General features: G+C 37.1%; 6 protein-coding genes across 17 annotated transcripts in view; 4 read left to right on the top strand and 2 right to left on the bottom strand.

Annotated features, from left to right (window-relative positions):
* The window catches only part of tbx2b (T-box transcription factor 2b), a 7,403-nt gene extending 3,927 nt beyond the window's left edge, over positions 1-3,476 (top strand). The window contains exons 5-7 of the mRNA XM_027147717.2: positions 99-271; positions 910-1,508; positions 1,916-3,476. Coding sequence (XP_027003518.2) covers positions 99-271; positions 910-1,508; positions 1,916-2,353 — 1,210 coding nt within the window. The 3' untranslated portion in view covers positions 2,354-3,476. The remainder of the gene's footprint in view (positions 1-98; positions 272-909; positions 1,509-1,915) is intronic.
* A 12,998-nt stretch (positions 3,477-16,474) lies between these two features.
* Positions 16,475-32,118, top strand: tbx4 (T-box transcription factor 4). Its single transcript, XM_047820297.1, has 9 exons — positions 16,475-16,751; positions 19,798-19,937; positions 20,202-20,296; positions 23,595-23,714; positions 24,901-25,048; positions 28,997-29,149; positions 29,252-29,340; positions 29,452-29,687; positions 29,825-32,118. Exons 2-9 carry the CDS (start codon positions 19,800-19,802, stop codon positions 30,484-30,486), a joined length of 1,641 nt encoding a protein of 546 aa, XP_047676253.1. The 5' UTR covers positions 16,475-16,751; positions 19,798-19,799; the 3' UTR covers positions 30,487-32,118.
* A 716-nt stretch (positions 32,119-32,834) lies between these two features.
* Positions 32,835-100,957, bottom strand: brip1 (BRCA1 interacting helicase 1). Of its 5 annotated transcripts, none has more exons than XM_027148188.2 (28): positions 100,651-100,957; positions 98,211-98,274; positions 91,325-91,476; positions 81,274-81,390; positions 80,703-80,814; positions 80,057-80,251; positions 79,812-79,960; positions 79,312-79,437; positions 73,333-73,629; positions 71,454-71,675; positions 71,070-71,269; positions 70,575-70,707; positions 70,323-70,477; positions 68,059-68,227; positions 67,771-67,911; positions 67,055-67,216; positions 60,773-60,932; positions 60,521-60,642; positions 56,056-56,168; positions 55,731-55,813; positions 55,090-55,332; positions 53,225-54,028; positions 50,614-51,114; positions 50,423-50,520; positions 50,268-50,346; positions 48,640-48,846; positions 48,076-48,224; positions 32,835-33,197 (listed from the first exon to the last, which is right to left on the bottom strand). In XM_027148188.2, exons 1-28 carry the CDS (start codon positions 100,696-100,698, stop codon positions 33,120-33,122), a joined length of 5,079 nt encoding a protein of 1,692 aa, XP_027003989.2. In that variant the 5' UTR covers positions 100,699-100,957; the 3' UTR covers positions 32,835-33,119. The 5 variants fall into 5 exon arrangements, with proteins under 5 accessions (XP_027003989.2, XP_047676196.1, XP_047676197.1 ...); XM_047820240.1 differs by having other exon boundaries at positions 79,312-79,434; positions 100,651-100,955; XM_047820241.1 differs by lacking the exons at positions 91,325-91,476; positions 98,211-98,274; positions 100,651-100,957 and adding an exon at positions 82,463-82,606 and having other exon boundaries at positions 32,837-33,197.
* Positions 96,179-121,696, top strand: exoc3l2b (exocyst complex component 3-like 2b). Of its 2 annotated transcripts, none has more exons than XM_027148193.2 (13): positions 96,179-97,590; positions 106,346-106,822; positions 106,997-107,220; positions 111,994-112,648; positions 112,925-113,039; positions 113,577-113,687; positions 114,135-114,235; positions 114,517-114,630; positions 114,722-114,857; positions 115,479-115,601; positions 116,806-116,961; positions 118,563-118,684; positions 120,417-121,696. In XM_027148193.2, exons 2-13 carry the CDS (start codon positions 106,368-106,370, stop codon positions 120,697-120,699), a joined length of 2,595 nt encoding a protein of 864 aa, XP_027003994.2. In that variant the 5' UTR covers positions 96,179-97,590; positions 106,346-106,367; the 3' UTR covers positions 120,700-121,696. The 2 variants fall into 2 exon arrangements, with proteins under 2 accessions (XP_027003994.2, XP_027003993.2); XM_027148192.2 differs by lacking the exon at positions 96,179-97,590 and adding an exon at positions 102,773-102,930.
* Positions 121,697-124,857: 3,161 nt separating this feature from the next.
* On the top strand, positions 124,858-130,952 carry LOC113643406 (gastrula zinc finger protein XlCGF57.1-like). Of its 3 annotated transcripts, XM_047820828.1 has the most exons (6): positions 124,858-125,133; positions 126,607-126,808; positions 127,424-127,503; positions 127,590-127,689; positions 128,010-128,049; positions 128,974-129,756. In XM_047820828.1, exons 1-6 carry the CDS (start codon positions 125,008-125,010, stop codon positions 128,999-129,001), a joined length of 576 nt encoding a protein of 191 aa, XP_047676784.1. In that variant the 5' UTR covers positions 124,858-125,007; the 3' UTR covers positions 129,002-129,756. The 3 variants fall into 3 exon arrangements, with proteins under 3 accessions (XP_047676784.1, XP_027003446.2, XP_047676783.1); XM_027147645.2 differs by lacking the exon at positions 128,010-128,049 and having other exon boundaries at positions 124,863-125,133; positions 128,974-130,952; XM_047820827.1 differs by lacking the exons at positions 127,424-127,503; positions 128,010-128,049 and having other exon boundaries at positions 124,884-125,133; positions 128,974-130,952.
* Positions 130,953-131,140: 188 nt separating this feature from the next.
* The window catches only part of si:dkey-182i3.11 (toll-like receptor 3), a 10,857-nt gene continuing 6,491 nt past the window's right edge, over positions 131,141-135,506 (bottom strand). For 2 of the 5 annotated variants that reach the window (XM_027147641.2, XM_047820847.1), the window contains exons 3-4: positions 135,119-135,277; positions 131,141-134,917 (exon numbers count right to left, since the gene is read on the bottom strand). In XM_027147641.2, the coding sequence (XP_027003442.2) occupies positions 131,377-134,901 (3,525 nt within the window). In that variant the 5' untranslated portion in view covers positions 134,902-134,917; positions 135,119-135,277 and the 3' untranslated portion in view covers positions 131,141-131,376. Of the gene's footprint in view, positions 134,918-135,118 lie in introns of all 5 variants that reach the window. The other 3 variants (XM_027147644.2, XM_047820848.1, XM_027147642.2) reach the window with 2 other exon arrangements.

Raw genomic sequence — 135,506 nt, 5'->3', positions numbered from 1 at the left:
GTCTTAATCTCTCGTAAACCTATATTTAATAACATATTGTCTTGTATTTTGGCTGTCTTTTTAATGTCTGGATTTCTCCTTCTTTTTTTTTGCCCCAGGAAGCAGTTAACTCTGCCCTCTTTGCACATGTATGAGGTTGGTCAGTGTAAAGTGGATCGGGATGGAGCCGACTCAGACGAGTCCTCAGGCGAACAGGCCGCAGCCAGGGACTCGGTTCATTCCCCTCTCGGACCTGCAACGAGTCCTCTCAATTTCACCAGAGCCAGTAGAGGTGAAGTCTCAGTTTGACTTACTAAAGTTTGTGTATTTATTCTAAGGAAAACGTTTCTACTGGAATTAGGCTGTGAACACATGGAGTGAAGAATAATTGTCTCTGCAAAGCGGATTTAGGCTCCAAAGGCGTGAGGATACGACTAAGTGAATTCAATTAGAATGCTCTTATCAAGTCGATTTAGTTGTATGATTTAAAACCAACGTTACAATAATAATCAAAGATGTCTTCTAACACAGCTGTCAAAGTTTTGCTGTGTACACAGAAAATGGGTGAAGTACATACCAAGTTATTAGCTCACATGTGAGCTGATGCAAAAGTACAATCGTTTTTACTGAAGATTATTTCGTATATTTTCGTCTTTTACAATTGTCTGTGTTTGGTTAGAGACAATATAGATTTATATAGTGTTTCTGTCGTTCGACCTGTTCATTAGATTGAACTGCGAGGTTATACTAAAATGTACTAGGTTACTATCACGTTAAATCTAGAGGTTATTCGGCATTACTAGTGTTTTACACTACTAAACCTGACCTGCACAATTTCCTGCCCAAATCACCTGTTATTGATTACAACTGAAATGATAAATGATAAATTATAGCAACTGCTCTTCTATAATGACACTGTTTTCCTCGTAGAAGATAAAGCTTGCACTGACAGTGAGCATGAAGCTGATCAACAAGAGGAGATCTGTGGATCATCGAGCAGTCCTAAACCACCATCTCCATTCAGCCCCAGTTGTGAGGAGCAGTCGAGAGAAAAACAGAACATGGAGAAGAAGGAGGACTATTCTGATTCAAGAAAGCAAAACGAGTCCATATTTAGTCTAGGCAATCTCGACAAACTGGAGAACAAACACAGGAAAGATAGTACAGAGTCGTCTAAGAAGGATACGGACAATGGGGGTCTTAGCGGAAGTAAAGACAGTTTCTCTCCCCTTATGGTCCAGACAGAGAGTCCATCACATTTCGGAGCAGGACATCTGCAGAGTCTGGCTCTCTCTGGCCTGCACAGTCAACAGTTCTTTAACCCTCTGAACACTGGACAGCCTCTGCTCTTTCATCCAGGACAGTTCGCGATGGGCCCTGGAGCATTTTCTGCTATGGGTATGGGACATCTACTGGCTTCAGTATCAGGAACAAGCGGCTTGGAGAATGGTAGTCTTTCGGCACAAGGAGCCGGAAGTAGTCCTAATCCATTTCCCTTTCATCTGTCACAGCACATGCTAGCCTCTCAGGTAAGATTTTCTTATTCAGTGTAACATCATCGGTGGAATAATGTGCACCAACAATCATGTCAGTTCATGCCCATGAGTAGTTTGTATACAGACAGCTAACACAGTGCATGCTCTAGAGTTCTCCTTCAGTCTTTACCTGGTTATTCCTCTAGCCAGGCCATGCTGTTTATCCACCTAAAGATGCATTACATAATACAAAACCTTGTCTAAAATCAACAGACGTGCGTTTCATTTTAAGTGATTCATTTAAGTTTTATTGAGATTTTATACGTTATAAATATACATCTTAATATAGGCCTAAAGGCAGAAAACTCAACCCTGATTCTGACTCTGTCTAGACATGTCTCTTATTTGCAGAGTTGTTGCTATCGAATTTTAAACTGTATTATTATTATTATTTAATCCAGGGTATCCCCATGCCTCCATTCGGTGGTCTGTTCCCCTATCCTTACACGTATATGGCTGCAGCAGCTGCCGCGGCCTCTGCGCTCCCGGCCAGCAGCACTTCCTCTTCTCTCGCGCGAAACCCGTTCCTAACCAGCTCACGGCCGCGGATACGCTTCAGTCCCTATCAACTTCCAGTGGCTATTCCTCAAAGCACAAACCTGCTCACCACTGGATTGCCAGGTGGCCTGAATCCCTCATCAGAGTCCTCGAAATCAGGCAGCAGGGAGGCGAGTCCTGTGCCCGATCAACACAATCATAAAGCCGCGTCCTCTCAGAGGAACGTCTCTCCCAAAGCCACACTGAAGGAGTCCATAAATGAACTGCAGAACATCCAGAGGCTAGTCAGCGGCCTGGAAAGTCAAAGGGAGCCATCCTCACCCAGGAACTCTCCCAAATGAGCCAGGATCAACAAACCTATCCAGGGCATGACTTGAACTGGCAGAGGATGTTATTATAAAGTGGCTATCTGAAGGATGTTCATATACTTTTTTTTTAACCCATGGATGATCGCAGTGGCAATAGCAAAAAAAAAAAAAAAAAAAAAAAAAAAAAAAAAAAAAAAAAAAAAAAAAAGGAAAAAATAATTAAAATAATTTGTTGAATAACAAGTAACTGGTGCTGTTGTGGTGGAAACTTGAACAGATCTTTGAAAATGCTGCGAAGACAATCTACTATCCCCTATAGCCTAATTTTGCTCTTCATGGAAAACGTGCTGAAAAAGTTACATCTATCCATAAATGAAAATAAAACCAACAGGCCAGTTTTGCAGAATGTTGTTAGAAAATTGTCACAGCTGGCCACAGAAGAGTGGATGTGGATCAAACGACACTTACAAACTGTAAAGTCAAACTGTAATTCAATCAAAGCTACATCCAAATAATAAGTGTATATTAAAAGGGATTGCAGTGGGAGTCAGTGGACTGTGTGTAATAATCCCGACAGTTTGTGCGTGACCTATTTAATGTAATTAAGAAGAAATTCTGTAAATAAGCTATAAGGATCCAAGAATATGCAAATCGGTATTAATTTATTCACAGCTGTACATTTGCGTGTATATACTATTTAGAGTTTAACTCTGTGCTTTTTTTTTTTTTTTTTTGCTTTTTTTTCCCATTTTACATGACTGTAATATTGTAAATGAAAGCTACTGCATAGCGCTTGTTCGGTTGAAACAGATCATTTCTATCTGTGATGCAACGCTGTTTAATCTGCCTGTTACACGTTAAACACAAGCGTGTCTTCGTTGAATAGTTAGTTGAAGGACAATTGGGACTGGCGTCCAAAAACACACACTACTATACTAAATAGTATGTCAAGAGTAGCTCACCATAGGTGTGTGTACATAAAGTATAGTGCTACAGATGACATACTATTTAATACGCTAGTATGCTCAGGAGATTCACTCCAACACACGAGGCTTACATATGCTTTAGCAAAATGAACGTGTCGAATATGCCGGTTGTTCGGATATTTTCTTGTTGGATCCTCTCTCAGTTTCAATAAAAAAACGCGTTGAATTTATTTTAAGTCTTTTTAAACCTTTTTTACACATGTGTAAGCAAACGTATTTTTATATATGGGCCTATTGACCAATTAATCTATCAGATTATCCACAACGGACACGTGTGGATTCTGGAGCGATTGTGTAATGCTATAAAATGTAGAGCGATTTATTTAGAATTGGGTAAGGCGTTATAGCTAACTAATGACACAAAACTCACATTCTTTGCAATGATCAAACATAAGGTGAGTTTAATATTCTATTGTTAATTTGGAGTGAAGTCAGGGCAAGTGCTAATCTAATGCAAAGTTTATTAACAGTTTATGACATATTGGATAGAGTATTTTACATATTCATTGCAAATCGATCGTAGAATCTGTTATAGAGGTACACAAATCTTTCGTTGACCAATTAACTGAGCCTACATGTGCAATTGCGCCCTCTGGCGGCCGCATGCTATATATAATCACGCTTTTCAAATTTATGGAGCTAATAATAATAATAATAATAATAATAATAATAATAATAATAATAATAATAATAATAATAATAATAATAATAATAAATGCATTGTGTAATTTGGTCCGCCAGTACAGGATTAAATTAATAAGGATAGAGGGATGAAGGAAGAAGGCCTTTGTTTTGTGTTTGCCCCGGCGCCTGTCGCCTGGCTACTGGCCGACGTACTTCACACACTCGCTCCTAAAGAACCGCGACTTCCACTTACAGCTCCTAATTAGGGATTATTCTCGTGCATTTTTCTTTCTTTTTGCCAGAACCCCAAACCCACGTTTGTATTAATGGGGCATTGTCAAACATTTTTCTCTGCAACTAACAAAGCAAGAAACTCGACTTTACTATTTGCCCAAACTAATCAACAAATGACTGCTCAATAAGCCAGAGCTTATGTAAAACCTGGTAATTCACAAAATGTAGACTTATACAACAAGATATATTTCCTTCCCTCCCTTCCTCATAGAAGACAAAATAAGCATTCATAATGTGTAGATTCTCACATTATCAGTTCTTTATCTGCAGACTGAAACAGAACACTAAGTAGTCTGAAAACCTATATAACCAGTGAGGGGTAAAGATGACTTCTTTCTGATAACACTCCGTTTGTAAAATCCCACTGAAACTAAGTCTTCTTTCAGCTTTGCCCTCGCCAGTTTATCAATGTTTTGCACGATAAACATCATTAAAAGTAACCTTGACGTGTCCATTCACATTGTTGTTCAGGGACAGAACTGCGTCTATACATATTTAACTACATTACATTAAATACATGCTTTTATGAAATCATTATTTGGGCTATATAAAGTGTTTAAAAAGAAATGTGATTTCATTAATGTCTTAAAAAGACTACATTTTTAAAAGTCTTAAGTTTTAATATTTTATTCCACAGGACGGAACAACAATTAATGAAACCAGTAATAACAGACATTTCCACTAAACACTAATCTGTTAATACACATTATAGTTTGCAGTACAAGGCAGAAATCCTCAGGTTTAAATTAACACTTTCATTTTTGTTTCGCGGGACTTAAATAAACATTTTGTGTTAAGATTTTGCTGTAGACATGCAACCGCACGCAAGCCTAAAAGGTCCACTTAGAGACTTACACTGAATGAATAGATAAAATAGTTCAGGCCTGGTGTAGACATGTGTACTGCCTGCAGACACAGCTCTATCATGGCGTAATTCAGGAAACCTGTTTCATTACCTATTATTAATTATTATTTATTTGGCTTAGAAACTCACCAATGTTGTACCAAAACTGTTGAGCCTACACACACACACACACACACACACACACACACACACACACACACACACACACACACACACACACACACACACACACACACATTTTTATATAATATATAACGAGAGAGAGAGAGAGAGAGAGAGAGAGAGAGAGGGAGAGAGAGAGAGAGACTTTGAGGATACATCATTGTACCTCAATGATGAACATAAACAGCTTGATCATCTCTTATAGAGCTCCACTCAGCAATAAGTGTTGTTTTTTTAAATGTTAAATGTTTTTAAATGTTTATTACCACTTTTGTCTGTTTAAATACAGACAAAAATCCAACACTTCTGACGTAAACAAATCAAACACCGAAAATCTAATTAACTTAACTTTCCCAACACACTCATGACTAGAATAAATGTGCATTATATAGTGAATATCTACAGTTTAAATTTCGATTCACTCTAAATCTATTGGTCCTAAGTATTTCACTGAAGAACCATTTTCAGTATGTAGGCAAAAAGCGGGGGATCCAAAAACAAGGACCCACCGCCACCTCCTGGACACAATGTACATAAAATATAGACTACTATCTTTTAAATGTTAACATTCATCACATTGTCTGACAAAATTCTATCGAGTTTTTGGGTACAATTATCATGAAGTGTTCTTGTAAATTAAATAAAAAATGAGAGGGGAGTTTGAAAGATTCTAAGGGCCCACGCACTTTTGGGGCCCCAGAGGCTTGTATGTTTGGTGCGAAATGGGTGTGGTAGAGGACCCAGTCTCATTTTCTTTCATAGGGCCCAAAATTGCTAGTGGCGCCCCTGTATACACATATAAACATGTGGATCTACTTCTCCACTACTTCATAAAAAAATGCACAGTAACAATTGCAATACATAACACAACGATGTTACATAAAACAGAATTGCCACATGAACTATTGCAGATTCATGTAAACAAAAAACAAACAAACAAACAAACAAAAAAAACGGGTATTGTCGGATGCAGGTAAGTTAATATACTCATTTACCACTAGATGTCGCAGTGTCTTCCTTTAAAATATATACGTTTTCGGACAGTTCACGTTCTTTCAGACAGCATTTTGTTTCTCGATAGTGTAATTAAAACTAATAATAATAATAATAATAATAATAATAATAATAATAATAATAATAATGAATACAAAATAAAAGATAAAAATAATCAGTTTTAGCTCAAATTATGACAAAATGTCTGTCACTGGGCATTTTGAATTACTCAGAGAGCAATAAAAATACTTGCTGACATCATTTTCATACCATGTATGCTTGATTGATGTTCTGTGTCTGGAAGGACATTGGCAATACTGTGGTGCTGCTGACAAAGAGAGGTATCCTGGACAAATTATTTGCACCCCTCACCAGGGATTCTGACTGTGCTCAGGTCCTACCATACATTTGAACACAAGAGATTATCAAAGACTAACATTCACGTCCATGATGAACGAAGCGATAGGTCACTGAGGGTGTGAGACTAAACTAGCCAGCTGTCTTAAAACATACAATCCTGTCACACTTTAAGGTTATGGTGTATGCACTCCTTATTACATCAGTGGTGTCTTTAAGGTTTAATAGATTAGTTCACTCTTTGCTTGTGACCTTTTCTCTTACTTAACATCTTATGGTAAGCAAGTCATGTTCATCCAAAACTTTCATTGTGGAGAAATTAATTTTCATAAACAATAAAGATTGCATGATCAAATTACATTAGAAATAAATTTGACATTTTCAGGGGCAAAATATACCTTAGGAATTTTTTGGATAATTAAAGGAGATTAAACGTTCTAAAATTGAGTTACTTGAAACCATCTTCTACCTAGAATCTCTAACAATTCAAAATTAACCCAGCATGTTAAAATAATGTTTTAATGTGTTAATTCTATTGTCATTTCAAGCACATATAGCTGATGTAGTGCATAGCAAAATAAAACAACGATCCTCCTGAATCCTGGTGCTACACAAATATATATATATACATAAAGCTAATACAGCACCAAGGAACTAAAGACTATTACAGTCACACAGTTCCACATACAGTGCATGTATGCAAACTAGGGCAAAGGCAAGAGATATGTGCAAAATAAACAGTACAATATAGACAGGACACCAAAACACTTCACTACAATACAGTAGTGCACAAAGAACAGGGCAAACCAATATAGCATCCTACAGAGTGTAAGTGAGGATGCTTTTGTTGTAAACATAAGACAGCAGTAGTTTGTAGCAGCATTTATAAGAAGTTGTGTGAGTGTGCAATGTGAGTGCAGAGATGTGTGCAAAAAAATCCATTGTTCAGAGAAGTGGTTGTTGAAGTTGAAGTGTTGAGTGATTTGTGTGTGTACAGTGAGAGAGAGAGAGAGAGAGAGAGAGAGAGAGAGAGAGAGAGAGAGAGAGAGAGAGAGAGAGAGAGAGAGAGAGAGAGAGAGAGAGAGAGTGTATGTCAGACCAGTGGGAATTTAGGAATATTAATAACAGTAAAGATCTTTAATCATTTACTTAAATTTACTCAAACATGATCTACCAACCAAGCAGATGTTACATATATTATATTACAGAGATGTCTTTCATCAGCTGTGCAAGAGAAGTACTACTGAAACGATTATTAGTTTATAAGTAATCTAGTAATCTCTCTGTCTCTCTGTCTCTCTGTCTCTGTCTCTCTGTCTGTCCCTCTCTCATAAAATAAAACTAATTTGCATATGCATGTATTTATTGTAAATTATTAGCCTCAGTACCAGAAAGTCTGTGGAGCCTATGAGAGTGAGAGAGAAAGCAATATGTGTCTAACTGCAGTGCATTACTAATAGTAAATGTAGTTAGTGTTTTAGGGCTTCCCTCAGCTATGAAAAAAGTACTTCTGAAGGTGTAAATGGTGAACAACAGATATTCAAAAAGGTGATGACGTAACAGTTACAATGCTCCCAAAAGAAGGATTATTCAAAAAAAAAAAAAAAAAAAAAAAGACCCTGTTTTTTTAAAACTCTTGTCAGCATGATGGTACAATGGCTAGTGTGATCTCTCTCAGCTCCGGGGTGGTCACTATGTGCAGTTCTGCTAGGTTCTCTGCCTTTTTCCTAAAACATGTTCCTATAGGTGAACTAACCATGCTAAATTTACCCTAGAAGTGAGTTTGTGAATGTGTGTACATTACCTTATGATGGATTGTTGTCCCATTTAGTGTGTTTTTGTGTTTAGCTTCCCAGATTCACTACATTCAAATATGAATATTAATGCAGGAGATGTGGAAAAAATTGAAATAGGCATGTGCATGTATGACATACATGAGAGAATGGTGCCTTAATGCTTGAGTGAGCAAGTCTGGTGGCTCTGTTATGCTTTAGGGATCATTTTGCTCATTTAGGTCACTTGTCCCCTTAAATACAATGTTCTGTACAAATAAGGACCAAGTTACTCTGGCTGATCTTCTTCGTCTTTATTTCTGTCCTGATGGAAAGGTAACTTCAAGGATGACAAGAGCTTAAAGACAGGTTTGATGAGTAGAATTGTAAATTACTGTAAATTAGAATTGTCATGGCCTTCATAGTCATCAGAACTCCACCAAACTGAGCACTGGTAGGTGATTTTGGCATAATGTCTTAAAACAATTATATTCTGTTCAGTAAAATAATACCTTAATGGAATTTTAGAATGCCCCAAAACTTTTTTCGTGCATTTTACTTTTAAAACCTTCCTGGACCAGCCACTGGATACTTCTGACCTGTGGGAAAATCTATTGTTATAATTATTATTTACATATTATGAAAACTTTGAAATCTCTGGTACTGAAAGCATAGAAAAGCTAAATGTAGTACAAACATATAGAGGTCCTCTGGGAGCAAGGGCTGTCCACTGTGTCAAATTAGCTGTGAATATAAATTAGATGATGGGAAAACCACCTAATGGGGTTTAGACATTATTTCAATCACAGTATGCCTGTTTCCAAAACACTGTCTGATCTTCCTCTTCTATGCACCATTCCACTATTGTTGTTGCTAACTCTAGATAAACTTTCTGCTCACAAGTTGTTTGAACTTGATCTTTCAACTTTCTCCATCTGGCCTGTATAACCATGGCACTCAGAATAATCCATACAAACACATTCACAGCATTTTTATGAATTTGACTATACCTGCATGGAAGGCAGTCTGGTCTGTAAGAGTTAATCATGTGGGTGACACACAAGCAACTGGCTCCATATGTCATTTTAATACCATTTAAACATAACAGTTCTAACCATGCTTCTTGAAATGATCACAACCCCAAATATAGAATTCCAGTTCTACCATAAAGCATTTGTTTTGCCTAATTAGCTGCCTATAGCCAATATGAAGCTAATCCACAGTGTTGCATAGCCAGACACTATTGTTTCATGTTTCAATAATCTGTTTTTTTTTTATGTTTATGCATTTATTGCTGTAGGAATGTTGCCACTCAGTCATATAGTTTTCTGCAAACTGTTAATTACTAGAAAATCCTAAATTATAAAATAAACACACAAAAAACATACCACAATCTGAAACTAATCTAATTTCTTGCAAATCACATTCAAGAACAACTATTCACTCAAATGGCGAAGCCATATTACTAATAAAAATTTAAAAACAGGTCTTATAGGAATAATCTACTGTACACTAAAACTGATATATGTAATGTATTTTAAGCAGTTTATATTTTTAGTCTTTCAAGTAAACTATGATATAATGTATACTAACAGTCCTAACCAAAAGTATTGGACCAACAAGAAGTATTCATTTGTTTATTTTTTTATTCTTATAAATGAGAGAAAAAATAAATCCATGCCATTGAAAAAGCATCATAACCAATTAAATTTGCAGTGTCCTGAAAAGAAAATTTTATCTTTACTAACCTTACTAACAACCAGACACTGAACAGGTCAGCCAAGGAAAACAACGGCAGCTGATGACAGAAACATTGTGATAGCTGTGGAAAAAACAAGAAGTCAGTGACCTTTTTTGCTAAAGTGATGGAAATGCCAATGTTTTGAGAAAGAAAGGATCTGCTAATGATCCAAAACATAATATGTCAATCATGGTGCAGGTAATGTCATGGCTTGGGCATCATCTTTACTGATGATCATCATGTATTATCATTATTAATTCATTCTGATTTCTGAATCTAATTTGATAGAAAAATGCATCCGACGCAATGCCAACAGAACAACAAACTTCATAAGTAAGAAAGGTGCAAGTTTTAGGATCGTCTGGCAATCACCAGACTTTAGAACAATTAAGCATGCATCTTGCCTCCTGAAGAGGAAGCTGAGGGAAGAATCTGAAAATCTGATCTATTGTCTTATATTCATCTCTTGATATAAAACGTAACTGTTCCATATTTTGTTAAGTAGTAATAACAATTGGCTTTACCATTCCAATATTAACCTTGAACTAACTTTGTAACTTTGTAAAGTTTTAGCTAGGAACATTTTTATATATCCTTTATTTTTACCTGTTTGTAAGACTTGATAAGAGATACAATGATGTGCCTTCACTCATACTGGAAAAATCTGCCATTAAGGTCACACAGGGAAAATGGGTCTGCCAAGACTTTCCAATCTGCTTGTAACTTTGTACATATATGTACAGAATGTGTTATCATATATCACAATCACATATCATACATGTCAAAATGTGTTATCATATATCACAATCACAAAATAATGATAAAATTCCTTAATAATATTATCATCTGTCATATATTACATTACAAATAGTATAAATACATTTTATAAATATTACCACTAAGTGTGGTGTGGGGGTAATGCTAACTTAATCCACTGCAGTAAAGTTACTTGCTTGATTGTAACATGTGCTTTCATTTTTAAGATAAACCCAGTGCCTATCTTTAGAATGGCCTTTCCCCCACTGTTATCCATTCCATTGATAATGTTATTCTTGCTTGATAGTCAACCTCTACCACTACAAAAAGTTTGCTAGACTCATCTGGCATGTGTATGTTAATTTATTTTTCATTTAATTTATATTTCATGTGACACTAAATAGCTAATAAACATATTTGGTTAACCGCGAGATGATGTGACTTGATGACAAAATGCTCATGAGCAAATGTCTTACTTTGGAAAGCCCAATGAAGTGGTTTAGCCTTTCTATTTTTAAAGCAATTTGTATACAACATACATCCCTACTCCCTAAATAGTGCACTATGTGTGAAATGTATTATATGTCTTTTTAGTAGACATTTACATTTACAGTGTTTGCAGACGACAGCCCTTTAGGGTTAAGCATATTATTTGTAGTGCTGAAATTGAACAGCCAATGGTGGAAAAAGTACAGAAAATGAATACTTATAGAGAAAGACATATCCAGCCAAAGATTTACTCAAGTAATAAGAAAAGTCAGAAAGTATGTTTGAATGGACTCAAGTATTAAAAGACAACAAAGTAAAAAATATATATATTTAACTGATGGGATTATTTAAGGATTATACTTGATAGATTTTTCAGCAATTCCCTCAACTCATTCTACTGATCTTTATACAGCGTGCTGATGAGCAAAGGAGAGGCCTTCAGGATTCTTAACCAACTGACTTCTCTGAACATCTGGATTAATCTTTATAGCTAACACTTTACAATACAAGTTCATGAATAATCATGCACTAATGCTTATAGGTAATTATTAACTTGTATTAATATGAATTAATAATATATATTAGTAGAATACAAGAATTGATCATGTATTAAATAACACACAAGACTTAACTAAACCAAGCATAATAATATCAATAATAATAAGAATGATTTCAAATTGTTTAAATAATTTGCCATCTGCAGCTGCGTACACAAACATCATTAAATAGTGCTGGGTGATTTTCATAATTTACATGGATCCTGCTTGTAGCAATAATTGAATTTTAACATGCTTTGCATTATTCTCTATATTCTCTTCATTATTCTCTATTTTCTCTTCAAATCCCTGCTGCTTTTCCCTCAAGGGTAAAATAAGCACAGTAACATTTATTCATTTAGTCATTTAGTAGAATTTATCACCTATTAACATTTAAATCCGGTGTTATGAGATTATTTCCAGGCATTTTAGTATTAGAGAGAGCTGGTTTAAATTAGTTTAGCCAACATTATGATTAGTCCAGGATTATTCATGTACTGTTACTGTATTGTAAGGGTTATCGGTTTGTATGCTAATGTTCTAAAATTTAATTTCGACAGCTTTCAAGTGTAAATAGTGTCAAGTAAAAACGAAAAATTACTTCAAGTATAATTACTCCGATAATTACTGTGTACGTCATCAGTTACTAGGTAATTTCCTTCTGTAATTTCAGGAAATTTTAGATAGTTAGATAATCCTGGTTTAGGATATTCAGAAATTCCCTATTTTTTTTTTTTTTTTAGCACTTTCTAGGTTTAACTGGTTAACCTCCAACATCATTAAAAGTTCATCATTCAAATGCAGATATAATTCAGTATTGCAGCGAAATTGCATTTTAGGCTTCTCAATATACAGAAACTATCAAAAGAGATATTAAACATGATGAAATCACGTGTCCAATATTTCTAATGCGCATGAATATATGCTGCTCTTCATAATGTAATGTGCAGAGTTTGGGAGTAATAAGCTTACTTTATAGCAACACCATTAAAAAAGTAGGGACTAAAACTGAGATTTCACCATAAATGCTGTGCACTGCGTGTGTATTTCATTTAATAACATTACATTCCAATAGTATTGTGTTCTACTGTCAATAGCAAAGCCTTGTAGCTTATTGTAACTTTAGATAATAATTAGGCCTACGTTTTAAAATGTATAAGAAACGTCTTTATGTATAAACATGACAAATTAAAGTAAAGCGCACTGCGGCGGCTGAAAACGCGCCCAAACAAGCACGCAAGCGCACTCACGCCCCTGAGGTCACGTCTAAAGTGTTGTGATGTTATGCTCGTTCCAGGGCTGCTGGTCTATGAGCTTCCCGGAGCTATGGTTACGCTGGAAGCTGAATTACCGTACGGAGCCTCTGCGAGTAAAGATGTGTGAAATGTGTGCGACATGTGCTGACAGTCGGATGGAACATACTTAGACAACATCAAAAGACAGAAAAGTGAATACAAAGGTTGTGAAAGATTGTATTGAGCAAGAAGTGTTACAAAAGCAGATGAGAAACGAGAGAGAGGGAGAGAGAGAGAGAGAGAGAGAGAGAGAGAGAGAGAGAGAGAGAGAGAGAGAGAGAGAGAGAGAGAGAGAGAGAGAGAGAGAGAGAGAGAGAGAGAGAGAGAGAGAGAGAGAGACCCGTATGCTGTATTAGTTGCAGTTATTAGCAATACACCTAATACGTATTTAATAGTACAGCATGTAATGTTCTTTTGGCATGATATATGTGTGTGAATAACTTGAAATTAGAACAGCACAAATAAAACAATGTAAAATAATAATAAGAATAATAATAATAATAATAATAATAATAATAATAATAATAATAATAATAATAATAATAATAATAATAATACAGTCCGGGGTATAATAGTTTTAAATAGGTTATTTTATTCTCTTATTTATCCTTTTTTATTATTGTATTAGAAATAAGTTATATAAATATTTTGTATATTCTCATTTTATTCCGTTGCCCTTCTCTTCCTATTGTAAAACTGATTTTTTTCATTAATTATTCTATTTGTGAATTAAATTATATAATTAAATGGTAAAGTGCACCGTTGATTTCTCTAAATAACAAAATGTTTGGTTACAGAATTAGCTTGGTTTTCATATAGTGAAACCAGCAAATATTTCCCCTCTGTATTTAACTGTATTTAATCACACTTTATATGATATGGCGATATAGAATATATGTGGACATTAACGAATCACAATGTTTTTTTAAATGCAAGTGTTCTAAATAAACACAAAAAATGTGCATGGAAGTGCATGGAAAAAAGCACCATTGTGGCATCAGTACTTGATGGATGTTGCGTTAGACTTTAGAGTTTTGGAAAATATCCGTGTCTGTTCATACGCACACACACACGCACACACGCACGCACACACACACACACACACACACACACACACACACACACACACACACACACACACACACACACACACACACACACACACACACACACACACACACACACACACACACACACACACACACACACACACACACACACACACACACGAAGAAGAAGAAGAAAGCTAACGTTGCTCCTGCTTCTAATTTTTAGACCACGTGATGGTGGGAGTGAGTGAAGGTTAAATTCTCTTTCAGAAAGCCAGCTCAATTCAACCTCTATAATAAAATTCATCCTCTTTATAGCGACATCTTCTATAGCACGGTGCGGTATAATACTTCTGTTTTTCAGAAATCCCCAAAAGGCACCCAGTGGTTTTGTACCTGAATCAACACAAAGGTAAGAGCGTTTTAATAACGTGCAGTAAAGACATTGCACAGGAACACATCAAAAGCTAACGGTTTAAGTCATTAAATGTACAATAGGTGATGGCAGCCTGATAGAGGTTGGAAGTGTTAGCCCAGCTCAGGCCTTGTGTACACATCAGCTAATCATCTTATAAGAGCGGCCTTTACAGCGGATTTGACACAGATTAAACCTTAATGATTTTTCTAATTAGATTATTTACATATAACTCTGCTCTACTCTGAGCTAAATTCATTTTGTTGTCTGATGATTAGCTGAGAATTTGAGCGATCGCAAAGAAAATAATGTTTGCAAGACCAGTTAATCAAAGAGTAGACAGAAACAACTCATTTGTATTGTCAGGACTTAATACAAAATAAAGTGATGTACAAGAGATGGACTGAAGTTGATGGCCTAGACATGGATGAAAAATTGACAGTATTTTTGGAGCCAATTTTGGTCTTGGACGTACAATCTACTGAATGGTCTGATTCGTGTAAACCATTTGAGACATCTAATATTTCTATGTTTATACTTAAAAGTGCATATATTAGATCTGTTTTCGTAATATAAAAATGTAATGAACTATATCGTATTGTTAGATTTGTATTATATTTTATGCATTTCATTTATGGCCTACAAACAAACATACAAGCATAGATACTACTACTACTACTACTACTACTACTACTACTACTACTACTAATAATAATAATAATAATAATAATAATAATAGTAATAATAATAATAATACATGTAGTACCATCCCTTAGATAAAATTACAGTAACTTAAAAATAAATGGACAAATTTTGGATACGCCTAATTTATCTGTAGTAGCTTATTTAAATAGTCGACTTGTCTTGACTTGACTTGAAAGGGCGCACGTGATATAGTTTAAGAAGCATCTTTTACTATTTCGTTTTATACACTTTACTTTTTTATGTCCCGTTTTCACACTTGAAATATATTTTGTCCAATTTGTGCATCGTTTTTTGTATAGTATCATTATATAGTAAAAAATGAAATACTGTTTTGTGAGAGGCAGATCCAAGCTGATACCCTTTATTTGCTCGTGTCAGCAGCAGAAATAAAGCCAAAGCTGCACTGGCCTGCCAGGTGATTTATCGATCTTTCATCGTTATGCCTCGAGCAATTTACCCCAAAACCGCAATCATATTTCACTGGAAATGTACAGGCGTTTAAAGCAAAATCCTCAATCAGTTCCAAATGAAATCCTGCGCGTTCATATACAAATAAGCAATGGCACAAAACAAAATCCACACCGCTCCAGTCAAAGCACAATATAATTAACAAATATATAGCTAGTATGTGTTTAAAAGATGATAGTCTCAGCTTAATCACATGCACCTAGGCCGGATGCGCCCTTGACCTTGAACTAGACCGCACAATCTTAAATAGAATTTAACTATCTGCATAATTCGATAACAGGTTTAATATCTCGTGAGTTTAAACTAAACATTTTTACTTTACACTTCATTCTCCAACACTTTGGTCTCTAATCGCCTTCTAATTTGAAGCTGCGATGTTGACTTAATAACCATCAACATTTGAGATTGGTGAAGAAGTAAGAATCCATGTCTTGCGCTAACTTTATTTCTGCAGAAGAGGTGTTTTGGTTGCACTAGACAGAGGAACAGTTTGAGGTCCACTTCTAGGTGTTATTATCGAGTGCGACGTCAGCGATGAGACATGAGAGGGAGGGGGAGAGCGCGTGAGAGAGCTCTGTAATTCACCCCTACTGTCTTAACAAATCAAGCTCTTCACTATAACCCCCTTTGTGTAATCTAAAGAAAACATTGTGTAGTGAGCACTCCTAAAAGCCACCAGTGCATCTGCTGTTGGGCCAAGAGGTTTTTTTTGGCTTTGTTTTTGTTTTAATCTCGGGGACATACCTCGTTTTTGGTGAACTGCACGTTTGCGCGAACCGTTACATCGCTTTGACGCAGGAGATGCTGAGCAGAAAGCTCGAGCATTAAGCGGGACGTAACTTCCTGCCGAATCGCACATAGGACTCGTTATTTCTGGACGGATATGGAGGAGGAATTCAGCACATAAGTAGCCGATTTAATGAGGTAATATTTATATCACAGTATTAAAGGGCACAAATTAATGTCGGCTGCTTTGGAGCACGTTAAATTAAACAAAATAGGAAAACTACAACCCAGATTTTGGAGTTCTTTGAGCTAATGGATTCGATGTAGCTGTTTCTATCCTGTTTCTTTTGTTATTTTAATCAAAAAAGATTTAAGGAAAAGTTCAATGGTTTTGATTCAGGAGTCAGAAAGCCCCTGGTACCAGAGCTGTAAGGCCTGTTCAGTGTTCATCCTCCAACTCAGCTGATGTGATCCAATGTGATGTCTAAAATACAAATCTAGACTAAATATAATATGAACATGACTTGGGTACCTCGTTATTTCTAACTGTTACAATTGTTTACATTTTTTAGAGTCCGAAAAAAAAAATGATGTGTAATTAATCCATAATCAATGTGTTTCTAATAAGAAAAATGTGATGCTCACTAAAAAGCCTAAAGCTTTAGAACAGTTTATAATTGCCCTGTTTTGTTCAAGATATCTATGAAATAGAATTGTTTAGTAGCTTTAGACATAGGCGAAATTTGGTTAAATGATTTTATTCATGATTTTATCTACGATTACAGGTGAACTCAACACTTTACATGAAGTGACTATAAGCAGCTGTGATTAATTAATTAGGTTTAAAATAAATAGCGTTACTTTATTTGAAACATTTGTTGTATGTTACATAATATTCCATGTAAAATGCGGACGGAGAGAAACTGGCCCTATATGCGGATTCTTTTGTTGTTGCTTATGTATCTAAACGCATGAATCGATTTACCCTGTTATAAAAATAATATATCTTTTCTAAAAGTTAGAAAGAAATACGATTTATGAAATTTCAGTCAACATTATGTTAACTATTTAAATCAGTTCAATTTTATGCGTTATTGATGGTGAAAAAAAGAAGCAGATATAACACTGCATGTTTATTACCGTTCCACAATGGAAAAATGTGATTCATGAATGAATTGTAAACATTTTTCATCAGCTTAACTTTTTTAGGTCTACAATGATTAACATTTAAATTAGTTTCCAGCTACCCACAGTAAAAAAAAAAAAAGTCCTGATTTTAATAGACCTAATTTGAGATTTTATTTTGAAATATATTTTCCCAAAATCATGACAAAGTTACTGAAAGTGGACTTGTAAAAACAATAATATACATTCACAAACCAAGCAGTCATATACTAATGACCAGCAAAATATGCAATCCATTTATCACATTGGATGGAACTTTGTTGCTTGGTTCTATTACAAATCTGTGTCCTGTTGAGCCTAAAACACAACACAAGGGATGAGATCTACAGAACTACAGTAGATGACAGGCCAGAGGGAAATTTATGAGAGCTGTCATAATAACATGCATCATACCTGTATTATTTATCCAAAGCAAGACCTGAAACAAAAGCCTCAAATGTACCAAAAATCATCTCCTGTTCTTGTCCATCACAAACATGGATCATTTCAGTTTTGCCAACCTACTATTCCAACAAAAATCAAGAACAAAATGGTATTGATAGCATTTTAGCACCTCAGAGAAAGCAGTGCATGCAAGTTTGGCCGACGCTCAGGACTTTGGACTATAGTTTTCCAAATCCAGTCCACAGAAAGCAGTATCTTCCAAGAATAGTTTAGCAGATTATATGTCCAGAGTGACAGAGATATAAACACAGCTCTCGCTCACTGAGCTTAGTTAAACAGTGTAAGTGAAAGGCACGTTTTGGTCTGGAAAAGTCAATGGCTGACTTGCTGCAGCTTCACTGTGGCTGTCAGGCCTTATCTTTATTAGCCGCTGCAAATGTCTTCCCAAGTTTACATGGAATCCTGCTCCTCTCCTTTTATCTGAAGGGCGTGCACTCACACTGTTTATAGGTGTGAGATTAGAAGGAAAATGGGCATAGGGCTTCAGCACATAAGCAGTTGGCTATTTGGAAGAGGCAACGCAGAAACAACAGGCTATAGCGATAACGTCACTATTAACTGTACCTTTCATGTGATGTTTGTGTGTGAGCAGTGAAGGGTCGTGAGAGAGGGGGTTCAGATGGTGACCTCTGTTAATGGAATCAGCAGTGTTTAGGCCTCCTTACATAAAACTGTGCTGTAATGTTGGAAATATAAATATTTAGGCAGGCAATACTTTAAGAACGAATGGATCTAAACTTTTCCATGAAATTAAGAGTCCAGGTCATATTATGACATTTTCTTTTAAGAATGTAAATGTTAATCTGGTTTTTTTTAGCTTTTATGATGTGTACTGTATAATATCATCACACGCTCAAAGACAAAAATAGGAGCTGTACATCATCATGTTTACAACATCACAGGTACCCTTGTTTTAATTATTTGAAAAATCCTATTTTAAATAATAGTTACAAAAAATGTATTTAATAGTTAATATTTAAACATTGGCTAAATCCCATGTAAATATTTCATTCTATTATTATCATTTTATTTATATTATTCACTTTTATTAAAATGTTGAAATAAAATATAAATTTGATATAAACTATATATTTGATTTAAATATAAATTTTAAATTTACTCACAGCATTTAAATTGAGAGTAAATATAAAATTTATATTTATATAAAGAAATTAGTAAAAATAATCCACTAATGAAAAATATATTTTTTTAAATACAAAGTTTTATAATACTAAAAAAAAAAACCATTTTATTACATTTTAAAATTCTGTATGGGGTTTACATTTTGAAGTACTATAAATTATTTACTCAGTTTACCTTGACTTGTAAGTGACAATAATGGCTATGAAAAGATTTGGCCCTGTCATGCCATGATGAATCAGTTAAATATAGGGTACACAATGTTAAATCAGTTAAACAAACAATTTAAAACATTAGCTCATAGTGATGTTAATAGGTAGACCATTTAAAATGATTATTTATGCATTAAAAGCTATATAGTAGACTGTTGATGAACCATATATTACCTTCAGCTTTTTTTAAAATTTTATAATGCTTAATCAAATATATAAATTATAATCTTACTCACTTGGCACATTTCTTTTTACTTTTTCAGAGATGCTCCAAGAAAAGGCTTCAGCTGTGGTTGATGAATGTGTGACTGTGGCAGAGTCTGGTGAACTTGCTAATGACTCACATTCACATCTGGGCTTACCTGTGGCCCCAAGCATCCACCACAACAATGAAGTCGACCAGGTAACACAAGGCCTGACATTTTGGCACTCTTTAGACTGCCTTCTTAAACAGTGGAAAAATTGACATTATTTTGCTAAGAATGAGCAATAGTTTAAAAAACATGAGCATACTATTATTTGATATAAATTTGGTAATAAAGTAAGGGAACAAGTTTAAATTCCGGTTACATTTCATTTCCGATAAAAGTAAAGTAAAACCTATTTATTTTTAACACAATAATTTAAAAACCGAGTGCTCTCCTACTCTTTTTTTGTGTTCATAAAGAACATTGAGAACATCAAAGTAGTTCTTCATGAGAGGGAACTTTGGAAAAGGTTCCATGAGGCAGGAACAGAGATGATCATCACTAAAGCAGGCAGGTGAGTGAGATTCCCTTTACTAGAGTTACGAAAAAAGGAATTTGAAAGAAATATTATAATTAACTTGCTGTCTATTGGTAATAATAATAATAATAATAATAATAATAATAATAATCATCCTTATTTATTTATTTTGAATATAAATATTAAAACCATTCATTTCATCAATAAAGTATGAATTCATTTTGATTCTACAAACATAACGCAAGGGAAAATTCCTATATCCATGAATGTTTAATTGAAAACACCAATGGCTGCCTTGTGTTAGATTTAATGCACAGCATGGATTAGGTGCAGGAGCTTGAGCATTAAGCTGAGAATGAGTCAATGGTTTCTGACAGTTACAGCCTGCCATTACTCAATGTTTCTATATGGAAAATGTATAAGGTCACCACAAATTTTCTTTTATGCTATAACCTTGTGAAAAATAGGCCCTTCCTTATCCAGCTGATAGCATGCACAACAATTCTTCTTTGATGAACTGTTCAGTGCACAGCACAAGACTGCAAGGAAGAGGATTCTCAGGATTCTATTATTTTATTCACAAATGGATAAAATAACAACAGTTGGTTTGATGAATTAAGACAAATGTTTGTGTTTTTTTTCTGATGAAGAACTAGTTTGTTTAAACAAAAAAAAACACACCAAAAACCCACCAAAAACCTTCTATGATCTAATACATAAACTGGGACTGATTTTATGCAGTAGTTCTCATCATAGTGTTAAGTTACCAAGAGTGTCTGCGCTGTGTCTGCGCTGTGTAAACTTTTGCTTTATTGGCTCATGCTGGCACTTTCTGTACATTAACAATAAGTATTGCACGGAAGGCCACAGCGGACGGATGATACAGTTACAGTATGAGTTATGTACACCAGCATGCAGTGCAATCTTCAATAAATAGAAAATGTTACATCTACATTAAATGATACATATTAAATGTACACTTTTGTTAGATACAAATAAAGAAGGAAGATAAAAAAGATCTAACAGGGGACGGTGATGCAATGTGAACTGCATGACACTAGTTTTAATGACAATGAACTCTTCACAATATATTGTTGACTAAACTAATTGATTGTTGACTGCAGGTCAAGCTAAGTTAAATATTTCCAAAACAAGCTGTATAAATTCGAGGCGTGATAGATTGTTGATCATTTTTGTTCAGTCTTGTTCAATACTGCATCTTTATGGCAACATTAACATTTTAACCAGAATGAGATAATGTGTTTTTGTTAGGGGGAGAAAAGCCGTTGATAAATGCTAAAACATCTGTTAAGCAAATCAGTTAGCTTAAACAGCAATTTCAATAGTGCAAACAGATCACTATTTGTACTTATTAATTCTATTATACTATTGAACATTTTATATGATATTTATCAGCAATACATTATTTAATATTTTAGATAATGGCTTGTTAAACAGGGTGATGCTTATTTCTGAATAAAGGCATGTGCCTCATGTATGAATACAAAAATTTCAGTAAATTGAAATAAGATATTTTTCTATGGTGTAAAATTGAAAAATACAGAATAATAATGAATCAGTAACTGAGAAAGCAGTACACACCCTTAGAGTGTCTATCCTACACAGCTGAACTCTGGAAGAACTCATCAGAGTGATTGTGAGTGGCTTGTTATTGGATGAGCATGTCCAAGACTCCACCGTGTTCATGGCTGTTGAGAGTGAGAGCAGCCGGTCGGTGTGAGCAATCTCATTGTACACACGCCGTCATTGAGCATGCTTGGGGCACTGATCAGTGTCTCCCAGGCTCCAATGGGCCCCAGTGCTCCATCATCCCCATCTTTTTGATCTTTGCTTTCTTGCCGCTTCCCACAGACAGGATGGATCGCTGGCAGAGCAGACGTGTAAGAGAAAGAGAGAGAGGGAACATGGTAAAAGAAACAGCTGGCAGTATGCGTATGCTGACACAGTCCTTATCCTTTCCAATTCCACACATACAGTACACATTCTCATGTTGAGTTCAGAAGACACATCCATGAAGAAACATTACGCTAATGAGAAAATTATAAATATTAATAAATACTTTTTGAATATGTTTTGCTACATTTGGAAATTGTAATATATGAACGCTTGCCCTTGGTTGTTTAAAGCAAGCAGCATGACCAAATAAAAAATATTTAATTCTAGGATAAACTAGACCCAATTAGCATTCCGTATAAAGTGACACAAAACATTCTTAGAAAGGAACACAAAAAATATATAAAGAAATTACATAAAATAAAATAAAATTATGTTTATGGAGTCATCAAGACAGGGAAAAGACACTGGTATCAACTAGCACAAACTTACATGGAGCTCTGTTTCCGATCACCCTACAGCTTAAAGTGCCTCTCTGGGATTACCCCATCCAGCTTGATATCCATGATTGGATTTCAGCTCTGGAATAGACAGTGATCTTACCTCACTGTGTTCACAACTCTCGCTCTGGGTATTAGAGCTAATGTTATCTTGGCTGCCCTTCACATGCCACTCTTTAGCCATGGGCCTTTGATGCTTTAGTCCTGCACACTAAGTTGAGAGCTTGCACTTTTGCGGCCATTTATTTAGAATATGGAGACAGTTATAAATGTATGACTGCTGCTTGAACCTGTTGTCAGAAGAAGCCCCAGATAAACTGATGCTGGATGTTTTGGAGGCCAGTGACATGTGTGCTATATAAACTGCTGTCCATTCTGAACCGCCATTAAAAAGCACTTAAGGTTTATATGGGCACTAGTTTCTTTTGCATCTTACTTTGTCACACATGGGTTGAAATAAGGGTTTTTATTTCAAGATGGGTCATGGAAGGTAGCTTTACTGATGTATTTTATGACTGGTATGTCTGGTATATTAACATGTCCTGTCTATCCTGGCTTTCCTTGTGTTGCTCCCATAATTCACAGCACCAGTATACCAACAGATTATATGTGTAACTGTGAGATTTAATAACATTATGTGTCCTAGAAGTTGAGCTGCTATTTGATCGTTCTGCTTATTCCCCTATAAAACTCTTACTCTGAGGTTCTTACACACAAGGGTCATTTGGCTAAACCAAAGATTCATTACGTACTGCTCAAGAGACACCTCTGAGAATCAGTGATTTATATATGATTATTCAAAGATAAAAATCTGTTCCTGAGAGTATTCATAGGATAGTATTTTATCTAGGCAAACAGAATAGCTAAGTAAATCTGCATGATTGTGTAAAAAAACACAAGCATGAGTTTGCATTGTTTATGCTATAATTTTCTCAAAATTATAAACAAAACAAAAAATCCCATGTTTTTGCTTTGTCAAGGCGGATGTTCCCTAGCTACAAAGTAAAAGTCACAGGGATGAATCCAAAAACAAAGTACATCCTCCTAATCGATATTGTTCCAGCTGATGATCATCGTTACAAGTTCTGCGATAACAAGTGGTAAGTCAAGGGCCTTGCTGCATCCTTATTTTTACTCCCTATCACCACACATACTGGCTTGAAATTAAGAAAAGTGTAATTCAATGCTAATTCCAGTTCAGATTTTTAGTACTGTAAACTGTTCTAGAAATGTAAACTTTAAAACAGACTGGACTGTAGCTTGCACCTCAAGGCAACTGATTTCATTAACTAGTTTGCAAGGCTGCAGATTAGCACATATAATCCTGTGTTAAGATGTCTAAATTATTTATGTGTTTATCCTCTTGCCTTTGAAGAAAGAACCCGGCATAAATCTCCTCTGTGCGCACATCTGCAATTTTTGCATGAGTAGATCCATCAGTCTATATCAGATCTGTCTTCAGCAGGGGGCTTGATCGTGGCACATCTGGTTTTTGTCACCTCTACAGTAGTGTCACCATTACTTAATTATAAAGTAAAATCAGTGCATTACAACTGAGCTGATCCTATAAAACATTTCTGTATTAGAATCTGGAGTGAAACACTCATTATGGGTACACTGATGACCAAAAAACTATTGATACACTGCTTAATGCTAGCTGTTACTGGGAATTGTCATTAGCACACAGTTAATTATTCCAAGTTGCTGGAAAGCTGCCTGCCAAAATCAACAGGCTAAGAACAACAGGGTAATACATGTTGTCCTCTGTGTGACCCTGAGCCTCTGGCAGTGCCACCAAAGCAAACCATGAAATGTATTAACAACTGGCCCCATTGAATGTATAAAATACAGAACACTCAAAAACAAAAGCATTCTTTTCCATAAACTGTGCATTCCTTTAAGAGAACCCACATTTTATGACCAATTTTTAGTGATGTGCAGGATAGACTGGGATTTCAGTCGCTGCCAATGTAGGTTCTGGACTTCTTCAGCGACACCTTAAGGGTGCATAATTAACAATGATGTTACATTCAAAGCAGCCACCCCTGGTCTTGATGAATTATTCCTCTAATACTGTGGATACAAGCGTGACTATGGCATATCTATAATGCTGTTCTGAATATTAAACTTCCTCTGGCAGCCTCTAAGCTGTGTGACATTGAAAAATCGCTTTTTGCTCTGAAGACAGTGTGGTTGTGGTATATTTCATGTGAAGCAGTGGGTCATTTGAAAGCCACAGCTCTGTGATTTTGTAAAAAGTGCAGATAGAATCTCTCATTTCTATAGGATGGTGGCTGGAAAAGCAGAACCAGCCATGCCTGGGCGGCTCTACGTCCACCCTGACTCTCCTGCAACAGGAGCTCATTGGATGAGGCAGCTGGTCTCGTTTCAGAAGCTAAAATTAACAAATAACCACCTGGATCCTTTTGGACATGTAAGTGTTTTCTAAAATGTGCATTATTATTGCACATTAGTACACTATTATAATGAAACATACTTTATATAAAACACATCCATCAAGCAAGATCCCTTGATCATACAAAGATTTGTTGCAATATTTAAGCTTACAGATGTGAAAATTAGAGTATCTGTATGTATCTTGAAGTTAAATGTAATATTTCTCCAAGTATTTCTATACTATGATATAAACAACTGAACTGCCATAAACAATAAATGATTTCATCTTTCACAGAATTAACACCCATTTAAAGTATTTTCTAATAATTTTCAATTCCTGAGCTAATTTCTTACATTATTTCTTAAAGGCTTGGTTTGTCTCCTCAAGAGTAATGGCAATTAGCATTAACATTCACATCTTATATTGAGTAGCTAAAAATTTCACCCACTGTTTTATTAACAAAAGAACATTTGTCTAAAAGATGAGAGTTTAGAAATAAGCCATGAGAGGGCATGTTTTGTGCTGTATCACAGGTAAGGGTGTTTAGGCACAATATGAAGAGAAGCACCAGTATTTTTCCTGTGGTTACGGGAGAAGACACTGTTGGGTATAGTAGACCCAAGTAGTGAAAAAAGAAGAAGACACAAGTAGTGATAAGTGGTCTTAAAATTTGTGTCTAATCAACACAACTGACAGAACATTACCAGTTTAGACAAAAAAAAAATAATGAATTTAGCCTACAACCTCAAAACTACTGTAGCTCTATGATTGCAGAAAAAAAAGACTGAACAAGGGTATTTCATACAAATCTGATATAATAGTTAAATCCAGAGCAGAACAGAGGTGTTTTGAGTGTGACCATGGCAGTGCTGCCCAGAGGGCCCTTGGGATAGCTTGTCTGAAGTCATCACATCAGAAGCAAGCTCATTAGATTCATAACCTGTCGAATTCATGCAGGCTTGGTCTGTCAGGATTAGTTGAATGACTTGGAAGTGATAAGGGAGAGTAATTATGCCCATAAGAGGCTTATAAGCTCTAGTGATGCCCACACCAGCAGAGATATTATGGGTAACAGGGAGATTGTCATACTGGGAGGCACTGCAATCAAACTACAGAGTACACAATCAAACAAGACCACACCAGATTCACTGCAGGACTCTGACAAATCAAGAAATAGAATATAAACAGGAAATAAACTTTCAACAATTATTAACACCTTTGGAAACATGTAATATATTGTAAGTACACTTGTAGTTTAGCAGCATATTCAGTCCCCTCCAATATGCACTTACTCTACAATGAAGACATTTGGGTTTGAGATCAAAAGATGAATATGATACGACCGACATGAATTTCAGCTTTAATTTCCTGATATTTACATCAATATGTGACCACCCAATTTTTATGTGATCAAAATGATTATCTTTTATATTCTTCTTTTCTGGTTCTTTTCCAGGCTGATGCCGTAGTTTCTCAGTTATTGTTCATTTTTATCCTTTCTCCCTTCAGTTTTCCCTTCATAATTATAATGCATGTTCAATTAGGTTAGAGTCTGGTGATTGACTTGACCAGTCTAAAACCTTCCAGTTCTTTACAATGATGAGGTCCTTTGTTCTGCTGGCACAGTCTTTTGGGCCATTGTCTTGCTGCATGATGTAGTTCGTTTCAATTAGAGTGCAATAATTTCTCTGTAAATTGCACCCTATATATTACATTAATAACAATTTTGAGTACTTTTTCTGTACTAGCAAATTTAAACCTGGCATTCTAAACTACTGATGAGAAATGACTTACATCTTGTGATATGACCTCTATTATATATCTCCCAAACTCATCTTTGAATTGTGTACTGTGATAACTTTAATCCTGCCCTGTTATTGCTTAAGCAATTGAGCTGATCAAGTTACCTTCTTTTCTCAGCTTCAGAATTGCTTGATTTTCTCCAACAGACAGCTCTCTCTTCTTCATGTTGGTTTATCCTACACTGTTTATGCAGTCCTCACATTGTTTAAACAAACAATCTAACAGGTCACACCTAAGCAACATGCAAAACCTGAGAGATAACTTTATCTTTATCATCACAAAATAACACCAAGTCAGTTAAACATCAGGGTTATCAATCTGTCCAAAGTGTTTGTAAATCAGTTTCAACTGCTTTGGTACTGCTTTTGCAACAACTCGTGCACTTGAGAGGCAAAAAAACCTCCCCGCAAAGGGAATGATTTTAAAGTAGGTGGCCTTTCTGATTTGTTTGTAGCTTTGTGTTTTGTTGGGGCCCTTGTCACTACTTGTAGCATGAGCAATAGCAGAACCCAGTCAGGTTGCACAGGTAGTCCAGCTCATCCAGCATGGTACATCCCTGTATGTCGTTGCAAAGGGGATTTCTGTGTCTCCCAGAACAGTTCTAGGAGCATGGAGGAGATAACAGGAAATGGTTATTACTCAATTTGTACAGTGCCATAGAAGCACAAAAACCCACCTGCAGGACTGCTATCTACTACTTTGTGCGAGGAAGGAGGAGGAACAGGTGGAGCCCTGCCAGAGCCCAACAAAATAACCTTCAAGCAAGCTACTTGCATGTGTGTTTCTGACCAAACTGAAGTCAGAAACAGACTTCATGAGGGTGGCTTAGTGGGATCTGTGCTCAATACCTAGCACTGTGCAGCTCAGAGATCACCAGAATTGGCAGGTCGGTCACTGACGCTCTGTTCTCTTCATGGATCAGAGCAGGGTCACACTGAGCACATGTGACAGATGTGAAAGATGCTGGAGATGCTGTGGGGAACATTATACTGCCTGCAACATCTGGTTTAGCAGTGGGTCAGTGATGGTCTGGGGAGGAATATTCTTGCACAGACCTCCACATGCTAGCCAATGGTATCCTTCGTTGGTGCAGTGAGCCCTGTCTTCCTCCTGGTGCATAACAATGCCTGGTCTCAAGTGGCCAGAGAATGCATATAGTTTTTGGATAATGAAGGCATTGATGGTATGCCTGATTATTGTCTTGTATTCATCTTTTGAAGTCAAACCCAAACATATTCACTGGGTAGCAAAAACAAAATAATTGGTCTTGCCATTTAAATACATTCAAAAGTAATTCTGTAATTCAAGCACTTGTACAAGTACAAATACAAAATGAAAACTTGCAGTCATAAGAAAACAGAAGGCATAATCAAAGAGTTTGGTCAATCCAAGTCTGTCTCTGCATCACATATTGCAACTTATATCACTTCAAATCAGCCAGCCAGCCTGTCTGCATTCATCCACAGACACGCATGAACCATTAAACTGGTGGCTATTGTCTGCATTTGCAAGAGTGCATTTGTGGGCAGTGGGACATTCAGGTTGACCTAAGACGGCTTTCTACCCAGTTTGTGACTCATCTGCAGGGAGAAGCTCAGGGTGTCAGTGTAATAAAAGGGACGACTTTGATGCTCATTGGCCCTGACACAGCTGTGCTGTGGTTGACCCTGAACTAACGCTCCAATGAGCATCCAACAAACAGCCCCTCTAAGCAGACTGGTGCCAGAACAGCCTTCCATCTTCCACACACACTCATTAATTGGATTACATACAATGCAACCTACTGCAAACAGCCAGGACATTCATTAATAAAGTTCTTATCTAATCTGATCTTATAGAATTAATATATTAAAATATAAGAAAAGAAATTACATTGCTTGCAAATACTCCCACCTATATACAGTATGTAGATTTGAATGCTTTTTTCTCTTTATTGAACATAAGGAGGTCAATTTTGTGTGTTAGTATATTTTCTACATTCTTTGCCACTGTACCTGACATGGATTGTAGAATTTGACACGGATGAATCCTGGATAAAAAATGATTAAATGGTTGTGCCACAGATAACTGATGATTATTTTAACGACTATTCCAAATCACTGTGGCTTCTATTTACAACAAAATACTATTAATGGAAATGGTATTTGGAATAGACATGACATAATGTATTTCTACTCTCAGATCATACTGAACTCTATGCACAAATACCAGCCAAGGTTGCACATCGTCAAAGCTGATGAGAACAACGCCTTTGGTTCTAAGAACACGGCCTACTGCACCCATGTGTTTCATGAAACCTCATTTATCTCTGTGACATCCTATCAAAACCATAAGGTAAATACTAGGTCACAACAATTTATGCACTTGAAGATTACTCGATTTGATGTATAATTACCTGAAAAAAGACACATAAGCCTAAAGTGTCCTTGTTTTTAGATTACCCAGCTGAAGATCGAAAATAATCCCTTTGCCAAAGGTTTTCGTGGTAGTGATGAAGGAGACCTCCGAGTGTCCAGACTACAAGGGTGTGTACAGTAAAAAATAATTTAAAAAGACATATTTTTACATACCAGTAGATAAAATGTAGCAAATAAAACTTTATGAATATGTTTCTGAAACTGAGAACATATTTCCAGGAAAGACTACCCAGTGATTTCCAAAAACATGGCACGGCAACGGCTCATCACATCACATACCCATCTGGCTGGAAAGTTAGGTGCAGGGGTATTGAGTGGTCATTCGCAGGTCCACTCTCATTATCAGTATGATGGTGGCGTTGCCTTGTCCAGTTCTGACCCTCAGGATCCTCTATCCAACCCATTTCCTTCTGGCAGAGAGTCCAGTCTGCTTTACCATTGCTTCAAGCATAGAGGTATTACAGTAAAGTTTTTGGTTAAAATCTGTCTTTATCAGTATGGACATACAGTATATTTGACTAACAGTTTATAGCCAAGTTCTTCCAAACACTAATTGACTTCTTTTTATGTTTCTTAACTGCCCCATTCCTAGATAACAACAGGCATTTAGAGCATGGCTGCAAGCGGCCCTACCTTGACACAGCACCCTCAGCAGTTTCAGAGGACCACTACTTCTGCTCCCCTTCTTCCTATGAGCCTTCTTTTCTGTCTCACCCCTACTCTGGTGAAGCTTTGGGCTCTAGAGAGGCCTGCATGTATGGAAGTATGGATGGTGAGGCAGGAGCTGTAAGTGTAGCTAATTCTGAGGACATGCCTCCACCCTCTCTGAACTGCAACATGTGGGCATCAGTGCAGCCCTATCCTCGTTATGGTATACAGACCGTTGAGGCTGTGCCCTACCAGCCCTTCAGTGCCCACTTAGCGGGCACAGCCACGACTGCCTCCATCGTCTCTCATCACTCAGCGTCTATGCAACGGCCACAGCCTGCACCTCAGGTTCCAGACCTGGTGTCTTTTGGAACACAGCAGACTTTGCCACCTGTACCATCTTCTTCTTCCTCCTCTTCCTCATCTGGTGCTTCCTCATGTGAAAGATCAGCCCATCTGCCACTGTACCACAGGAAGCCAGGGTCCCCTCTGAGAGTCCACAGGGATTTCTCAGCCTACCCGACCCAAAGCCCTGCATCATCGAGAGAGTCTGTGTACCAGTATCAGGGCCTCAGCAGCATAGGGTCCCACTGGACTGACAGCTAAGATGAGATGCACCAGTGTATTGTTTTGTCTGATGTTTGCCTGTCACCTTAGAGTCTCACACACTGTCTCTAAGGACCCCAAAGAGATTATTTTTCTATAAAGCCATATTCACGAATTGCAAAGTTAATATGCAAGTGACATACTGAAATAATAAGTGCAGGATTTGTAAATATACACCACTGTAAAAAAAAAAAAAAAGACACCAGTCATACTGTATTTAATTGTGTTATGAAAATAAAGTATAAACACATACACTTTAGACAATATACACCAGACAATATGATTGGTTTTACTTTTAAAGTATTTGGGGAATAAAATCTGAATTAATAAACAACAAGTAATACTCCATAAAGCAATTTCTCCATAAACCTCCCTTGGTATTTGATCTCCATTTTTCAAATGCATGGCATTCTGTATTTTATATTTTGTTATATATTAATGCCAGAAGTTGCAGATCATGCAGACATATAAGTAAATGATCATATCTTGCTTTACAGCCTCTGGCAAATGATTGGAAACCTATGAAGGTGTATACTGCTAGCTTTACTTTAAAATAACATTATCTACAGTATATGGACCTACAACAAAATGGCTTTTATATTATTTAAAATACTGATTTCAAACGATTCAGTGGAAATTCTACACTTTTGAAGAGTAATGTGTAGAGCGCATAAAGCATTTATTTGCTCTATATCAGTGTCATATTTATTTGTGTAGTATGTATGTGTACAATTACATTGGAGGTAACCATGCATAAGCACTGAACTGAATGCACGAAGAGACCATTAATTAGCTTAAGGATTTTCAAAATATCAGTGCCAATGGTGAGTTAAAGCACAGAATTTCTATTCTATAAGATGTCAGGAGACATAAGGGGTTAATGAATTTAACAATGTGAGATATTACAATATGTTTTTGGACAGCTGAGATATTACAATAAGTTTTTAGCACAAAGTCAGTTCCACTCTGAGTGGGGTATCATCATTTGGCTTAGATAACTATGAAGATGCTTAGGTAACTAATAAGAATTTCCCTTAGAGTCCTAATTACAGCAAATAAGAAAATAAACAAATAAATTAATTTAACCACAGATTCCAAACCTACTAGATAGGATATGTTCTTTATCTCACTGAGACTAAATTCTGTGTACTACAAATTACTATGCAAAAATATGTTGTGGACTATATTTCATATTTCAGAAGCACTAGTGAGTCTGTAGCACAATTCACAAAACTAACAATTTTCTTGGTTCTTCATATGTACTTTGAGCTAAATATGTTTATGTTAATGTGGCTCTAAATGAGCTTTATTCTGAATCATGCTCTGATATGGGTCCATACAGAATTTAAGATCTGTGTGCTGAGAGCACTGAATTTTAGTTCTGATTATGGCATTAAACTCAATCCTACATCGTACACTTAAAGTAACTGGACATCAGAGAGGGTCAGAACAACCAGATGGAGCCTTTAAGAGTGATCTTTAAGCCAAGAAAAGAGAAGAACAGAGAACTGTTAAGAAGTCCAAGACCAAAGACCCAAAGGACTGAGCCCTTACAAGACTGAAAATGTAAAACAGCAGGCAAAAGGCCATAACACAAACTCAAAAAGGATGAACCAGATCTTGGTAAGCCTGCTTACCGCTCATTAAGAAAAAAGGATGTATCTGAAAACCATATGTTGGTCTGGGGATCTACATTATCCAGTTTGCTTTGGATTTGACATGTAACAAAATCCATAGCTATTTTACTTTTTCTGCACACCTGTTGAATAAATGGTACTTCTTTTGTCTCCTAGTAAGCTTCTAAAATTGGATTGTATTAGAAACATGTTTAAACCAAAGGTTATCCCATCACTGCACTCACTGTATTGTAAAGCATTTATAAATGTCAAATTCTAAACTGTTGACAGGAAACTGTACTTTCTGTAGTTTTCAGTACCTTTTAGTTCATTTTGTCCAGGTTGAGCGCTTACTGAAATTGCATGGTAATATTGTCAGAGGGTTATCATAGAGCTATGTATCATTTATCATGTCCTCACTGTGTCTAGCGATGATTTACTATGATTAACCACAGTGTTTATAGATAAATACAGCATTCAGGGTCACTGTGTTAGGCAGATTTTAAACCGATAAATAGTTTTGAAAATAACAAGACTAGTAGAGAATGATTTTTCCTGACTGATGCTCTTCTATACAACCCACTGTTATTAGGCTTACTGTGTAGTTAAAAGAAATGTAATCCTAACCAATATAAATGACAGAACCATTCTTGAGAAATGTAACTAGTGATTCAAAGTGAATTTTAATGTGTTTATCTACAGTACACAAGCAAACTGTTTTACAAAGTCTCTCATCCATATGAAACAGCTATTTCGATAATACAACAGAAACAATGTGTCTATATACTCACATTTTCTCCAAATGGATTAGAAAATATTTTCCATTCTAACTATTTTAACATCCACATTGCTTCTAATGTGAATTGAATTTTCACAAAAAAAAATCTAATGTAATTGTGCACAATCATCAATAATGATTATGGCTGTCATTTGAGGAAAGCATACAGATGACTCAAGCTTTATTACAAAAGATAAATTGCATGAATGTAAAAACCATAAAGAGTGTAAAAATGCAGATCACTGCTGACTCCCTTGAACAGGCCAAAGAGTCTTGATCCTAGAGCAGAACCTGAGTGCTGACGGAACCAACCAGATCTGAAGGAAGAGAAGAACAGAGCCTCTATTTCTTTTGAAAAGTGCCAAAAACCATAATGAAATACACTGTAGCTACGCATTCCATGAAGGAATTCCAATGTTATGATAAATGAGCTTGCTATGATTATCTCTGCTTTAAGATAGATGGCTCCATTGCCCTGAGGTTGAGATTCAGAGCAATGTACAGTGAAGAGAATTCTACTGCAGGAAGCATCATGTGGCTTTTTAATCTGCTTTTAAAAACTGACGCACTCTCTCATGCTTAAGCCTACCTCTGATAAATCTCAGATCACTGAAAAAGAACCTCTGCTCATTGTCATCTGATCAAAACTTAACTGGATGCTTTTTCTTTCTACTGAAGCTTCTTTTGTAGGATATAAGAAGACAACATAGACCCTAAAGATTTATAAGATTTAACTTCCCACGCAAAAAGTACTTTATCACCATTAAAGAGAAGTCAGGTTTAAGCCCCACATAGAACACTATAGCTTGCAGTATCTATTTGTGCAAAAATGGGGCTTGGGGGCATCTGGAACTCATTGGGGTGTATCTGGCTGTGTCTCACCCCTCCTCTACCTTGCCCGTCTTCCAATGCTTCCCACTGCTGCCCCTAAATCCTGTCTGAGAGCTGCCTTGGCTGGGCACACTCTGACCTGGGAGCTTAAGTCTCTTTCTCTTGTAAAAGTAGGACCTTCTTTCCGAAAAAGCACTCAGAAACACGCTTTAAATACTTTAGAGGGGATTTAATATCAAGTCCATTATGGTCTTTTTGGAGCCCAGTAAATAGTCAATTAACGGATCATTTTGATTGAATCCACATGCAGCCGGATCTGCTGGTGCGACCAGATGGCTTTGCATGCTAAACGCCCCACCAGTGCTGTTTGGGTGCAACACAGAGGTGACTGAATGAGAAGGGACACTTTCCAGAGAGCAGTTTTTCCACTCTCTCTCTCACCTGGCTATGGATATCAAAAAATAACATCATGTTTGACCATAAACACAACAACTTAATCAAATGAATGTTATCCGAGGCAGCTACTTACATAATTCTGTACAATCCACAACATGAATGCAGTTTAGTCGGGTGAATTAAGGCTAGTGGAAAACTAAAAGGTGGACTTAAATGGGAGGGACATCCTGGTAGAAGTTCAACTTTAGTGGTGGGACACTGTGGCAGTGCTCCGTGATCAAAAGATACATCTGGTTGGCTCCAATAAAACATAAACCTAACTAAAAGGCTTTAGATAAAAGCAGCAATAAAAATTATTAATTACATTGTGTGAGGACCATGGATTAGAGTTTTTATCCACTAGGTTATATAAAGGCCTCAGAAGGCGATGTTCAATGTGTTGTGATGGCAAAAGAACACAGTCCAACAAACAAGAACAGGCACAAAGTATAAAACTCTGGCTTAACTTTATTCCTCTAATTGGCTATTTAGCCAATCAGAATAAAAATCAGAAATCCAAATAACACCGTTTCCTATCCAAATCCATACATGAATAAAGTATGCACTTTTATAAAACCATGGTAACATCACAGAGACCACTTTGATGGATTCACTGAATGCAGAATCTAGGTCTGCAAATGACTTCAATGGAACTGGATGGCTAGTATATAAAAGCAAGTCATTAGTTCAGCATGTGCATATGTGTGTTTGCCACTGGGAAAGTGGGATATTAGTACAACATAAAGATGCTGAGTCCTTTGTAAGAGGCAAGTCTTTGAGCTGAAGTCCTTAGTATATACTCTGCTACAAAATCTCAGCTGGTATTTACGTGGGAACAAATGGCGGAAAACACTGTCCTCTTGAGTTCAGTATCCAGTGCTTACCCAGGTTTCGAAATACTTTGAAATAAATACATATTGAAATTTTCCAAGTAAGTTTTAACTTTTAACAACCCCAATTATGCTTGCCTGTAATCCTACCTTAACAGTTGTTTAGTGGCAATGGCTACAGGCAAGGCTTAAGAGCTAAGTCCTGCCAGCTCCTTGGTTCGTTAAATAAGAGGAAGGAGGCCGTCTGTAAAGATTTGGCCTGTCCTGTGACATGTCTTTAAGCCACTACTCTGGGTGGACTTGGAAAAAGATTGCTCATTGCCTATTAATCTGTTTCTTGAGTATCAATTAAAGTGTAATTTGATTCACTTGCTACTTTGTTGGGATTAGTTTCACTTGACACATAATGAAACAAAGGAAAAAACAAGGAAAACTAACCAACCAACCAATCAACACAATCAATCAATCAAGCAATCAGTCAGCCAATCAATCAATCTCTGAGTGGCATATAGTAATGTAATGTATAGAACTCTTTTCATTCCCCCAAAATATAACCGTTAAAAAAGAGCAAGCAAACCTCTGCTCAAGTCAAGTCAAGTCAAGTCAAGAAGCTTTTATTGTCATTTCAACCATATATAGCTGTTGCAGTACACAGTGAAATGAGACACCAGGACCATGGTGTTACATAAAACAGACAGAACTAAGGACTTAGTAAGTAATTCTTAGCCACATAAAGTGCAACTGTGCAACCTGGTGCAAACAGTGCAGGACAAGACAAACAAGACAGACAAGACAGTGCAGGACAAAAGACAGTGCAGACAAAAAAATTACAAGACAATACAAAAAAGACAATACACAAAAGACAAACATAAATGGCGCCGACCAGTGTAAATACTGTATGTTCAAACAATATTGCGTGTGCAGAAATACTAGAATGAACACAGTGTTACAGCAGCAGGTCCCTGAGATAATGTAAAGGATTGTGCAAAACAGCAAAGGACATGATACTCAATAAGTTATAAATAATTAAATATAAACATCTATTTTGTGCATTACAGCTACCATTTATTTTCTCTTTCTGTTCATCTTCCATCTATCTTGGGTAGTTTGCATATCTGAGACTCTACAGTGGTGTTTTTTTTTTTAAGCACAGTTTAACAACTCACAACTAAAAATGTCTTCAGCTGCCCAGTATGATGTTTTGTCAACTTCCCGTAGTTGGTTGAATTTACAGCAGATGAACTACACTAGAGTTCAACTACTGTAGATAGATCCAGACCAAGATCAACTTAGCTCAGGTGGTCTTGGAACAGTTAATTCGGTCCACACTCAAATGCAAATGCTGTATTCCTGAAAGCCTAAACAAATCACAGCAAGGATGAAAACATACCAGAGTTTGATTCATATGGACTAAATACTCTATAGGTGAAAGCACCCAAGGGAATAGCTGGATGAATTAACTGTTCATATGAAGAAAGTATGTGAAGTAGTTCTAGCTGCAAGAAGAGGTTAATTAGTCAGATGTACTTACAAGCAACAAGTGGTTTTCTTAAGATATCTTTTTGGTCTGTATAATGTTTATTATTGTAAACCAACAAAGAAATGGCTCAGGGATTTAATTAAAAGCTTAGTGTCCCCAAAGTTTTGATTAGGAGTGTACATTGGCTCTTCCATAAAATAAAGACATCAATGCAATATATACAACATTCCACAACATTTTATTCTCTGAGAATTCAGTCACTTTTGTGAAAGAATCAGCATCTAGAATCCAAGCAAGTTCCTCATGCCCTTTATGTAAAAGATTAAAAGTGTTCTTTTGACCATTTTTTCATAGCTGTGGAGGAGCCTTCCCTCCCTGTTCCCTCTTTGCATTTGTATGAAAATGAATAGAGAGATTGTGTTTACAGTAGTGGATTCCTCAAGCTGCCCGTGCAGTCTTTTTACTCTCCCACACCCCAACACTCCTTTAAAGGCATTACTCATTTACGGAAGTGGAAAACCAATTTGTTTAAGCCCGAGGCTTGGCTTACGATTTGCTCGCATGAACCATCTCCAGAACAGAGATATTTGGTTGTAGACCAAAATACTAAACCTTCTAGACAAAAAATATGTAAAATAGGGATGGACTACTGGGACGGTCTAGTGAGAATGTTTTGATAAAACTGAGCTAGTGTGCTTGTACAGCCTAAATGTTCCGTGAAAGCTGACGTCCTCCCCTTTGTTGGCTTTCACCATCCGGAGCATCAATCCCCTCTACTGGTTAAAGTGTGTGAGTGCAGAAAACAGGACACTATGTTCTATGTGCAATACACATACTTTCCATCATAATTAAATATACAGACATATTTTTTTCATATACTTTCAGTGCATATGCTTATTATTTCGAAAAACATACCATCCAGTTTCCTGATACAAAACACATACACGCATGCACACAGCCTGAAATTGCACCTAAATCTGTAAAAATTGCAATCATCTCAGCAGGGACAAAATCTCAAGGAAATGTTTCCAAAGTACAAAAGGTACGTACATAAAATAACAAAAACAATCATATGATATCCAATATTTTCAATTTACAGTAAGAAAATATAAATCTGAACACAGTTCAGGTGACTCCGCAGATTCAATGAGTAAAGTCAATAAGTCTGATATGTAGTGTAACTAGTGAAATTCTGGTTGAAAATACACCTCCTGGGAACAGAATGGAACCAAAGACTGCTCTCAAGAAACCTCAGCCACTCACACTGTTCACTCAGAGAATCTGCATTCTGCCTGTTAAGTGAAAAGCTCTTAAGATAGGTCCTTAAAAGCAACCATGACAATCTTTAATATGTTCATTCTAAATCCCAGGATCTCATCTGGTTCCTACTGCTTCACCTGATACTGATCACCCCTGACTACGTCAGGTATTTATTCTGATAAAAATTGTAGATTTAGATGCCTGCCCAACTGTACAGGCAGAAGGGATAAGTCCCAAGAGCGATTATCTCACTAGAGACCTATATAGCATTGCCTTAAATGTATTAAATTATAATAAATTGACAACAATCCAGGGTGACTAAGCAAATAAAAAACAACAACAATGTATAAACATTCACCCCATCCTCTTCGAGTTTTCCTCACAGCCCAGTATATAGTTTATACAGCCATCCCTATGAAGTCCCTTGGTTTCAAAAAAAATAATTTTTGTCTATTGGGTGTGCTTATACAATTCTAGCTAGAAATTATGCCAAAACAAAAGCATAGGAGTCTATGGACAACTATTATCGTCATGCCGCTGAACACTAAGCCTGCAAAGAATTACAAACTTAGTGATTCACTCACTCCCTTAATTCAGGCTCCAATAAGTCTTTCCAAGTCATCATCCCTAGAGCTTAGATAAAGCTGTCACAAACTGACAAATCCTCTTGGTTTGAACAAGTGTCTGCTTTCTCACATCCCTTTTTAACACCTGCCAGGTTTTTCCTGTTCTATGACAAGAAACTAAATTATGCTCATTTTATTTTTACTTAAAAACTCCTACATTAAAGCATGTCCTACCTACAAATAAAATAAATATTAAATATCTCCATGATAGTATGAACAAAGGGTAGTGAACGCCTTACCCTTTATAAGAATGCAGGGATTTATATTCAAGCTGAATAATAGCAAGGTTGAGAGTCTTTTTTTTTTTTTTAAATCTCTGACACACTTGCACACCAATGCCAGCATGGAAGTATAGCAACAGTTGATGGAAAACAAGATTAGGAACTGATTGTGTCTTCAGTGTCTTAATCATGTCATCTTTCATTATTGCTGCACTCATGGTGTAAAAAGAGACACGTTTGTGGAGGCGTTATGCAAACAATACTAGGGCGGTAAACAGGTGAGATCGAATGATTCAATGAGTTTAAAGGATGGTAAATTGTGCTTCCTGTATTACAACTGAGTATTTGTCTGAGTCTGTCATCTGCTTTTTGTTGTTAGCATCACTGTCTGAAAAACAGTGACACACAAGATGGGAATAGTGTTCTCACATAGATTATGCTTGCCTTTTGGGTAATGTGCGAGACAGCAACAGACTCCTGCTGAGCATAATTACAATTATAGATCAGTCCTTGGCATCTCTGTGGATTATAGATTATATATCTGCATACAGGTTTCTTTAGAGATACTAAATTACATAAATTTACATAATAAGTAAGGTTATGGTCACTTTAGATTATAAAATGCCAGCTTTGTTTAACAGTGAGTATGTGCACACCAGTACTCAGGCAAAAACACATAGCAAACAGAAAATCTTCAATTGATACAAACAAGCTCTTGATGTAATTATCAAATCAAGAAATTGTGTAGACTTTTGGAGTGTGGATAGCTATTTTAGGGAAAGAAAGTGTGCATGAAGCGTGGAAAGAATTAGTGAGGGAATTCACAGGGATAGTAGGTGCCAGGTTTCAGACCCGATGGCACCGATAGCTGTCTACTTTATTAAGATGATGACACAGGAGATAACTTTACACAGAATGTGACATGTGTAGACCTACAAAAACACACAGCCAAAGTATTGTATCAGGTGTGTAAAAACAGTAACCAGGAAAAAATTAGGAACTACTATCCTGCCAGCAAGAGCACCATAATGTCAGCTGTTACTAAAAACCAAATTGAGTATTGTTTTTAATTAGATATATAATCAACATATTGATCTGTAACATGTATCTGTAATTATATGGATGGGTGTTTTATTGTTCTGTTGTCATTGGTTGCTTTTTTGTCTTAGTTGCTGGTAGTGACAGAACTACAGTGGAGTTTGAGTGCTGGAATTCCTCAGGCCTTTATCTTCCATGCAGAGTATGCCTGCTGGACCTGGATTAACTACAGCACCTGATTGCTTTCAGGGTGTCTGGTGATATTTTTTGAAGAGAGAGGTGTGTGCTGTGAACTGTGCTTTTTTCTGGATTTTGGCTGATTAATACACTTGCTCTGGGTGGTCTCGGGGCTACTTCTCCCTCAGTGCCACAAAAATGTTTTTTCCCTCTTTGTGTAGCACCTATGGCGTTCTAGAAATCCATGTTTTTGTGGTAGTGGCCAGCGCTAATGCTGATAATGCTGATCAGGGTGACTGTGACCAGTTAGACCACTTTTGTCTGATCTCAATGACAGCTTTAATTTTTCTTAATAAGCATTTTTATATGCATTTTTGTGATTTATTTTAATTGTAAAGTGACTCTGGATATAAGAAAAATGCCATATAAAAAGAGCAAACAAACAAGTAATAAAATAAATAGCTTTTTACTGCAAGTAGTCATGTTTTCATGAATGTCCATTTTACAGATAAGGTCACTTATTGATCCTTCCTTGTCCCAGATATATGTACCAATGCTGGTGAGAACTGACTCCCAACTGGTGTATACACTGCTTTGACAAAGTGGTGCCTTTTGTTGTGAGGTTCTCCAGCCACACCCCCCACACACACACATACCCCACCCCCTCTACAGGGGAACCGAAGAGAAGGACCGCCAATCACCAAGCTCTACTATCGTAAGTAATTTGAGTAAATTTTCATGAAAAGCTTAGCGACAGTCCTGTATCTCACCATCTCCCCCAGGCTGAAGGCCTGCAATGCATTGGCTTGCCATCTGATGCAGCTGGAATGCAGAGACACAGTGAAGTTTCATAGTGCCAACAATGTCTTTTACAACAGGATCATCAGAAATATGGGTAAGGAATTAAAATTTAAGGTGTTCTTTGAGTCACATTTCACAGTGCACAGAAACAACAGTTTATTTATGGTTTAAAAATGGGGAATTAATATAAATTATGGGGTCAAAAGGTTTCAAAGCAGATGTGTAGTACAAATAATGAGACAAACGGAAAGAGACAATGATCATTACATAATAATTACTTCATAATATTCTAGGTAATTTTCTTTCAACCATAAAGCTTTAACTCTTCTATAATTAAGCATTAAATGAATTAAGATGAGCCTTCTATATCATAATGGCTGAAATAATCTAAATTCACTGAATTAGCAAGCACTCCTGTACCACACAGGCGGGAGTACAGCTTGATTGATACTGGATTAGCTGACATCCTGGGTAAGTATCCAAACAATTGTTGATTGAATAATGCATGTTGAATAATGCAAGCTAAAATGAATTAAGACCCAAAGTGTGAGAACGGAACAGTAGCTGTTTAATTATTGTTATATATAACAAGAGGCTGCTTAAATCAGCTTTATGAATCCACTGTATAGGTACAGGTACTGAAAGTACCAAACAACAAACAACAAACACACACTCACACTCTCTCTCGGCTTAAGACCACCACATTAGCCTCAACCTCAAATCAATACATCACTGTAGTCCCTGTGTACTCCTCCCTTGTTTACACTTCAGATTAGTCTCATAGCCTGTGCCTGTGTTTGTCTGTGTGTACTGTGTGTTTGTGTGTGCGCTCACTGTGTGCATAAGGACAAGAGAGAGCAGAGCTCATTTGTCAAGTGACAGCATGTGTGAGAGGGGAATCCCTAAGCTTTATTTCTGCCTTAAAGGTAACACCCATGCAGCTATTGGCAGATAGTATTAAAGGCACCAAATTCTCAACATAAAGCAATGCCTATTACTCTTAATGTTAGCCAGATAAATATTGATAATATAAATCATCCATTAGGGTGCACATTGGAGCATTGCTAACAACTAAAGTCTTACGACAGACAGAGCTATTGAGGACGACATAACCTTGCATGACTTACAAATCATTTGTATTCTTTTGTCACAAGGGAAACATTTTGAGTCTACAGATGGAAATCAAAGACAAGTAATCATGAATACCTAGAGAAAAATGTATATTAATATCACCACTGCTTTACAAAGAAATGTTGCAGGAAAGAGTGGTAATTGTGCAGTTCTACGTTAACTTTCTAAAAACCGTGCCCCATTTCTTTGAGCAAAAAAAAAAAAAGGAGAAAAATTAGGCTCCACCAGATTGCACAGGCCTAGTCAAGTACTCTCACACATCATTGTGTGTTGACAGGTTGTTGTTGGTTCCCACTTGCTTGTGTTACTACTACTTATTCACCTAGGAAACCATGTTGTTCTAGACACAATTAGTTTTTGCGTGTCTGAAGTGTGTGCTTTTCTGCACTTTCTGAACACACAAAAACATCATAATCTTCCAGACACTTTAAAATGCAAGAACCCTTCAAAGCTGAACACAATGCCTCTCTTCTCGAATAAATCTTTTTTTTTCTTCAGTGGAGCCTGAGGTAAACTCAAAGAAAACATCAGAAATAAATCAAAACACAAAAGAAAGATTTTTGCCTGTATTTGTATTGCTGATTGCCACCACCTAGATGAAAGTTTGAACAGCTATGCAAAGCTGGTGCTAGAAGACACTGGACTCATTTGCAAAAATGGCATTCACTCACCATCAAGCAAATGTTTGAAAGGGCCTTGTAGGTTGTAAACAGGCAGTCATTTCCATCTGCTGATGAAGCCCTGGTGGAGGATGCACGCAGGCAGATGTGTTAGTAAACAGCACCCACTACCTCCTCAAAGACAAACTGCATTAATGAAGTAAAAGTGGTAAGAGTGCTCAGGCCAGTGAAGCTCAACAAACAGAACAGGAAAGAGAGCAATAAGAGAAAACTGGTGCTCCAACATATGAGGATAATTAGATATTCTGTTGTAGTATAATCAACACATGCAACCATATTATCTTTTTGTGGCATAACTGAATAAATAACTGGTCAATGATAATCATCACAAATAAAACAAAATAACAGACAATGATAATATTATGCTAAAATGAGTTTGATATTAATGTTCAAGTACAGTGATCTGGTTCATCTTGCCATTTTCGACAGGACACTATTTCCTGCAACTCATCTCACTATTTGTGGATGAACCATATAGTTGCGACTGTACTGCATAGGGTTAAACGATTCACCTGGTCTGTGTTGCCATGTACCTCCCACAGTGTTCTGAGTAGGTGCTTCATTCACATTTGGTTAAGACACCCTTAAAGAACCTTTTGTATCTCTGTAAATAATCCTGTTTGCCTTGTCATTATTGCCAGCATTAATGCGTCCAGCAAACAAAGCTTTACAGAGATGCTCAGCTCCCTGGCGCTGCAGGATCTACAGGATGGCAATTATCGACATGTTCGCTCATCTTGTGGCAATCCATCATCTTCTCAAAACCCTGTTAAACAGCAACTGTTTAACTGCAAACACTATGATAGAGGGAATCAAGAGTCTGTAAGGGCTAAAAAGACTTTGTGATCATTAGTGTCACTGAAGGCCTGCTCAAGAAAGTCCTGACTTTCAGGAAGAAAATTCTGAGCAAGAGAGATGACTTATCTTGCCATGACTTTATCAAGCTCTAACAGAGGCTGAACGTTCTGGTTTGTACCAAAGAGCAGATATTTATAATATGACATATACATCGTACAATAATTTTCTCAAAAAGAGAATGTAGCTAAGGGTGAGAGGTTCTTTTACATGTAGCATACCAAAAATATACCGGTCTTTCTGGTAAAGAGGTGACACAGGCATTAGCCAAGGAAAGACTTTTACACTGGAGAATACTGACATCTCCTGGCTGCTGGGTTCAAAATCTCATGAATCCAAACATTATTTATATAAAAAAATTTAAATTAAAAATGTAGAATGATTTACGTTCCAAACCAATAATTAGAATTTATGAACCAATAAATCATAATCATATCATTATAATCATAATAAATGGCATGTTTTATATAATTATTATAACCTCTGGGATAAAGACATGTTTGTTGTGGTATCAATTTTCAACACAAATAAAAGAAGGACAGAGTTTACATCACTCCTTACAAATACGGTTATTAACAAATCTAGGCACAGCACCTTCCTGTCAGATCAAAAAACGATGGTGTGTTGGCTGTGATTGGAAATGAACTGGGAGAGAGCAAACATGGATCAGCGGAGCAAAAGAAGAGCACAATACATCAAAGCAGCACTTTAATGTGACACCTGCTGTGCAGGACTGCAGCTCTTTGTGCTTGCACTAAGACACACAGAAGCACAAAGGTGCAGCAGTCCCCGGTTTGCTTTTGTGACTGACCGGTGGCTGTTTGCTTTTGAGGTGTTCTCCTGGTTTGCCAGTGATGCTCCTATTGTCAGGCAGCCTGCAGGTATTATGCACTGACACGAAGAGGAAGGGAGGGGAGCTGCGGATGCGTGAGTGGGTCTGGACTCTTGCCAGCTGAACTTCTCAATGCTGAGAAACACCTGTCCTGACACCTCCCTCTGCTCTTTTACATAGGTAATCCTTTGCTTGGCAGAGTACACAAAACCCCAGTGAAGGCCTCTTTTGATGGCCTAAGTGCCTTTCATCCTTTTTGGAAAATAATAACGCCTAATATTTTCAGTTTCTAAGGCTTTAGCACTTATGGACAAAAGAAATTAGGCTCTAGGGTGTTCTGACACCGTTTTGTTTTTGGTGAGATCCAGGTGAGAAGCCTGCACAAGTCATGTTGAGCTTCATTACAGACATATTTCATATTTTTAGAGCTCCAAAAATCACATAACTGGTCATAACCAAACCTACAATATCACAAATTCATATGGTGTTGGTGTATGAGTATTATTAGTAGATGAGCAATTTATGCAAAATTACTATTTTGAATTTTTTAGGCATCATGCAAATATCTGAACTGCTATCAACACGTATATATATTACATCTATGCCAGAACACATTGAGATTTTATCAATTGCAGTATGAAAAAGGTTCTGCTTCAGATAGCATAAGCTGTAAATACAGTTTAATCAATCATAAATTTCATCCTGTTCACCATTTAGAAAAAATATTTTTTTTATTATAATAAAATTATTGTCAAATATGCACATACAGTACAGTGAAATTCTTTTCTCACACCCTCTCTGCTAGAGAGGCTGTATATCGTTAATGACCTATATATTTGGGGTTCATACGCAATATACAGTCTCTGGGGCAAAGAAGGTTAAGGGCCTGCTGATTAACTGCTCTGAACCTTGACCTCTGGCCTACCTTTTAAAGATGAACCTCCAAGTCAAACCATTGTGTGCAGAAGCATCTTGATTTGTACAGATATGAAGAAAAAGTATTTTATAACAGTAAGACATTTACACATTTACCATGACACCAAGTTAAATTATTAGGTATTAGCAGTAATACAGCCATGATGTTTTCCAAAAACATAAAAATAAACTGTCATACACAAGAGTCCTGATTAATGTAATCAGTATTTTTTTTATGTTTTCATAATGTTTTAGAATATTCATAATTATTGAGTCATCTCTAATGAGAAAAAACTGAATACTGACAAAGGGCTTAACACAAATACGTCCATGGAAAAATAAAGTACTGGCACTGAGTAAATGTGTTAGGAAGAATAACCCATAATATATACACAGCAGTGTCTGACGCAATCATAACAAGACAACACCCTGTAAGATGCCACGCATATCGATGTCACTGCTGTAATAAGAATGGTTCATCACGTAAATAATATTTGCTCAACACTAATCCTAACAAATTGTGCATAGCAACTTGTTTAAATACATTAAAAACAATGTGGTAAATGTACCTTTATAAATAGAAATATTATACCTTTATGAAATCTTTAAAATGAATATCCAAAAAGTTGTCAACCTTCCACCTATGCAGTGTTATAATTATGGAAATGTAGCTCAGTTTGAGAGACAAAGCCACAATTAGTGTGTTGTAATGAACACAGAGAAAGGATTTAAGTAGCTGAAAAGGTTCTAAATAAACACTAGTTTTCCCATGACGGACTAAGATTGCTTGTTGCACACATGGTGATGAGGCACGGAGTAAATGAAGTTGGTTTCCTCACGAAACACAAGTTATGGGGGTGTTGTCATTCAATATTTGCTGAGTTAGGGAGAGTGTGTGTGTGAGTGTGTGTGTGTGTGTGAGTGAGTGAGTGAGTGAGTGGCAGGGAGGGAAAATTTGTGTATTCTGTTCTGAGCTGTCTCAGCCTGCACATTAAGGCAGATGTCTGTCAGCAGGGCTCATTTGCTTAAACAAACTGCAATGGCACTTCACATGTGGCCCCATTCATTAGTATGGCACTTGAAGCTCTGCGTGTTTTGACATACCATGTCTCAGCACTTCTAATATTTACATAAGCAGGGACCACCTACAGTCTCGAGGGCATAGGCACCTTCCCTCCCTAGTAGTGCCAAAGCTTTCTATTTTCACTTCCTTTCCTTACTGAATTACAAGCTGTGACGCATACTCAGGAAAGGGAGGAGTCAGTTCTGTATAAAACTATGAGATTTTCTCTCTTCTACAAAGAACTAGTATGCCTGACATGCTGGTATTTGTTCACTTCAATTGCAGCCTAAGGTTTACAACAAGGCCAATTCACAGACCTTAAAAGTATACAGTATTCACTGTTCTTCTAGTATTTGTTAGTAACTAAGGCATCAAATGATTGTTTATGGGGTTGCTGCATTCAATCCCTGGTTTGATCCTGAACTCTGGTTGCTGTCTATGTGGATGTTCCAAGGTTCTCTTGTTTACTGCCCCCTTCCTAAAACATGATGGTAGGTGGAATTGGTGCCTCTAAAATTTCCATAGGTGTGAATAAACAATGGAAGAATGAAGATAGCACTGAGGAAAGTTATATATTAATCTTTTTAACATTCTTCTCTAACATTTAACAATCTTTTCAACAGTGTTTTTTAACACTTCTCCATCATGTCTAAGTGTTCTTAATGCATGTCTAGACAAGCTACATCATTTATGAGAATTCAAATGTGTCTGTTAAAATGAAAAGATCACATCGGAAGGAGAACTGCATAAATAACAGAAATCAGCCAATGTATTATCAGAGAGGTTCATTCAATATGTCAATATGCACATTACTGTAGTTCTTTGAATATTATGCCACATGGATTCTTCAAAATTATTGTATAGATTCAGATGACTCAAGTCCAAAAAAAAAAAAAAGAAAAAAAAAAGAACATAAAAACGATTTTTTTTTGTTACAGTATATAACAAAAATCACTGGTCCCCCCGGTGGTCTAGCGGTAGGATCCCGTGCTCACATTGCCCTGGTTTAGGTTCCATTCCCATGCAGGGAGCTACCCAGAAACTGAGGAGTTAACTGTCAGTGCTGGTCCCAAGCCTGGATAATATTGGAGGGTTGCATCAGGAAGGGCATCTGGCATAAAACCAAAATAAAATATGCAGACCAGACAATCCACTGTGACAACCCCAAATAGGGATCAGCAGAAAGAACAACAACGTATATTAAAAAGGGCAATGGCCTAGGTGAAAAATATGCATCTCATTATAGTTTAACAAGCTTGTCTGAAAGAACCACTTCTACAGTTCTTGATTTATGCTACAGCACAATAAATTCCAGTCTGATACCTCGGGAACAGAAAATGATCCCATAGGAAGCAGTTATTTAGCACCTTACATGGGGGAGACTGTTCTTTCTTCCAGCAGAAGCCATAACCGAGAATTAATGCAGCCAACAGTCTGCCAGGCAAATAGCTCAGCTAATCCCAGCTACATTCATAACTGCAATGTGGCAGAGATGTGAACTGCTGGAAATCTCCTCTCAAAGCTCCCAGAAATCAGTAGCACACAGGACACAGTGCATGGTTTTAAAAGCACTTTTACCTCATGGGGAAAGCATGTTCATGTACTTGATATAATCAATGTGATGCACACATATATTCCACAAAATAAGTGGCATCCACCAGAAGCAGTGGCTAACATCTGGCACTCTAACATTCCAGGAAGACAATTTCATCTTTCGCAATTACTGATTTGCAATCTGATTAGGTATCCAGGGTATATGGAGTAATTTAAAAAAAAAAAAAAAAAAAAAAAAAAAAAAAAAGGTCACTCCATTGTAATTGTACCATTGTGAATGTGTTGTCAAATTAAGGACTTTTCAAATAAAATAAGCCTGAGGACATGGTCTTATTAAAGGCATCTTATTAGGCATCCTGTTAAAAAAATAAATAAATAAAATAACAAGCTGCTGATATAAACTTGTTATTTTTGTGTACTTTTTCCACAAAAATGCTTCTAACATAAAACGTGACAGTAAAACTACCTGGTCAAGAGCAGGTTCCTTAGGGTGATGGACCTCTGCTGCCATGATGACAGCCCAATCAGTGTGGTCAGATACACAACCCTGGCACTGCAGCAGCTGGGTCACTGAACACTTGTCCTTGTTCCACATTGCATTGTATGAGCACAAGCCTTTTGTTTATGTAGGTTTGTATGCACACAGTGAGCAAACAAATGTAGAAAAAGGAGAGTAGAGAAAACATGAGATGACACATTTAAGTCCCATTTCTGCAGAAATATCTAAACAGAAAACACTAGAAGAGTCAAAAGATCAGAGGCTCTTAAGTAGTGGGCCGCTCAATAGGGTACAAAACAAACAAACAAACACAACAGTACTTTATTGAGTGTGTTTTTCAGACATTTTTAGTGGCTTCGACACCAAGTACTTTTAGAAAGCATAAAAGAATGACGTAACAGGTTTCTACCAATGTTTAGATACATACAAGAACAAAAACATACAAGATGATACAAGTTGATTTCCTGTGTTCTTCAGTAACAAGTCTAGAGTAAATGTCTGTTAAACCAAATGCAAAACAATACAGCTCACCTTTTTTATTCGCAGGCAGGTAGGGTTGAAGTGAACAACGCAGGGTCTGTAAATCTACGCTGTTCTGGACCATTAGAAGTGAATTTCCAATACTCTGACTGGCTTTTACTGGACTACATAAACACTGTGGTCTCTCACCAAATTGCTTCAAGCTCTCCACTAACTTGGACACTTCTACTTGTTCACAAACAACACTCTGTACTACACCTAAGGAGACAAAAAAAACTTAACTATCAAATGCTGCCTATTGTTATTTAGATTTATACAGATTTAGCCAATTATACAGCTAAAGACTGATAGCTATAGGCTAGTGCTTGTAAACCTCTATTATATACAGATCATGTAACTTAATGGTTAGATTACGGCTGTATTTACAGAACTATTTGCACCCATTTGGTAAAATTGGATACAAAAGGGTATGAATATACATTCATGGTGCATTTTATTAAGTACATTATCCTACTACAGTGTAGGGCCTTCATTTGCTCTCAAAACAGCCTCAGTTCTGACCCAAATTGACACATTAGTATTAACAACATTGCTGTAGATTTTTTAGGTGCACTTTAATCCTGCGAAATTCCCCTTCTACCTCATCGCAAAGTTGTTCTTTTTTTTGGGATTTAGATCCAGTGACAAAAAGGGCCAGTAAAGAACACATTCATACCAATGTTAATCATTCCAGCTTGAGACACCAATTACTTAGTGAAATGGAGCACCATCATGCTGGAAGTAGACATTAGAAGATGGTTAAATGGTGGCAAATAGGCTGGCGCATGTATTAATAGGTCAAAAATGTACCTAGAATCAATTCCCCAAACAATTACACCACCACTACCAGCCTGGACTGCTGACACGAGGCAGGATGGGTCCATGGATTCAATTGTTTTCATTCCAACCAAGCAGAAGCCACACCCGTGTCTACTGAAAGCCAAGAACAACTGATTAAACAGGTGGAAACAGGTGTGGCTGCTGCTTGATTGGAATGAAAACCTGCATCAGACCATCCCTTTGTGGATAAGATTGAATACCGCTGCTTTAAAACATGGCACCTCTGGCAGCATACTGTACCAACTCATTTTTTAAAACGATCAAAAGTTTTGAAACATTGTCTTCAAGTAAATTAAAGTAAATAATACTTAATATATGATTGTGTATCTCTTGTTTGCAGTAATTGCAATATTGTCTCACTGCATGATGAGTTTCCACCCAATTAGTTTAGATGCATTTCTCTGTACATCTGCAGAAAGAATGCTTCTAGAGACTATTGAAATCCTTCTGTAGCAAGCTTGATCCATGATGCTACCCTCACCATGCTTGAGTGATGACAGTAAGTTTTGTATTATGAGTAGATCCTTTCTTTATTCAAACTTGGGTACATTTTACATCACTTTGGAAAAGGATAGACTTGATTCCTCAACTTTTGTTGCTAATCTCTGTATTTCTTTGAAAATTCCAATCTTATCTGATGATTCTTACTGATGAATGAAATTTGTCTTGTGGAATGGTCTCAATATTTCTGGACCATGATATCTTTACACCTTCTTGTGAAGGTTGTTGGTGAGGTCACTCACTGTTGTTTATGGGTTTTTCTTTACAGCTTTCACAACAACAATAATAGTTAAACTAACCTTGAGCAAAGGGAAGGAGCTCCATCTGACATAAACCACAGTTAAGTCCTTTCATACATGGCGAACCACTGGAAAACTGCTGGAAAAAGAAAAGCACTTGTCCCTAGGGTCAAACATGGAAAAATCTCAGCACTCTGCATACCCCATAGATTTACCTTCTGTCTTTTGTATGGCTTGATTATAGAGGTTTTATCCTTTCCCACCATATTACTCAGCCTTCTTTTCTTTACAGATGACCTTTGAACTCTTATCCCTGTAAATTTGACCACATAAAAGGTAATACAAACATACATTTTGTTGACACCATTAATTTATTCAAAGGGGTACAAGACAAACATTTTCTTACCTCCCTGAAAAACACTTGAGACCTCACGTATTTCTCCTGTGTGATGAGAAGAACCGTTCCTCTCATTACATACAGTCAAATGTCTTTTTCTTCTATGTGGCTCTGAATTGCCAATATCAAAGCTCATTGCAGACTGACTATCGGTATGACAGTCACTTGCTGTGGCATTAGAACAGCTCATGTGCTTTATTCCTGTTTTCCTTGTTGTTCTTCTCACGGTCAGTGCTGTATTCTTTGCTTTAGTAGAACCGTACTGCATACAGAAAACTGAGGCCTTGGAGCTAATTTCACATTCAGAATCCTTTATAGTTTCTGATTTCAGCAGCCTTTCTACTTGGGTTTCTGTTGTAACTGCATCACTGCTTTGAGGTCTAATATCCTGGACTTGGTGTAAAGCAGGAGTCTGGGCTGGGCTTTTTGAAGATTGTGATGCCTTGTCACAACTCCCTCGCTTTCTGGGTTTGTAGAATTTCTCTTTCTTTCTCTCCGCTGCACTGTGACCTACCAAACCAAGTAGAACTTGTAACAACCTCATACAGACACACTCTTCTCAGTCCCAGTATTTGGGAACATACTCCCAAAGTACTGAATATCTGAATCGATCTAATTTATGTAGTCAAATATAAAAATAAAGTCCAAATTCAAAAGGGTTCCTATTAAGCTGCGCTTAACAGTCAGTGTCAATTCCAGTTGCTGACGTAACCTAAAGGTTAGGCTGAATCATACTTACACCAGAAAGCCACATTCAGTAGACCATCAACAAATAGTAACATTCTGTAATTAATTTATGCTGAACCTATGGGCTTATTTTTAGTCATGGGTGAGTTTTTTTTTTATACGGATGACATTATCAGGTATTGTTTAGAAAAAGGCAACCATTAAACATGCTTAGGAACATACATACTACATGTTACCTTTTAAATAACTGTTATTACAAATGAATGTAAATTGATGGTGTGCAAATTAAGAAAAAAAAAGATGAAGGTTTTACAAAAATATATATATATTATTATAAATATATTTTTTAATAGATTTTAGGTAGTAGAATATAATACCAATTAAAAGGACACATGTTCAATACAGCACTACTGTTAACAAAGCTATGTCTATAATTCCAGTCTGTTAAGATCAGAATCAGTGTTACTACATGGCAAAATGGTTAAATGAAATAAAATATTTCAGGGATAAATATATTCTTTGGCTGTGGTAGAGTCTAGCCATGTAGTAGGCCTTACACGGGTTCAGACAGCTTATTAGAATATCAATTCTAACATTCCAGCCTTGCAAAAGATTGTATTGATGCTAATGGAGCAGCCGCCATTCCTGCAATGCAATTACTTGGCACTTGGCACAACACAGATGAAGAGGGATGAGCTTTAATTGAAAAGCATTCTCTCCCATTCCTTCTGTAGCCCCCACATTAACGACATCACCACATAAAGCCATCTAATGAGACTATTCTTGTCAGACTAACAGCATTTAACATCTCCTCTGCAAAAACTGAAGAGTTTGCCAGACAAAATTACACTCTAGAGTCAAAGTAAGTGCTCCAGTAATACTAATGAGGCTCAATGATTTATTGCTTAGAATAGAAGGTGGTCAGGCAAAGGTTCTGGGTAAAAATGGCTTAAGAGAAACATTCTTTATTTGTGCTCATATAAAGGACAAAAGTAAAAATCAACAAAAAATGAGCTGAAGCTCATTTCAGACAATGGTCAATTGTGGAAAACATCAAATGTCTGGATTTATTTTTTTGCCATGCACATTCCTTGGATTCAAAATTAAAACATTCACTCTCATTAAAAACAAAGGAAAATGGCCTTCTATCTTCTTCCACACCACACCCATTCAAATCCAATGCCAGAGAGACAACAAAGGGAAAGAAACTCTAGTGCTGAGAACAAGCTCTTAAAGTGATCCACCTCAGGGTAGAAGTGAAGTTACACAGATTTCCATCACCAAAAGCCCAAACCACATATTATCCACAGAACCACAGATCTGAAATCTGTACACTTACTTCAACATAAAGAATCTGCCTAGAAAAAAAGAGAGTGTTAAAGGCATTTACAGCATTACATCCATCAGCATAGAAAGAGAGGTTTCTAAGGTCAGTTATTGTCACTGCTTGTCTTTCTGACTAGCTACACAGCTCCTGCCTTATTCATATTCAATGTATGTAAAATAAAATGTTTACAGGCCTGTAATATTTGTATAAAAATCTAAACCCTTTCAGGCATGAGAGAAAACTGCAAAAGAAACATTGAAGTTCTATCTGTTCCTCTTCAGGCCAACTCTCTAAAATCAGCCCCAAAAAGTCTATATGTTTTGAAGCTTAGGGATGTGTGCTTGACACTCATTTTAACACAGTACAAAAGAGATCACAAGATTGTGTTAAAATCAGCTCCACAAATTAACCCTGTGTGTTTGCAGTCCCACAGTACTGACACTAATGCCAAAAATAATCTAAGCCTCCAGCCATTTTTGAAAGATATTTATTTGGTGCAGCCTTATATTTATTTACCATTTGAAAACGTTACTGTTATTCAGTCATCAATTGCAATGACCTGTGGCTGACTCCCCTGAGAGACATTTAGGTAATGAGTGGGTTTACCTGCTTCTCTACTAGATGATTTCTGCCTGGACCTGGAGAGCCTACGTGACTTATTGCTGCTGTTTTGTTGTTGCTGTGTAGCATTGTTCTCACTGCCTATACTACAGGTCTTGTCTGCCTGCTCTGATAAACTCTCAGACAGCACACAGTCTTTGTTAGGAGAAACATAGTCTCTTTCAGCAAACATAGCAGCTTCTTTAAGATCACTAGGGCCAGCACAGGCCATTTGGCCCTTCTCAGACCTGAACACCTCAGGCTGTAGTCTGTCAGCTATCTTTCCGACGGGGCAAAGAAGCTGTTCAATGTGATGATGAGTTTCCTCTGTAGCTGCCTTAGCAGTCTCCTCATTTTCCTCTACAGCAGTTGCAGCAGACACCTCATCTTCTCCCTCAAACAGCTCTGGGGAATAGAAGATACTCTGGTCATCCTCCTTAGCATCTTCAGATCCTTCATCACTTGCTTCCTGATCAGAAATACAGCAAGTCATAACAGGGGACAGGGCTGGTGTCTGAAGAGGAGAGTCAGGAGGAATCTCATTCAATTTGTTCTCAGGAACAACTGTAGTCTGATCTTTAGCTGCCTGGTCATATGCAGAATCCGTGTCCTTATTAATGACTGCTAAATCTACACACTGGTTCAGGTCCTTTTTGGAGTTCTTAGATTGGAAGATAGGAGTCCTGAATCGAGAACTCACTGGTGTAGTGGTGAACAAGGTAGCCATTGTTTGTGGTTTTGACAGGATTTTAGGCATGTTACACTGAGAAATTAGTGATTCTGATTGATGCTGTGAAGATTTCTGGCCACCTAAGCAAAAATAACATCAAAAGGTAAGCCTTAAATACTTTGCAATGAACTTTCAGTAAGACACCCCTGTAAAAATACAAATAATCAAGTTATTTATTTATAAATCAACTGCAAGACATCTAGTTAAATTTGGCAAAACATCAAGTATTGCAATATTACATCAGACAAAGAAACAGCACTGTTACAAATGTATATACTGTATAGCATATTTACTACAATATAAAAAACAGCATCACAGCTTTGATACTAATCACTGATACATAGTTTTGATACTAATACTAATACTAGACAAGAACCAGCTCAGATCCAGTTTAAAAAACACCATTAAAAAAATTATTGCATGGAAAGGTAAAGGGAAGATCTAGTGGCTGTGTTAAAATCAGAACCTCACAAACACAAGTGTGACACATTTTTGGCTTTGTGAAGTGCATGAATACCACAAAAGGAATTAGGAAGGCACATTTAACCAGACTTACAATTTAGTCTATTGCTATAGTGTCCAAAACCTGGAAAAATGTTATATAAGGTAAGGCATTCTTTCATGTCTGTCTCATTCTAAGACTGGATAATAAGTAAGTAGTCTGGACTCCTGGGGCAAGCAGATTTAGTGTCAGCTTCTTACTTTTTTTTTTCATTGTTACCTTGTGGACGAGTATGTTTAACAAGTGGAAAAAGAAAATAAACTCTATTTCCCACGAACTCAGGAATGTTTCCCTTAGTGAATGCATTTATCTAGCAAACTAGCTGTCCAAACATATTATACATATTATATAAAGTTAATGATGTAAATTAGTTAAAATATCCAACTAGGTTTCCAGACAAACAAAACACGAGACTGGGCAACACACTGGAGCTTTTACTTGCCAGAATGTCCACCCCTAAAGACATTCAGTATGGGACAGATATGTTGTATTTTTGTAGAAATTTTCAATATATTCATGTATTTTGTAGGAAAAGTGTCATAATTCTTGTCTGGAACAAACACCTGGCACATGGCTTGCGTTAAAACTAACCAATGGATTATTATTATTTTTAAGTGAGAGTGAGAACATGTACTCTACCTGCTTCAGAGGGAGGAGTAATCTGACCCTCAGAGCTCAGGGACTGGTGCATTTTTGGAAGCTCTGGAGGCAACTGTAGAGTTGATGACTGAGTCCTGGGGGATTCAAGGTTAGCCTGAACAAGTTCTTCAGTGTGGCTCTCTATTTCTCCTTGCTGACACTGGGAGAAGGACACCAAAGACTGCATGGCACTAGTAAAGCTGTCATGGTGCTTCACCAGCTGACGCACCCACTTGGACAGGCCTGGACGAGCGTGTGGAATGAGAGTGTTAGACTAACCACATCCCTGCTCTCTATTTCCATAAATATTCGCTTGATCATCAACATGTATAAACTTTCATGTGGTAGGTGGATCTTTATTCTGTTTTGACCACTATGTGAAAACCATAGTGTAGATTTTCATGTAATCAACACTTCTGACTTTACCACTGCATGTAAAAGAGCAGAGGCCTTATGTACACATTATTTGGAAACGCTTCATACAGAGATGTATCATAGTAAAAGACCACTATCACCATCTAGTGTCTGCAGACATGAAACTACACAGCAGTGAGACGGCAGACCTTCATTCATTTCAAAACAGCCACTATGAACATGTATGGCATCAGAATTAACATAAAACCTTTTCTTCATTAGTTTACCTGTGATATACTTGTTGGGGTTAGCTCTAAAACGATCATCCACTAAAATAAGTGCACCCCAGTCATTTTTATGTCGAATACACCTATGGAAACAAATGGACGATGATTTTGATTAGTAAAACTTTGATTAATAATAAAAATAAAAAAATATCTAAAACAGTCACTCAAAATGTAAACTAAATGTAAACATATTTCAATTAGCACATTCTCCATTCATGTGATCCATATTATAACCTCAATGTAGCTTAATTACAATAATTATGTTGCAATTATAAAACTTTATGCAAAATAAATATTTATGGTGTCAGGTATCTCAAATACGTACCTTCCCAAAGCCTGATTTAGGGCCCGGAAGGCCTGGATCTCATACCATCGGCCTCCAGGAAGAAGGCCTCTGGATTTACAGTGCTGGTCATTATATTTCATCTTCAGTTCAACCTGTAACACAAATACAAATATATAGATATATACACAAAAAAAAGCATTCTGGTTCCCAGAATTGGATTTCTAACACTGACCCAAACAAAAATCACTAAACCTTAGAGACTAAATACTTTTCTTTTTGCAAACACTTGAATTAGCACTTACATTAAAATAGACCATCTAAATTTGATCTATAAAACAAGGTTAAGCTTGATAGTATTTGTAGACCCTGTCCTACTTGAACTGCTTTATGTCGCTCTAGAAAGGGCATCTGCTAAATGCTTTAAATGTAATTCTACAAAAATGTAATATTAAATGCCAGGTCAACTAAATGCCATGTTCATTTTGAGTAAATATCAAAAATTTCATACAAAAGCTGCTAGAGAAATTTCTGTCATAAATACTCCATGGTCAGTCACATTAATTTATAATAGCTGATTAAAACAAGAAGCACCTGCACTACCTGAGGGTGAACAGGTGAGAGGCATAGCCTAATACTCCCATGAAGATGACCCTCAGAGCCAAAATACCCTCACAGCAGACCCTCACTGCTTTGTTTTAGTTTTGGGTACATTGGATGGAGTGAAGGGGCCACTGAATGACATGTTTTGCCATACAAAAGCCAGGGTGTTGTCTATCAGTTTTTACCCATCACTCTGCTTTTTTAGCTCTAACCTTTTAAAGCTGACAAGTGAAAAGTTCAGCTCCCATTGGGTAGGCCAGGTTGGTGAGGCTTTCTAACTGCTTGTGACAGGTACCGTGTGTTCAGAGGCACCAGCTTCGAGTCAAAAGGCCATCACCAGGACAATTACAGCCTGTTCCAGGCGAACATCAATGTGCTTTGTTAGCAAACCTCAACAAAAGTGACATTTCAGAATGAAAATTTTAAGTTCTTATTATTACTGTGAACACACCCTTACACACCCATTCACAAGATACACTTATTTTGAGGTGAAAGCCTACACTGAATGGACCATTTGACATTGGGATAGAAAACCAAAGTACCTAGAGGAAACGCCTCCAAAAAAGTATTTTTCCATGTTGTCTACTCCTAATGTCCACACCTACAGTAAGTCTTCTAAGGCACTTCCATTTCTGATAAGAGATGTGATGCTGATTATCAGTCGCAGAGTCAAGAGGATGACATGAAGATCTGGTCATCAAAAGTAAAGGCCACTAGCTCAAGGCTGCAAATGTCATCTTATTCCAATCAGGGTCCATTTCAGCATCTGGGCCGTCACCTTCCTGCACTGCATTAACACTCAATTCGATATGGCAGGCTGCATATGTGAAAAAGCCAGTTCTAGCTGTAGGCCAATTCTTCTTAATGTGCAAGAAACCATAAGCTAGAAGCGATTTGTTAAATGTCAGAGGATAGCCTTCTTCAGCTTTACCTTCTCATCCCTAAAAACAGAATTGACTGAGAGGCAGGCTTCATGACTGATTGACTATTTATGCACCAAGCATCTAAAAGTAGATTGATTCATACTGATGTTTCAGAATAATAATCCATGTTTACATACCACAATGTCTTATTTCAGATGCACTATTTTTTTGGAAATAAATGGAAAAATCTAAAGTTAAAAAGAACTTTTAAATCAAACCAAAATATACAAGCAAATAACTGGAGCAGACAAAGAATACTAGTAACCTTCATTTTTACAGGCTAATTTGAGAAGGCTCAATAAAACTGTCTATACCTGCACGCAATCCTAAAAAATACAGAAAGGAAACAGCATTTGTTAATTAGCATTTGAATGTTATCAACATTATATATAAAAACTATGAAGCCTCACAGGAGCTCTGCATAAACTCATCATGACCCCTGGAAACTGCTTCAGCTTTACAAAAAAAAAGCTAAAGCATGAATACATGTACACGAATACATAGTCTTACATACAGCAATGTTGAAAATTTTGTCCCTCAAATGTGCAATTTCACAGAAATATTTCATGGTATTTTTTCTGATAACACACAATACCATCTCTACAAAGATAAAACAGAGTTCAAACACACATTGTAGGTGTAGGTGAAATATGGAAGATTATGTGGAAAAAGAATGATCATAAAGAGAGGATGTGTAGGCATATCACCTGTAGACCCCTATAAAGCCTGTGTGTGTGTGTGTGTGTGTGTGTGTGTGTGTGTGTGTGTGTGTGTGTGTGTGTGTGTGTGTGTGTGTGTGTGTGTGAGTGTGTGTGAGAGAGAGAGAAGCTGTTGGCAGAGGAGCCACTGCACTCTGACAGTCATTAGTGTCAATGTTCTCTGTTGCTTCTGCCCTAATGGGTCATCTCCTATACCCCAGGAAGCCCTAAGGTCTCAGTATCCGCTCTCTATCACTCTGCTCCAAAACTGTCACCACATCGTTCTCTCTAATCTGCAGTTATAGCCAAAGGACAGAAAGCACGGAGACACCGAATCATAAACATGTGGTCCAGCATAGCCTCATTTACTTGTTATACTTAACATCCAAATGAATGAGAAAGTACAGCTCTTGCTAAATTTTGTGATTCAGAGGGCAAACACCTTTGTGATATGCAATTTAGAGGTGTGAATCAACTCTAAACATTAGTTCTAAACAAAGGTTCCATTCAATTCAATTTTATTGCACTAATGGTTTAATATCATGCAGAAATATTTAATAATTTGTAAATTTTATGTCGCAATATAGTATCTCAGCTGCTTAACAAATGTATGGCTTGAGTGAGTAATGGCTACATGCGCCGTCTTCTCAAAACTTGAGTCAGTACCATCGATCAGGTCTGATTTTTAACCACAAACAAGACAGCACTTTATATTATTGGTTTCTCTTTACTTTCTCCTTGGCACCCTGATATGATTAAAGTGTTCTAATAAGTAACTTGCTCAAGACTGAACCAAATGTGATAGTAAGTCAGTAATTCCAAATGCACATGAGCTGCTACAGTTCTGCAAGGATTTAGGAAATATACATTATTCCTTTCATCAAGGAATCATGTGAGCCATAAAACAGTGTGATCTCAAAAATCTCAAGGCCAAAAAATTATGATTTAATCGATAATCATACAAGCAAAATTGAAATTAACTTCGTAACTTGGTGGACAACAATTTTAGAAATGCCACGATTGTGCAGCTTGTAGAAAAGTGTTCAAGATATTGAGAAACAAGGATTCTGCTGTAACAGAAGTGTGCAGAATGTATGAAATGTATTCTAACTGCTCATTATGTGCAGCGTTATCAAGATGCTAAACAACTTGCATGTTTTTTTTTTTTTATATAAAAATGTCATACCCTGCTGTTTAGTAAACACAATCTAAGATACTTCTTTTGTCAACTTCTAAACCATATGGCAATACAATGCATTTAGAGAGTGACTGATGGCAAATTATCTGGAGGGCAAGAAACAAACACTGTAGTTCTGTCAAGCACACCATGTGGCATTTAAGAAATCAAACGCCTTCTGATTGAGAAGCTGGAGTGCACCCTATTCCCCTTTGGCCAATCAGCTTAATACTAGATGCTTAATGATACATCCTGAAAGCCTCAAACAAGGGCTGCAATTAAAACCCATCTGATATTCCCTCTATAGCCTTATCCAAATGGCAAAGCAAATCAGCTTCCAAGAAAGCAGAAATAGGAGAGAAAATTTTAAAATAAAAATCAAAGCTTTTCACCAGAGGTAAAGCAGCCATCGTGCCAACAGTTTCTGCTCAGGTGGAGGACTTGGAAGCAACAAATCATCCACATTTGTCCCTCACGGTGACAGACACGATAAGAAAAACTTCAATACACTCTGACAGCAAGGTAGACAGAGGGGGAGGCATAAAGGTCAAGTTGATATGCTAAGGACAGCTCAAAAATGGTACAATCAGCATGGGATGTACATAATGCTATGTTAGGGTTGTTCTGAAGATTTTATAACACATCAGTGCTGTACAGGACAATTACAATTAGGCCAGTCCGGGAGCATGTTGTTGTTATTGTTTTTTCCCCCCTGGCTGATCCCTATTCAGGGTCGGCACAGCGGATCATTTGGTCCACATATTTGATTTGGCACAGGATTCCCTTCCTGACTCAACCGTCCTATTTTATCTGGGCTTGGTTAATCCCTCAGTGGCTGAGTTAGCTCGCTGTCAGGGAGTCAAACCCAGACCACGGCAATGAGACTTTCAGAGCCAGAATAAGTAGAGATCATCAGAGCTGGACGTTTTAGTTTATTATTATTCATTGAAGGCCTGACTATAATACCTTTCAGTACAAAAATGACTATGAACAATTTCATAGGATTCAATTTCACACATTTATCAAGAAAAAAAGAGCATGCATTCCAAAATATTGCTGTAAATAAAGTGGAGAAAACGCAATGCTCAACAGTACAGGGTTGTTACCTGCAGGTCTTTGATGTTGGGGAAGGGAATGCCAATAGTGACCACAGCTCTGGCATTGTCATCAGAAAAGTCCAGCCCCTCACTCACTTTCCCTCTGCAAACTGCAATCAGAAGTGCTCCATCTGTAAAAAAGGATGGAAACAAATGAATATCACAGACATAAAATTAATTCTTGCACAAAAGGAATTTTACAGAAAATCACAAAAGGTCATTTTGACCCCAGAATAAGAGATGAACAGTGTTTACTCCCACCTCTGGCACCACTTTGTCTAATGGCATTGTAGTACGTTTGTAGCAGCTCATCAAAATCACTCTTGGCTCCTCCACGTGGCTCTGCAATCACTGCTTTCTTCTCCTCCAGCTTCTCCCACAAACCTGTGTTCATCCAGCGATCCCTCAGCTTATCCAGCATCTATTCAGTCACACAGATTTACCAACATCTTCTTTACTATATACAGGTTTCAGTGTTTGAGTATTCATCAGGTATAAGGAATACAACATTTATCCATAATGTTACGGCACGCATCTTAACTGTATTTATGGAACTTTCAGACTCAAGTTAAGTATAGGTAGTCGATATTCAATGGCAGAATTGCACACCATATTCTGACTACATACAAGAGCCTCACACAGGAGGTGCCATGTGCTTTGAGGGCAATAACAGTGTGAGTGAGGAGAAGTATTAAGAACATCACCACTTTTTGATGGTGTGAAGTCCGAAATAAAAACACATGCACAAAAAATATTGAACACTGCCAAAGAAGTATGACAATAATTATTAATTATTAATACTGATGTACATTTAACATCCTTTAAGAGCGTATTATAATCTGAGACACTGTTTATCCTGTGGCCACAATTTATCTACTGATAAAATTATAAGAAATACAAGCGAGTTGAAAGCAAGGCAGATGAGTGCTTGGTCAGGTTCTCCTTCAAACTGTCCTTCAAACTGGAGCTTTTTTTTTTTTTTTTTAAACATGAGAACACAATTAAATATCTTATATCCTGTACACAATACAAATATAACAGGGCATGGTGGATTTATTTATTTTGGAAGCTGCTGCATATTAATGGATAGAAGTCAATTGTTATATTTAAGATTTCAATCACTGAGATTATTACATTGTTACTATTGGGTTATTACAAGAAGACGATCCATGTGGCAGTGCAAAACGTCAGCAAATCTCTTTGAGCAACACTCAGGAGTAAAGTTCTTTTCCTCACCAAGCCTGCAGTGTGTCTAGACTATCCACAATTTCCTTTCGGGTAAACATAATTTTCCAATCAAACAGATTCGTCAATGGTGTGGAAATGTGTTAGTAAGGTCAAGTAGTTCTTTTGTAGTAAAAGTATAAAACTTAAAACAGAATTGTGTGAATACATTGTTAACACCATGCTTTGCATAATGTACCATATGAGAAACGATGATCTGTTTAAAAAAAACAAAAAAACGCAGACCCACAGTCACAAAAAAAAGGTTGTTCTGTTAACTTGTGTCCATGTATATTTAAAAAAAAACAAAAAAACATATTACATATGACTCATTCTTCTGATGGATCAGGTCAATGCACTAAGCACACTGAATTTACTTCTGGACAATGTTATTAATTTCTTCCAGGCCAAAGTGTAAACTGATAACCCCAATGTAACCTGATATGGACCTTAAAAGACAGGGACATGTGCATGCACAAAGACTCTCGTGTAAGCTCATTGTTTATATTCCCAGAGCTGTAATTTGTTAGGCCTTATAAAAACGAGTGAAATACAATACAGTGCCAGTCCAGGAGCCTTTTGGCTTGCACAGTAATGGTTCTAATGCTTTTATCTCTCAGACACTGTAAGTAAACATCGCCCTGAGTCTGCCTCCATGCTGCCATTTAATTATGTACACATTTTTCCATAGCCCTCATGTTCATACTGTGGAGACCAGTTCAAAAGCAGCCCGTGAAAGTGGAATCCATGCGTGCTATAGGATGGAATATCAAGTCTACAACAGAGGTCCATGTGTGCTTCATTAGTAGCTATAGAATGCTATAGAAAAGAAAGCTAAGAAAGCTTTTTTCTCCCACCTTCAGCTCTATGGTTTATTCTTGTGCTCTTGTAATTAGTGTTAAAAGCAATATGTACAGTGCAATACACTTCAATTTAATTGTAGAAAATAAGAAAATGGACAAAAATAAAAAGCCTATTTTCCCAAAACAAAGTGGCCTACTACAGGTGGAAGGAGTGGAACACAGAGCTAAGGGCAGGGTGCAGATAGCAGTGGTTGTACCGTGATAAGTGCACAGCCTTCGTGACTAATTCAGAGGTATTATCAGACAAGAGCAGTTTTCCCCCCCAAGGCCCAGAGCACAAAACAACAAAATAAAAATGTCAAACTACACACTTGGCTGATGGTCAGATACGCAAACATGGCAGGGATGACCCCTGTGCCAGCCATAGTTAAGAATCAGCAAAGATCTATCTAAAAGACAGAGAGTAACACAACATCACAAAACAAGCTCTGAAGAGGGATTCAAATCTCTCAAAATTATAAAAACAAATAAAAACGTTTACCAAAAATGCTATGACACTACAAACCTATAGGAAATCAATCAAATGTTTTAAATGTTCAAATGCACACCTGAGAAGGCGAGAGGTGAGAGATCTGCACTTGGGTTTGCTTACTAAATGCACTTGAGTTTCAGCATATAAAATTCATAATGAAATGATGAAAATGTTAAAACAAGGTCAATATGATATGTACAAAGTACATCATTAAATTTCTTCCCATTTTCCTAGCTATTTCAGTGGGCAATATCAAGAAATGATGTTGGCTTACTATGGTTCTGAACATCTGGAATATCAGCAATGTCAAAGAAAAGTCATGTTTAGTGCTTAGTTGTGACAGGAAAATGCTGTTTGTTCACTGTATCAAAGCATCCAAAACCTGACAACGTGAAACAACATGAAGACGGAGGTATTCATACTGAAGCAGATATAATAGATTTCAATAATCAAGGCACCAGTTGTTACAACACAATAATAATTCATTTCTTTCTTAATCTATATCTTCTGATCTTTTTTGTTCTAAAACTTACAATAGACTGTATTCAAATGCTGTTATACAATCTGTAGACATACAGAGCTATTCTGACTGATTGCCTACTACTGAATCCTAAAATAAAACATTTCTATCCTGATGGGAGTGATCTTTTACAGCAGAGGTGTCCAATCTTATCCACAAAGGGCCGGTGTGGGTGCAGGTTTTCATTCCAACCAAGCATGGCTTTGATTGCATGTAGATAATTTTAGAACATGTTAGAGGTCAGCATCATTAAAGCCATCAAAACATAAGTAAAAAAAAAGTAGGATGATGACTCTTGCAAAAATGAACAACAGTGAATGAATAATTTATTCATTCAATAGAAAAACCATACACATTACACAATATAGTACACTGGACAGAATGATCCTGCTTTCCAAGGGCATGGGATAATGTAGTGGCACTTGTATGAACTGAATTGTGGTGTACTGACTCCGCCACCACCACCACTGTAAGCACATCTGTTTATCTCTTTCACTTTATCATCATTGCCACACTGATGTTTGGAAGGAGGCTGCCCTTTTTCGCCAAACTATTAAATAATGGAAGCAGCTTGGTCGATGGGCATCATTAATGAAACATGCAGACCCTGGTGATGGCAGGCATAGACGTGTAGCAGATGTGAATAATTCAGTCGTCAAATATGACAGCGACAATTACGCTACGACTGAAGTCGAGTGGCGCCAGTGCCACCTACGGACGAGCAGCTCTGCTCCTCTGAGCTGATGCAGAGTATGCCATTAGCACAACAGTCCCTGAGCTAAGAGCAGCAGATAAAGTGCAAGATCTGCTGGAGGATGGATCCGGATTTATCAAGTCAAGAGCATGGCTCCCTAATGCAGAGCTTCGAGAAAGGAAGTTATACACTTCAGTTAGCATGATGGCTGCAGGCAAAATATTTACTCTGAAATACATGTGAAACCGAGTGACTCATGATAGCTTCAGAAGTGGACCATGTTGCTCAAAGCTTCCTCCTCTTGCTGCTGAGAAAGCATTAGGAGATTCTTGTGAGCATGATGTGGTAAACAGTCATGAGTGGAGAGATTCAGTGTTGTTAGCTGTTAACTGAGCTCTGTGTCAGAGTTTACAGCTCATTTACAGCTCAAGTGGGCAGCAGCTCCAGAAGCAAAGCCTGGCTTATTTCACTGTGATGAGACCAACTGTCTTGTCAGTCTTTCAGTTAAATACACATTAGAAATAGAGACAGAAATAATACTCAAATGTGTCTATTTAAAAAAAAAAAACACTCACAATTGAAACTCAATAACATTTTCATAATATTTAAGTGCTCAAAAGCAAAAACGTTTACATGAACTGAATTTAAGATGTCACACTGTTTCGGAATGCATAATAATTCAAATAAATTAATTAATGCAAAATTTATCAACTATCTTCAACTTCAACTATCATGCTGTGAAAGTGTTAATATTATTTAAATGTTATATTTTTCAACAGCAACAACCACATTGTGTGTTATATAAAGCAAACAGAATGCCATACTGATTTAAGCTTGACAATGCATTAGCTGAGATGATATAAAAATAAATAAATAAATAAACTAGAAAAATATTAAGAACAAGAAAAGTATCCAGAAAAAGAAAACATTCATTTAATTGGATCTAAGCAAAAAATGACTAAAATGTATACAATTTGTAAAAGATTAAAGTTATAAAATTAAGATATTGTCTTATGATTGTTTTTTATTTTAGAAAACTTATGATTTACTCTTCTGTCTGTGGCCATCTAAAATGAACAATGCACTGATTTAATCCTGAGCATCAGTATGTGTTGATTTTACAAAATGTTCTGATCCAATCTACTGGTGCATTCTTCCATACCACATAAAGTTCCAATAAAAGTGGATGTCAGTATTGGATCAGCATTGCATTAAAATAGCAGCATTGCAGCTCTGACATAGATATTGTTTTTGAATTCGAAAAACTAGGACTGGTGTGTACCTAAAAATTATTGCCTAAAAATTAAATCCCCTTAATAACTAAATTCCATTAAAATTCTATGGGATTTTCTATTTCACAATAAGAAATGGATATACAAAAAAAACACAGAACCCGATTTGGATGTGCATGATCTAACATTCTAAGTGTCCTGGGCACTATGTAAGTATGTGCTTATGCCTAAATTTGCCTGAGAGACACTGGGCAGCATGTGAAGGGACCTGAAGGTCTCACAGGCTCTTAGCTCATTCACCCTGCAGTGCACTTTGACTTTGATAGGACAAAAGCTAAACGGATACAGGCTCCCGACACTCACTCCCCACCGGCACCAGGCGCCAGTATAGACGCATCTTCACACAGACAGCATGGCGACATCACCCCTAATGGCCCTTATCTTAATCTGCTTTAAAAGCATCTTGCGTTTCTCTGAGATCTTTTCACCTCTGCAAACCAACATTTAATAAGTGCCTCCCCCCTCAGTTGTTTCCAGCTTATTTCTCCTGTGGTCGAGCCAGACGATGAGGTGTACTGTGGTTTAATGGTATCAAAACTACTACAAACCACAGCTCTAGGAGGAGCAAGGTGAAGCATATGTGTGTGTATCTGAATTGGTAAAGCAGTACACAGTAGAACATATATATGCAAACCCCCCCACCCACACACACACACACACAAAGAGAGAGAGAGAGTGAGAATGAGAGAGAGAGAGAGAGAGAGAGAGAGAGAGAGAGAGAGAGAGAGAGAGAGATATCAGTTAAGAAGGCGTCTGGAAAAAAAAGACAGTCTGGGTTATTTCTCAAATGGGACTTTGAGGCTCCACAACATCCAACATCTCAAAGGCTCAAAAGAATCCCCAGGCTCTCAATTTCTGATTAAATATTAATCTACATGGACAAGTCATGTATAATCGTTAAAAAACATTCATAAATCTACACGATATCCAAACTTAAAATACAAAAACATGCACTCTAGCTTAACAAATAATGCAGGTCTGCAAATGGATACATTGCAGAAGGTCACTCATTTGTTTAGAGGGGTCATTGTAACAAGCAGTTTGAAAGAAAATCAATTATTCATGGCAAAGGAATACCAAACAAAGGAGAACAAAGTATTTATCAATGGAAGCCTATAAGTGAGCTCGTTAGTTGAAAGTTGATACAGGCAGAAAAAATGCTAGTCTGTGCACTGTGGTTTGTATAGCGTCCATTATATGCTAGAATTGGCAATTAGAAGCTAAGTGGCAAAACAAAGCCTCACTGACATTTTCTACTGAATTTAAAACGAGTGCCTCGGTTGTCACTTCATGCGAAGTGTCAAGAAGCCAGCGCAAACAGTATATAAATTCGGTGCATATATTGTGGTCTCTAACACCTCCCAGTGGTGAGAGCACAAATAGCTACACATACAACACTTCATATAATCGAATAAAAAAATTTCAAGATCTATTTCATGAGAAAAAAAATGAAGAGAGCATACAGTCTTTCACTTTACCTTGTAGGACGGCAGGAAGCAGAGAACTCCTCGGCTCACTGTCTGGCACACTTTCAGCAGCAGTGCACCCACCTCATCCTGGAAGTTGAAGGTTTCTGCATGCTGGAAAGTGGCACACAGTCTACGGCCCTGAGGACCTGCCCCAATGGTGCCAACCCAAACCTGCAGCAGTTCATGCCATAGTTACAAATACACAGCTAATATAGTTTGTTAATGTGAAAAAAAACAGAGAGGTCTAAATATCTAGTATCTAATATCCAAAGGTTTAAATATCTATTTGTCAATCATCCTTAAAGTAACAGACTAATATTACCTATAGATTATGCTTTATATGTTATACAGACTGCTTTATTTTCCATAAAACTTACACACAAGCAGTTATTATGAAATTGTACTATATTATATGAAGTATAATATAGTACAATTTCATAATAATATAGTACAATTTTATACTATATTATATGAAGTATAAGAGTTTCCACTTATTTATACTAAATTATTTTCTTTTATTATAATCACAGGCTGGCTGTGAAATGTAAATGTGACCATTTGCTTCAAGTAAAGTTTGTCTTCAGTCATCTCTTAGCAGATTCTCCGTCTGTTAAAGTATTTATTTGAGTGGTCCACATTTACCTTCACTCAAGTCATATTTAATAACAGCATTTTCTCTTGTGTACAATTTTCACAGGCTACATTACTCACTAGGTTGTACTAACCTGAGACTTACTGATGACATGGCTGGCCTCCAGCTGGATGGAGAACTTGAGGCCTAGCTCAGAAGAGAAGGACCCCATGGGTGAGAGGGTACCAGAAGTGAGCACTATACTGTGGACCGCTGTGCTCAGATCAGAGAATGCCTGCCAGAACACACACATTATGGTGTTATCTCAAACTGAATATACACTGGCCAATAATGATATAGACACTGATTCTAATTCCTGCACTGATTAAAAAAATGTTTAAATAAACTTTAGTGCTGCTGATGCTCGGGGTCAGGCACTCACAACTGCAGGGTTTAGGCACCAGAAGCTGAGTGTGTGCACAAGGGATTTAGTGCGGGCTGTCTGGCGGCGACGACGAGGCCGGGCAAAAAAACCCTGGACATCTGGCACATCCTCCTGGGCAGTCCAAACATAACTCTGCTGCAGAGCCACACGGTAATCATCCGCAAATCTACGCACATGCACATATAAACAAAGAACTCGGTATGCAGCATCTTCAAGTGAAAGCTACTGCATCATCATTACAGACTGCAACAAAGCTTTTAGAATAAGACTGCCCCATTTGTCTGAAATCAGTGAAGGATCATTGATAATGTACAGTATATTTAACTTTCCCCAGTGATAGTGACAAGTAAAGATTAAAATCTTTTGAAATAAACGTCATGAGAGTTCAATATTACTGCAATTAAACAAACTTGACAAATGTAATATTATAAGGATGGTAAATACTGTAGGGTTGCAAAATTCTCAAAGAATTTTCAAGGCTGGAAACTTGCCATGGGAATTAACGGGAATATATGGGAATAAACTGGGAATTTTTTTTAAAAAAAAGCAGAGTTGCCTATAACAAGGAACTTAAATGTAGTTTAAAAAAAATCTTGCAGCATAATTGTGTTTGAAACAATAAGATTTAAGGCAATTTAAGTTGACTTGTACCCTGCATTCCTCGGTCACTTGCACACAGCACACTGCTTACTGGAGGGCCATTGAGGCCAAATCCTCTACATGTACTTGCATTCTTCCATAAAATGCACAGTAACACTTTATTTTAGGGTCATTTAAGTAGTTGCTTATTAGCATGAATATTAATAGAATATTGCCTATTTATTCGTACTTAATAAGCACATATTAATGCCTTATTCTGCATTACCTTATTCTACATTCCTAATTGTACCCAATACCTAAACTTAATAACTACCTTACTAACTCTTAATAAGCAGTAAATTAGGAGAGTTACCACATGCACAGATAATTTGATGACCCTCTCCCACACACTCACTTGAGAAAAAAATGCTTCATTTTACATTTTGATTGGGACTTTTTTTGAAGGGAAAGGGTGGGGGATGCTTTCATGTCACAGCAATCATAGGAAAATATGTGTATTACTATTATTAAGTTTATTATGTTTATTACAAGCATAATAATGTTTATTATGCTTTTGTGTAACTCAATGAAATAATCAATTAAAGTTCTAGTTACAATTAAATCAGTCAAGACGTCATTTTTAAAATTTGTATTTCCGTGCATGCATGTCTGCTTGTGACCAAACAAAATGTTTATGTTTGTATATGATATAGTTTATATAAATTTCCCTATATTTCCAAATAATTCCCATAAATTACCGTACATTTCCATAAATTCCTGTAAAGTGTCCAATATGGAATATTTCCAAAATTCCCCAGATTAAGTTCCCGTAGAAAGACATGTATGAGAGGAGCAGGACAGTGGTGAGGTGTGCTGTAGGTCAGACAGAGGAGTTCAAAGTGGAGTTGGGACTGCATCAGGGATCGGCTCTGAGCCCCTTCCTGTTTGCTAAAGTAGTACATGCTATCTGTAGTGAGAGCAGGGAGCAGGTGGAGGAAAACCTGGAGAGGTGGAGGTTTGCGCTGGAGAGAAGAGGAATGAAATTCAGTCGTAGTAAGACTGAGTACATGTGTGTGAATGAAAAGGAGGGAAGGGGAACAGTAAGGTTACAGGGTGAAGAGGTAATGGAGCCCAGAGTAATGGAGAGAGTGGGAAAGAGGTAAAGAAGCGAGTGCAGGCAGGTTGGAATGGGTGGAGAAAGGTGTCAGGAGTTCTGTGTGATAGGAAAATATCAGCGAGAATCAAGGGGAAGGTGTACAGAACAGTGGTGAGACCGGCCATGCTGTATGGTTTAGAGACAGTGTCGCTGAAGAAGAGACAGGAGTCAGAGCTAGAGGCAGCCGAGCTGAAGATGTTGAGGTTCTCTTTGGGAGTGACAAGATTGGACAGGATTAGGAACGAGTACATCAGAGTGACAGCTCATGTTGGACGTTTGGGAGACAAAGTTAGGGAGGCCAGATTAAGATGGTTTGGACATGTTCAGAGTGCCCAATGACATACAGTGTTACAAAAAGTGCCAATAATTATTAGTTTGAGTAATTAATGCAGTGGAAAAAGGTCAAACATTTAAAGAAAATTTCAGGACCTACCAAAAACATATTTAAAAAAATACATCCAGCAGAGAAATCATTTGAAGACAAAGTTTGTCCTATATGAGCTCAATTAATGTAATGGATAATAACCTGCAGTTTTGTCGAAACAGGAAGCCCAACACCATAAAAAGGCTCTTGAGCACAGTCTGAGTTTTGGAGCTGATGGTGGGAACCTGTACGGTGTCTTCTCTCCCATTCACCAGCCCAACTCGCTCTTCCTTCTCCAGCACTGCCTCAAAGTGCTTCTGTTCAACAAGCAAACACAAACAAAAATAAATATTCCTTTCTGCATAGAGGAAGTGTAATTAAACAATTAATATATTAGCATGCAGAATGGGATACCTGAAGCACAGGAAACGTTTCAGCTGTTATACCAAGACCATGGAAAATGTCCAGAACTTCCTTCCCAGTCCACACCTTATAGGCAGTCTCATAATCCCTGTCTTGCAAATTATTGGAGCTTTCTTGTATCCAGCTGCATACAAATACCCATCAAAAACATAAAGGCACTACACAGAGATCTTAAGTGATTGAAGAACGATGTCCTAATTAGTCCTGCAATTAACATCCTGGTCTCATGAGATGATACACAAGAATGTGTCAATAGAAAACAAGTTGTTTCCACTCACTAATCGATAAAAGGATGCTTAATTAATTTATACATGATTCAATTTGCCCCATTACACCATTTTAAATATTGTCTTCTATTACCGTAGGTTCCATTTACCTCATCATATCAAGTTATATCCTGTACAAACCATTAGCCACTAGGGAGTTAGCAAAGAGATCATATTTAGATTGTTTTACAGACTATAAGAGCAAACAAGGACAATGTACTTGAGCAGGCTGCAGCAAAATCCTAGAAGGGGCTCATGGTTGTTCCGACGGATGTTATATTTCAACATCACTTCAAGGTCCTCACGAGCCTCCAGCAGCTGAGCCTGGTTTATTGTGAAGCTTGCAGACTCACGGGCACAATCCTCAATGTTATGAGCCTCATCCAGCACCACAATCTGCCCTTTTAGATTGATGTCCATCTGTGGGGATGATAGGAAACATCATCTTCAATAAAGATTAGAAAAAGCTCAATGGTATGTGAATAATCTGGTTAAAAGCCACCTTTGTAATAAAAACTGACATGTTTATGAATGAGTCATTGTGTCAAAATGAATGGATTAATAAATAAATGAGCCCCATGTTATGACTGAGAATGAAACTCACACTCTCCCGGATAAGAGGGTCCAGCAAGTAGTTGTATGGGCAAAAAACTATGCAAGCCTCCTGCATGAGCTCCCGGGCTGCATAGTAGGCACAGGAGCGCAGCTTACTGCCCAGACTGACCAGCTCTTCTATGTCCCAGGCCTGGTGCAGCCCATGCACCCACTGCAAAGTCCTTTGCTCCCGCATCTTATGCACATTGTGGTAGAATCTACATATCTGCCCCTGTTAACCAGAGGGAAAAAAAAAAGAATAAATACATAGGAACCCACATTCACTGCTAAAATTTAATAAAGTAATCCTTGGTTAAAATGGCAGGTCATTATTCATCCCTAACATTACACAGTGTATCCTCAAGCCTTTAACAAATTAGATGTTATGCAATTCATTGTTTTCACTTGTAACAATGACCACACTGTCACTGCTAAGAGGCAAGTATCGATTTCATAATTAGAGCAGGTGTCTTTCTGCTGGAGCATTAAAGGGGGCATCTGTTCATTGTGCCGGGACTCACTGGTGCCTGCAATAGCGATGAGAGGCTGACAGCAATTTCAACTGTATTATAGTCAAGGAGATTATCCCACAGAGGGAGAATGGGATTAACACTGCCTGGGCAATGCCAGTTCACTGCAACTGTTATTTGCTTCTTATGGTGGTGGTGATAGCTGAGATGTGTGACCTCACAATAAATTCCTCAGAGAAGAATAAAAGAACCAAAAAGTGGGGAGTGGAGACCTGATTGGAAATGGTGCAGGAAATAGAGTTATGGCTTATATACTTCTAAAAAGATTCATCACCTGTGCCATGGACCCTTCACAAAGTCAGAAAGCTGAGCAATAAATACTTATACCCCAAGTTGCCTGGTGGTGAGGAGAATAATAAAAAGTCTCTTGTTAAATAGACAGCCTCTGAAGCACCTGATAAGTGCACATTAACACAAAGCTCTGTATGAGTGATTAGGGTCATTATCACGCACAACTGGTCTCCACAGCTCCAGTGACATGGATTTCACTCACAGACCCTTAAAGAGTAGGTTCATGTTACCAGGGCTGTAATACGAAGGCTACTAATCATCTTCCCATTACAACAACACCAAAGTGAAAAAGCCTTGCCAAACTAGTGAACACTGACTATCCAGCCTGAAGGCCAGGGCAAAAAGAAATGAACAATTGCTTCCTTTGCAAAGGTTCAACTTGGGGGTCCTATGGTATAATTAGTCATTACAGTATGACCACTGTTTGAGTATAACCTCATAATCTCAGATGCTGGGCAAATGAAAGGTACTCCCCCTGTATAAAATCAGAATATATTTAAATGGTTGCTCCCTAAAGTTTTAGAAAGCACAAGAATCAGTGTGGCCAGAACAGCTTCAGTGAACCTTGCCATAGATGTCTCTGTTACTATAATGGGATGGAAAAACACAATTTTTCCTAAATATATTCACTCAGTAGATGTTTTGATCATGTTGGAGGAGAGCACTGGAATACATACATAGGTATTATACTGGGTTGAGAGCTAGTGAATGTGAAGGGCACATCAAATAATTTACATCACCATGATTTACATCAAATAAACCCATAAGGCCCTGTGAATTTGGACATAATTATCCTCAAAGTGATCACTCCCGTTTGAATAGAAACATCATAGGATAGGGTTGAACAGAAAAAAAAAACAAATTTATTGATCTACATTGGCACTTCCCAATAAAGGAATAAGCAGACCTTCAGACTTAACAAGAGCATGTGAACCCATGAGCTGAACAAACTCTGTCAATGAAGCCTTTCATCTCTTTGAGCGTTGATGTGGTGACACATGAATAAAGACCCTGTGTTGAAAGCTGTAGTGATGTCAGATGCTATGACCTGGGCATTGGGTGACTCACATTCTTGGCCTCGAGCAGCTCCTTGCAGCGTTCATTGCGGTTGGCGTGGGGTACCACTTCAGGGTGGACACACGTATGGTCTCGGCTGGATAGGATGGTCATAGGCACGGTAGAATACAGCGTCCGCTTCAGCTCTCGTGCAATTTGGGTTATCTGTTTATGAGTGCGTGTTCCAAAGAAAATTTTGGGTACAGCTTTCTTCCCATTGCGCTCTTTGTCTTTGTCCTTGACTTTTCCACCTGCCTTCTGACCTTCTGCGAGGCTTGCACAAGCACACAGGGAACAAGGTAGTAGAGACTATGGACAGAAGAAAGGAAAACAAAATCAACCTCAGGGCTTAAAATGAGTAAAACTACAGGAGCAATGCTAGAGTTCTTCTTAGCCAATTAGATGAATAGTTTTTTTTCATTTATGTAAACATATATATAAACAAAATACATAAAAGGGAAACACTATCCTAAGTCAGTATCAGATGTCTCCACCTCCAATGGAAAGTTTAGACCCCAGTATTGTTCAAGATGCTGCTCCCTGACTGGATATTGTTAATTATAGCTTTCACATGCAAGAACCTGCCAGCTAGTGAAACTGATCCTAAGCAGTGTATGAACTCATTTGTATACGAACACATTTAGTAACACAACACGCACATCATGCAGCATGTGCTACAACACCACATATATTGTATATAGATGTGAGGTTAGATATACACTCGCCATCCACTAATACACATATACATACAATTACCAGCAATTCATTCACTTTAATAACAGTCAATCAAGTTTTAACTGTGCAATAAATAAAATCATGTAGATACAGGCCAAGATCAATCTAATCAAAGTGTCAGAATGGGGGGAGAGAGAGATCTCAGTGATCTACATGACTGAGCATGGCATGCTTGCTGGTACCAGATGGGCCAGCTTGAGTATTTCAGAAACTAATCTCGTCAGATTTGCAGCCAAACACAAAAAATACACAGTGAGCTGATGAGAAAAGTCAAAGACATATGGTACCTGGATGAGCTGACAGGATGTCTATGGTAACTCCAATAAACACTTTTTTACAAACATGGTGACCAGAAAAGCATCTCATAATGCTTAACACAGCAAACACTGAGAAAGGTGGACAAGAACAAGTATGAGACTACAGTGGGCACAGGCTCACTAAAAAAATTGAAAATTGGATAAACATCAGCAAGTCTTTTTCCATTCTTCAAATATCCAGTTTCAGCAAGCAAATCTGCAAATACACAGACCTGCTTTTTTCAACAGTTCAGGTTGCTGAATTGTGGTATAATGGGCTAAGGAATGTTTTCTTGGCAAACACTGGCCAATACCAAATGAACATCACCTGAGTACTGCTGCTGAACACATTCTTCCCTTTATGGACACATTCTGCCCTTCTCATAAGGGCAACCCCCTGTATGATAACATGCCATGTATCAAAGTACAAATCTCAAAATGGTTTCATGAACATGACACGGAGCCCGGTGTACTTCAATGGCTTCCACAATTCACCAAATATGATTCCAATAGAACAAATTTAGATTGCGGTAGAACATAAGATTTGAGGCATAAAGGTGCAGCTGACAATTCTGCAGCAATTATGTGTTACAATAATGTCAATATGCATCAGAATCTTTATTTATTTATTCAAATATTTCCATAACATTGTGGAATCCATGATACAAGAAATGTAAGGAAATTGGCCAATTTGTAAGTAAATTGCCTTGCAGATTTTTTCCACCCATCCTGTACAACCTACAGTACAACAGTTCCTCTAGAGACTTTGGCAGTCTGGTTTCTATGGAAAAGAAATGTTATGGAAACTAAAATCTGCTATATTGTATAGAAACAGTAAGAACAAAAAGAAAAACTTGGGTGTTTGCATATGGTGATTTAAAAATGTTATATTTAATTAGGATCAGGTCTGTCTTGAAGTTTTCACTATATATATATGACATGCATCACAAGATTAATAACAGTAGCACCAATACAGGGATTAACTATAGACACAATGCTTATTTTATCCCATGTTTAAAGATAAATATTACAAAATTATCTTCTCAGAAATTAATAAAATGGATTTTAGCATATACGCGTTACTCTAAGTTGGGGCTGGCATATATTGTAATGGAGCTGAAGTGTATTCTGACTAGGTATTGTTGAGAATTTATTTGATTTTTAACAGAAACCCTGACCAATTCCTAGCTTACAATTTTAGTTGTAAAGTTTTAGTTGTTAGGTGAAAGACTTCAAATTCCAATAGAACTGCAGACCAAATAATATTCACCATGAGAAAGGCTACTAAGGTATTAAACAGCCATAAAATAAATAAATAAAAAATAATATGCTTTAAAAGGACAGATGTGCACTGGTGAGGCATTTCAGAGTATTTTGAATGGTTTAATTTAATAAGGGTTTACTAAATACCAAAAAGACTATTTTTCAATATGAACCCCTATTCACTGTTCAATACTCTAAGACAAAAAAAATGAAGGATTTTCATGATTTTACGCTTTAATAATTAAGACGTTCTCTCTTAGCCTCTGCTCCAGTGAAAGAGTCAATCTTTGGTCAACCATGCTGCTTCTCAACCTTGTTTGGCATTAAATATTACAACATACTGGATGTAAAGGATAGAGTGGGATGAAGCCTAGCTCCAATGGATGGACTGAAAAGAAAAAAATACTTGGATGAAGATAAGGTTTCAGGATAGTTGGAGGAGTTTCACACCAGCACTCCACTTGTCTCAGTTCCTTGGATCATCTTACCTGCTGCTGCCACATTCAATAGCCCAGTCCAACTACCCAGCCTCCTGTGCTTTATAATTACTTATTCAAGGAATGATGGAGGGAGGGCTGCTTGTGAATGGTAGGCCTTGTCAGCGGCAGTGCAGGAAACAGCTGACACAAGAGTATCCGTTACACGAATGCTGCCACAGTTTCGGCCCCTCTCGCCACTGGGCAGCAAAGAAACACCCCTGGTATGCAGATAACAGCCTCCGTTGGCTGGACCTGCCACTATGGACACATTCACACTGCATTATTTCACCATGGGGGCCCTGATATCATCTCAGAGCTCTCCCTTGGCTCAATCCGGTCCACGCTATCAAACATAGAAAAGCCTTGTGCGGGAGCGTCAACCTTAGCATGTCGTCTCAGCTGGGGTCACCAGGGGCAAGCTGACCTGAACAGCTTACTGATCCACAGTATAAAGCAGAATATGCTAGAGAGAATTTGATGTATCATAGATTGTCTCTTTACGACTGAAAAGTTCTCAGGTATACAGCTAGATAATGTATATGCCAGTCACAAAATTAAAGAAAAGTGTAGGAAGTGTAGATATTTTTTTTAAAAAGTGCTTGTTGTAATGCACTACAACCGAAAGAGATAACATCAATGATCATCTAGTTCAAAATGTAAATAGCTCAAAATGGTCATTATCCTAAAGAAAATTCTTAAAATATTCTAATGAATCAGGCTTAAAGAAAGGTGTTTGGGCTTAAAAATAAAATTATAATGGGTTTGTTCAGCCAAACAGTACATTCACTGTGTTTTTCTAGAGAGGTGCAAGGCGAGCCCTGTGTCCTGTTAGAGCTCTGTGTTTGAGATCCTAAGGTAGATTGTCCTCACCCCACAATGACTCTGTGATGGAATGTGCAGGCCTGCATTTCAACAGGTGAGCTCTGAGAGCTTGACACTCAAGTCCCCCCCCTTCAAAAACTCCTTCAGTAAGAGACATTGAAAAGACGACAGAGTGAGAAAAAGCCTTCATAAAAAGTCTTCACGGGTCTTCACTCCCCCATCACGGCTGCCCCTGGAGCCCTCAGCACTCCCCCCAGCCAGCCAATCTCTAGAGACACAAAGCACCTGTTTATCCCTTGAGCGCAGTAACCAGCGAGTGAACCCCATTCAATATTTATCCCAGGCTTTCACAGTTCACTGCCAAGCAAGGCAAACCTCTTAATTAAACTGGAGCTTGCTTCAAAGGGCCCATTGAAGATGTCAGTCAGCACTGGCGGGGGCTACGCACGGTGTCAGATGAGGAATGAAAACCCAAATCAAACTCCGCCCTCTTAAACCCACCCACGAGGACTAGGTCTCCACCTTCTGTAACAGTCCACCAATCTCTAGGTAAGTCAAACAAGTCGCTCAGTCCCTTCTAACTAAGCTACATGCAACAGGTTCTCCTGTGTCACAGACAGACACCAAGACAGACTCTAATGGTAGAGCATTTTCTAAGAAGTTCTATGCAGAGAAAAAACACCTGTACATACTTATTCACGCAATTCAAATCAAATTTTATTATCCAGTCAGCCAGTCACATGCCATCAAAATTCAATTCATAAAAACATGGACCACCTCAACCAACAGAATAGGACAATATTGGTGCCAGACTGGCTGGTTTGAGTATTTCTATAACTGCTGATGTAGGATTTTCGCCAAAGTCTCCAATACTGCAATACTTGCATGATGCAATCATGTTAACATGAACCAGAATTTTCAAAAATATTTCCAGCGTCCCGTGGAATCCAGACCAAAGAAAATTGAGGCAGGGAGCAACATGGCGGTATCAGAATAATGTTAATAATATATTAGAACGTAACTGTAAAAATATCTGTAATATAGTCCCACTAAAAAGCTGCTTCTGAAAACACACAAAAGGTGAGACCCATCATTTGAACACGATTACATTACTACAGTCTCTATCTGCATGATCACTCAGTTACGTGGGTCTGTGCACGAATGATGCATAGCATACGCAATATATCATTTCAAATACTCTGTGTGTCAAGTCATCAAGTCTCAACCTGGATTTTTCTTTCAAAAAGAGTCAGTTCACTCATTCAACACACTTCAAGTTGATTTAACACACAGAAAATTATTTGCCTTGCACAAACAACTTGCTAGCAAAATTAGTTTAGTATTATATCACTTAGATGGATAGCCAGTGAGCATTTGCTTTGCCTTTATTTAGAATTTTTGTAGTCAGAAAAAAATGCAAAACCAGTAAAAGGACAAATGGGTTCCTTATTTGCTTGACATAATATTCTCATGTTGTGACAGACTATGTGATAAATGTGACAAGTGGAATGTTGCAGTTACTGAGCTGTTATTTAATTAGGCTTTGTTAAAGTATTATTTGAGTGAAATGCTAGAGAAATATTTATTTAAATAAATATTTTTTGTATTTATTGTATTTCAAATAGTCCAGTTAATGAAATAAACAATACATAGATTAACGTATTATCTAAATAACTGCTAGTTGTAATCCTTCTCTTAATAAACTCCGATGGTTCTTTAAAACTCTTTAAAAAGGGTCAGAAAAAACTAGTTGTGTCCAACTAACCTGCAGAAAACACACAGCACAAAGCACTTTAATATAGTGTAGTGTGTTTAGATTCTGGTTGAAAGCAATCATATGTAAGCTCTTATACAAAGTTCTCTGCTGCCACCCAGTGGCCAAGCGTCAATCCATCAAAACAAAATACATAAAGGAGTAACAAAGGACAATGTCTTACTGCATGCCTTTATTTGTTGAACACTTAAATAAATATGAATGTCGATTACACAGATAATTCTAGTACAGCAAACCTAGAAATGAAGTTTTCGGATCTTTCTGCAAGCTTCTAAGTCATATTAAATGTCACAAGAATAATAGGGAAATGTTGTAAGATTATTTATATGCCAAAAACGTCTCTGTACATGGCATTGCTGGATCAGAATTAAGTAAAGAAAGATCTGTAGTAAAATCTGATGAAATAGTGACCCCGAGCTTTAATCCAAGAACCACATTAATACCAATACTTTACACTGCATTAACTCATCTCTCATTATAAATATAGTGCTTATGATGTGTAAAAGTTTTGATATACAACATGTAGTTATACAGCATGTAGTTGTAGTAGACATGAACAATTAAACTCTATATGTAAGCATTACACTATGGCTTAAAGGTTAAACAGTTTCCATATACTCACACAGCTTTCAGCAGGTGGCAGGCTACCGTCAGCTGTGGCCTGAGCCATACGATTAGCCCTTTCCTCTTCCTCCTCATCATCATCGAATATCACACCTTTTTCAAGACATCTTCGCTTCCTGCTCTGCTTCACACCACATGATTGACAAATCATTATTAAGTCAGGATTTGCTTTGACATAACTGGTTCATAATCACTGAATAATGTGCTGTAAATCACGGATCTTAAAAAGCACCATGAATCGCACTGCCTCACCAAACAAATGCAAAACATGAGCAAGTACAGTACAATGTTTTAATGTATAGCTTTTAAACTGGACCAAGTCATATTTTATTATAAAAGGTAATAAATGAATAAAGTTATAAAAAGGGCCAAATCTAAGAAAAACATTTCCAGTACTGAAATAGTAAAAACTGTGTTATTATGGATTAAGTTTAATCTGATTCAGGGTGATTAAAAAAAATGCTAAGATCTACAGGATTCATTCATTTACATTCCTACCCTCTGATCAGCAGCAGGTGCCCGGATGCGCTTTTTATCAGGCTTAAAGTCTTCGTCACTTGGTTCTTCCTGTTTAGTCAGGGAAGCTTGAAATTTCTCAGAAAGCCTGGATGATAGTGTGGATCTCTTCGGTGGATTTTCCTCCAATGCTAGTAAGAAGAAAATTGACATGACAATCATGTCTATAACTTGGGTAAGAAAAAAGCAGACCAGAGACTAAGCCACTGATTCTGGAGCATGCTAACCTCTTGAAGGTGTACTGACTTGGGCAGTAGAGTCTTCTCCAGTGAGGTCAATCACAGCTGGTTTAGAGGCTGTAGTGCTGAAGAAAGTGGATGAGCAAGGAGTTCTGCTGTGGCACACACACTGACATGGGGTAGTAACATCACATGGCTTTTTTACATCACAAGAAGGACTTCCTTCATCCTGGTCAGGCTTAGCTTTAAGGAATAGAGAGGGAACTTAAGACAGAACAAAACATCCCAGTGCATTCACATTATTCTAGGTTTAGGTCCAATAAAATACATTTTAATAAACATAGTAAACAAGTGATAATAAATTAACCTAATTTCAAAATTCAAAACTATTTTAAAAAATTGTCTTACAGATAAAACATACATTGAACAATACATTCACTCATTTATCTTCACTAAGCTTTCTATCCAGGTCAGGTTTCAGTGGACCTGGAGCTTATCCCAATGAGAGTGTAGTGAGAATATACCTTCAATATTTAGTAAGTGGAAACTGGAAAACCAAGGGGGTAATTGGGGACTGTGGTGCTATTGCATCACTGTGATGTCCAATAACAATGGTTTGCTTGTCAATATTCTGTCAGGCAAAATAACGCATTTGTGACATGCCTATATTTTTGTGTCCAGTGCTAAATCTTACCATACTGTGCCTGCTGCCATGCCAACGCTGAGCAGAGCAGTGCAAGGCTCTTTCCACTGCCGGTAGGGCTTTCCAGTAAACAGTGCTGCCCATGGTTCAGGCCACGGACAATCTGAGAGAGAAACACATATGGTGTCAGCTTATTTATGACAATTAAAAATGGTACAGAATATGAAAAAAACTGTGATACAATGTTGGAACAATATTCAAATTAACATATATGCACTGACCATTTTATTCTAATAAACTTGTACTTTCTATCCTATACTTACATATTCATTCATGGAATAATCAAATCAACCATTCGTGTGCAACTTCAGGTAATGTTCACCTCAACCATCACAATGGGAAAAATTATTGTTGGTGCTAGAGAGGCTGGTATGAGTATTTTTATAACTGCTAAACTCACACAAATATATCTGTGCAAAATATTTAGAATAGTGCAATAAAAAAAGCAAACAGAAGCATTTATGTGGATGTGTTTTGAAGCCCTATTCAGTATTAATATGGTATTCCAAATAAAGTGCTCAGTGAGTGTATAATCAATTCTTTAGTGCGTCATAAAACTTACAGAGTTCATCATGGCAAGTTGAGAGGGATATGCTTTGCAGGGGAAGTTTATCTTCACTCCTCCTATGGTGTACTCAGCCATGCTGAGTGAGTGTGCATGTGTGGCTACTGTGGGACACTGAAAAATACAAATATTTTATTAACTGCTATGAGAGTGGAACGCCATGGCATCCAACTGGTGACATATTTTATTAAGTAAGTAAGTAAGTAAGTATAGTAAAGTAAGTATGTAAAGTCAATAAGTAAGTAAGTAAGTAAGTAAAGAAAGAAAAAAGAAAGGTAAGTAAGTAAAGAAAAGCAAGTAAGTAAAGAAAAAAGTAAGCAAAGTAAGTAAAGTAAGTAAGTATGTATGTATCTAAAGTCAATAAGTAAGTAAGTAAAGAAAGAAAAAAAGAAAGGTAAGTAAGTAAGTTAGTAAAGAAAAGTAAGTAAGTAAAGAAAAAAAGAAAAAAGTAAGCAAAGTAAGTAAAGTAAGTAAGTATGAATGTAAAGTCAATAAGTAAGTAAAGAAAGAGAAAGAAAGAAAAGTAAGCAAAGTAAGTAAGTATGTATGTAAAGTCAATAAGTAAAGAAAGAAATAAAGAAAGAAAAGTAAGTAAGTAAGAGAGGAATGAAAGTGAAAGTGTTAGTTTCATATTAATAAGGTCTGATCTCCGGGTTATAGTTCATTGTATTATAGTTAAGACGACAGATGTTTACATAAAAACACTGATTACGTACTTATTAATTACTATATCCTATACATTTCAAAGAATATCATGTTTATGTTGCTTAAGTTTGTTAAGTTAAAAACAATCCTTTCATATAAATTCCGGGTAATAAAGGACACATAACTGCTTTATAATTAACAACTAAACAAAACAGACGCTGTATTTTATAATGAGACACATGAGTTAATAAACCGAAGCTACTCATTACTGTAACGTTAAAATGTGAATTTAATCGGCATTAACAGCAACAACATTCGTCAACACCATGTAGTTTATGGAGTTTTATAGTAAGCGTTTATTAAACCTGATGCTAGTTCGCTAATCAGCTGCATTTAGCAAACACAAAATCTTAAGTCCACTGTTCTGTGGTATGTGACAACACACTTAAAGACATAAAAATGACAAATGGGCCGTCTTGTGTATTTGTCTCTGCTTTAAAAATCAATATATTCAGTGAAAGTGATTATTTAGCGAACTCACCACACTATAAACACATCCAAAGTGAATTAAATTCCCGCCAGGCAATGAACAACACAGACCCAACTTCCGGTTCTCGACCAAATAACTGATCTACGAATCATATTCACTAACATATCCGGTTAGCGATGCGTTAACAATCAGTGAAACGGCGGGAACTTTGAGACTTTATATCTTCAGGCACGAGGATATAGCTTTCCTTCAAAATAAAAGCTAAAAATATAATTTGAACTTTTTGAAATTGATTTGAACTTGGGTTTTTGCAGTCAGAGTCCAAGGTCCTAACCATTACACCAACTGGTTACTTCATTTGAGGATGGCTATTGAGTTTATTTTGATCTATGTTCATTTCTCTCTTACCAGCCTAAAACAATTTTGCCATTTCATTATGCAGCCATATGTGGGATTTGAACTTGGGTTTTTGCGGTCAGAGTCCAAAGTCCTAACCATTACACCACTTGATTACTTCATTTGTAGATGGCTATTAAGTGTAATTTGATCTACTGTATGTTCATTTCTCTCTTACCAGCCTAAAAGAACTTTGCCATTTCATTATGCAGCCATGAGCGGGAATAGAACTTGGGTTATTTGTGGTCAGAGTCCAATGTCCTAACCATTACACAAGCTGGTTACTTCTTTAGTTCTGTAGATGGCTATTAAGTTTATTTTGATCTATGTTTATTTCTCTCTTACTAGCCTAAAATAATTTTGCCATTTCGTACTGTAGCCATCTCTGGTAAATGAACTTGGGTTTTTGTGGTCTCTATCCCAAGTTAATATTGAGTTTCCTTACATGTGTAGTGAATTTGGTGAGAATCGGATTTGGGGAAATTTTCGGCCTAAAACACATTGTAGCATTTTGAGTATTTTTTTTGATCAAAATATTTACGTGTCTGGTCTTCTTTAAACTTGCACTATGTTAAAAGGAGGATTAAAACTAACATCTTGGCTTGATTAATACGCACCTATCATGCTTTAGAGCTGAGATATTAGCTGGAATGCATTTTTATATCCTTATGCACTATCGGCAATGATTTTGAAATGCTATATTGCATCTTTGCATAATAGGATGACACTAATCTCCATCCCAAGTTAATATTCAGTTTCCTTACACGTGTAGTGAATTTTGGAGGGAATCGGATTTGGGGAAAATTTTGGGGCAAAAACACCTATACCCGCCGGCTTATTATTTTGACTACAAAATAATAACTGGTACATAAAACCCTTCTTTCTGTCTGACCACAGCATCCCTCTGATAGTATTTCTTCTATATTCAGAGCTGATATAGAACTTAGCATGCGATATAGAAGACCGTAGAAATTTAGTGCACTCCCTAACTCCCTGAACCACCACTAACCCCTATCTCAGCCTCTTCTATACCCCCTCTAACCATCATCCACACCACTAATGTACAGTTTGTTAATGCATTTATACCATAGCGCTTTGCCAATGATAGCATTACTCTGTGATTAATTATTCTGGAAATAAACAATAAAATTTACCTTGATTAAATTACAGCTGGAACTGCCCATGCTACTAAAATAATACTAATAAAATAGTCCTGAAATATTAAAAAAAAATTATCCCACAATTTATTCCAATTACATTTAAGCATGTGTGTGTTTGTGTGAGTGTGTGTGTGTGTGTGTGTGTGTGTGTGTGTGTGTGTGTGTGTGTGTGTGTGTGTGTGTGTGTGTGTGTGTGTGTGTGCGTTTGTGTGTGTGTTTAAGTTTTAAACACCATGGTGTATACAAATCTGTTCTACACAGGCAACATAATAACAATTATAATAGAAATCAAGAAGAATTCTGAAGATCTGAAGATGTCCATGCTGAGAGCATGAGTAGTCTTTGTTGATTCATTGGTAGAGGTAAGTGTTAACAGGTTCTTCATATCTGGTCTCATCAATCTGAAGGAAGGAGTACACACACACACACACACACACACACACACACACACACACACACACACACACACACACACACACCTGCATGGCTTCACTTCATCCCCAACCAGCCAGTTCAGCTTCATCTTATATTTCTTCTATTCTTTTCCTTCCACTATCAGCACCTGACTCTTGTCCCTGAGGCTGATCACTGTGCCTTCACACACCCTAGGCTTTTATAGATACATGTTGGTATAGTGGATGCTGCCACTGCGAGGAAGAATCCGACTTCACCTCTCGTCATTGCGCATGCGCGGCTGCAACACCTACATTCGCCGTAGCGACGCCCTTTTGACTAATATAAAGAGCTGAGCCTGTAAACCGGCAACGCTAAGACCCAGTGAATTTACCTCACGCGTGCACGGATGTCGGCGCTCTCGTGTGCTCCTCTAGTGCACGCGTTTACTCCACACAGCTACAGTCGCACTTGCCAGCGCTTGAGCATCAGAGTGCAAAACCAGACATGGCTGCGAACCGGGTGGGAAGACGGTATAACAGCAAAGTGCACTCACCGAGCAGAGGCTCCGGCAGGGAATCCGGTCTGAATGTGCAGAAGAGACAAGCACGAGTTACTGTGAAATATAACAGAAAGGAGCTACAGAGGCGTCTGGATGTAGAGAAGTGGATAGACTCGGGATTAGACGAGCTCTACTTGGGACGGGTGAGTACTGCTTGCTTAAGAATTCCATTGCAGGCATTTAAAACGGGCTTTAACCAGTGACAAATTCTAGGAAGGTTGGTGACCTGTCAAGAACGTGGTCTGAGTGATGATCATCAGCCTGAATTGGATAGATTTTATATCTCAATTGCATATATTTACAGCATTTTATTTATTAATACAACTGAGCATTAAGGGCCTTTATCGGGGTACCTGGGATTCAAACCCATGACCTTCTGATCAGTAGTCGAACACCTTAACCACTGAGCTACCACATCCCTAACACTCCCTATATCTACAGTGTACAGCTCAGTGATATCTTATCAAACCACATTGTGTGTGGAAGGCAGAACTCCCAGTCTAATAATAATGATTCTAGGCGTTTCTTATACTCAGAAGATGTGTTACTCAATATGAAGTGAATTATGTTTCCGTGCTATGTGTAAGGCATGTTTGATCATGTAGGATTTCTAAACTAATTTGCTAATTTAGGATACTGATCAAGATGGAAATACTGGAAGGATTTAAGACCTAAAAATTCTTCACATGAATCTATATGTTCTTTGAGCTCACATTAAACCCAGTAACTTAAATCATACATCTGCATAACACCTCATAAATCTTCTAGTTAAATCTATACTTCAATAGTGAGAAATCTGTTAAATTGTGTCAAAGCAGAGAAATTCAGAGACTGCTAGTAGACAGATTTACTGTGGAACAGACACTGTACTTATTGGGAAATACTTGGCATTCATTTTATATTCTGAAATTGCAAAACAATACTAGCGTTACTATGCAGTCAGTCCACATTTCTACTGTAGAAACAATGTGCTCCACCTTTCTGATGTCGCATGGGTTTATTTCAGGCTCTCATTCCTTGGTTAAAACTACTCTACATTTCATTGGGGACATTGCATTTCCTGTTTGTAGGTATTAAGTGCGTATCAGAGAAGTAATTGGGGACACTTGAGAACTAGCCAGTGTTGACCAGATGTTTTTATGGTTTGTTTTTAATCCGTAATTAAATATATAATAAGTCAAGAAATAATATTGCTATGTACATCCTGCTCATCTGCATTATTATCATATAAACAGAATTAGACCAACACCCAAGCTTCTTATAAACCTAGCTTATAATCTCACTCTGAATGTGAAACTTATTTGTTCACTTATTTGTTATGTAAACTGACTTCTTACAGCCAAGAGGTCATGCTATCAACACAGTGCTTTCAGTCAAAAAGTGTGCTGTATGCATTGTTCATTTATCAACATTAGAAGTTGGGTAATTGTTTAGCTAAATAGTTACCCAATTCCACACAAATTAAGCTGCTCTAATGATACATGATGCGTGTTTGCATGTGTAATCAGTGCAAACTCAAGTGGGTTTTTTTTTCTATGGGTAATTGTGGGTAATTTATTTTCTAAATGATTCACATTTTAAAGTATTTCTCTATCATGTGTCTTAGGTCTATCAGCATGACAATGTTGTCAGCATTTACCTTAGCAGGATTATGCCCCATAACCTTACACAGCATCTGTTTATTAAGGATCCAATAAAGGGATAATGGGGCACATGTGTAACCCCTGCAAGCACAGCATTTATTTCAGTGTAATGAAACAGAGCCCTGGCAATTTTAGTTGAATCTCTAGGACAAAACAATAATGGCCATGTAGCCACATCTGCTCTGTAGTGGCCTTTATACAGATTTACATTCGTTATACAGATCCCTTTGGCCTAACAACATGAAGATCTCATGGATGTTATGCACTGCAGTTAGTTGCAGAAACTGATGTTTTAGGACCCAGGTGTGTCTAAATGATTATATCTGTTGGTCTGCTAAATAACAAACAGAGGCTGTAATCGGACTCCCCTCTGCAACCCCCTTCATTTCCGGAAAGACCATAACCTCAACACTTCTGGAGCTGGATAGCCTGGTCACAATGCTAATGATTCTGGGATTGATTGATCTCTATCTCCTGGGGTGTTCCTCATGAGTAAAGTGTTGGGGGCTGGGGGCATAAAAATCCCATATGTCTGTGTAGAACACAAAGAAAGCCTTGGCACATCAGCATCCCCCCTCTGTCCCACTACACCACTTCCCCGCATCTTAAATACTAAGTATCACATGATCCATTAATTATAGTTATCATACTTCTGCTGCTCCATCAGAAAAGAGATTAAGAGTGTAGATTAAAAACCCAGATTGTTTGTTAGGATGGTTCACAATTCAGGGTCCCTTAATGTTAATGTCAATATACACAAAATATACTGAGAGCGATGCTGAATGCTCCAGCTGTAGTACTGTATATGTTTATAAGAGTCAGGAAATAAGTGTTTAAAAAGGTTTGGTGTGAGGATTTAACTCAAAGCCTCTTAATTGGATATTAAGGGATTTTTTTTTTTTCATTTGAAAGCAATGGACCTTGGTTGAATTTGAACACACAATCATAATCTGACGAGTTAGTAAGTTCCTTTTTTACACAGTAATAACTGAGAAATGCACAAGTCTTGGAGCCAAGTATTCATCTAAAAACTGAACTAATTCAATATACAATTGACTAATAAGTTTTTATGTACTACATTAATAAAGCATATGCTTCTATTGTTTTGATAAATAATGACCTCAGTCTGGCCAGATGTCATGCAGACCAAATTGTTCAGCCAGTCCCTTGGGCATATGAAGTGTTTTTTTTAATGCATGTTGCCCTTTGTGTAGAATAGTAATAAAGTGCTCCGTGTTCATAGTCAGGGTGAGAGATGAAATACAAACCAGTGCAGACAGTAAATGTAGGATACAGACAGACTGAGAGAGAGGAAATATCTAATTCACCTCACTGTTAAAATATTCAGGCACTGCCTTCACACTGTGTATAAAATATTACATAAGGAGGCACTATAGTTTGAAGACCACAGAGTAGGTCACGGCAAATACTGTATTTTGTAAGTCACAATGCATTATCACAAGGCATGTTGCATTACTAATAATGCTTGTGATTTGAGTCACAGAACCTATTCAGATGACAGCTAATGATGTCTTAAGGTCTTGACAAGTTCTAGCAGATGCATTTGAAGTGCTTAAGCATTCTCTATCATGATGTACTGTGTGTAAGTAATATTACTATACTAAATGTACTTAAGTCCTGTGCAAATGCATGCCTTTGTATATTAAAAGCAAACCTAGTTTCATAAGCAGAATGTTTGTTGTGGCTACACAGATATTTTTTAAATGATGGAACTAGAAAAAGCCACTGGCCTGGAATTAATGATGACTACAGTAAATCACTGCCCTCGTGCTCTATTATAGATGTGGTACTAATGTTTACAGAATGTGGCACTGCTTATTCCCTTCAGAAGATAAGAAAAGACACACAGGATTGAACTGAGACATTCTGTAATTTACACAAAGTCTAACATTTTGAATTAGCAGTCACAAAAATGAATTTATGTTTTTTATTTAAATTGTCATTTGAAATTCGGCTTATTTCTGGTTCATTATTAGTAGAGTGTATTCTGCTCATTTGTATGTGTATTATTTAGTGCCTTTATTCATATTGATATGTGTATATATACTGTGTGTGTGTGTGTGTGTGTGTGTGTGTGTGTGTGTGTGTGTGTGTGTGTGTGTGTGTATTTTGCCCTTTAATTTCTCAGAAGTTTGTGTGTGTGCGTACGTGTGTACATGTGCGCGTGTGTGTGTGTTTATTAGAAACAGTACATTTTCTGCGAAGGTTTTACATTCAAAATATTCCCAAAGAGCATTAAGTATTTCCTGCCAGCTGACAGTTTCACACCGAACTAGAGCCAGAAAATGCAAATTCAGTTTCGTTCAATCATGCCTTTTGAAATTATGCATTTTAATTCATATTTCTGGCTTGTGATTAAAGCTTAGAGAATTAGTTTTTTTCTGTTTGTTCCAAATTTTGTTAACTGTAATATCCCTTTTTAAACTACTTTTTTACCTAATATGTACTAATACTCAGAACTCTTTCTCTAGGTCACATTTATATGACTGAACACAGTGTGTATTGTAGTGAGAGACCCTTTGAAAGTATGACAATATGTGTGTAGACATGGCTATAAATTCTTAACAGAGCATTTTATGTAGGATTTAGAGTTAAAAGAAAGGTCACAGACAACCCAGTAGGGGATTGTGCTTGGATCTTTCTCTGACTGACCTTTCAATGGTGACATTACTTTCAAAATAGTTTAAGTAGTCTCTCAACACCCCGTGGCTCTCAGTAACCTTATTATAAACCTGAGAGGCAGCCAATAATGCATGAGGGCTTGCTTAGATATCGTTTGCTTGTTAACAACTCAAGAAACTACCGAACATAAATATATATTATAAAATCAGCATCAAAGATCTACCTATAATATATCTAATGTGTTTAGAGTAGAAGAGGAATAGCATGAGGATTTCGAGTATGTACAAACTGAATCATAGTTATCATGAGATTAATCATATGAGCTGTACATGTATATAGCAAGTGCACAAGTGTCCTCATGACTCCTTAAATAATAATAATAATAATAATAATAATAATAATAATAATAATAATAATAATGAAGCAAAACACTATACATATAAAGAAACGAAAAGCTACAGAAACTTTAAGAATAAACAGAAAAAAAGTAAAATAAAATAGAAACAATAACTGTATATAGTGTTGGATGTGCAAAAGTGGACAAGTGAATGCAAATGCTCACAGTTTGAGGTCGGTGGGTAAGAAGGTATATGTGCAGTACAGCAGTCTGAGAGGTGTGTGTTAATGGAACGCTTTTATAAAATAGAAAAGTGGGGTTAAACATTAATGTCCAAGGAGGTGAATAACAGATCATGGTGGGTCACTTATCCCTCATAATTGTACATTCATAGTTACTTTTACATATTTGAAATAATTTAGAGTACTGACCTAGGGTTGGGCATTATACATATAATTAATATTGATTTCTTGACAAATGATGTCACAATATACTGTTCTGAAATACAGCAGGTATTATAAGCTCTTTTGTGGCTTTTTTTGAAAATATTAATTATCAGCTATGATTGAAAACAGCTGATTTATTTATTATTTAAATAATAATAAAAGTTTATTTTATATTTGTAGACAATGTAGACATTAATGTTTTCATAATTAAAAAAGTGGAATTCTGTTAGTAAGCCAATATATAGTGTTTTCACATATCATTGTATTATATTTTCAGCATATCGCCCACTCCTGGTGCCACTCACTACTCTGAACATTTCCAGTTTCACAATATTTTGTTTTGGCATCAAGCAGTACATATGCTGCTGTTATTTTCCTCATTATCAAGAGTTTTCTTTGTAAAAGTGCTTAATCGTGTGATGTAAACAGTCTGGCTCACTGGGTTATGACTGGCTGTAGACTTTTTTATTGCTATATTTCTGGGAGCAAGAGAAAAGAGCACTTTTGACATACATTAAGGGTTTGCTGAAACCATCTCAATGGAAATCACGCTTGGTCTACTTCTTAGTCGAGTAGCCACTATAGGAATGAGCTTTAAAACCAAACAGAGGTGTGTACAATGGCAATCACAAGGACAAGTGCATTCTGAAATACAAACCAAACAATCTAATCTGTTATTACTGTTTCTAAATTAAACAACTTAGAAACTGGTCAGACTTGCAGTTCACCTATCAGGAATTCATGCAATATTTAGATCAGAAAACTGTTCCTGGTGTTTATATACTGTAGGCTTTTGTGAAAGTGGAGTTTGTATAACCCCATTAGACTTACAGAGATTTTAGAGAGCCTGTGGTAATGTGGTAAGGATGATCTATAGGCTCTCTTAAGTCTCAGTCATTGTATTTTTTCTTAAACTTGTGTCCAGCTTATGTAACTGTCTTCATGCTGTAAATCCTGTAACAGCTTTAGAAGTCACGCTTGGCTCTGATGTGATGGTCACTAAAAGAAGATCAGCATTTTAATAAACTTCAGTGAGAATGACTTACGTAATTAGTGAACACACTATACACCACTAGTCACTAGCACAGTAACGAGGCCTTTCATTTATAATTTATATTTAGAATGCATCCATTTATTTGCTTTATTAGACCTGTGGTATCTCAAGCATTCTGTATGCACTATTTATAATGACAGTATAAATACAGCTTTCAGCACAGCATTCAACTCAATATTACAAACAAAACAGTCAACAGTTCAGTTATTCTCCTGTCTCAGTGGATGAGGCAGAGTGATGATAAATAAAAAAGCCATTCGTGTGGCAACAGAAACCTACTGAGTGATGCTGGAGTGTCACTGTGAATCTTTGTCTTGCACTGCAGGAAGAGCACATGCCAGAGGAGGTGAATATTGATGAGCTTTTGGACCTGCAGAGTGATGATGAGAGGACCAAAAGGCTCCAGGTACAACCGTGTCTACATGATTTACCTAATGGATAAAAAAATGGATAAAATCATGACATTCTTCTGAAATACTTGTGTTTACATTTTTATTTCATTTTACAGGATATTTTCCATGCCTGTAAATCTAACACAGAAGTAAGTAACTGTTTTCTGTGTGACACATTTTCACTTTCTATCAGTCTGGCAGTAACAGACACGTCCAATTACAATGGTCTGTTGAGGGTAACAAAACTGGCCTGTTTTCTGCTGTACAGAGCCACTGGTACACAATATGTCCTACTGTAATACATCTCTCTCTCTCTCTCTCTCTCTCTCTCTCTCTCTCTCTCTCTCTCTCTCTCTCTCTCTCTCTCACACACACACAGAGAGAGAGAGAGAGAGAGAGAGAGAGAGAGAGAGAGAGAGAGAGAGAGAGAGAGAACAGCAAAGTGATCAAAAACGTTGACCTTTTTAAATCACAGTTTTTCATGATGGCATATTATATACACAGTGGAGCATGTTGCAGTTTGTATCATAGACAGCAGGGGGCAGTAAAGACTACTTGTTTATTTAGAGACTTAAAGATGTTTGCTTATACAGTATATTCTGGGATCTTTTTGCATTTAGATTTTTTTAAACTGTGTCTGTGTGCGTACTGATGTGTCTGTGTGTATCTTGACATTTGATGTTTATTTTTTATTTTTTATAGACTAAAACTATTAGGCTTATGTCTGTTTTGTTATGGCTCAGAGCCAAAAAAGCTAAAGCTTGAAAGTCAGTTAGAGAAGCGAGATCAGCTAGCATGTTAGATATTAAAATAACTTCTTTAGACATGAAAAACATGAAATTCTCATATCCCTGATTGTTAAAATTGCCCCTTATTGACCTGCTTGACCTTATTGACCCAATTTATGTGATTTTTGGATGTTGAATTCATCCACAGTAATATCCGGTGGCTTTTCCAAGACCATGACATATTTTCTTAGGCTAATTTCATTTCTGGATCAGACTGTTGCCTAGTCACTTCTTCACTGAGTGAAGAATGGAGTCATTAAATATTTACACTGTTCATGTCTGTCAATTTATGTAAAAAACTGTTAAGGGTTGAGGCTTATTCAGCTGGGATAGGGCTGTTTGCATAGCAGTGACCATAGAGACCACAAATAAACAAAAAAAATAATTAGTTAATCAGTTAATAGAGTGAGCATGGGCACAGTATAATTTGAGTACAATGAACCGTTATTAGCACTTGGTGCAATTCCCATATTTGACCACTATAGAGCTAAATGGGGCATTGAGCACACTGCCTGAAATTCAAATAAATCTGTGGAACAGTGTTTTATATCTGTTGAATAACAATTTTGAAAATTAGTTTTACAAAAGAATAATTAATACTTTCTGCTCACAGGTAATACAAAAGAAGTGCCTCTGTGATTATTGCTGACTGATTCAGAACATGCTGTTTTTTGTTCTTTTTTTCTTCTTCATAATTTCAGGTATTTATTAAGGAGCTGGTCCTGAAGCTTCACGGGTTGCAGAAACAGGAAGAACTCCATAATGATGGCATTGAGCATCCACAGCTCCACATCTTCCCTAATCGCCAAAACTCAGCCAATTCCGAAATACTTTAAGATGCTCTGTCAGCACCTGCAGCTTACAGTGTATGGACAGACCTTTTCCTGTTTAATCTTACCACTGACCTTCACTGTTTTTGTATTTTTTGTGTTTTTTGTCATTTTAACACAGACTGCAACTAAAATGCATGCAGAGCATCCAGATGGAGCTAATTCAGCACTCAACCCTGTAAAACCCACATACAAAACACACACAAAACATTTATTTATTGACTTTTAACATGACCATTAATGCTTGGTTGTTTAAAGGTTTTACAAGTATGTAAGAATGAGCTTTTTTGTCCCTATGAGCAGTTCACAGCTTTTTTTTTAGTAATTGTTGAAGGGTTACGTAAACACTTTCTTCATGTGGTCCCCGTATGAATTGTGAGACTTTTCGGCTTGTTGTGGTAACCTTTGCATTATATCATCTGAGAACTTGGAATTATTTTTGATGCATAAATGATTAAGAAATATATACAATATGTTCATTACATACAAATGGATATACAGCATGCATCACACAAACATATGAAATATTAAAAATTTTACAGCTCTCCATGTAAAAATGAGAGAAATGTTACACAGACCCTTAAAATTCCAAGCTTGTCATAATTAGTTCACTGATGTTTGAAGCTCTACAACCCAGAAGCAAATCATGTGTTGATGTCTTAACTCTGTTGTCACCTGAGATCTAAACTGGAAAGAAAACTGTTGAAAAAGTGCTGGTTCGAGCTGGTTCTGGTGATTTTACTGTGCAGGACCAAAGAATTTTATTTAATGTGTCTCATTTTAATGTGTGTTTAAAGTCTTTATTATTTTTTGTTTGTCATCATTATTATTATTATTATTATTATTATTATTATTATTATTATTATTACTGTTTTGTTCCTCTGTAGAAGCTTAATTGCATTTACACTGGGCACAAGGCATTTGCATGATTGAATATGAGGCATTTAGTAGCCACACCACATTCCAACATTGTTTTTTACAGAAAACCAGAGAACCCAGCGGAAAGCTATGTGAAGGAGCAAAGCTGTGAGCCTCCATAATAAATAAGAGCTGTGACTTGGCAGTGCTACCTACTGACCTAACATGTTGGATTTTATTGTTATTATTATTATTATTATTATTGTTGTTGTTGTTGTTGTTAATATTGTTGTTATTATTATTATGATGATGATTATTATTATTTGTCAAGAAGAGGCAGTGAAAATCATATCACCATTTTAAAGTGATCAATATCAGTGTTGCTTCTTAATTCTTATAAACATATACAATACATATTCAGTAAGTTTTTTTTTTGTACTCTCTATTTGCACAAAGCTCTGGTGAAAGCGTGCTTCAAGTCATGAGGTATTCATTTATTAGCGCTGCTATTTCTACACGATAAGCTGCTTGAGATCATTCTCATATTATTATATATACACTCGAGTGAGCGACTTTATTAAGTACACCTGCACACCTGTTCGTTCAAGCAGTAATAAAATAAAAATAAAAACCTGTTGTAGTAGCACAATGCATAGAATCATGTAGACACAGGTTATGACACAAGTTAATGTCCACATGTAACATCAGAATGCAGAACAGATGTAGCAGATTTGTACAACATTGATCTTTTTACAATCTTTTTAATTGTAGCCTCAAATTCCTGTTCTGTTTCTTCTGCTCAACATGTTTGAAAATAGTTGTTATTTGAATTATCATGGCCTTTATCAGTTTAAAAAATTGTCTGACCATTTTGTTTGAAACCAGTCTGGCAATATTCTGCTTCCAACCCTCTCACCAACAGGTGGATACCCACAGAACCCTATAGAGATTGTTGTGTGTGAAATCTCAGGTGATAAGCAGTTTCTGATCCTGTTGAGCCTGTTTGGCAGCAAAAACCATGCCATGATCTGTCACTGAAAACACATTTCATCACATTTTGATGTTTGTTGTGAAGATTACCTGAAGCTCTTGATTGTTCTAATCGTCAACTGAAAAATTTATTACAAGTTCAGTGGACGTTTGAATATAAAATTTTTACACTTTTGTTGTTGAATCTGTCAGAGGTTTCTACTTCAAATAAATGAGCTTGAATCTCAGATTATGGTTTGAAGAATATCTATGAAAAACGTATGATTTCATGAATCCTTTTTAACAGTCTTTCTTAGGTTCTTGATGGAAGGTCATTATATAAGTGATATAAGTATAAAGCTTGCATATGTTAAGATATGCCTTTGCTGTAAGTATGACTACAAATAATAGTACAGTTCTTAAACTTTGACAGTTTCTTAGGACATCTACAGAGGGCACCAAAGATGCAAATTCCCTAGGAGGTCTCATAATGAACTCTATTTATTGTATTATACAAATAGATTATATAAATAAATATTTTACAATTTTAAATAAAATAAAATTAAATGCTATACAAATTATACAAAATGACACATATTTTCTTTATGAAGATATATTGCACTGCTTCTGATTGTCACCTGGACATTTTGTTTGTGTGTTCACTCATGCAGTCACCTTGCTGCTACCTGGCAACCAATGAGGAACTTTTTTCTGCATAGGTGCTCTTATTTCAGAGCTCCATTCCAGTCAAGTCTATGCATGACATATATCCAGGTGATATACTCCCTGGCATGGTAGAACATTTGTATTTACAGCATTTTAATAGATGCCCTTAGTCAGTGTGACTTACATTTATCTCAGTTATACAGCTGAGCATTTGAGGATTTATGGTCTTGCTCAGGGGCCCAGCAGCTTGGTGGCCCTGGGTTTCGAACTCACAACCTTAGTCCGACCCCTTACACACTGAGCTGAACCATTCCCCTACTGAAGTAGAATTGTTTTGTAAATGTAAATTTATGATCTTCAAATGCCTATCAGGTTTCCCTGTTATTTGGGACAATTTATTGAAATAGTTTGGAACAGTTTATTATTTGCACTTTATTTATGACAGTATTCAAATACACAGTATTCAGCGATATTTAAACACTATTGTGTTATACATTTAATTTGACATGGATTAAATAGACTTTGGCTGATAGTCCGAGGAAAATAATCAATACTGACAAAGTGACAAATATCCAGACCCTTTATTCAGACATTGGTAAATACACTTTAGCAGCAATTACAGCATGAAGGTTTCTTGGGTAAGTTTCTACAAGCTCTGGACATGTAGATTTTGGCTGTTTCTCCTATTTTCCTGGCAAATACATTCAAGTTCATTCACATTGGATGGAGAGCAACTGTGATCTGCCATCTTTAGATCTTTCCACAGATGTTCTGTTGGCTTCAAATCTGGGGTTGCTGAGAAACAATGTTCCACACCTAGGATTGAACCAGGGATCCTGGACAGCAATGCTATCCCCTGTGATACCATTATTTATATTACACAAGGTTTCATCTGGAAACCTTAAAATGAAATTAAAGTAACATTTAATAGGTGTCTAAGCCTTATAACTATCCAATGGACCCTAGAAGAACCATTTTATAGTATGAATGGCTCATTTCTGCCAGGTTTCTATAATAATAATGCCAAGCAATATTACTGAAATTAATTAATAATGCCTATCTGTGTCAAAATGGTGTCTCCTCAGAATCTGTCACATTTTTAGAATTATTGTTTGTATTCACAATTGTGAAAGCAACATAGTCTTAAGCCATTATAACAAACAAACCAAAGCCTCTAATTAAAATGGCATATTGTGCTAAATCTTTAAACAGAAAACTATACCGATTTATATGAGCTCATGAATAAAAATAACTCCCCGAGCACAGGATCTATATATCTGTCTATCGAATACACTAATGAGTCTTACTGTGAAAAAACAAACAAAAGACCTCCTGTAAAGAAAAAACGCAGGTGCACCCAGTGACCCTGGATTTTAACCCACCAGTATGTCATACTGTAGGCCAGTGCTCATGTCAGGCCTATGTTGCCAGTGGGACAGTGGGAAAGCACCTTCAGACACAGGAGGCTTACTTTTGGGACAAGCATCAACAAACACTTGGGCAGACAAAAGGGGTCTGAAACAGGCCAGAAGACTCCAAAACAATCTCCAGCTTTGCCTCCATTCAACTCTACTTCCCTCTACTGTATTACATTTAGGTTGGTAAATTGTCTTTAATACAGATTTTTCTTATCAATCAGGGCCATTTGTGAGAGACAGTAAATAAAGAAAATATTGCATAATAAAACATGCAGCACTTTAAAAACCATTTGATGCAATTTTCCCAGTATTTCAAGACTAATTAGTGCCTATGCTTTCAGCACCCTGGGGAGAGAGGAGGGGGTGGAGGGAAGGGGACATGGTTGGTAAGAAGGAAAGGGGATGGCCGGTTTCCTGAGGAAAAAGCATCAGCTCAGGAAGTGACCACAGCCACCCCCAGGCTCCTTTGCCTTCGCTTGGGACAGATGCACTCATATAGTTCGTCACTTGATATTAACCACCACATACAGTATACTGACATACACAAAGAAAAATACATACAAGGCTCCGGAATGTTGCAACTTTGAGACTATTAGACACAAACCACTGCACCAATTGAATAAGGTAAGAGCAAAACGTTGGGAAATTTTCTGCTTATTGTTCTGCCACTGGTTTTCACTACTGACAGATGTGAAACTTTATTCTGTGTCTATTCCAGCTGAATTCAATTTTTGCTACTTAGTGTGCTGGTGAAATAGAATAGTGTAATGTATTCAGGCACCAAGAACTCAACTATGTCAGGAAGGCTTTCTTTCACACTGATATTTGTGTACGCTGCTATTTCATCTGAAATACTGTCTGGACATTGATGATCATTTTATGATAGTTAATTTTCCTTGTAGCCTGTAATGTAAAAGATGAATTAACTGTAATGTAACTATATTGTAAAAGACGATCTGAACACTTGTCCTGCATGTTCTGAGTCAACTTGCCTTATGATCGGGTGAGTCATACTGTAACACTCCGTTTGTAGCTATGTAATCTCCACATGTTTACATGATCATGCTTATGATGATGATGCATACATGCACATAATGTGGACAATGTAGTGGTTACAAAAGTCATATGTGAAAAATAGACAAATATATCACATATCATACTTACACTCACAAACAACCTTTTATAGTGAAGCATAGAAACAAACAAGACGTGTATAAGTGAATATATGTGTGATTGTGACTTACAATGGGCTGGTGTCCCCCACATGTGCCCCAAGTCTGTTGTTCCACTGAGTAAACCCCGAAAATCCTATGTAGGACATTTCAAAAAGTGTTTAAAAGTGTAGGATACATAAAAATAAATTTTATTAGATTATAGGTTCTGTTTTATGTAATGTTTGATTTTGGAAATTCATTGCATTATAGAGTATTATCTTGTTACTGATTTACTGAATGCAAAAAACTGTAATATTATGAATATTATAACAGTTATATTTATGACTGAGATGAAGACATGCAATAGAATGATAATAAAGGATGACAATGATGCTACAGTAAATATCACAGTTAGTTGAAAAGATTATTATCAATGAATGTATAGAAGCATTTTATTTGCCTTGTTCTTTTTAGGCATCCATTAAAACAGTAAAAGATTATTTTACACAGATGTTTAACAAAACCAAGTGAAACATCATGGATTAGATTACACTTTTTAAATCATATAATATTTAGATAAGAATCTTAATAATAAGATTACATTGCTGATTATATCTCTAACCACATACATTTCCTCCGTCATTTATCTAAGACTGCTCCAGGCATTAAACTGCTATGCAGCTCATAACTGAGCAAATTCTGAGTTGTTGTTGGAGATGGTCTGAAAGTAATATCTTTATAGCTTTAGTAATAATAACTAATAACATTGATTTAACTACCAGAATAATGTGTGAGGGGGGGGAAAGGATATACCACCAAGCAAAATCACTGCTTACTACACATGCATAATGAGAATTGTTGGGAAGCAGAAGGATGTGTAATAATATCCCCTTCCTCAAAACCACAAATTAAGTTCTTATTGAGTGACAATTTCCGCTAGAACATTTAAAAATTATCCATAACCTGCACCCTTGACTCCAAAGGGGCAGCTACATGACGTCAATCCAGTGCTCATCCTTCCAGTTATGGCAGATGCTCTAAGTGCATCTAACAGCTACCAGCTCTAGTCAGCATGAATAAAGGATAACACTTTTATTCCTGCACTGCTGCTCATCACTTCAGGCTGAACAAAACTACTCTTCACCGTCAGGCCTTGTGCTCTCAGGGCATGTAATATTGCTCTTATTTCAGCAAGGGGTGATGGCATGATGAGAGGCCATTTCCTTTGGCTCAGAGAAGGGATTTAAACAGGCCATGACTGAAGCATCCCGTGCTGTCCACCTTACACACTTGCATAATTACAACATCACACGAGGACATGTTTTCATTTCCACAGCAACAGAGAGTGATACATTTTATTGTATTATTCATGCTGATCAGACCACAGAACTATCTAACATACCACTGTGACATAAAGAGCTTAAAAGTGCTTGTGTCTAAATTTTTGCCAACATTAGTTAAGGTTATGTACAGTATATGTTATGTACATTCCAGTAAATGCATGTGAAAAGTAAAATATTGCTGTCTGCTTATTTAGGAGGGGTGCACGGTGGCTTAGTGGTTAGCACATTTGCCTCACACCTCCAGGGATGGGGGTTCGATTCCCGCCTCCGCCTTGTGTGTGTAGAGTTTGCATGTTCTCCCCGTGCCTCGGAGGTTTCCTCCGGGTAGTCCGGTTTCCTCCCCCGGTCCAAAGACATGCATGGTAGGTTGATTGGCATCTCTGGAAAATTGTTCGTAGTGTGTGAATGTGTGAGTGAATGAGAGAGTGTATGTGCCCTGCGATGGGTTGGCACTCCGTCTAGGGTGTATCCTGCCTTCATGCCCTATGACGCCTGAGCTAGGCACAGGCTCCCCGTGACCCGAAAGTTCGGATAAGCGGTAGAAAATGAATGAATGAATGCTTATAGGGTCAAAATGTATGTCTTAAAATCATAGCGTTGTCAGAGATATAAAAGAAAGTATATTTTATGTGAAATTTGAATATGTGCTATATTTCATTTTCATATGTACAGTAATTTCTTATTTTGTCATTTTCTTTCATTTGAATACAAAACATAGACCTTGCAGAGGTTAAACAGTCAGTATGCCAGAATAACACCTTGAGCTTCAAAGAATATTGTTTCTAGTAAACTACGCTAACATATACACAAACACTGGTGGAAGAATAGAAAATAGTTCATAATGCAGTAAAATGCAAATAAAAAAAATAATAAATAATGTCATGTACAGTGTAGGATTTAAAACTCTTACCATTTTGCCCTGCTTTGCTGTGTTTTATTCTAACAGACCAAAGATACCCAAAGATGGACTGTAGCTCATCAGTAATGATTTACCCAACACTTTAAATTTTTTAACTTTTTTTTCAACACAGTTAAGACACTTACCCAGCTGCTTCCTCAATTTCTTAGGTGTATCGACTACTATCTACTAACTCAGGAAGTATGAACAAAATGTAAAATAAATGAAATAAATCATTATAAATCATTATAAACAAACTGAAGTCTAGCTATGTAAATCAAATACACACCAGCATGCTCTCCTGTTCAGCAAAGTACTGGAAAATATTTTGAGGCATTGCCAAGGTGACCTTCACTTCCAGCAAGAGGGAAAGGACGCGAGAACCCTAAGTGCACATAACAATGAAAAATTGTATTGTTATGCAGTGTTCTTTCCTGAAATAATAGACTCCTCTTCAGGCATTTACTGCGCAATTCCATATCTTTATCGCCTTCTAGTTTTAGATATGACACCAGCTCCAGTTCTCTGGCGCTGTTTTTTTTACACCATGACAGGCAACAGGAACACGAGTGTGATGCCCTCACTCTGTTTCCACCCTGATAGAGGCAGTTTTAGGTTTGTAATTTATTATCAAGTAAGAGACATGTGACAGAAGAGCTGCGGTTTATCATGGGCTCTAACCCTGAGTTGGGAAAATTCAAATGGTAATAACCATTGCACGAGATCTTGTGACTCCTAATAATCTCTTTGATGCATAAGAATTACTATTTAAGGCACATGGCATATGGAAACATGAGCGCACAGGTTTTCTTTGTGTAAGCTCAGCAAACACTAGTTAATCAGTACATAAACACATAATCTAAATTTTTCCCTGAGGAGAAAAGTTAAAGATCAAATTGAGGGCCGACATAAAATTTAACAGTCCACTCAGGCAGAATTGAATGCTAAAAAGTTACTTTATGACTTCAGTTGCTGAACACTTAATTTCACTCTATAAAAATGAGTTAAACTATTTTCTCTAGGAAAGAAAATTGACCTCTGTCTCCTATGAGACCAGAGAAGGCAGCCATTTGAGTCCATCCATTGTTTATAAATCCGTAGCTGAGCTTTCTTCAAGTGTTTATCCTATCACAAAAGGAAAAGTCATTTTCCTCATACTCATATTGGCTGCCATGATTCTAAGGGAAGCGAATGTTTGGAGAAACACACATACTCCTCCACTGTGGTCACAAAACAAAGTCATTTTTTAGGCTAATGTGATTGAAATGAAGCTGTTGTGACGCACTGCACAGTAATCTCTATTGTGTTTTGTGACCAGTGGATGCACAGTCTGACTTCCTACGGGCACACATCCAGACTGACTGTCACATGGCAAAAACAACACTATAAACATTGAAGACAGTAATAGGTGTGAGGAGTCACAGATTCCAAAAAATTACAATCACACAGGGTCCTTTGTTGTGGCAATAGAACATTACAGGGTGGGTCAGTCTGTGCCATCCTGACCCCTTTATGCTTTATTAGGATGAAAACAAAACCACCTGATTGGCAACACGGCTTCAAGAATCATAGCAGATTTCTTTTTTTTTTTTTTGTGATCCATAACAATTTGAAGATTGGATTAAATTTATGTAACTGTAAAGTTATGTGAAAAATTTCTTTTAGTAGTGTTTTTCTAATGCAATTTTAATTAATCTGTTCGTTACTGAATTTCAGAAAAGACTGGTTAATACATTAGGAAAATACTGAAGATTCTTATTGTTGTTATTGCTGTAAGAAATAAATATAGACTGTCACAAAGGCCAGAGTTTTAACAACATTTAGTTAGTTCATTTTATTTAGTATAGTGTATTTAAACAACATAGGAATATATTAATGATGATTTTGGAGTAGATTTTATTCAGGTACTGTTATTGAAATTTGATTTCATGCCATGATACAAATAAATTATGTTTATTTTACTATTTTAAGTGCTAATCCTAAATTAGCAAACAGATCTTTTCCTAAGGGTAAGTCACACTATTTAATAATATGATATAAAGTTTTCTCTTAAATTTCAGAAATGTATCTCTGAATTCTTTCTTAGTGAATATATGAAGAAGATTAAGATAGTTTAGATTTAGTTAATCTTGTCCTGTCAGCCCACAAAAACTCTGTAATGTCGAACGACTCTTTCATGATAATGTGATGAATCGACTCGCGAAAGGTAACGAATTAAAGTTAGTCTTTAAAACACAGGAGCATTAGTCAGTGTGTCAGCATTGTCGTTCCCTGCGTGTAGGTCTTTTTCTCTCAGTAAATGTGAATGACTTGATGTCCATATCTGCTTGGGAATCGAGAAAAACAAAACTCGATAGGTTCGAGTCGTTTGAACGAGTTGGTCGAAAGAATCAGATCCTTTAGAAAGAACCGGATCAGTCCGAAGGAATCGGATCAGCTGACCGAAATAAAAACCAGTGGTTTGACGGAGTGCCTTGCATTTTGCGGCAGGCACTTAAAACCCCTGCATGATACTTGTGGATTGTAGTTTTTCACGTTTCTCTCATGGAAAAAGAACAACATGGATTGTGTAAGTATACAATTTAAATTCTAGTTTTCCTATAATGAAACTTCTAGTTTCTATTTATAAAGAAACATCTATTTTCTTAATTAGTGAGTCAGGGCAGGCTTAATGAACTTGGGTAAAATAAAACAAATGAATCATTATATACATCAGTATTGTTGCTGTATTACTGGAAGAAAACCATTTCAGTGGTGTGAAGATTTTTTCAAACTCTAAAAAGATCCATCTGTATATATAATCTTCAGTAAATTGACAGTGTAATTGATTCCTAAACTGGGTTTAAGTTTAATTGATTCATTTAAAGTAATGTAATAATGTTTCGAAAAAAATGACACCAGAATTTGATTGCTCAGCAGTTTTCAAGTACAGCCAAGGTCAGTGTTCTTGCCCTTTAACACAGCTAGTATTCAGTCTCCAGTTATGCTTGTCTTAAGAAGATTCATAAAAAAAGTTATACCCTTATACCCTTTCTGTAGGTTTGTTTTGAAAACCTCATGACCTGGGTGGGAAGTTTCCCATTTGCGTTATTATTCAGATTCTTGTGGCAGTTAGCATTTAGTTAGAATCTGACCCTAGATCAGAGCTAGCAGTTAGTTAGAATCTGTTTGCAGTTTGTTGGAATCTGTTCGCAGTTCATTAGAATCTGACCCTAGATCAGAACTAGACTCTAACATTGTTCTTGGAATCTATATTTGAATGAGCTTACACAAACATTTTTTGTTCCCTTGTCATAAAAAAGAAAGAGGCTGTTGCATTTTCTTATGACATTTAGACATTGATCTACTAGGGTTAAAGATTTACCTCTACAATAATCTTATAATGCGTCATGAAAAATCACATTTATGGCAGGTCATATTCCAGTGTTAAGACTGTAAGCAAAGTTGAATTATCTCTCAGACTTATCCAAGTCTGTTATTCAACATGCATGTACTCATTAAACTTTGTAGGATTTTTCTGTAATACATTGGCAGCCATTGCACTAAAACAAATTTTTTTAAAGAAATTAGTGCTATGCAAACTTAGTTGGGAACAAGGAAATTATCTTTAGTGAAGTGCGCTATCAGGGTCTTACAGAGCTGAACAGGAGTCAATTGTGCCATGGCATATATGAGCCAAGTGTGTTTTTTAATATATTTGATATTAAAATGAACTGAATAGCCATTACTGGAACTTGTACTGGACATGTGCCTGGTCTTGGGTGCATTTAAACCTTCCCTCAGCGAAAGTCATTTACTGGTAGGTCCTGAGTTCCTGGAGTGACATGCTTGACACTGGATTGCTCTACTCATTATTTTAGAAGAAAATATCCAGACATTTATTGCTAAAGATCATTTTTACTATCTTTACTTTAGCATTATATCTTATTTTTGTGGCTGATGCCTTGTTATTAGTTCAATAGAACTAATACCTGCATATATGTTCTGCATTTTTTAGACTCATATAAGATTACTGCTTTGTTTTTAATTAGACATTCTTTTGTGTTGCTGTGACATTTAGCCAACTGATTTATTGAGTTAATAATAAATAAGAAATAAGAAATGTGTATGTCCCACAAAAGTGTGCAATGACCAGAGCTCTGATACTGTGTTACAGGACACTGATGTACTGCTTAGATTTAAATTTAAAGCATCAAGTCAAAATGTAAGGTGTTATGAAAGTGATTCTTCATTATTACATTGCAGTACATAAAAAAACAATTCTATACCATTATACAATAAAAAGTAACTGATGTTATTCATTACACGGCTTTCATCTGAATGGCTTTATTGTTAGCCTTTCCTAATAGCAGTGGCATCTTGTTTTCTTGCAGGATGTAATCTGCTACCTGTGCAATACGAGAAATAGACTTAGCCTAGGAAGGGTCGTATATCCTTTATATCTCACTCTATCCTGGCATTCCAGAGGGGCTGTGGTATAAAGTTTAGAATTATAAAACATGACTTGATGTGTTGTATATGAATTGTACAGGTATATGTTTACAGGATGGTGTTAGTTTAGTAGTTAAGATGGTGGACTACTGATTGGAAGGCTATGAGTTCAAATACCAGCATTTACCCCTGCTGAGCACTTGAGCAAGACTCTGCTGAATCCTGTAAATGTGTAGCTCACAACTTTAATCCATAAAGCATTGTAAACCAGTACACGTTTAAAATCAAGCAGTGTAAATCCTTTTGGTCACATTCTGTAAACTGTCAACATGAATTTTGCATTTGTTTTTGTTTTTTAATTATTATTATTTTTTATTGTGTTTAATATTTTGGTGTTGTAGATAATTTTTTTTTTCCATTTCCCTATTTTCAACAAGGCAGCTGCACCCACTTCCCTCTTAACTATTGCAAAAGAATATGCTTTATTCTAATTATACCAAACTGCTACAAATTACTTAGGTATACAGAAACTGAACTGCACAAGGGACGTTTACTAATTACTATAAATCCTTTGTACCATATATATTCATGACTGTAGCTGATGCATAACTTCCTCTTCTGTCCTTGTTTGATACAAGACAAATGGGTTCATTGACCAAAAGGTTAAATATTAGTCAGTCAAACTAAAAGTTAGTAATTAGTCGATTACTAAAGGTCCCATTGCCCTTATTGCCATATTCATCAACTCTCCCCATAGGTCTGATGTCAGATTATCCTTGGACATTGTATGGAAAAAATCATATGTGCATTATTATTATATTTAAGAAGCTACTAACAATAGGACTCACTAATGATTTCACACTGTAGCCATTAATTTAATCCAAGCGTTTATATTAACAGTACACTCATGAGTACACATACAGTAATAGCTAAGAATTGGCAAATTACTTCAAGCTTAAAAAGATTTTCATCTGCCTGATGCAAACCTCTTCTCCCATATGCTCATACACAAATATACAAATGAACCAGCAGGAAGTGATTCAGCACTGTTCCCATCTCCTTCATCACTGGCTTTAATTATACAAGTACTATTATGGAAGTTTAACAGGATGTCTGGAGAAATTCTATCACAAACTATGTGAGATATTTTCACTATACATCGTCAAGTCAATACACATTCAATACACTGTGTTTTCAACACATATTCAAGAAAGTGCACTGTTCAGCCTTCAGACTATACTTATGAACAATCCCTGTGCAGTCAGAACTGGTTAATATATTATAGCTATAAAGCAGAGTCAGTATGATGAAGGGCAGTTTGGATTAAAATCATTATCACATCATAAAATAGTGTTGGAACAGATCAGTCTTATCTCGCCGAATTTCACCATTGTAAAGGAAGTGGCTTGGGGTCATAGTTAATTGCCTTAGACAACTGAACAAAAAATGTTTCATTTAAACAAGATGGGCATGTGATATCTGTAGCTCAGTTATGTTAAGAAAGAGCAGAGACATGTCTGTCTAATTATTGATTGTCTTCTGTTTTTCTTCAGCGTTTAATCTCCAGGCCGAAGCATGCCCGTTCTTAAGAATCTCCCAGCTCGGCTGAAGGGGGCCAAGGGAAATTTAGAGAACACTCACAGTGAGCTGATTCTCCGCAAGATGAGCCTGAACCACAACCCGTTTGGGGAAAACGGCTTAGATGAGGAATGGCCCAGGCACAATGGTGGCTCGCTCTTGGATGGGGGTGCTCCCCGGGACCGTAACCCATTTGAGGATGAGGAAGATGAGAATGAGGCCAATGAAGTGAGGCGTGGGGGCTCAGGAAAAGGTGGATCTATTAAAGGGACACTTGATCGCATCAAAGGCGTGTCACCACTCAAGACCCTGGGCAAGCTAGGCAAAGGTCTGCGCATTTCAGGCAGGAGTAAGGGCAGCCCCACCCCTTCTCCACAGGGCTCCATTGGTATGCCCTCACCCATGGAGAAAAAGAAGAAGGGCCGACGGAGTTCAGAGGGAAGTCTTCTGAGGTAAAGGTTGAGCAATAATCAAATAGTCTGCATTAAAACTTAATTCTGTTTTGTAAAGTGTGATCAGGTTCTTGACATTTTAGGACAGTCACTGATGTTGAGAGCTTTTTATAAGTTTATGGAATGGTAAACCAGCATGCTTCACATTATGATCTTTTTCCTTCTTCTTCACAGGATGGCAGGAAGATGCAGAGAGAGCCTTCGTAAAGAAAGCTTGCCCAATGGAGACCTGTGCTCAGAGAGTGATGCCGATTCAACCAGTCGCAAACTGTCCCTCTTGAAGATTGTGGGCAGGGGCAAGAAGAGGGAGTCTCTGGTTGACCGCTCAGCATCGCCTGGCCCTGAAGAAGAGCCTGTAGAGGAAGTCCCAGTAGTCAAACCCAGAGAACCTCTCTCAGGTAAGCAGATGTGCTTATTGTAAGAAAATAATGGGAACCGATTAGGTATATTGCTTCTTATAACTAAGATACACTCCAGAAATGCATGTCTAGCAACGATAAAGTGGTAACTAAAGAGTGAAGAAAGAAACACCTACTAATTATTATTACTAAATTAATTGATCTAAATAGTTATTTGTGAGCACATGCATGGTTGATTTACAAAGTTCACTTATAGAGGGAGGCAGCAAAAAATAAAGGCATTAACTGCTTAGCTGGACCTGCATGCCTACAGTACACTGTTGGCAGGTTTTTGTTCAGTTTTGCAAAATAATATCAGATAACAGACTTTCGGAGTGCTTGTTTGGGCAAGCTGCAGAATGGTCATGGCCCATGAAACAATTGAATTATTTTATTAATTGTATAGTGAACATTACCTACTGTACATTACATAGAATGAGGATACCTACTGTACATTACATAGAATGAGGATGCAACCACTTATAGAATTACCATGGTCAACTACTCCAACTTTTTCAATAAGAACTTTAAAATAAGTGTGACATTCTTAAAAATCGATTAAACATGTTTGTTGAGTACAGTGTTCCTGTATTCTTTGCTGAAGGGGACATTTAAATAGCTGTTGACTGAGAGCAGATAGTGGTGACATGCATTCCAAGTCTTAATCAAAGCATTTCCTGTGCCAATATCTACCAAAGCTTAATCACTTATCCTGCCACTGAACCATACCATGGCAATATCACCTTTCCATATCTCCAAAAAGCACAGAATGTTCTGTCAAGATCAAAAGCTTTGAAAAATGTTCCCTGTAAATGAAGTATGAACACTGTAAAGGAAAGAGGAATTTGTGTAAAGGGGAACTCTCAAGCCTCAGCTATCTTTTGCAGTGTGGGGAGGGTGACAAGCTGAAGCTGCTGCTTTCCATTCCCCAGCTGACACAGCACAAAATGCCCTTTTATTTGTATGTTTAGTCACATTATGTTGATGTGAAAACTTTCTATTGACCTTCTATTGCCCAATCATGCTGTTTTCCAAACCTTTAAGAGTTCTGAACACCACAATGTGCTAAACAGATCATTGGCCTCTTTAAACTCCATCAGGTTTTAATGGAGTATTGGTCAAATGTACAATATAATGTACACATAAATTTGTTAGTCATTTGTAGCTTTATAAAGCTTGAGAGAGTACTAAGTCTTATGTTATAAAAAAACGTCGGATCTTCTCAAGTGGCAGCACATTCCTCCGTGGGTTTGTGGAAAGTGATTCTCAGAGCATTTCTGGTATTTTTGTAACAAGAAATGTAGACTTGACATGTTTTATTAATGAAGCATATTTGTACATTATAATGTATTATTATTATTAATTATTATTATTATTATTATATTATAATCCACTTTGTCTCGAATATTACTAACAGGTGTCTTACCACTTACCTTAATGCTATTAACAATATTAACCAATAATATGATTAGAAGTTCTAGTCCCTTTATATGTTTTTTTTTTACCTTAAAATCAGTTTTTTTAATGAACAATTGTTTTTACCAAACATCAAAATTGGACCAAAATGGAGAATACTTGCATTAATCTCCTTGTTTAGTTCTCCCAAAGATATCATTTCAGCATGAGTTAATTGTACAGTATAAAGGAGAAAGGAAAAGGCCATTACCTTCTCACGTGAAATTAGCCAAAAAACAAAAAATACGTAAAACATAAACAGCAGCTCCAAGTTTTCTATTTGCTGACAGCTGTTTGGAGATTATTTGTATGTTTTCTCTTTTCTGTTTGAAACCAGTGTTGTTTTATTGAGAACACAAGACAAGGCAATGTCTTTATTAGAGCACCAGTACCCAGCTGTCCTCATTCAGTGGGATGGGCTCTGGTTAAATACATTTGATAAGTAGACTATTTATCGAGGTGGTTCCACCAGAGAGTAGTAAATGATTTCCAGACATCATCTAATTACAGCCAATGGCTATCAACCATAAAACTATAACTGCAGCTTTGAGCCATACATCAGTGGCTGCCATGGGAACAGTGTCAAAGCACAACTTTGGTAACCAATATATTCATAAGTGTGTGATAGCGTGACTGGTTACACCCCACTGGCAGTCACCTACCTCATGCTTAAGAGGACAAAAATCACATTACTAAGTTAAGCTTTCATACACATTTAAATCACTTCCAATTATCAGAAATTAAATAATTGATGGATGTAACAAGGGTAACATAGTGTAAGGTGGGGTACATGTAGACTTATTGGACGTTGTACATGTACAAGTAATTGGCGCATGGAGCAATTCCAGTGTGTCCCGATCTGTGTTCAAGTTCAAGCCAAAAGTTTTCCAGTGACAGGAGGGGCTAATGTGCACTTAATCCCATAGCCAGTCCATGTCCAAATGGCTGAATCTACACAAGAGCTTAAGCTCCACTGGTATTCTGACAGGCTCAGTCTCGCCCAAGGACACTAGACACTACAGCCAAGCAGGTCTGATCCAGCTGTGCCAGTGGGGCTTTTGAGAATGGGGGAGCAATGAGAAAACACTCCCCTGCTCACTTTTTAAGAAAAATATTTATCCACCCTGCATATTCCTGTAATGGAGGTGGGAAGACAGAGTTAAAAAAATAGTAGGAGTCTCAGATTTCTTTTTTTCTAAGGCCTCTTTGAGCCATGACAGCGGATTAATCTGTGAATATACAGTGAACATGTATAATTTGTGGCTGATGGGATTAATGGGGTGATGTCCTATAACTTTGGCCACTGAATAAATGAATAGGCAAGAGGCATGGACTACGCAGGTGCTTGACCTATGTAAGTTGATATCCTGCTAACTCATTACTTTGGTCACACTCTATAAATAAAATACTATTTGTTTATGAATTTGTAGTAACATTTCCATTACTGTTTTTTTTTTTTACATTAAAGCAGCATATATCATAGCAGAAAAATACATACATGCTCTTTTGTAGCAGGTACAGAGAGCAAGTGCCTTTGCGAACAAAGACATAGTGTTCTTCTGAATTACAGAACTCAGACTCACCCCCATTTTGGAAGTCTTCCACATTTTAATAAGTCCAGGATAACCGAAGATCTCTCTTGACATCTGGCAATTGATCCTCAATGTCGTTTCAAGGAAATATTTTACAGTTTTCTGCTTAGAGTTGGTTGATATTTCTAGAATGTTTTTTTTTTTTTTTCCAAAGTGCTCATTTATTAAACTACCCCACCCCCTCAGTGACGATTTTGTCCTTGGGTGGAGGACTTTAGCCCGGATGGGTTTACCAGAGGAAGTGGCTCCTACTTTCTTACACAAGAACAGGGAGCACACTTATTTTCCCTGCCCTCCTCCTGTGTGATAGCAGTAGGACTGTCAGCATTGTCTTATATATTTAGACCTCCTTCCGATGGGTTGGCAAATCAGCTCCAGTCATTATGATTTGCAGTAGTGGTGCTGGAGTAGTTACAGCGTGTGGTGGAATGGTTTGACACTGTTTCCTCAAATGGGACAGGGACGGATAAGCTGGGCGCCAACTGAGCTCCCCAGCATCCTCTACTCTAAAGAAAAGGTTTTTTTAGGAAACGAATTCAGCATCTATTGTATGACAATAACTTTTCCGAGGTGGTCAGTGACATTTATTTAGAAATGCTTATTTGAAAGAGTTCTATGAATAAGAACACATAATCAAAATCCTGTCTTTCCATACAAGGATCCCTGGGTACTTTGAAGCAAGGAGTGAAATTATTCTGCTTAAAGATGCTAAAAATCAGAGGGCCCCATTTGTCTGAGCAGAATTTATATTAGCAGTACAGCAGGAGCAATGGAAAGTCTGGTACATGATATATCATATTAGGCTTACCACAGGGCATTCATACACATATAGCAGACACCCTAGTGGGCTGCTTGAGGTCATTTACCTCCTTCTATGACTCCATTAATATTAAACTAGAGTTCTCATGGTCTTGTGTGCATTTAGTGTACATCTGTATATCCTGGAAGCTGCTCTGATTATTGACTGTTCCTGAAGGGCCTTATCTAGAACATATTTTAATTATTTCACCAAGTCAAACGTTAATGACTGTGTCAGATGCTGTCATCACCAGTCAGTACATATTGCTTGAGCTAGATTAAGGAAATTAACTAGTCTATGAGAGGATCAGGAATGATGTAATGGGTGTGAACACTGATCTTACAGAGACCCGGTCTACTTCATCACTAATTTTATTACAAATGAAAAAGTATTCACTTGACCACATCAGACGGATTAGTGAGATCACATTAACAGATGTAGTATCAACAAGCAGTAGTCTGCCAAACTGGACTTTTAAGATGTTATGTTCTAACTATCATAATAAAATTTGAAGAAAGAATGAGGGCAGAAAATACGTTGGATAAGCCAAAAAGCTGTCTGCATCTTGAAGGTCATTTCCTTAAGGGACAGAAAGAAATCCACTCAAATGCTCTGGTAATAGTCTGGTAGGGTGTGTTTCAGCTGAGAAATAATTTTTAGTGAACAGGAGTGGTTATGGTATGCCAGAATGTAATAACCACAAACAGGTCTTTTGGAACAAAGCCATGAACAAGGATGATAAAAGCAGAGGAATTTAAATATATAATATAATATAATATATATAATTCATATATAAGTTGCCCACTAAGTGTATATTCTCAGCTCTTATTTCATGCCTGAAAACACTGTTTTCACACAGAATCCTGTTATGTACTATATAAATCCCCATCTATCTCATGTTTTCTGTCCCTTTATCCATTTTCACAGTGTTGGAGATCCTGCAGCTGGTGACCAAGCGAGACTTGTTGCTGGCAGATACCCACATACTAGAGCTAGAACAGGAGTGCAAGGAGGTGTCCACCACACAACCAGGGGGTGCAGAAGATGTCACCAGCCCCAGCAGCAAAGATAGCAGTCGGAGAAAGGCTAAGGATGTGGAGCTACTGTATGAGGCCCTGCAAAAAGAGCTGTGGGATGTGGTTCGGGAAGCCTTGCACTCACCCACTGCTGGGCCTAATTTAGGCCTGGTTGTACAGGTCCTCCAACAGGAAGAAGAGGCTGATCAGGACTGGACCACAAATGAGTGCACTGTTCCCGGGGGAGCACGGCCCAGGGAGTTGAAAAAGCGATGGAAGGAGGCTGTGGTTGAGGCTGCTAATGAGAATTTGCCCAAGCCTGAAATGGTCCTGCCAGGTGAGCTGGCAGCATACCTCAACAAACTGCGAATTCGTATGGTCGAGGATCTGGGAGCAGCCCGCCGAAATGTTGTGTCTGTGTATCCAGAAGATTATAATGCCTTTCAGGTGTATGTACATAGCTACCATCAGGCCATCACATGCCGGTTACAGATTATCACTAATGGAGAACTGCAAATTACTGACATATACTCCCTTCTAGATTGGCTCTACAACATATACGACAGGTAAATAAAAGTTTTGGTTAGCTGCTGTAGATGTCTTGGCCAACTGTTTTCATTTTTTGTCAGGGTGTCATGAGGGTTAAATTATATTTCCTGGGCCACTTTTTGTGAAACCCATTGTACAGCAGGAATTTTAGTAAATAGCATTAATGATAATCTCTTGCTGATAAGAGTCTGTAAACAGGTATCTACGCCTATGTCTAAATCTATGTCTAAATGTCTGTGTCCTCAAAATTGCTGTCCAAAATCTCTGAGTAACTCTTCTGGTTGTTGGTTTAGGGACGTTATTGGAACAGTAAGCATAACATCTCCGATCAACCGCTCTCATCTCAGCCCACTGCTCTCAGCAGAGATGGTGGACAAGCTTGAGCTGGACTGCCTCAACTATGTCAGGGTAAGAAAGAAAATGTGTTTCCCTCTTTCCAGATACCAAGGTGCAAAGTCCATCATCCCAGTGGACGGAAAAGGGTGCATCTACGGCACGTCCTGTTCAGTTCAGAGGTTGACTGGTCATTGCGACCTTCACAGCCAATTAGAGTGTTGCATTTCAGGGTCAAGTTAAAGTTTTCCTGTTCACAATGAACAACATACAATAGGAGTCAGTATTACAAAAAGGCTTTTCCTAATTAGGCTACTTGAATGAGAGTCAATGCAGGTGTGATACAGTCCATGTGTGTCAGACTGTAGACAAAATATTCCACAGCCACGTCCTAGCAAGAACGGTTATTTATAATGTTCTAGTGTACTTGATATTGTTATTTATAAGTCATTGTTTACCTCAAAGATACTATCTCACACATACACACAAATAAAGAGTGTATTCAAGATATTATTATCCAGTTCTTGTGTTAGACTGATTTACAATTACACACAATATCACCTATACATTTGTTTATAATATTAATGTATTTAACTAGCTATTGTATTACAGGGAAAAGTAACCACTGAGCTGTCTCAGGTGTTGGATGAGGAAGAAAAGAGATGGACAGAAATGTTGCATGTTGAGGAATATCAGATCCCACTCGCTAATGCAGTTATTAAGGTTAGCAGCATAAATGCAATTTCTGAAGTATGTATTGTTGCCAAAATAAATGAACACATCCCAGGCTCTTCTTTTGCCTCTTGTAGCCACAAAGGTTTTTGCTTATTGCATTGGGAAGTAACCATGTGACCTTCACATTGCCAGTATATCTGTACTCATCTTTTCTTCGAATATACCAAGCTTTTAAAATCAAATTCTGAATGAGCCAAGTTTTAAGTAGTGGTCCACTGGCTTTATATTTAATAAATAATTGTCTTCTCAGCTTCATCTATGAAAATTACCTTTTCAACTGGATTTTGCACAAAATGCTTGAAGAAAGAATTTTCATATTCTGCTAAACCTGAATGTGTTCATACATGTAGCTCTAGCATATACAATACTGTATAATACTTATAATTCTAGCAGTCTGGAACAGGATCTTTTATTCCAGAATGTATTTCTTTACAGAGACTGCAGGAAGATCTTGATCGATCTGCTGCAATAAACCGTGGTCTAGCCTCACGAGTAGCACAGTGCAGTCTTAATGGCCTTGCAGATTTTCTGTACAGGTAAGAAAATTCTTCTCGAGTCTTCTTTCTTTAGTCAGACCTGGAGACTGATAAAACTTAATTTCAAAGTTCTGTTCATTTTACTTTGTGTATTTGATTGGTGTTCGTCACAGGATACATGCACTTTTCACTTTTTTCTACATTTCTGTATATAGATTTCTGTTTATATCCCTGAATGGTCTTCAATTAAAAAAACAACAACTATTGTGCAATGTTTTACTCCTGAACTGTAGTCCAATTGTAAACATCATCATAGCTATTTGTGTCTTTTATTGCCACAGCTTTCAAAAGAAGGTGGAAATGTTCCATGAAGACCATGTTAGTGCATTTGGGGAAAATAATGACGGTTACATTGCCAAGACAATCGCTTTAGCCAACTGCTGCCCCCCTTTCAGGTACATTGACACAAGTTCTAACACCAGGGAAATTATTTGCTGTTTATTTAGGTTATTATGTCATTATTATGTTCATTATGTCCTTGAACAGGAGCTTTGTAGAACGATGTATACACAGCGATCCTGCTGTCAGTGAAGACTCTGGCCGCAGAGCCAAAGTAGCCCTGGACAAGATTGTAAACCTGAGCGTGAGAGTGCTGAATGATAGCATATTTGAGTACATCAGGGTAAGTATGTCTCTCACACACATATACAGATTTGACATAGCAATGTTCTATAGACTAACAAACATATGCGCAATCTTTGAATTACATTCAAAATATTACACACAATCGTTGGATTTCAAGTTAATGCTACTAACTGCTGTATAGTTAGTTGCTTCTTGGAGGAACACTTTGTTATTAAAAGTACATACACACCCATACATTATGAACTGATTCCATGCTAGCTGCATGACTCGTTCCAAGAATATAAAGAATATCTTATCAGCGCTTCCTTTGTGGTTTGTTCTCAGGGATGTTGGCTCACAAACAGGTCAGGGATAAAACATAAAAATAACTTGTTTTCACAAACACAGCCAAACAAGATGTTTTTGGCCGAATGCCACACAGTATATACAGAGACCACAGTAGAGCTGGGCACTGCCAGGCGTCATGGGCTACAATGTCCCATCATGTATCCTGACTGCCCAAGAAAGGAAATTCTAGGGGTTGTTGTTTTGTCAGGAAGTCTTTTCAGCTCTCTGGAATTCCACATAAAAAATCCCGCCTATCAAGCAAATGAGTGAAAGTGAAAAGTTATTTTGTTGGTTGTTTCATCACAGCTGATACACAAATTCTCTATTGTAGCCTTACTTTGATAAACTGGTAAAGAGGAAATGGCTCAGCAACGCAGAGGCACTTGAGCAGATCATATCTCTTATCAAGGAACACTTCAAGAAGTTTAAAAGGATGGAAGGCCCACCATACCAGGTACACAAACAGCGGAACAATCTTGAATCTTATCAAAAATATGTCCCACACTATAAAAACAAATGAAAAATGTGCTAAATGTACAGGATCTCACTGACAGCAAAAATGGCAAGCTGATACCATAATTAATATTCCTCATTTATATGATAATGTTTGTAGTATTGAGCACAGTGTAATTCATTTTGAATAGAATGTATTGTTGAAAAGAATAGGAAAGAAAAGAAAAGAAAAGAAAAGAAAAGAAAAGAAAAGAAAAACAAATATATAGCTTCAGTTACCAGAGTTCCTGGCTAAATTCATTCATGTTTGCCACTGCTAGCTGTTTGGAAGCTAAGCTAATATTTCCTCACCTGATTGTACTTGATCACACTCTTATGGCAGACTGTAACATCAGTCTAGCTCATTATTTGGCCAAGCATGAACTTTTGATAGATGTTTGTTTTATTAGCTGTTACTAAATTATGCTATATGAGATACTTCTGTAAATTAGTAGCCTATTTATTAGCTAGCTGCAAAATAGTTATTGAAGGATTTACACATTGTTTAGGTGAAATATACCTGAAATAATTATTATTATTATTATTATTATTATTATTATTATTATTATTATTATTATTATTATTATTATTATTATTATTGTTGTTGTTATTGTTATTATTATTATTATTATAGGAGGTAGAGTTAGTGCTTGTTTTACAGTAAATCTACATATAAATGTTACAGAGGCTATACAATAAAATCCTTTGAGAATCTAAATATTTACCAGTGCTCAGCAGGGCCCACTGTACTCAGTTGAAAACACTTTTAAAGAACTAAACTTCTTTAAACACTTTATTTTATTGTACGAATTAATGAAATTACACTCTATTATTATACAACATGTCATATAGGTAATGAGTTGACAAGTGAAAATGTGCAATTTGCTCATACATATAGTCAGTGCAATATGTGTGTACAATATATACAATTAACAACATAATGAAATCAACAGGTGAAATGTGCAGTATGCTCATATATATAGCCGGTACAATGTGTGTACAATACGTACAATTAACAACCAGATAATGGAATCAGCAAATGAACATCACACCATGTGTCAACCTTATCTTATTGTTTCTATGATTATTTTGGTTACAGGTGATTAATGACTGTTTACTTTGCTCGATTTAACTATTAATTTAATTCAATTTCATTAACATTGCAGGTCCTGGTAGGAGAAGTCCATCGGAGGGTGATAACTGAATACCTTCGTGCCATTATGAGAGGCCGAATTATCTGCACCTCTCTCAAGATGAGGAAAAGGATGGCTAGCCGCCTTCGCGAAGAGGGCAAGGACCTTAAAACACTCTTTAAAGAGTTGGTGAGTTGCATGCCAGGGCTTTTTGTTTTTACTTGTCATGTGGAAAATGTGACCATTTCAGGACATGATGGCACTTACTCCAAAACACAAGAACTTCCCATTCAATAAAATTTGAACAGACATTTCCTTGTGAGCTGCACATTTCTAAATGTGTGTCATTTACGGTATACATTTGAGTCTTGTCACTGGTCAGATATGACTCATCTAAATTCAGTGTAAGAATTGCAGTTCCTCTGAGCAAATAAGAGACACTGCAAACACTGAAACATGGAAATGCATAGCCATAAAGTGTACTGCGATTTAAAGGGCATTTCCGTGACCCCTCTCACTCCCTGCTCCTGCATAGCCTTTCCTTGTTCTGCTCAAAACATCCATTTGTCACCTATGAGGACAACAGGATGGCTTTGTTTGTGGAGGAGCATCCTGCCATGACACTTTGAAGCGATGGCAGACCTCTAAGGTCAAGCTGAGTGTCAGAAAAAAATGTAGCTTATACAATCAGGCCCATAGGTATATGGACAATGATAGAATTTTTTTTTTTGCATTTGTACACCAACACAATGGATTTTAATTGAAGCTATCATGATGTTACTGAAGTGTAGACTTTCAGCTTTAATTAAAGTGCTAACAAAAACATTGCAGTACACATTTAGGCATTACAGCAAATAAAATACAGGAAATAAATAGACATAATAATTAACCCAATAACAAACAGGTGAGTAAGACAATACAGATAGCAGAAAACACCCCTAATGCTCCAGCAGAGAATCTCCAAGCAGAAGTCCTGACAGTAACGAAATGAATTTTCAGAAATTTCGTAGAACTGAGCCTTATCGTAAAGATGCATAATGACCCAAAGCATATACTGAAAGGAACCCAAGAGGTTCTTAACGTAAAGAAATAGAATGACTTTCAATGGTGAGACATTCACCTGATCTCACTGAAGGCTAAATGAGCAGAAAGACCACCAAACAAGCAGCAGGTGAAGGTGGATGCAGAAAAGGCCTGAAAAATGATATCAAGTAAATGATAAATTTTGCTTTTAGTGATGTCCATGGGCTTCAGACTTCATGAAAAAAATGCATCCAAGTATTAAAAATAATCCTTATATTTATAATGTTAGTTTGTCTGATAACTTTTGAGCCTGTGAAATTTAAGGGGCTCTGAAAATATTTTTAAGTGGTAACTGGAACGTCTGCACTTGTCAAACATCCTGCATTATTTCAAATCCAATGTGTTGGATTAAATAGGCATAATTATAAAAACTGTGTCATTATCTATACATATGGACCTGACTGTAAACGGCAGATTTTTAACCTTAGTTACAAAAGCAGGTACTGCAGCACTGGTAATGTTTTTCCAGACTGTGGATAAACAATAGATCGCTCTTGTGCTCAGAACATCTGATTCATTCTTCACGATAAACAGCTCAGTGTTGATGACATTTTACTTGACATTCTTGGGTACAAGGGAGTTATCATAATTAAATATATGGATGTTCTTGGATTTATAATTAGTGCTTAGAGACATTATAATTTCATATGTAACGATTTTAAGAATCTGGTATGATTTTTACAGTGTTCTATTTTTTTGTTCCACAGGAGTCATCAGCCTCATGGCTAGACAGTGCCATTCCCCACATATCAGAGATCATCGTGTTGGAAGACACACCCTCGATACAAATAGAGGTTGGCGTCCTAGTTCAAGAATTCCCTGATGTACGGTAAGTGTCAAGAGAGCCACCTGATCATCAAGTGAGATGCCTTGCAACCCCATTGATATGATGTGGGCCAGTGCTCAGGGATCTCAGGTCATTTGGCAGAATATAACCATTCAGCCTGATGAAAACAAGTCCTTGGTGGCTTCCTGATTTTTTTTTTTTATTATTATTTTTTATGAGAGCCTGTTTGGTTAGCCCAGATTCACATAAATTCTAAGGAGTTGTCCATCTCTGAGTAGCAACAAAGACAAAGCAAAACTACAAAAATACCAGCATCCTGCCAAGGCCTGTGACTTAACCTGATTAAAAGTCCCATAGGATTGCTAAGGACTGGAATTTGTGCACAATCCCCCTTTTTCCTGACATGTACATTTTCCCAGGGATTATGGTTGAAGATGGTTTTATGTTTCCAGTCATAACATTAGTGTTTCCATAGAAGAGAATAATTGTGTTTTTTTAACAGAAAATTTAACAAAATAGGACAAAAAAGAGTTGGATGCATGCTGGTGAAATGTGTTGCAAGCTACAGTGACTATTTAGTAATAGTGACCATCTCCAAAAGCCTACCATCTGGGGAAATGACCAAAGGCTATCGGCATTTCTGGCGTTCAGTTCATATTGCGGAAATGGAAGCTTTTGTGCAGGCTGTGATGATTATTTTGGCTCTGTGAAATCTACCAACCAACCCAAAGGCTTTTTGATGGATAACATTTGGAAAGTCATCCAAATTGAAAACATTGCTGGACTCATCAGTATTCTAAACATATGCTTACAAAGAAGCAAGAGTTTTCCATACAGTACATTGCATTACTTTTTGGGACCAGGACAGCTTTCAAACCGACTCTATGAGTTTTATCAGGGTTCATATGCATTTCTGGCAAGATGGAAAAGTATAGCATTTAAAGTCATGTTCCTAGAAATACGGACATATCAGAATAAACTCAAGATAAGATGTGACAGTTATGGACATGGATTGCCCTATTGTCAAAGTAAGATGCCAGTCACTAGACCCTATTTTCTATTTCCCTTAATGCAAAACTTCATATTGATCTTTACTCATGATATCGTTTTAGAAATAATAACAAAAACTGAATTTTATAAGTAAACCAAAGAAGTGTTTGAAAAACACTGTTTTAATCTGATGGATTTAACCAGTACAAATGTTAAATCGTGAAGTTACTTTTCACTTCAAATTCATATTTATTGTCTACATCAGTTAAAACAACTGATTTGCCTCAATTAGATTTGTTTCATGTATTTATTGATGATAATGTATATTATGTATAAAGTATATACTGTTAAAAAGTATAAATGTTCATACCGACATTTATGCAAGAAGGCAATTTTTTTTTAATTCTTGAAAATGTATCAAAAGCAAGTAAGCAAATCATGCAATAATACTAAAGTAATTTAATATTAAAATATTCTGAACCGCTCTGAGACAGAAGGGTCCAAAAACAAGTGTCAGTTATTTTATAGAGTACTGAGAAAAAGAAGATACTTCTTGTATTCACTGTCTACTGAATCTCCTAAATATTTAATCCAATTGAGCCCTGTATGTACATCTCTCAAAACAAATATAAAAGTCTATAATGAAGATGAATAAATTCAAATGCAGCAGCATTTCCTGCTTCTTATATTATCAGAATAGCTTTATTGATCACCAGGTTTTATACACTATACACACACAGTGTCATTAAATGACCATATAGTAAATATTGTTCTTGCATTATAGGAAGAAGCATGTATCTGCAATCCTGAATATCCGGGGAATGACTCGGCAGGCAGAGAGGCAGGAGATCCTCAACATTGTGAAAGACATCGAGAACAGTGACAGCCTCTCACAGCTGCCACGAGATCGTGCCCTGTTTGCAGAAGTGCCTGTGACATCTGAGGTGCACTGTCTGAACATAGGTTTGAGCCGCATCGCTCTCACCGCCTCCTCCTTCTTCTACAGCTTACGGGGACGTCAGCGCAGGAGAACCCCAGCCAGGGAGACCCATGATGACATGCTGTAACAATGTAACAGTTTTCAAATGAGTCTTATTGACTCCACAGTAGAGCATGCAAACCAGAGTTGGGTTATAAAAAGTGTTTGGAATTTTTAAACCATCTGTGTCATAAAAAAGGACTTCTTTTCTGTATCATAAATAGCTGGTAAAAAGGGTTAAGCTAGCACTGGTGAAACTGGGACCATTTTAGAAGCTTGTTAGTTGCAATATTTTCATGTGCATTGAAATTTTAACCAGAGGTGTTTAACAAAATCATATCAAATCAAATCTCGCACAAAACACAGCTCACTTTAAAACAAGTGGAATTGTCTTTATGAATGAAACCGTCTCTTATTTGCCTTTCATACTAGCACTGATGTGACTGTTGTTTGTTCATGGTGATTTCATACTTGATCTAAGGTACTACATAATGATCTAGGATATCTGGTATTTTTTTCTTGTATTTAAATGAGTAGTTTCATGCTGCAGTCATTTTAGTTCTGATGATATACAAATCTGCCTGGAGAAAGAAATCAAGGGCTACTATTTATGTTCCAGATGCAAGACATGTTATTTATTGTATCAAGGAATGTCATGTTTTGTCCTAATCAGTAATGCAGTAAGAAAAACATCCACATACTTTATTTTGTAGAAATAACTGTTAGTGTAAAGACTGGCATCTTAATGCCTTTTTGTGCTTAACAGAACAACAAATAGCACTTTTCCTTCTCAAGTGTCTTGTTTTTTTTGTTTGGTTTTTTTTGTTAGTTTTTTCCCCCCAACACTGTCATTCCATTGCTTATGAAATTTAATTCTAAATTTTTAGAAAAGACAGATTTTTTTTTTGTTTTTGGCAAGTCTGTATATGTTGATAAAAGAACAGCATGTAAAAGGCATCAAATATCATTCTCATTGTGCTGTAGGGTACTCTGTATATGTAAAAGATTTAAGCTTTGTTTCTGGTGGACATAGAAAACCTGTACATTAGTCAAATCATATAAAAATAAAGGGTAAGATATATTGATATATTTGTGGGGTTTTTTTTTTACATAGCACTCATGAGATGTTATAGTAATCTGTTAAGTTCTAATATTATGACCACTGGACTACTGGTAAAGTTGGAATAATGACTTTTGACATACATTAGATTTAAAAAATGAAGCACACACAAAACAAATACACACTCAACAGCCACTTTAACAGGAACTCCTGTACTCCTGTTGGCGAGTCAGCCAATCATGTGGGAAAATGTGTCTCATTCTAGGTCAATTTTTAACAACTTTGATCTGTCTCATTTTAGTGCATGTATAGTTAACTGTAACCAGGATTCCACCTCATGAGTCAGAGTCCGAATCATCTTTATTGTCAGCTCTGCTTTACACGACAGAGGAAAGAAATTTCATTTCTCTCAGTCAGTGAACAATAACTGAAATATAATTTACATACGAACTATCTATATATAATTATAATATATAAATATAAATACAGAATAAATATAAATGACTGTACATTTATATTTGAGTTACGGTAGACTTCCAGCCCTGCCTGGCCATCCGCCTTTGAACTCTCTCATTGACGAGGCATTTCAGCCCACAGAAAACATTAGCAGCAGATCCTTTAAGTCATGTAAGTTGCCGGGTGGAGCCAGCATGGATCAGACTTGTTTGTCCTGCACGTCACACAGATGTTCATTCAAATCTGTTTTTTCAGTTTGGAAGGCATCATTATCACTATCACTGTCAATAGGGATGCCTCTATCATGAATGGTTGTACTTGGTTTTGCAGCAATGTTGAGAAAGGTCATACATGTCAAAGTATCATATTCCCAGCAGAACATTGTTCCGAACATCAAACTACTAGTCCTGTTCACTTGCTGCCTAATATATCCCATCCATCGACAGGTGGAACAGGTCACGAGATAATTAATATTATTCACGTCAACTGGCAGTGATATTAATGTTATATCTTTTAATATGTCTAGAATATAAGTCTACTAACATAATATATTGGACATTAGGGGGAAGATAATTCAGTCAAATGTGCTGTATTGTGGAGGCTGGAAATGTTTTTATACAAAGATGAAAAACAACATGGTCAAAAGGTTATAAATACAAGAATTAGTCAGACTGCAAGCTCCTTAAAGTGTTTCTATCTGAATACGGAGTTGTAGGTGTCTATGGAGAGTTTTAAATTTTCAGCCTTTGTGACTTGATTTCATCTTCGTATTAAGAGTGTGAGAAAATGAAAACAAAATATGTTTAAACAAACTTAAACTAACCTGGTCGAGATTTTTTTTAAGACATTGCAGATACATTGCAAAATTTTACTTCAAAATCAAAATCATCGCAAGACATGAGAATGACCAGAAAATTTTCAACACTTCAATGTAGTATTAGAACAAATGTCATGTACACTACTGCCCTCATTTGGTTCTTATATCACTGCAGTAATATTTATTTGTGCTTAATGAAATTGAATGAAGTGCACAATAAGAAAGACTTGATCCAGTGTTACAAACAGCTTATTGATATACACTCAAAGGTAGAAAAGGTAGTAAAAAATAATCCTAGTGATAAATTAGAGCAAGAATAACAGCAATATAACAGCTGTGATGAAACAAAATAACTGAACAGAAGTAGATAGGCATCACTATACTGATAGCCTTCCTAAACACAACCTCTACAGTATGTAGCAACAGGAAGATTAGAGGAATCTGTATTACGCCATTTTATCTGTTACTGATTGCAAACTAAATATAAGTTTTCTGGTGTAAAAAAATATATATATGTATAGATTTATACACATTTAAAGGATTATACAGAAACATAGAGATGTTTAGAATTGAGTAGAAAGCAAAGACCATTCAAGTTTACATTTATTTCAAATTGCCAGCACACTGGAGCTTTGCTACTTCACAGCTCCAGGAGTTTTGCATGTCCTCACTGTGACTGTGTGGGTTTCTTACAGTTGTGTGTTTTCTCCGAAATTCGTAAAAACATGCTGAGAAGAGGACTCGATACAATAAACTGCTGCTTGTATTACTGGGTGTCTAATTTTGTGCATGAATGATGTCTGGTGTGCAGTGGTGTCTCTTCCAAGGTGTAACCCCACCTCTGTAGGGCAGTGGTGGCTCAAGTGGTAGGCTCTGGGTTGTTGATTGGAGGATCAGGGTTCAAGCCCCAGCACTGCCAAGCTGCCACTGTTGGGACCTTGAGCAAGGCCCTCAACCATCCCTGCTCAAGGGGTACTGTATCATAGCTGCCCCTGCACTCTGACCCCAACCTCCTCAGTTGGGATATGTGAAGAAAAGTATTCCACTGTGCTGTGATGTATATGTGGCAATAATAAAGGCTTCTTCTACTCATGATTCCTGGGTGGGCTCTGGATCCTCTGTGCCTGACAATGATTAAGTGGTCGATTACTAAAATAATACGTCTAATAATAATTTATTATTTTAGAAAAATTTTAGAGAAAATGTTTAGTTTCTTTTCTGTCTACATTTCATTAGAATGCATCCTATTGTACTAACACATTATATAGTCAAAACACCTGATTGTCACACGCTTACTGCTTTTTAAACACCCTGATGAATAATCAATACATAAATAATAAATAATGAATAAACATCCTATGCTGTAATAATCACCTCCACACTTCTGGAAGGATTTTCACTAGATTTTGGAGCGTGGCTGTTAGATCTTGTGTTCCTTCAGGCACAAGAGCATTAGTGAGATCAGACACTGATGTTGCGTGAGGAGGCCTGGGGTTCCGTCAGCCTTCCAGTTCATCCCAAAGGTGTTCAATAGGGTTGAGATCAGGGCTCTGTACAGAACGATGTCTTTGTCATGCTGGAACATGTTTGAACCCTTTAGTTCCAGTAAATGGAAACTATAATGCTACAGCATTAAGACATCCTATAGACGAGTGTGTGCTTCAAAAATGTTGGTAACTGGGTAAGAACACGTGGTTGAGGTGCAGCTGTCCACATACTTTTGGCCATACAGTGCACATGATTTTCTGCCTAATTATAATATGCCTTCTTTATAATACTAACAACATTATTCGGTTTAGACAAAGGATGTACGAAACAGGAAGATATTTTTAACAGAAAAATATTCATTCGCACGGACAGTGCAATATTTCGTATTGCACAAACTGTTATTTTGAAATTCACACACGCTGAAAGCGGATGTGACGTTTGAAATCTTTGGCCTTCCCGAGATGTGTAACTAGCGACATTTAGCAACGTCGTTAGCGTTAGCAAATTAGCTTCTGGGTCAAGTAAAAAAAAAAAAAAACGTTAGAAATTTAAAATAACATTTATATTGAGGCACAATGTCTCGGTATGAACTGTTTCAGAGCCAAACCGTGTCGATAATGACGCTGTTAGCGGACACAGCCCGTGCTGGGATTCACAGGGTTTATCATGACAACACAGATACACAGGAAGAGGTCAAGCTGGTAAGTTTAGAAATGTTAACAGGTTAAATGTTGTCTAGTATTGTGTAGTTGACGGGATACCTGCACTACGTGTAGTCACATAAACTAGTGGCGTTTTTCTGCGCTTCAACTTTATTTTTATTTATTTATTTTTATAGAACTATGAATTATAGAGCTACAGCTATACAAATTCAAAGTCTCTGATGTGTCGGTTCTTTGAACCGAATCGTATACTCATAACTATCGAGCTACAGATATATCTATGGCTACAGCTATACAAATTCAAAGTCTCCGAAGTGTCGGTTCTTTGTACCGACTCGTAGACTCCCTGAATTGATCCGGAATTCCAGTCACTAGTTCATACTGAAAGTTTTGGTGGATTTTTTTTGAGCCCTGATGGAAAGTACAGGACGTTTACCCAAATAAAATGAATAGACATGATGATGTAAAGTGCCCTGTGTACAATAACTTTGGTGACCTAGTGGTTAAGGTGTCGGACTACTGGCCAGAAGGTCATGAGTTTGAATCCCACGTCCACTGTTGGGCCCGTGATCAAGGCCCTTAACCCTCAATTGCTCAGTTGTATAAACCGAAACAGATTGTAAGTCACTCTGGATAAGGATGTCTGCTAGATGCCGTAAATGAAATGAATAACCTATCTGAAGACGACACTAGCAAAGCACATAACACGTTAATTCCAATGCATTCAGGCAACAGTCACTTTATCCTTTCTTAATAGAATACTGAACAACTTTTCCCCCTTGGCACCAGTTTCTGCATCCTTAATTTTGTGTAATTTGCACAAACACTGGAGTTCATGTCCATTATCATCAAGCTGAATATTAGCTCATCACAGTGTGTCCCATGTGAGCAGATGGAAACTTCGCACATTGTCACCATAACAAACACTTCACTCCCACAACATATAAACACACATCCTGGTCATACTGATATTTGAGGTTGAAGTCTTTAAAATGTGACCATACATTTTAATGAAGTGAAGTAACCTGTCAAACCAATATGTCAAAAGTTACAGAAACTGATTCTGTAATATAAATATATTTATATATACTCCTTTAGCAGCACTTGGGATTTTTATTGTTCTTACTCTACTTTTTTGTTTTTGCCACTCTCGTGGGTTTGTAATATTTGACTCACCACTAAAGTTGACAATAATCCTGAACTTTGAATGCAATGGAAATAACTGGACATAATGACCAACCCAGATTAATTAATAATTTTTTTCATTTCAATGATTGAAAAAAAAACCTTTATATGAAATGTTTGTCAAAATAATAATATTAGCTAAAAATGCAATCGGAGTAGGAAGGTTCCTTTAATTAAATGATCCTACTTCAGGTTTCCTCTGTTTAACATTTTGAGCACTATTTCCTAAAAGCAAACTGAAAATTGAATTAGAATGGGCTTTGACAACTCCGTTACATAATGTATAGTGTTTTTGTCAGCTGTTATTAAGTGTTTTTTCAAAAACAGGCACAGCTTAATGCCATCGTGGAGTTTTTGGTGAAGGAGGCGGTACGAAAAATCTGCCTTCTGTACAAGTTATGCAGCATAGAGAAGGAGTGCAATGCAGTGGATCTGGCCAGTTTAACTGAAAGATCAGGAAATGCACAAAGTCTGCCCGAGCTGATGGAATCATCTATACAACCCGAATATGCTCAAACTACAATATCTGGTAGGACTTTTCTCTATCTGCGTGTTAATTGCATGTCTTAAAGAATAAAATGCTTCATAATTAAGTAAGGGGGGCACAGTGGCTTAGTGGTTAGCACATTCGCCTCACACCTCCAGGGTTGAGGGTTCGATTCCCGCCTCCGCCTTGTGTGTGTGGAGTTTGCATGTTCTCCCCATACCTCGGGGGTTTCCTCCGGGTACTCCGGTTTCCTCCCCCGGTCCAAAGACATGCCTGGTAGGTTGATTGGCATCTCTGGAAAATTGTCCGTAGTATGTGATTGTGTGAGTGAGTGAATGAGAGTGTGTGTGAGCCCTGCGATGGGTTGGCACTCCGTCCAGTGTGTATCCTGCCTTGATGCCCGATGACGCACAGGCTCCCCGTGACCCGAGGTAGTTCGGATAAGCGGTAGAAAATGAGTGAGTGAGAGTGAGATAATCAAGTAAGGAAGCTTGGAATGTGTTTGTACTGCTTTTTGTGTGTTTTTTTTTTAGTTTAGCATCATATGCTTTGCATGTACATTATGTGAATGTTCTGAGTGATAGAGCGGCTGTTGTATATCACATATCACATCTCAGACACTTTTTGCATATTTTGTGCCGTGCCACACTGTTCCAGGAGGAGCTGTATATCTTCTAGTGACTGGGGAAAAGCCACCTGATTTAACTCCACAGCAAGATGTAATCGAAGACCATGAGGTCTGTTCGTAGCAGAGATTTAAGATCTTGATTTTTCTATGATATTTTGTTATCAATATTTATCCCGTATTTTTTGTTCCTTGTAGTGTCATGCCACTTCGGAGCTTGAATCGGCGACAGCCATTAGCTCTTCTGTGAAAATGGAAGAAAATGGAGAAAAGAACCAAACCATCTTGATAATGAAAGGTGAATGCTTTTGTTTCAGGATGTGTTATTTTATTTTAGACTGGGAACAGTGCTTTCAGCAGCAATAAATCAGTCCATTAATTTTTTATGAACATAAAATAATTGGGATGAAGGAACTTATAAAAGCTCCTTCAAAAGTTATAAAACAAAAATATGCTTAATGCATAGTGAATTGGTTTATATATTTTTTTGGTAGGATGTTTTTAGTTTTTACTATGCACAAAAGCACATTCTAGCACACTTTTGAGTTTTGAATATGAACTGAATAGATTGGTCTGTACTTTACCTTGGGTCTATTTTTCCTTGTGCTATTGGTTTAGCACTTTTCTACTGGGCAGCGTGGCACAAATCCAAACCCAGGTGTGTATCCTGAGCAAAAACATGTGTCAAAAATGTAGTATTGTTTTCAATGGAGGTCATCAGCACAAGTGGTATAGTGGTTCCTCAAATAAAATTCTATATATATATTTACAGCATATAACAGACGCACTTATCCAGAGCGACTTGCATTTTTATCTCATTTTTATACAACTGAGCAATTGAGGGCTAAGGGCCTTGGTCAGAGGCCCAGCACCGGCAGCTTGGTGGACATAGGATTCGAACTCTCAACCATCCGATTGGTAGCCCAACACCTTAACCACTAGGCTACCACATCCCAGATATATTTTATATATATAAAAATACAAGTTACTGTGGGCACTGTCTTTATGCTAGAACCTATTTAGTGACCGTCCATCCATTTGTCCATCATTCTCTACAACGCTTATCCTACTCGGTCGTGTGGAACCTGGAGCCTATTCCCAGGAGTCTCAGGGAACAAGACAGGGTACACCCTAGACAGGATGCCAGTCTAAGTGCACAAACTTGTGTAATTCTTATTTAGCAAAGAATTAAACACCACTGTTGGGCACTATGTTAAAGTTAAAGTGATGTTGCTTCTAGACGACAACAGTAAAAGGCCATTCCATTAGTCTACTGACACTTTCTCTAAAGTTATTCTCTTTAGTTATTCTAATAAGAGACATCATAAGGATGATTCTGCAGAAAAGGCATACATCTTAGCTATATTCAAATGTCCTGTAAGCTTGTGTAATATGTTGGGAAGACAGGTAACTGAATTTAGAACAAACTGAGTACTTACACAACAGCTTGCTGTTGCTAAAGGTTGGATCCTGGATAATATTTTGACCCAAAATGTGCTACGCTGTCTGGCAGAAGCATGTTATAGAGGTGCATTCCATCAGTATGCAAACTGCACATCATTGTTGTTTGTCTTTACAACAGATTCAGACTCTCTTGCTGTCGAAGCTAAAAATGCTGTAATTACTCCAGCTGTACAAGCCACTGTTCAACCAGCCAAGCTGAAGAAGAACACGTCCTATAAATGTGATGTATGTGAAAGGACTTTTACAATGAAGCGTTACTTAATGCGGCACAAGCAAGTACACTCCAAAACACTGCATCACACCTGCAATGTGTGTGGGAATAAATACAGATTTTTAAAAGCACTGAACGAACACCTCCTGTCGCATGGTAAAAAGAAGAGAGAGGCACATCCATGCAAAACATGTGGGAAAAGCTTTGTCAATCTGGACAAGCACGAACTCATCCATTTAAACGTAAAGCCGTATCTTTGTGGCGTGTGTGGAAAAGGCTTCACTCTAGAATCTGTTTTGCTGGCACACCAGAGACTACATACGGAAGAAAAACCATATCAGTGTGAGACATGTGGGAAACGCTTCACTCAATCCAGCACCCTCCACATTCACAAGAGGGTTCACTCAGAAGTGAAGCCCTGGAAGTGCAGCCTGTGTGACAAGGGTTTCAAGAGGCAGTCCAGTTTAAAAAAGCACAGTATTGTCCACACTGGAGAGAAGCCACACACGTGTGAAACTTGTGGCCAGACGTTTGGTCATAGGGAAAATATGAAAAGACATATCCTTAAACACTTGGGCGTAAAGCCACATGTGTGCAAGATCTGTGGTAAGCGCTACAGTCAGATGAGCTCGCTAAAGGAACACATGCCAGTGCATGGAACAGCCAAACCCTTCATGTGCGAGACATGTGGAAAGACCTTTGTGTATAATTATGCCCTGAAAAATCACATGTGGACACATGAGGCTGAAAAGAACCCTCACTGCTGTGAAGTCTGTGGGAAATGTTACAGCTCATCTCATGTTCTGAAAATGCATCAGAAGCTTCACTCTGAAGACCGTTCGTTTAACTGTAAGGTGTGTGGCAAGACATTCAGCAGTATGTCTGGCCTGTATGCACACAAACAGAGTCATACTGGGGTAAATGTTTTCAAGTGTGAGCTATGCAAAAAGACTTTTGTTAACAAAGCGTATCTGAAAATGCATGAGTTTTTACACACCAATGAAAAACTCCATAAATGCTTGCTTTGTGGAAAAGGATTCAGTCTGCCAAATGGACTTAAGCTGCATATGCTTATTCATACGGGTGAAAAACCACATACGTGTGAAATATGTGGCAAGTCTTTTAGCTTATTGGGAAATTTACGGAGGCATAGTCGCGTTCACACTGGAGAAAAGCCATTTAGTTGCAAAGTTTGTGGGAAAAGCTTTAGCCAGCCAAACAGTGTGAAGGCACACATGCAGATGCACACTGGTATTAAACCATACTCTTGTGAGAAATGTGGGAAGAAGTATGCTTATGTTAGGAATTACAACGATCATAAATGTGTGCCTGTGTAAAAAGTATTAAAAAAAAAAAAATACATGCTATGGCATTAGTCAAAGTTCAGTAGCAGAAGAGCCAACATTGACATTCATGCAACATAGCATGCAGAGAATTGTGGTTTATTTTACATCTAATGCTTGTCTGGTTTGTTGTTCCTGCCAGAATTTTTTTTTGTTTGTTTGTTTCTTGTCTGATCACTAATTAGCTATAGAAAATCTGTACATGCTACAATTTTCATGAACACCTAGAGAAAGCTAAGTTATGCCCAGAACATGGGCACTTATTTATAGAAATACAGAGAGTATGTCAATCTGCAAATCTCTTCAAATATTTTTTTCTTAATGCATATGTTTAGTAATTTATGTGCATTGTTTATAAAGAAATTTTACAGCTGCTCAGTTCTATGTCTTTCTTCCACTAATGCATATCATGAGTTAAAAATGTTTCTTTGTGTGCCTTAAGTCACTGACTTTAAATTCAAATTGCACTTTAAAATAACTCTGACATGTACACTCCTGAAATGACATTTTACTGAATGAATAAAGAACAAGTTTAAGTATAAAGCCTGGTGTTTTAAGGATGTTTTATTCATAATTATGTCAACAACAAAAAACATAGTGTTTTAATATTTCCTGTCCCAGATTTTTGCAGACTGCATCATGGGTAGGTGGCTGGGTGTGTGGTCATGACCTGTATTTAGTAATATTCTCTCTAGTAGTATTTTGAAAAGACACAAGCACAGTAAAATATATTCATTTGTATAGCATTTAATGCACATGATCACAAAGCAGGGTCAATAAAAAAAGGTTATACAAGATGCCATTTTTGTGGCTAAAATAAAAATTGTTACTGAATCATTGAGAGTCACATCATAGTCACATTTTTACAGCATTGTTGTACAGTTTATCATTTGCACATTAAGGCTGAGTTTACGATGCATCTTTTGCATTATAGCAAAAGGAAACAATAGCAATTTGCAGAAAAAACCTAAGTCCCACAGAATATAAGAATGACAGCTGTTATGGTGGTTATTATCTGTGTTTGTGGTTTACATACAGAGAAATATGCAGCACTTACACAATGCTGTATGTCTGAGACAGGAAGAGAGAGATTTCTAGAGCAGGTGGTGCTATCCTTTACTAACTGACTATTCTTACGAATCCATGTCCTGACATACATAATAGATGCACAAGTGCAGTCCCATGGATTTGCGCTGAGATGTATGGATTTCAGTGCTATCAGTTCCCTTAGGGTCCCTTCATCCAATGACTTTAACTGGTTTGATCTAAGATCAAGTTGTTTCAAGTTTTTCAGGCCTTGAAATTGTACAGTGGCAAGATGCTGGAGCTTGTTGTTATCCAAATCAAGCTCTTGCAAAAAGGTTAAAGAAGAGAACACTGTTGGGGGTAAGTAGGACAGGAGGTTGTTTTGCAAGAAGAGTTTCTGCAATCTGCCCAGTGTCTTGAAAATGTTATGTGGTAGTTTATCGAGTTTATTGAAACTCAGATATAACTCTCTTAATGCTGTCAAGTCTTTGAAATCCTCACTGGACAGGGAACCCAAAAAATTGTTGGCCAAGTCAAGTGTTCTCAAGTTCTGAAGCCTTGCAAAAAACCCAGTTGGGATCCTCTCTATCTGGTTAATATTTAGCCCGAGCTCCCGTAAGTCATCAAGACCATTTAGCATGTCAGCATGAAGAACAGAAATGCTGTTGTTGCTGAGCCTCAGAGAACGGAGTCTGTAAAGGCCTTTGAAAGCAAACTGTAAAATTGAGGAAATATTATTGTTCATCAGATGTAGCACTTTCAGATGTTGTGCTTTGTGTAGAAAATGATTGGGAATTCTCATAATAATGTTGTTGTTTAAATAGATTCGCTGCAGCTTTGTCAGTGTTCTAAATAAAGATGAGTTGAGCTCCAAGATGTGATTGTTGTCCAGCTGTAATTCTCTGAGTTCGGTCAATTGGTGGAATAGATCTGATGCAATGACAGTGATATTATTTCTTTCAAGCACTAATTCTCTTAATTTGGTCAGATTGTTGAACAAGATGTTGGGAAGTGATGCCAGATCATTGTGATATAAATTGAGAACCTCCAGGTTTCCCAAGTCTTGGAAAACATTTGATGGAAGATCCTGCAACTGGTTGAAGCTTAAATCTAGTTCAGAAAGCTGGAAAAGTTCCATAAAGGAGTTTTCATGCAAAATAATGAGTTGATTTTTGCTTAAATCCAATTTTCTCAATTCAGATAGTCCAGAGAAAGCTTTTTCAGGGACAAAGTCAATAGCATTTTTCTGCAAGTAGAGTCTAGTGAGATTGGTAGTATACTTAAAGGCACCACTGGGGATAGTACTAAGATTGTTTTTGCTAAGATCAAGATCAGTCAATCTCATTGAATGCTTTCCTTTCTCTCCACTTCTTAAGTGGTTGTTGGAATTATAGTGCCTGATTGCGGTGGTACAGTTCATATCGATCAGCTCTGCATTATTACTGATCAACAGCTCCCTACGTTTGGCATCAGAGGCTAGGGATTTCACATTATCTCTGGTAGGCAGTGTAATGTTGAAAAGATCCTTGGAAGTTTCTTGCAAAATCTTTTTCTGGAGGTTGTTTGTCAGTGTTGTGCATGAGGATAAGTTAAACCCAGAGATATGATGACTATCCATGTCTAAATCTTGAAGTTTAGTTGGTGGACGGAATAGATCAGTTATGATGTCAGATATATAATTGTTATCAAGTCGTAGTTCAGTTAATTCCATCAAATTGTTGAACACACCATTAGGAAGTGATACCAGAGCATTTTGGTGCAATTTAAGGATCTTCAGTTTTGCCAAGTCATGAAGTGCACTTGTAAGAGTTTTAAGTTGGTTGAAGCTCAAATCTAACTCCACAAGGTTGAACAGAGACATCAGGGACTTCTCATCTAAACTTAAAATGGCATTATTGCTCAAGTCTAGTTTCTTTAGTGCAGACAGTCCTGCAAAAGCATTTTTGGGGATGAATGTAATTTCATTTTTCTGCAAGAATAGACTTGTAAGATTAGGGGTATCCTTAAGTGCAAGGATGGGCACAAATGTAAGCCTGTTTTCACTAAGATCAAGGTGAATTAGGACCAGTGCTCCCCTGAATGTCCCTTCCTCTAAATTCTTCAAATGGTTGTTGGACAGAAAGAGTTTCTTCAAATTGGTGTAATTCTCAAACACGTGCTTATCTATCACCTGAATTTTATTATTGCTCAGGTTAAGGTCACTAAGTTCAGGACCCCCTTGTGAGGATTGGTGCTGGGCACCATTGAGTGGCAATGATTCATTTTGTAAAATCCTATTTGAAATTTTTGTCAAATGATTTTTGCTTAGATCCAGGTGTTTAAGCTTTCTCATTGTTGCAAACGAGGATAGGTTGACGTCTGAGATATGATTATTGTCCAGCTGTAAAACCCTGAGCTTTGAAAGTGGCTGAAATAGATCTGGTGTGATGACTTGAATATTATTTCTGTCAAGCTCTAGTTCCTTCAGTTTTTTCAAATTATTAAACAGGTCATTTGGAAGAAATGTGAATGCATTGCTATATAGATTAAGTTTTTCAAGTTTTCTTAGATCTTGAAATTGTTGCAAGGAGAGAGATTGCAGCTGGTTGAGACTCAAGTCTAGTTCACCAAGCTGGTAAAGACCACTGAAAGAGCTCACAGCCAAAAAATCAATGCGGTTACTGTACAGATACAGCTTTTTCAACGCTGATAATCCAGAGAATGCATTTTCTGGAACATACATGATGGAGTTTTTCTGCAAGTAGAGGCTGGTGAGATTAGAGGTGTCTTGAAGGGCATCAGTGGGAACAATGGTAAGCATGTTGTTACTGAGATCAAGGTGAACCAGGCCAGTGGCACTTCGGAAGGTCCCTTGATTTACACTTTTCAAACGGTTGTTGGACAGGAAGAGCCTGTTTAGATTCTGACAGTTTTTAAACATACACGTATCTATCACCTCTATGTTATTACTGTTCAGGTGGAGCTCCCTAAGTTCAGATGCTTCTTCAAAAGCTCCACAGGAGAGGGTATGTATCTGGTTTAAGCTTAAACTAAGAGTTTGGAGTTTGCTCAAACCTTGGAGGAACTTCTGGGGGATAATTTTAACATTGTTTTCAGTGAGGTCCAAGTAAGTCAAATTCTTCAGTTCTTGAAACACTCCAGTGATAAAAGTACTAAGTCCATTTCCTCTTAGATGCAGATGAGTAAGGTTTACCATATTTGGTAGTCTGGTAGCACCAGTGAGCCACTTACTAAGGTTGTTGTTGGTAAGATCAAGTACATGTAACTCTTCTAAACCTTTTCTGGGAAGAGCCTGGATCCTGTTGTTACTAACCAATAGGAACTTGGTACCTTGCAAAGGTAGAGGCAGTTCCAACAGATTCTTGTTTAAACAAGTGACTGTGGTGTTATCAACACACTCACAAGCCATTACACAAGCATCAGCCACTGCAACGATGGTCATGATTACACTGACGTGTGTAAGCATGGTTCAAAACTTTGACCTAAATGCAAAATAAACAACACTTCAGTGCGGATCTCGGATCAGGAAATAAATAAATGCATGTTTTCAAGTGCCAAGTCATTTTCACATTCGTTAGTAATTAGATAGTAATGCAGTATATTGAATATTGAAATACAGACTAAGATTTTATGTATATGTTATATACATATGAATGTATATATAGTTTCAAAGTAAAACTTACCAATGTATTGCAATATATTGTTCAGTATCCAAAGCTTTTCAGAGTATTCGAAGAAAGGAAATCAGACTCAGCAAAGCTTGTGTGCATATGGAAGCACGTCTACATCTATTTAAGAAGAAAAACCACTGATGACAGCTTCGACAAGAATGTACCTGATTCCTGCCACATCAAAGGAAAGAGGAAAGCATGATGTAGAAAAGGCATTAAAATGCTAAGATATGCAGTGCAGAAATGCTTACAATGCATTATGTAGATAATGTGCTTGCATGTAATAATTGAACAGTACATAGTGTATGGGGAGAAAAAATGATCAGGTTTATGAAGGGAAATGTTTAGTGTGCCTGATTGTGTGTTTATTATCATGTCACTACTGCTAGTGTTGTTTGTG

This window comes from Tachysurus fulvidraco, chromosome 11 (assembly GCF_022655615.1).
Source record: "Tachysurus fulvidraco isolate hzauxx_2018 chromosome 11, HZAU_PFXX_2.0, whole genome shotgun sequence".
Lineage (NCBI taxonomy): Eukaryota > Metazoa > Chordata > Actinopteri > Siluriformes > Bagridae > Tachysurus > Tachysurus fulvidraco.
The sequence above is the reverse complement of the archived record's forward strand: the minus strand, read 5'-3'. Positions and strand labels throughout refer to the sequence as shown.

What these genes read in the sequence shown, in the direction of transcription:
- tbx4 (XM_047820297.1), top strand. Translation starts at nt 19,800, where the DNA reads ATGCTCCAAGAAAAGGCTTCAGCTGTGGTTGATGAATGTGTGACTGTG. An exon ending in CATCCTATCAAAACCATAAG is followed by an intron (nt 29,150 to 29,251) that starts GTAAATACTAGG and finishes CCTTGTTTTTAG; the next exon opens with ATTACCCAGCTGAAGATCGA. An exon ending in CCATTGCTTCAAGCATAGAG is followed by an intron (nt 29,688 to 29,824) that starts GTATTACAGTAA and finishes CCCCATTCCTAG; the next exon opens with ATAACAACAGGCATTTAGAG.
- brip1 (XM_027148188.2), bottom strand. Translation starts at nt 100,698, where the DNA reads ATGCCTCAAAATATTTTCCAGTACTTTGCTGAACAGGAGAGCATGCTG. An exon ending in GTGGGGGACACCAGCCCATT is followed by an intron (nt 91,477 to 98,210) that starts GTAAGTCACAAT and finishes TTTATCCATTAG; the next exon opens with GTAAATCATGTAGACACGGT. An exon ending in TACTCCTCCCTCTGAAGCAG is followed by an intron (nt 54,029 to 55,089) that starts GTAGAGTACATG and finishes ATTTTTGCTTAG; the next exon opens with GTGGCCAGAAATCTTCACAG.
- exoc3l2b (XM_027148193.2), top strand. Translation starts at nt 106,368, where the DNA reads ATGCCCGTTCTTAAGAATCTCCCAGCTCGGCTGAAGGGGGCCAAGGGA. An exon ending in CTTGCAGATTTTCTGTACAG is followed by an intron (nt 114,236 to 114,516) that starts GTAAGAAAATTC and finishes TTATTGCCACAG; the next exon opens with CTTTCAAAAGAAGGTGGAAA. An exon ending in AAACACTCTTTAAAGAGTTG is followed by an intron (nt 116,962 to 118,562) that starts GTGAGTTGCATG and finishes TTTGTTCCACAG; the next exon opens with GAGTCATCAGCCTCATGGCT.
- LOC113643406 (XM_027147645.2), top strand. Translation starts at nt 125,008, where the DNA reads ATGTCTCGGTATGAACTGTTTCAGAGCCAAACCGTGTCGATAATGACG. An exon ending in TGCTCAAACTACAATATCTG is followed by an intron (nt 126,809 to 127,423) that starts GTAGGACTTTTC and finishes ACACTGTTCCAG; the next exon opens with GAGGAGCTGTATATCTTCTA. An exon ending in ATGTAATCGAAGACCATGAG is followed by an intron (nt 127,504 to 127,589) that starts GTCTGTTCGTAG and finishes TGTTCCTTGTAG; the next exon opens with TGTCATGCCACTTCGGAGCT.